General features: G+C 41.8%; 3 protein-coding genes across 3 annotated transcripts; 1 reads left to right on the forward strand and 2 right to left on the reverse strand.

Annotated features, from left to right (window-relative positions):
- Window positions 1–37,288: 37,288 nt before the first annotated feature.
- MIS18A (MIS18 kinetochore protein A) lies at window positions 37,289–39,623 on the reverse strand (the record flags this gene model as incomplete). Its single annotated transcript, XM_084290498.1, has 5 exons — window positions 37,289–37,444; window positions 38,032–38,125; window positions 38,945–39,067; window positions 39,225–39,291; window positions 39,389–39,623. 5 exons carry the CDS (start codon window positions 39,621–39,623, stop codon window positions 37,367–37,369), a joined length of 597 nt encoding a protein of 198 aa, XP_084146624.1. The 3' UTR covers window positions 37,289–37,366.
- A 506-nt stretch (window positions 39,624–40,129) lies between these two features.
- Window positions 40,130–55,720, forward strand: MRAP (melanocortin 2 receptor accessory protein). The gene is made up of 3 exons (XM_084291801.1): window positions 40,130–40,430; window positions 45,525–45,624; window positions 53,463–55,720. Exons 1-3 carry the CDS (start codon window positions 40,325–40,327, stop codon window positions 53,575–53,577), a joined length of 321 nt encoding a protein of 106 aa, XP_084147927.1. The 5' UTR covers window positions 40,130–40,324; the 3' UTR covers window positions 53,578–55,720.
- Window positions 55,721–58,055: 2,335 nt separating this feature from the next.
- URB1 (URB1 ribosome biogenesis homolog) lies at window positions 58,056–103,758 on the reverse strand (the record flags this gene model as incomplete). Its single annotated transcript, XM_084306329.1, has 39 exons — window positions 58,056–59,262; window positions 59,872–60,462; window positions 61,271–61,512; window positions 62,225–62,401; window positions 63,110–63,219; window positions 63,966–64,109; window positions 64,675–64,781; window positions 65,835–65,946; window positions 66,312–66,472; window positions 70,405–70,507; window positions 71,086–71,257; window positions 73,038–73,101; window positions 73,190–73,300; window positions 74,522–74,715; window positions 75,356–75,414; window positions 76,190–76,367; window positions 76,460–76,661; window positions 77,397–78,252; window positions 79,065–79,244; window positions 79,778–80,002; window positions 80,331–80,527; window positions 81,557–81,727; window positions 82,762–82,900; window positions 83,561–83,677; window positions 86,653–86,772; window positions 87,495–87,607; window positions 89,393–89,515; window positions 92,051–92,201; window positions 92,830–93,003; window positions 93,375–93,512; window positions 94,795–94,990; window positions 96,146–96,276; window positions 97,280–97,405; window positions 97,746–97,831; window positions 99,225–99,321; window positions 100,055–100,187; window positions 101,830–101,981; window positions 103,328–103,467; window positions 103,617–103,758. 39 exons carry the CDS (start codon window positions 103,756–103,758, stop codon window positions 59,057–59,059), a joined length of 6,840 nt encoding a protein of 2,279 aa, XP_084162455.1. The 3' UTR covers window positions 58,056–59,056.
- Window positions 103,759–112,196: the final 8,438 nt, after the last annotated feature.

The raw sequence follows: 112,196 nt of genomic DNA on the forward strand, positions 1-112,196 counted from the left end.
CTGCTCAGGCCATGCCAGCCTCCACAGGAGGAGGGCTCTCCCATGACACTAATGGCATGCCAGTGGGGAAAGCACTGGCTACAGATGAGGTTTGATCTCACACCAAACAGCGAGCACCCCGAGGCTTATTCCTGCTCCAACTTTCACTAAAACTGGGTTTTACAAGTTGCTGTGTCGCGGCACTTTGCAAAGTGTGAATTGGAAGCGCACAGAGCAGCGCCTTTGTAGGCAAACAGGGCAGCCATTATGTGCTTGGCAGCACACGGGGGCCTGAACACTGGGGGCTGTTTTATTGAGGGAATAAATGCAGGTCAGAGGGGTGAGGTTGCCCTCTCCTCGCTGAAAAAGACTCTGGCCAGTGACCAGGGAGAGCTCACCAAAAGAGACTCTTCCATCTCTTTCAGGCGGGTTACTTTTCAGAGGTAAAATATTCAGGCTGGTAATAAAGACATTAATCTGAAGCACCGCCTATGCATTTATCTAAATGCCCATAAACTGTCGGGCTGTAAAAGCAAAATGTTTTATTTAATTCCAAAATAGACTTGCATAACCTTAACTCTCAAGCTTGGTGAAAGGAAAACATGTGTATAAAATGTGCTATCCGGCATCTAAAGGCAGTACAGTTTCAGCCTCAGGCTTTTCCACAACTGTTGTGCTTGGAGCTACAATTAAACTTTTCAACTTTGAAGAGAAATATTTTTAAAATGAGAATAATCCTCCAAATTATTCTGACACAAGTTGGAATGTTTACTTTTCATAAATCAATAAGGAACATTTCCACACCCGGTGATGAACTTTAAACAGGATTCAAGGTGCTGCAAGAAATTTACCACCTCCAATACTCAGGTTAAGGCAGCATGGGGAGCATTTCAGTGACAGGCAGCGGTACATGATGGAGTTAGTCAGGGGAAAAGATTTATTTACTTCTCTTTGTAGGAAATGGATTTCCTAAGATCTTAAAGCCATTGAAACACAGTTCCTAACACTTTAACAATCTAGGGCATGCATTATATACATGATACTCCCTTGCATATTTTGCAAAGGATTAAAATGATTAGTAGATATTGTAAGAAGTCGCTGACATGAGCAGTATGTGCTACAGATGGTTATAAATACGTCAGTAGAAGTTTGCTTCAAAAGATTTCATTGACGAATGGTGTCTTTCTTTCTTTCTATTTTTTTTTTTTTTTTTTTTTTTTTTTTCTAACCACAGTGCAGTATTTTCAGGACATCCATTGCATGGCCATTCAGTGTAATGGTGGCATTGAATAATCAGTCATTAGGTGAACAACTAGAGAAAAGCTATCAGGACAAAATTATATACTTTTAATGTATGAAAGTAGCATGATCAGAAGAATTGTCCATACACTCATGTTTCTGGGAAGGAAACAGCATTCACTGTTAAGTTAGCCATGCTTTTGAGCATGGGCAATAGGAAGTGTTCCCACACCCTTGCTCTGCCTTTCACACACCTAAGCTACCTACAAGCTGTCAGCAGGGAGGGCAGACAATTATCTCAGAAGCTACTTTGACCTTGGCTGTCCCCACTGAGGGAGATCTGAGCCAGTTGGCTGGTCACTCATGTCAGCCAACCCACCCCAGCCCATGCCCCAAGGAGCCAGCTATCCACCTTGTGCTGTAACCAGGAGAGTCCATGCCTGAATGGCCAGAGCTGCCTGCAAATACCACTTTGAAGCCCTGGAGAGAGAAACAGAGCAGCAGGGCAGCCACACACACATGTATATGGGCTCTCTGCTATCTGGCATTTTAAGGGGGTGGCTGTTCACAGGTGTTATGGGGAGGTATACACCAAACTGGATGGGTAAAACCTTCTCCTTCCCAGCAAGCCATCTCTGCTTCTGGGGATCAGAGGGCTAGAAATAATAAGAGGCACTTTAAATCACAAATTTAAAGAAGTCAAAGGTCCTTCTTTAAAGTTAGCTCTAATCACTTTCTCCCCAGATAAATTCCTTCATACTTTAATTCCCAGGATATATTACTAATTTTCATTTGTTGAACTATTTCAGTTCAATCTGAGTTCAGAGCAACAATTTCTCTCTCACACTCAACTCCCCACTTCTTGCCCTGCCCAATAATCTGAAGCACACTGTGATATTAAGTGATATATAAGTGATATTAAGGATGCATTTTGGACAGCTTTTGTTTCTTGTTCATACAAAAAGGAATGACAAACCTGCGCTCAACCATGACTGTCTGCATGACCAGGACATTTGCCACCATGTGATTGATTAACTTATATACAAAGAAAGGTGAATTGCGAAAAATATTTTAAACCATTTTTCCTTTCCAAAATAGTACTTGTGCTCTTGCCAGGCAAGGGAATAACTGTGTTCCTCTTTATATCAAAATTTTAAAAGAGGTTGGTTCAAAGCAAACAGTAAAATGAGCTTAGAGGATTCCTAACTTGATCACAGAATGATGTATGCAGTCTTCTGAAATATCTGCAATTTTTTAGAATCAACAAATTGCCTAAAGATTCAAAACACCCAACAGGCAAATCATTTCTGGTTGACATGTTATTACGGTTTCCTTGGGCTCCATCTGCCCTTCACCCAGCTTGTAAATTCTCTGGATCGAGGAGCATCTTCTTTCCCCGTTTGCAGAGTCTCCAGCACCAATGGTTCCCAGGCTGATGGGTATTGTTTTCACTGTAATAATTGCAAATATCTGATTTACCATGGAGCCTCTGTAGCCCTTCTGAGGTTATGCAGCTCTGCTTCCCTTAACTTTGCAGCCCAGTTTGCAAACTGTACTTATTCTGGGGAGTTTCTGACAGAAACTTGGCTTTTAACAAGGACTTAAATTATGAACGGTTGCTATTAGACTGTACCGAAATGCCTTCTTGAACAAGGGTAGACTGAAATCCACACATACATGCTTTGCTGTAGGTGGCTTTCAAAGCCCACTTCCCTGGAAAGACGTGTTGCCTTACACCTCTCCAGGTGTTAATTTCAAGCACTCATGAGCCAGAGAGTTCCTCTGAGGTGACAGAGGTCCTGTTCCAGAGTCTGCAGTGGCTTCCCAGCCACGTCATTAGTGCCTTTGGGGAGGAAGCATGGCCCCATGCTGAAGGAACCAGGCTTCCTACCTGGATATTGAATTACTGGAACTGCAAATACTGTGCTTTGCATTAGTCATGAAGAAAAGGCCTCAAGATCCCCTCTGCCAGCATCCATGGCCAATATGAAGCATCAATGGCACATGCTGCTATTTTTGCTGGGATTATTACTAATATGCATTATAATAAGAAAGCTGCTCCCTACTCCTAATGAGCAGAGAGGATTTAAACATCTCCCTTGAAGAGAAAACAGGTGATTCATCTCTCTTACTGGGAGGAAAGACTGACATATGCTGAGCATATTGTACCCTCTCTTGTGAAGCGATAAAGCTTCCTCTGTAGGCAAGGAACACTAAGAAGAAAATGCCTTCCTTTTCTCTCCCTTCCCCCCAAAATGGAAACCATTTGATCCTTCCCTACGCTATAAACAAAGCTGCCTGTGTGCAATTGAGAAGAGCTGTTCAAAGATGTGAGATGTACAACTGAAGTCAACCACAGAAAGAATGGCTGAGGCTTGGCTACAGCTAATTAAAGTCATTCCCTTACTTATGCTGGAAACCCAGACGATCTAAAAATACCTTGGCTCTTTTTTCTGCCTCTGATTTTAGGCATGTGCTCTCTGTTTATTTCTTTTTGGTGGCAGAAAAATGTTACCTAAGAAGTTGCCCCTCTCTTTCTTTATTTTTTTTTCTTTACTTTTTTTTTCTTTACTTTTTTTTTTTTTTTTTTTTCACATGGGCTTTTCATAAATCCTTTCCTGAAAGCCAGGACACAGATTTTACAACAGTTGGAGAATAGCACACATCTCATACATCGGTAAGGTATATTATAAAGTATAACCATTTCTCTGTTGAAAAAATGCAGGTGCCTCATTTGTGGTGGGATTTTTTTTTTAGACTGCAGACCAGCTAAATAGCTGAAGCAAGATTCTTACCCTTATTTTTTCCAGCTTGTCACACAGTTCTAATACCATCAGCTTGACTTCTGTGAAATGGTCCTGAAATTGCTCACACCCAAATTTTTTCTTTGAGCAGAAGGACTGGATTAACAAAAGGAATGTTGCTTTACACCATACTGACGTCTGTGTATGTGCAATATTGGCATCTCAGAGAAAGGGTCTGATCTGATCTGTCTGGCTAATTTTGAAATAAGTCAAGAGAAGTTCCCCAGCTTACTCTTACTGGCTTTTGTTTGAGGCCTGGATCATAAAAACATATTGAAGATCATGGGATCTGGAGGATGAATTTTGAAAAGTTTTCAATAAAATGGGTGTTTCATCATTGTTAGGAACACAGAAGCAGAAAACAACTATTTATAACAGCTTTTAGGTTGTTGATTGCTCTTTTCATTTTTATTAACTACTAAGAAAAAAATAAATAAATGACCTGCCAGTCACACTGGCATACAAAATACAAAAAGAAGTTGATGATTGAAAAATGTATTTTTTCCCAAACATGGTCATGAAAATGCTATCTTTAACCAAAACTTCAAATGTCAAACTAAATGATGTGTCAGTTTCATTTTTTTATAAGCTTCATAGCTGATTGGAAACAAGATTATATTTTCAACCTTTTCAGCTGAAAATGTTGATTGAAATTAAATATCTACTCCAAAATAGCAAATTTTGCATATTACATGAGCAACAGCTCATTCTTGTGCATATAAAAGTAAGTATTTCATGGTATGGCTGTAATACTTACACTACAATCCAAGATGGTATGAAAGAAGAAAGCAACAAGAATAAAACCATCTTGTAAAAGGACCGTGGTACGACAAGAACAGCAGAAAGCACACGACCCATTCTTGCCTCTTATAGTTTTTAAGTTGCAGCTCTTATTCTCGCTTTTGCAAAATCAGTCAGAAACTTTAGTCTATGCAGGATTCTCACAGGACATTTAACATACTGTCATTTTATTTTATTTTGTGGGTGCTCTGTCCTTGCCTTTGGGAAGCAAACTCCCTGTGAAGATCTAGCAAAGCGGCTTTCTCACTCTGGCATCCTGGGGCTGCTGCAGTCACTCTGGACACCCAACACTCCCCTCTCCCGACCATTTGGGTCTGTTTCCCAAGCCCAGACACTGCTGCATCAATAAAGGAGCTGCTCCAAAGTAGTTCCCCCCAAGTTAGCTCTGCAGTCCTGGCATTTGCCTCCTGCTTCCCTTCTCCCTCCTTCCCCTCTCTGTTTGCTCAGCCTCTTCCAGGCCCACCAGCAGATGGGGAAGAAAGTGCTGCTCTGACAAATGTGTTCATCTTCATTTGGATAGTCCGCAAAGCTACACGTGTGTGGGAGACCCTACTGAATATACACACCCAGGCACTGACGGGACTCCTGCACAGAGCACTGAAGTGTGCTTTGAAGCTTGGAAAAGATAAAAACTACCTGCAAAGCAGCACCAGGTCCTTCCCCTGCAGCTAAGCTTCTCTAGGTACAAAAGAAGCCCACCTGTGGGCTACCGAAGAGCTATTAAGAGATATATCACCGGAGCCAAGCCGCACATCTAGGAGTGTGCAGAAGGAGGGATGTACTAAGGGGAGGTCTTTATAATACCAGCTCTACTCCATTTGGCCCCAACAGACTGTCCCATCCACAGTCCATCCACCCATCATGGCATGCAGTGTCCTTCCAATATCCAGGGGTCCCTGTGTCCCTGCAGTGTACAGGGGCTTGGAGTAGGGGGGCAGAGTAGATCCCTTGCCCCAGCGCCATTGCTGCCCCCAAGCATGGTGCTTGGAAAGCTCCTTCTCACATGCTCAGCTCACAAACCTCCCTCTCCACTCCTTCAACCGCTGTGTTCACATGCTCTGGGAAGGTATGCCAGCTTTCCTGGGTGATGCAAGGGATGGTGAAATAAATGCAGTAAAAACCTCATTAAAAAGAGCTACCTCCTGTCAAAGCAAGCCCTGAGCTCTGAATGGAGACCAGAGCTGAGTGGGGTTTAATGGAGAACAGAAAAACCCTAGACTTTACACTTTCTGCTACAAAATTATATGAATAACCACACTTACACAGAGCATATAAGCACACATGTGGAAAGACTTGCAGTAAAGTATGATTAAGACCCTCAGAATTGCCAAAGCTGAGCAATGGCAAGCAGATGTTTCACAGGGACGTTTGGTACGGCAGCATCATGGCAGGAGGGAGTTGTGCCTCTCAGAGACTCTCAAAAGCCCCTTCTTGACTCAGTCCCAGATCTCTGGGAGTTTTCTCTCATTCACCACACCCTTCAATTTAAAGGAGATCATGAAATGTAGAGAGATGATGTGATGTGCCCAATCCTGCAGGTTAGGTCAATAGTACGGTCCAGAAACAGCCATGGACATCGCTTCATGGAAGGCTGAAAGCTGCACAGCTTCCAGGACTGGCAGCCTGTGCATAAACTGAAATAAATAGCCTGAAGTGGCAGCTTGACAAAAGGTCAGGGAAAATGTATTAAATTAGTCTCCAGAGTAGTGTCTGCCCAAGTACTGAAAGCTGAGTTATCTGAACCAAATACACAGAAACAAGCAAATATATGTGTATATATGTATATAAATATGAAAGGAGTGCAGATAAGAGAAATAGGTGTGTTGCTCTGAGTTTATTTTCTTGGCATTGGAGCTGAATTTTGAGTGGCTGCATACCAGACAAGGCACGAATTTACCCCAGTCTGTAAAGTCACACCATTTTGCTGCCAGCCCTCTGCCCAGTGCAATTGGAGGGCTTCACCTTCCAGACCATGTGGGCTGCCCCTGTCAAGGAGCCATGGTTCAGCTCTACATGGACATGACCCAACACGAGGCTGTGCTGCGGGTCCTGTGGCCATCGGGATCACAGCACCAAGCTGTGCCCCTGCCAGCTTGCAGCTCAGGACCTCGCCTGCAATGCAGCTGCTGCAGCCCTGCAGGGCTGCAGAGACCCCTCTGATACCTTGGAGGCAGAGTGCCCAGGTGTGAAGACCCCATATCTTTCTTCCCCATATATTTTTTAATTTTTTAAACTTACATTACTAAAACAATAAGATTTTGCTCCTCTAGGGGCAGAGAGCGTCTTTTCTGCAGACATGCAATCTCTTCCCAGACAGATGTTAGGAGGTGAAAATATTTTTCTTTTGGGTGTTCTTTTTTACTCCCTCTCTGTGGCACAGTGAAAAAAAAAGTAAAAAAAAAATAAAAATTACTGCAATAACTTTCTGCCAGTGCTTTCCCTGGGTCCTGGCAAAGGGTGTGCAGCTGGCTGAGATTCTGACTAGTTAATCACAGCAAGTCAGGCTTTAACCTTTAAATATCTGAGAAGGGGCCACCCGTAACAGATATAAGGCTTGAATTTATGGTCAGGTTCCAATGGAGAATTTATGGTACTTTTCCCCAACATTTTTGTGTTCGACTGCCATACTGAGATCATGCTACATAAAAACTGTCAAAAGACTTGCAGAAGATGGACAGAAAAAGGAAAAGCAATTGAATCACTAAGTATAAATAATTTTAAAAACAAGTCAGAAGATTCCTATTATAGCTGAAACCCTGGGTGAAAGAAACTTCAAAACATCAAGATAAATGTCAAACACTCACCCCTGGAAGTTAGATTGCTTAGAGCAGGTGGATATTTTTTTTCCCAAGCAATAAAATCACAGAAAAATCTCATTCTGGGTTAACCAAAGCTAATCACAACTCCAGGTCAAAGCATCATACATTGATTCAGTATGATAGGAAAAAAAATAGCATTCAGAAAATTTCGAATGTTTCAGCTCTGTTTTCATAATGACATTTTCAGCTTCTCATTTCACAATAACATTTTCATTTCAAATTGACCTGAAAAAAGGTTTTCAAAAAAGGAATGAAGCACTCTGATCATCCTGAGGCAATTCCCTCCTTTATCCTTCCTTTCTTCACTGCTAATGAACCAAATCAAAACCCCAAACCATTACCACTTTAGCTGCGTTGCTTAAAAGGAGAAAGAATTCTTCCAAGAAATTGAAACCTTTTGTATACCAGCCACCTAATATTTTTTCATGGGTTACAGACCAATATAGTACAAGTTCTCTTTGGATTGTGGACAAATCTAGTAAGTGCTGAATTCGTTTACTCCAGAGCACTTTCAGCAAATACCAAGGATGCCCTCGTTAATATTCCACAAAGGTTTCAGGATCAACAGTAGCATGCATAATAGTATTTAATAACAGCCGGGCTTGTTATCAGAACAATTTGGCCTCATCTGGCCTCTTTTGGCAAAATAACATGCATAATAAGGTATGTTAATATTAGGCTCTTTGGCAGGTCTTAGAAGATGAGACAGTACAGCTGGCAGGATGAAATGGAAGCAGCTGGAAGAGGAAGACTTGGTTTCTACATATTAAAACATTTGACATTTGGTATCTGAAGGGAATACTGTTTGTTTAGAGCTAATAAATAACTCGCCAACAATGACAACTTGTAATGACAGCTTTTATTATGGTCTGGTTAATCCTCAAATTCAGCTTTGTCCTTTTAGACCATCTGCCGTCAATTTTTTGCTGTTGTTAAGTGTCGCGCACTTGAAAAGTTGTAGCCGTGCAAATACAGAGCGCGTGTCCTGGAGTCGCTGCGTGGTAGGGGGCAGAGCTAGAAGATAAGCAAAAGTGAGTGCACAGATATCCAAATGGGCAAGCAGAGATGTTACCATAGATCATACGGTATACCCTCCAAGGCAGCAGTCAGCGGATGCTGGTTTGCGTGGAGGTCTGTTTGAATGCACTTTTCTTCAAGCATTCACTTTTCTAGGCATGGGAAAATGCCACTTTTCTTCCCACTGGATGAATGTGGCCTCTTTCTGCCAGAGAAATCATAAGCCTCTCACTCTACAAACATCAAACACATGCCAGCACCCATGATGCCTTCAAAGCCTGCAGTGATAACTAGGCAAGGCCATACATATTCCTTGCAGACACATCTGGTCAGTGTGGATGTGATGTTGCTGTTTCTGTCATGGTCCTCATGATGTCTGATGTCACTCATTTTTGGTACATCATTGGAGCTAAACATAGTTCACAGAAAAGAGTGCTTTGCACAGAACTATGCAGAAAATGACCTCTGCTTTCAAAATCCTGGCTCCAGTGTAGTGACAGGATTGTCCTGTCTCCTTTATTCCTATACCTAAAATACCTGAAAAAGAGGTATTTTTTCACCTTACTGAAAAGAGCCACACCATAGAGGCTCGTCAGATATCAGAGGTACTTCAGATATCTCAGTAGATCCATCAAGGTTTTCCTGGCTCACACTTTGGAACTGAGATACCTAGTTGGTTCACTGAGCTTTCACATACTCTGCTGGATCTCCAGCACTCTGCTCCTGCCTGCAATAAGGTTTCCAGCATGACCTTGAGTGAAGTCTTCAACTTCTTTGTCCCACAGGATTCCTACCTGTAAATGGGAATAACATCCTCTGTCCCAGACAAGAACTATGAGGTTAACTTCCCTTTCATTGCTACAAAATGCCTATCTGGAGAGCATTTACCATACAGGCCATACTAAAGAAACAACTGTTTTAGGCCAAAGAAAAGTCATTTGTAACACTGTAGGTAGCATATACATAAAAATATTCTTCAGTTTCCCTTAGGGAAGAAATGAAAAACTTCCAAATGAAAAGTTCAGCCTTCATCTGTGTGGGATTTCTTTTGTTGTTTAATGAGTAAGATCCCAAGGAAGAACTGACTGCCCTTTTCAGACACTTTTTTCATGTAGCGGAGTGTTTTTTCACCTGTTAATTGATTTCCATCACATTACTCACGTTATGAAGTACGCATCACAGCAGCCTTTCCTGAATATTAAGTGCAATATATAAAAACAGGTCTGTCTACTGATCATGCATTTAATCATATCTAATAATGCTTAAATATAACCACAGAGAGTAATTAGAATCAAGAGTGCACATCTTACTACTGATTTCACAGCACTTTTTTTCTGTGAATTTGCCTTTGAGATCCTGAATGAAATGAATCAAGCAGAATATTTTAACACACTGCTGCTTTATGAGCAGCCTAGGATGACCAGTAACTCTCAGCATATTTAGAAACAGGCTCTAATTAGGCCACTTACATTAGTCAGTCAAAATCAATGTTTACATAAAAGGCCTTCAAGTGAACGCAGCAGAGTGAAAAATATTATCTTTTTTTCCACCTGGGCAGATTAGATGGGGGTGCCTGCCAGGCTATCTGCTATGTGTATTTTCATCAGTGCTGAGGAGCTGCAGACCCAGCCCAGCCTAGTGGCCTTAGCACTGCTCAGCCCAAGGTGATGCAGGCTGCGAAGAAACAGGTCCTGCCCAGTGAGGCACTTTCACCACCTACAGCATGGTTTCCTGATAGCACCCAATGGTCATCACGCTAGGAGAACAGCAAATGACTTATTTGGGAAGGTTTGATCTCTGGAAAACACCATGAACTCAGCCCCTTGCGAGCAGCTTGGTAATTCCTTTAAACTCATGAAAATTTCCCCTTGGGGGTGTAAGAAAAGCCCACTGTGTCCTACCTCTGCTCTGACGTGGCAAGCTCATGGTGGCAAGAGGCCTTTGCTGTGGTGAAGGTATCGGCCTGTGTCCAGCTCTCTTGGGGTCATCCTCTGTGATGCTGGGCAGCTACCTGGATCTTTTCCTTTGGTTACCCCTCTGTAAACGGGGTATGGGACTTTCTTTTGTGCAGAGATGGTTTGAATTTAATAAAGCTCATGACATCCTCAGCCAGCAGAGTTATAATAGCTGAGAGACACGCTTACAAATATGTCAACCCAGAGGTCAAACATATTTCTGCAGTTATGTCCATGTTTTCTACTACTGCTTTAAACCAGCTTTGTCCACAAAGCATAGAAACAGCATCCCAAGGGGGCTGGAAGTCCTCGCCATGGCACTGGTGCCTTCAGCACCTCACAGCTTATTGGTGCTACCTGAGGTAGCTTTCTCTGTCTCTAAAATAACTCTTTATAAAGCACTTACAAATTTAGTGACAAAGGCTAACAGGACACTGAGGAAATTCAGAAATTCAGGACACTAAACATTCTTTTCTCACTACTCTGGACATGATCATTAGAGAAATATACATCAGGAAAGCCTCATAACCAGACAGTCTTGGATTTTTTTCCACTAACTGAGCCACAGATGTCCTTTACAGATAGAGCTATAAAATACATGTAAATGTTTGTTGCTGTGTGTTTCTTTTTTAAATCTGTCTCACTCCCATCTTTCATTGGGACTTTGATTTGACTTCTTAGAAAAAGCATTGAAAAACCTTAATTAAAATTTTGCTGCTCCCTGGACATCTGTTCCTGACTGTTATATAAAATATTACACATCGTTATAAATATACATTCAAATTTTATTTTAAACACATTAGTAATTGGGATTTTATAGGGCCATAGTGATTTAAGCATAGGATTGCAGCAATAGAGGCATATGTGCACACACATGGCCACAAACCTATATAGATGTCAATATATGTATAGGATGTATATGTATTCATATGTGCATGTATAGAATTTTGTGATGTCAAAAAAAAAAAAAAAAAAAAGGGAAAGCTTTTTGTCAAATAAACAGTCAACTTTTGTGTTTACAGTGTGTGCTTTGCTTCTAATATTGGTCTTGCAACTGCAAAAAAAAAAATGGCTCAAACTTCCTGTAAGTGAGGGTATTCAGGGACAGCAATAACCTGCAGCATTTTTCATCCTTTTTGGTGCTTTACAAATGGATATCTGCTACAAGGCATGCATACTAAAGCGCCTCTTAAGGATGCATTTGTAAGCACTAGTCCATTCATGCTGCATCCAATGCATCCGTCCGTTACTGTCAATGCTGCAAAACTTAAAATGTTGCAAAGAAAGCTGTCAGGGCTCATCATTCATTTATTCACTTGCTCTGAATGATCCAATAGATGTGATTTTTTTTCCCCAGACACTTTTGAAAGAACTTGCAATGGGTTTAAAAATAAAAGCCTCCTTGCAGTTATGAACCTAGTTACCATCAGAGACCTGATCCATCTCCAGGGTGAATCTAAGTAGTCTCAGACTTTCTGAAACTTTCCTGTGATCACTTCATGTCACATAAAAATGCACAGCTAATTAATAACAAGTCTTTATTGGAAACTGCTCCAAGTATGAATCACTCCCACTTAATGTTCAGCTAGAAAGTCTAGGAGCAAGAGCCCTTGAGCATGCTGCCTCAGAACTGCTACTGCATTTCCAAGGAGTCCTGCTTTCAGAACCAAGGAGACAACATGTGGCAGTTCCTCTCTAAACACTCCAGCCCAAAGCTGAAGGTGAGGAATTGGCCAGAGCAGTGCGAGCAGAAGAAAAATCTCGGTATTTCTTCTCATGTCATGTCAGACAACATGGGACAACGAGTGCAGCAAATCAACTGCTCCACAGATTCTCTCAGATAGGTCACTTGTTCACCTTTGGACTTTCCCTGAACTCCTGTCCCTCTCTGTTTTCATTCTTTTTTCCTTCCACATAGTCTCTGGAGCTACTGCATTGGCCTCTCCCAACACATGCAGATGCACAGAGCATCTCATCTCAACAGCACAAACTCAAAATGAAAACAGTCTGATGTCTCAAGTAGAAGTTTGACAAGGATGCGTGAAAGTCCATGAGACTTGTCATTCAGTCTGAGACACACTGGCCTATTGTATGTGGATGTGTCTAATGCTGGATTTATCTAAGTAGGACGAGGCTTCACAAAATGTTTGCTCTTACCCCTTGGTGGTCAACAGGAGGAAATCTCATGTCTGTATTGAGTTACTGCCTTTAGCTCGCACGTGCCTCTGCATTGGCTGTATCAGTAGAGGCCCGTAATTTAGTGCTATATGCTGTATTATTTCACAACTTCATATGAAATTTTTCCTGTACTCATTCTTCAAACACTCCTGTAAGTCAGAGGCAAGAAAAGAGTCCGATGAGGAAGGATCCCCCCTACAAAAGTACCGTAAGGAATTTCAGGGTGGTTTGTAAAGATCCCCAGCCGTATGAGAGATATGTCCGATGATTCCTTATAGATAAATGTCTCAGCTGGGTTTTGCATCTCTTCAGCATTATATCTGATATATATGCTTGATGGATTTTCAAAGCCTCCAATTTACTGGGGTAGCTATCAGGAAGACATGGAGGTCTGAGGCCTCAAAGCAGGCATCAGTTTCGAGTATTGACATGTATCATGACACTCTGGTTTAATTAGTATTACAGAACAGGTGAAGAAAATCTGTCTTAATAGCACCCTATCTCGGGAAACAGGTGTCTCTGGGAATGATGTAATACACACAGGAATTAACAGAGTTTGCATCAGATACAGGAGATGTCTTGCTCCATGAAAAGGGATTAAAACACAGATAAGCCTCCCTTTTTGCAAGCCTGGGAAACGATTACTGGAGCCAGCGAAACAGCCTGAGCTGGTTTGCTGTGCACAGCTCAGCAATCTGAAGAGCACTTTATCCAAGCAGTGTGTGGCCACTCTTTATGGGGCAACAGAAACCTCAGACCAGGTGTTGGTCCTGGAAAATTAATAAGGGATCTCGTAACCACCTGACATAACCATGGATTTCCGTGTCTTTCTCTAAAGCTTAACAGAAGCCCAAGCTTCCTGTCGTGGTGACTGAAAGAGATTCTCACACTCCGTACGTGACCTGGTGCAACCAAAACCCAGCCGTGTCACCAGTGCCCCACGGGGAGGTAACTTCCTCCTCGCTTCTTCACCTGAGGCATGAAGCTGGTGCCCAGCATTGCAGGCCCTTATACAGCAAACCATGCTGAGCTGCAAATGGGTGACAGGGAGCTGTACCTGGCCCTAAAACCAGCCAGCATGAAGAGCTGCAGGATGCAAGCTGTACCCTGGCAGTGGAAGAGGTGGCAAGGATGTGCTTATCTACCCTCTAGGGAAGAAAACAGCTCGTTTCATGCAGGAGTGGATGTGGCAAGTCTGACCTAAATCTGTGACGGCTCTAGTGCAGCAGACTGGAAACTCAGTGGCAGCTCCAGATAAATTAAAAATGGGGCAGGCTTTTGTTGGATTGTGGAAATGATTAGCGTGAAACATGATTGTGTCGTACTTAATTGCATTAATTGAATGTTCCCACATCACGTTTCATATTCAGAGCGCTGCTGAATATTGTATGGAAAATAGCCACACAGAGGCTTAGCCTAGCAGGGAGAGAAAGACAAAGATTTTCTGATTGTGAAAGCATAAGGATATACCTGGAATGATTCTGCATGTTGGGTGTTTCCTCTAAAATGAGCAACAGGTGAATAGTCAGGTGCTGGTTTTCATTCTTAGATTCTGGCATTAACTCCCACGTGCACTTTTCAGCAAGGGCAGGAGTCAGACTCATAAAGAGGCTGCTTGCAGGTTCAATCAAGCCTCACTGACAGATGGTACAGTGGGTTTCTCTGAGCCACGTCTCAGGATTTTCTTCTTAGTTAACTGTATTAGCTAAAAATCAGAGCTGGCTAAAACCTGCTAGTTTGCATATTCAGACAAATGCTCTAAATCTTCTTACACCCCTTCAGTTCTGTCAGCCTTTGAGGGTAATTTTGCTGAGAAAGATGTTTGTGATTGTAAAGTTGCCATAGGCATTTTAACTGGAACAGCCAGTATCTGTTTGGAGCTAGTTTGGGCATTTTATGGGAACCAATGTTCTTATGAATACGCTTATCAAGCTCTCAAGTAGGTAATTGTTTACATCTTTCATCAAGCTCTACACAGATAAATATGTATTCACTTTGAAGGGAGAAATCATTTTTTCTGACGAGCACAATGACTGGCTACTTCAACACAAGTTCTTTGTTGTCTGACTGAAAGGTCAAGTTAACAAGTTCAAGCCAGTACGACTGCTCCGGTCAATCCACTGTGCTCCACTGTATGATTTCCTAAAGGAGCCTATAATTATTTTAAATTGACGGATCTGAAAGGCACTTCCATTCCAATATCTTTTTAACTTTAGAAATTGCCAGGCTGATACTCAGATATCAATTTTCAGGTGGCTACCGCAGGAAAGTGCTGAGCAATGGTCATCACACTCTGTTTTGACGATCTAATGAAGGTTCCTGAGCACACAGAAAATTCGCCTGCAGTACAAGGGTCAGTAGGCAGGCATCTGAAGTTGCAGGGACAGAAAAGCTGAAACAGAGTTTCTGGAGCGGACATGGAGGCGTGAGCTTTGGCTGTGGCTAAGTGTCACAAGTTGGCTGCTCCTCATTTTTTGGCCCATCTTCTGGCTCAAGAGCTACAGTTCTTATCACACAACATAAGGAGCTAGTTCCAACATTACAAGATAGTTTAAGAGTCAATACTGTGCAACCAGGGTCAAAATCCAAATGTGGTGTAGCAATGGGGCGACACAGCTACAGAGTGTTTGCTGTTGTGTCAGGATACCACCCCCAAAACCAGGCGCATTGGTCCTACAGGAGGCGTTAGGAAAGATCTCAGCACTTCTGTATCTGAAAACAGAAATATTACTTCAACTATTGGCACTGTCTACATGTACATGGGAGAACCCTGTTACGTTTTTCTGCTGGAATTGTTTGAATTGACATGTTCTTACTTTTAGAGACATTTCCAAGATGATGATGTTTTGTAATAGTTCATCATCTTGAAAATTACAATCCATTTCCACTTCTTTCATGAGGAAGGCAGTAGGTTGTCTGCAAAAATCCTGTGTCCTTGATTTATGTGTTTAAACTCCTGTATCGTTTGCTCGTTTTCTTCAAAAAGAGCAAAACACTGTCATGCCCTGCTCTTATCATCTGCCAGATGCCGCTGAGCACTCCTTGTTCTGCTGGCTCATCTTCCTCAGACATTGTGTTTGGTCATAAAGCGGTCTCCCCCAGCAGCTGTATTGCCAATGAAAATCCTTCATAGGTCATGTATTAGAAGTTGGCATGTTGTACATGTGAAGGAGCCAAAGTTAGGAAACCTAGGTGTACAGCATGAGCTTTATAACTCAGTGTCCATGCCTCTAAATAATGACTGTGTGTGTGGGTTTGTTTTTTTTTCAAGGAGTCATCCTTATCAGTTTTCATTGCCCTTCTGTCATTGCTGATCCTGTTTTCAATGCCTTGGGCTTTAGATAAAGGGGAAAGGATGGACACAAATCACAGGGACATCTTGGAAGCCAAATAGCAAAAGAGCTTCAAATGTTATGTAGCCTGATATCTGTCATCTCAGGAGTCCCACCCATTCTCAGGGGATGTTGCCTCTCTTTGAAATCAGCGACATTTTCTGCTCCTTCCTTCCCTCAGCTCTTCCCAGAGGAAAGCCCCCCAAGCAGTGCTGAGAGGAGGTGGAGACCTGCCATTTCATCACAAAGATTTCAAAAGAATGGGACTCCGACAGCCTGAAAGGAGAAACAAAAGCCAAGGGATATTTCCTCTTTGCCCTGTTAAAAGGTGAAAAGGGACTCGCAGGGTCTCTTTTCTCTCCTTTTTGTTTGCAGCTGAAGAGGGGCTGGGGCTCAGCTGGGGGAGTTCCTCTGCTGGAGGAGGCTGCTGTAATTGCTTTTCCAGCTGGACTGCTCCAAGGCAGCCTCTCCTGCACCCTGTGAACGAGGACCCTTTATTTACATGCCCCGGGCACAGAGACACTTAGGGAAAGGCCAGGGCATAGACACTGTCCTGCTAGGTTTCTAACAGATACAAGGCTCTCGAGCACGTGAGAAATTTTGGGTGCCCTTGCAAAGCCAGAACCATTCCCATTTAGAAACCAGTGTGTGGTCAAGCAAGATCATAGCTTGAATTAATGGACAGAGCTCACACAGCATTGCAGTCAGTTTGTGGACTTAGGGAGAAAGTAGAGGTTTCCCCCAGAAAACCATAAATGAAGTACTGCTGCTGTGGGGTCTGCTGAGGATTGTCTCCAAAGAGAAGTGGAATATTTTCCTTATGGTGAACCACAAGAGAATGTTACTACATCCTGCTCTTTGCATGGCATATAAATAGAACAAGGAAAGGAATGACTAGTTAACTGTTTGACCTCAGTTCAGAAAAAAAAAAAAAATGAAACCTCAGGAACTCACCCCATTAAGCATACAGGAAAATGTCACAGATCTGGCACCTTAATTATATGCTAATAGCATCCTACTAGGAAGAAAAGCTTCAGATGTCTGAAGGAAAAATATTTGACTGAAAGGGGTTGTGTATGCTCACATAGCATTTCCCAACAACTATCACTTCTTTCTTTTTCATCTTTTTTTTAGCATTCGAAAAACAAAGAAAAAAAAAAAAAAAAAAAAGCAGACTAAAGAACTAGGTGAACCTTTGACATTTGTGCTTGATTTTCAGCCCCTAGGCATGAATCAAAAACAAAACAAATCCCGCTGCAGATTTGTTCATCAACTGTGCAGACTTTCAATGACCCTTCTGTTTATAATACTTTTCTGATATAATTCTTGCTAATATTGCAAAGGGCCTTTGCCCAACGCTTCCTGGTGAACTTGTCTGCAAAACAGTTAGCATTTTTCTATAGACTTATTTGCTCCACATGGAAAGAAAAAAAAAAAAAAAGGCTCAGCTGGTATAAATATGTAGCAAGGTTAACGAAGGTATGCCCAGATATTCAATGCAAGAGCCTGGTATGACTTTGATTGACTGGCTGATTTGTTCAAATCATTACTTCACAAGGACTTTTGCATTACACCTGAATGCTCATTGAGTCCTCTACTAATACCAGAAGCTAATGATTACATTTAATTGGGCAGTTCTTCTGACTAATATTTACATCCATTTGCATGCGGTGCACTTATTAACATCGGAATTGTGCTGTATTTGATTGCTAAATATTCTTTTGCAAAACTTTTAGCTGAGGACCTTAGTTTTTTCATTGCTTCAAGCCTCAGTTTGATTGGTACTTCAAACCAGGCCTGAACCTGCAGGCAAGGAAACCACAAATTGTCTGCTGGATCCCAAAGAGGTAGGAGGCAGCCTGGCATGCCCCAAGTCTTTCCTTCAAGGTTTTACAAGTGGGAGGTGTTTCACGGGGCTCCAGCTGGGGAGCTAGGATTCCTCGTCTGGTGGGGCTCACGGTGGGAGCAGAGGAGCTTCAGCTCTTGTTACAAGGCCTGCAAAACAGCACATCAGATGTGAGCAGAGTCAAAGTTGCTTGCATGTTTAAGAATGACAGTGATGAAAGAAAAAGAGATTTCAATGTCTGGAAATAATTAGGAAAAAAAAAAAAAAAGTTCCGGAAGGACTACTGAATATTCATAGACAAAAAAAAAAAAAAAGGAGCCTCCATCATGATGAAAGCAATCCCTAAAATAATGGTAGAGAACTTGTCTTTGTCTCCACTGAGTTAAAAAAATATTTGAGCCCAGAATGCCAGCTCCAACCCCAACTAGCAAGGGACTCGTGTGGCAAAGGCTGCATGGAGAAACTAGCAAAACTGGTGATGGCAGAACAGATACTATTGTAAAAGAATTAGTGCGTTTCCAGGGAGAAGTCATTATTCCGGAATAAAATTGTTTATATTCTTTTATTTAAGAATAACACAAAGAGGTTATTCCAGGATAGCTATGTGAAAGCCTAATGTGACAGTAGCTCTTCCAGTTATTTTATCCAAATGGGCAAGTCTTTACTTACAAGGACAATCCTGCTGACTTCCCAAGAGTGTCTCATATATGGAAATGCTGCAGACTTGAGATCTCTACCTTGCTTGTTACAAAAACGTTACCAAAAAATGTCTTTTGCTCCCATTTTCTTCCTCTTTTCTCCTTCAGGATAGCTATTTTTTCCTTTTGTTATTTTTGGGGTCTATAATTCTCAGCAAAGTCTATGTGATAATCCCTTCAGGCTTTATTTAACATTCAGGAAGTAGCACTGCTACTCAGGCAATAAAAGGGGTTTTGTTTTCTACCAGAGGGCATAAATCGGGTTTATTAGATTTAATTTATTGGATGAAAAACTGTTTTATTTAAATTATGCTAAAAATATTAGCCTTGTGTGTGTCACAAGGATTAGCAGTCATGGGACACAACAACATGGTTTTAAGAGACGTAGAATAGAGACAGATGAAGCTAACTTGAGGCTTTCTTCTTGCTAGAAGATGTGCTGTTTACTCCAATATAAACAGGCTATATGGGCTAGCCAAAAGCAAAACCCCATTCAAAGCTATTTGGGATGAGTTAGCTTTACTCTGAGATAGTCTTGTTTGTGTCCTACTTAAGTGACTCGCTCATCTGCTGGGTTGGGTAGAAAGGAGAAGAAGGATTTCATGGTGGGGAGCAGGCTGAGCAGAAAGCCAGGAAGTAGAGAGGAAACTTTTCATCTAGCTGAGCTTGGCTGATCCTACAGCCTCTTGATCCCATAGCCTCTTGTACCTGCAGTCCCCACGGTGGCAGGTCCCAGCACAGCCTGCTCTTGGAGGTGCCATCCTCCTCTCTGAGGCACTTCTCACTGTTCCTCCTCCACCTCTGGTCCTTGTGTTGGGAATGGGATGCAAATGTCTTTTGCAGCGCTACCTAGAGCTAGGCACTTTTTGTATCTAAAGGTGCGTTCTCCTTCTAATTTATAGCTAAATAGCTCAAGTACAGTAAATATTTTTGTGGGGAAGACACATGGTGCTAGAGGCCCCATTGGACTGACCAAGTGTACCAAAGGTCAAACTGTCACAGACATTTTCTCCATGAAATTCATGATCACTAATATATAAGCAGCCTTTTTAAGAGAAAATTTGCCTTATGTCATTAATGCCTGACGGGCCTCATAGCAAGTTGCTCTGCCTGTACAAGTTCGTTCCTTTCCACCACCTCCATTCCAGATGAGGGGATGTAGCCATCACTCCTTATTAGCATTAAATGATGCTCTCTCTGCCAATTAATAGCAAAGAAGCTGTACATATGTCCATAGGATCTGCATTGAGATCTAATAGAGGAAAAGTGTCTGCATGTACTCATGAGTGCATGAGGAAATGGGCGTATGTCTGCGGGCATGTTCGTCTGTGTGTGCAAGTGTGTCTGCACACAAGTGTTCACAGGCTTGTACGTGCAAAATGGAGACAAACAGGCTGTATGCTTGAAGCAGCTGGAGTCCATGTGAACAAAAGCGAACAACAGGAGCCTCTATTTGATCCGAATGGACAAATGGGGTCAGGGAAGTTCTCCCAAACTCTCTGCCGAGCACTTCAGCTCACACAGCAGCACTGAACGTGCTGCTCTTTCCTCGTCTACTTGACGGGGCTTCTAACTCCTTCCAGATGAATGTTGTTTATTTAGCTTATTGATTAAGCCAGCTGCTGCAGCTAACAGGAACTTCACATTATACAGAAAGACAGATAGGAAACTTTACAAACTTTAAAACTGGCGACCCTTTCCCCTGCCCCGCTTTCAAGTGGATATAGCTGGTTCTTGTGAAGAGAGGCAGCTTGTGCCACACAAGGCTGAGCAGCCACAGGACCAGGAGTCCTGGTGAGGAAATGAAAGGAAGTTCTGCTTGAAGGAAATTTCTAGAGTTTGGGTGTCCGTTTCACTTTTTAAAAAGAAAATAGCTAATTTCCTTCAGCATGAAAACAAAGGTGACATCAGGAAATACAGTCACTAAAACATCTTGATTTACAAAAATGTTTTGACTGCCTTGCCACACAGATGAGTGACCTGGTGCACTAGACAAAACGCTTTGAACTTGAATGGAGGTAACATGGCTCTCAGTGACCATCTGAGGTTACCTGCAGACTGACTTTCCTGGGGATTCGTCACTGGAGCACCTTGTGAGCATGCAAGAGCTAAGACCCTATTCCCTCAAGGTGTAAAGCTCTCATGGAAAGCAGGGAACAAGGAGTTATTTGGACAAGCCAGCAGAGCAGCCTGGTGATACACCTGGAAACAGGCCTCTCAGCTCATCTCCCCGCTTGGTATTTTAGGCACAGAGCCAGCTTTCCCCAGTTAGCCATGCCTGTGGCCTTCATTTTTTCAGTGGGAGGTGACATGGTTTCTTTCTTTCAGGAAGTTGTTGACCCATCTGTGCACCTGGATCAGTCATGAGCAGTGCAAAGCTGCATTGGTCCATTTTTTACTGAAATCAGAGGAAACTCACTCCCTAGCTGGCACTCTGGGGCAGATGAGGAGGCAGCAAGCATTGCACAGCTTTCTCCTGGCTTGGTCTGCCTCACAGCTACACACACGCAAACCACAATCTCACTGTCTGATCACGCACTGATCAAGGACTGTGTAGGGGCTCCACCAAAGTAAACTGCAAAGTTTTCCTTGATTTTAACAGGAGAAATTGGAGACTCCACCTCATTCGGTCTGCCTTTCCCCTCTGTTTAGGACTTGCTGGTCTTACAGCATCTCAGTGTCATGTACGAGCAAGGTCTTTGTTTGCCAACCTTCAAATACATTCACCAGCCTTTTCAAGACAGCTGAAAATCCCTGGAGAATAAAGGGGGAAAAGGGTAAGTCTTATTATCAGGCTGCTGAACCTGCATAACTGCTCTGCAGCCAGAGCAGCCTAAGTACTTCATGCCCTAAGAAAAGAGAAGTAGGGCCAAGTTTAAACCAAACTGCCCAAGAACATAATTTCTTACTATGTCCCATCCCCAAGACCATGAGGAGCCCAACCAGCTGAGATAATCAGTTAGATATTAGGACACGCATCACAAAACCAAGCTTACAGTCTTAAACTGCAGGATTTCCTATGGAGTGATGACTGATCTCCACTCCTTTCGCCAGCACTGCAGTAACTCTAGCTGCTCCATGTCCTCTGTCGCACACGTACCAGATGAGCACTGTCATGTGCTGCAGTTCTTCTGAGGCTATGTTATTCCCAAGCATATAATGATTTAATTCTGCCCACCTTTCCCTCAGTAGTACATTCTATACTGCCTTCCCACCACACTGCTGTATTTAACAAAGTCTATAGCCCTCAGTTACCTTGGATACTCTTACTGCTTTGTCAATCTTGACTGAAATGTCCACCAAAAAAAGTTATTACAGAGAGAGACAACAGGCAGTCAGGCAAGCCCACCTCCATAAGACAAAAATCCCAGACATGTACTGGCACAGCATATATGAAACACATTCAAATACCAGCTTGTAGGAGACTCAAAGCTGTGTGATGAGGCAGTGCCACCAGCCTTCCTGTGCACTGCTCCTATGCCTGGTGTTTCTCCCCATGAAACAACCACCCCTTGCTGGTTTCACTTCAGAGAGAGGCACTGGGACTTGTGCAGACAAACACAGAGCAGCCTGGAAGGAAATTGCCTTCTTGTTCCTTCCTGATAGGGAGCAATCCCAGGGAGTATCTGACTGAAAGCTATACATCTTGAAGGTGCTTCCTTCTGCTAAGAAAACATCCAAGGGAGGACATCTTTCCTACAGCTTGGAGAAATTCCAGCAGCTTGACAAAACATCACCACTGTGATACACAAAAAATCCCAGAGGAAAAGATAACTCACAGTGATCTCCCTCCTGGTTGACACGTTGAATGTTTCCTTGGGATCCTATGCTTCATGGAACCCTAGAAGCCTAGATTCTTCTAGGTTGGAAAAGACCTTCAGGATCATCAAGAGATGTCTTACCACACCAAGTGGAGAGATAGCAAACAACTATTTTGCTGTGAGATGCTAATTTATCTGTAATACCTCCAATTGAAACTGTGATTTTCCTCAATTCCTTCTTTTCCTCCAGGAAGGAAGGGAATTACAGCTGTGCTGGAAACTAATGTGGATAAAATGACTGAATTTGTGAACATTTCAAAATGTCACTTTAGCAAATGAGTTTAGCAAATGAGTTTCCTCATTTAGTACCCCCATCCACTGCAACTTTTTCAAGTCCCATCCTAAGCACAACAGCCTGAAAGGTACAGAACTGTTTAAAAGCAATCCTCTTGGCCATGCCACCCAGTGGTACTTCTACATCATCATTTCCTGTCAGTTCCCTCTGTCCTTTCCACCCACCCAAAAGACTTCTCAAGAGAAAGCAGGGGGCAGACAGATCCTACTCCCATCTTGTGCTGTGTGACTGAAGTATGACTTGCAAATTGTTTATTTAGAAATAGGAGATGGGTGAAGAAGTGAAGGAACAAATTACAAGCTCTTCTCTGCCCCAAACAGAAGAATGCCCTCATCAGTGTCTGAAAATCATTTTTCCAGTATAGCATCCTGAGACTCTAAACACAACAGGTTTTGCTGATGATATTCAATCCTTTTCTTGTTAAAATAAAGGGTAAAGATCCTCACTGGCTTTAATGGAGCTAGGCTCTTGGCTGGCTGGTGTGAGCCAGCACAGTCCCTGTATGGGCAGACTGATTCCCCTAAAGCTGTGACTACCAAGGATGGGGGTGCACTACAGGGACAGCAGGTGAGAAGCACATTTATTAACAGCCATATTGTTAATGCAAATAAAGGCAGGTGGCATCCCCACTTGAGTGAACGCAAACCCCTAAGAGCTTCTGAACATCCTGAGAGTTTTAATGACCTGTTCAGTTCTTAGTGATTTTGCCCTTCAGTCAAAATTCAATACCTTTAACCCTACAATAAGGCTGCTATCTAGAAGGGACAGTATTTCTCAGGTTTTCACTAAATAATGATTTTAACTGGCTTTCTTTTTTGTTGTTAGTGAGTATGATTTTTGCAAGACAAAAATCCCAGAGGAAAATATGGTCTTCACCAGAATTCATATAGGGTTTGAAGAGACTCCAGTGTGAAAGTACTTTTCTTGCAAGCAGTAACTCTACCCGTATGTGTATTCTGATCAGTATCAATGTCATCATCTGTGTAGTCTCAAGGTGCCCCAGCCAGGCTCAGGGGTTCATTCTCCTGAGCTTTGGTGACAGCTGAAGAACTGTAGCAAATAAAAGGGAGAGGAAGGATGGAAAGAAGAATGTGTGAATGCATAGGAAAGTGTAGGCATGAGTTTGTGAAAATACTCTCTAAACTATATAGTGTTTTTAAACCAACACGCAAACACAGTAGTCACCAGCATCTTCCAGTGGCTTCTTGTTATTTCTACAAAATCCCTTGAGGAATCCCCATGAGAAGAAACACACACGAAGCTGTGGTATAATTCCTGAAACTGTACAGGGCACTGTGGTAGCAGACTCTGTTATTGGTCTCCAGAGATCAGATGCTTTCTAGAAAATTACACCACCTCCAATTCTACTCCCTCCAGATATGACAGCTGTGGTGTCCAGGCTCCCAAACTATGTGAAGCCACTTACTGACAGGGTTACCATTGTATTGTTTCTGTTTTCAGAGATAACATTCACTCTTCCCAAGCGGAGCAGGAAAAAAAAAAAAAAAAAGTAATAATAAATAAATAAATAAACGCAAGAGCACGCAATCTCCAAGGAGAAGAATGTGATCAACCCCAAAAATTCTGTCATGTGCCACCAGGGCAGACAGATGTCCTCTTAGGGGTAAAACAGACAGCAAAACAAGAGTTCCTAGTGCTCATACTGCAAGTATTCTGAAATATATTTGAGAAACAGAGGAAATAGAAACTAAAATATATCTTTTGGATTAGCAGTAAATAAAAACTTGTGAGCAGGGAAAACATTGCAAACAACCAAGACAGTGTTAGAAACATGCCAGTTCACGGTGAGATATTGAAGCTGAAGTGCTGGTCCCATGGGAATCAGACAGTGCTGGGTAGCTTACTGATTCCAGCAGATGCAGAATTTCCTTCCCTGTGTAGTGGCAGCTATTCGCTTAGCTGCAAGATCAAGAGACAAAAATAAATCAATCAATAAATAAATAACAAAAATTAAAATAAAAAATAAAATAAAAAATAAAAATAAAAATAAAAATAAAAATAATATAAACATAAACATAAACATAAACATAAACAAACATAAATATAAATATAAGGGGGAAGTTTTTCTGGCATTTAAGATAGGTTTTTGTTTTGTTTTGTCTTGTTTTGTTTTGTTTTGTTTTGTTTTTCTGAGCTATCTAGCTTAGATAACAATTCTGTCTTAGTCTTATTAATGCTGCTCTCTGCACTGTTGGAAGACTGCTCTGTGTCCTGTCAGTGCTATCTTTCAGTTTTTCCTGGTCAAATTTACAAACACAATGTTGTTTAATAAACTTTTAAAATGGTATTTCCTCCTCTCAGTGTGGTATTGGATCTGCCTCATCTGACTGACAGACCATGTAGCCTTGAATTATTTGGGGTCCTTTGGCCATGTTGCTTATTGATTCACAGGATTTTCCCTGCAGCCCGATGCAACCTTCTGTTCAAAGTTGTCTTTTACTCCTGTATGTGCCAGATTTGACAACAGCCAGTGTCAGGCACATGGATTTCTTTAGCTTAGGCCAGTAACTCTCTACCCTTGGTGAGAACAGAATAATCTGAAGGACATTGCTGTTGGGTGTTGAACAACTTGCATCCACTCTACAACTGAGCCAGACATAGTTGTGTGTCCTTGCTCACCATCACTGAGGGCCCACAAAACACGTGGACAACAGAGGGGAGGCCTGGAGCATCCCTAACACCCCAGCTGTGGAAAGAGGGAGACACGATAGGAGACAAGCTCCATAATAGCTCTCTGCATTTACCCTGAGACATCAAGATTTTTAACATCTGGCCAAGCTTGTGTTTCACCAACAGATGTGATTGTTTACCCCCGAAGTCACCCTTGTATTTTTTTAATTTCTCTTAAATGCCAAAGAGCCATGTTTGGCCAGAAGCTGGACTATGTTTAGAATATCTACTGAAGCTAACTTTTTATTCAGAGTAATGTTCGTATTGTATTATCTGACTTGTGCTGACACAGTGTCCAGTGATGAGACAATATGTCCATGGTTTCTCCTCTACATGTCCTAGGATCAGATAACCTTGACCATTTCAAAAGGATCATACATGAGCTAGCCCAAAGCCATTGCAGGAAACATTACTGATCTGATCATGTGAACATGAGGCAGTTATGTATCCTGGTTTTCAGTGGAAATCAATGACAGTAGGTAAAAACCTGTCCAAGAAAAAAAAAAAAGTGACAGGTTTTTGTAAAGGAATTCAGACAACGCACTCTGTGCAACTTTCTTACCTCATCACTACTACTGCAGCCAGGGCAGAGGAGAGGACAAAAATGGTCATTTGAGAACATTTTATTTCTACAAAACAACAAATTCCAGACTGAAGTTTACTTCTTTAATGATGATTTCCCATGTACATTACTGCATTATGTTGCACCATCATTCTGGGTTTAAGGAAGAAAAGATTGTGTGTGCCTAATCATGAGTCAGTGCCATTGGCAATTTAGTCATTATAGGCTGATCAGACAGAAGTTTCACAGCTGGGGACCATGAATTCGACTCCGGTGGCAGCAGAGAAGGCAGGCTCAGTGAGGTGGAGGACTACAGGCCATCTGAAACATGCTCACAACCCCAAGCAGTAAAAGGTCTCCAGTATTTTGCAAGTAACTTTGTCTCTCCACTGCTCTGACAATATTTATGTGCTCAGAACTGCCTTTGCAAAGTCTGTGGTGAGTAAAGCACAAGTAAAAGGGGTGCAGAGTGGCCAGAGAGGTGAGCTGTGAGATGCAACACCAGGTGTTTGCACAGCATTGCTAGCCAGTTGAGGGAAGGGATTGTCCTGCTTTACTCCACACCGGTGCAGACTCCCCTCAAGTACTATGTGTAGTTTTGGGCACCACAATATTAGAAGGCTATAAAACTATCAGAGAGCATCCAAATGAGGGCTACAAAGATGGTGAGTGGTCTGGAGGGACATACAAGGAGCAGCTGAGGCCCCTAGGTTTGCTCAGCCCCGAGCAGAGCAGGCTGAGGGGAGCCTCTTGGCAGCCTGCAGCTCCCTCACGAGGGGAGCAGAGGGGCAGGCGCTGAGCTCTGCTCTGTGGGGACAGCAACAGGACCCAAGGGAGTGGCATGGAGCTGGGACAGGGGAGGATCAGGCTGGGGGTTAGGGAAAGGTTCTGCACCCAGAGGTGGTCAGGCACTGGGTCAGGCTCCTCAGGGATTTTTGGGGTGGTCCTATGTGAGCCAGGATGACTTGCTGATCCCTGTGGGTCCTTCCAGCTGAGGAGATTCTATGATTCTATGACAGAGCGTAGAACAACTCTGGTCAGTTGTTCTACTCGAACAACTCAAACAAGTTAAAAGTGGTCTTTCATCCTTCACAGCTGAGAATGACAGCTCACAGAGGAGGTGCCAGCCTGAAACTCAGTGCCATAGCACTATGTATGTTGGGTCCTGCTCTCTGGCTGGGGCTCAGGGTCAAACTTTGGGCTGGTGGAGTCAAACTTTGGGCTGCTCCACTCATGGAGCAATGGGATGGGATGCAGCGAGCACTGCAACCATATGATGCTGCCACTTTTTGAGTTGTGTTTTGAATACCGCAGTGGCACACAAGCAGGCATGTGGGCAGAAAAGGCAGCTGGCCTGGGAAGAGTATACCAGCAGCTCCCAGATGGAGGGGGGTATACATGGATGAACTCATCACCAGCACTGCAGAGTCTGGCACCACTGGTGTTCAGAGAGAGAGAAGAGTCTCCATGGACTTTTCAGGCAATTACAAGTCCTGCATGCAATTCCTCCACAGGGGATTTTTGTGATCACATGAGCCTCTTTGTGTTGAGGTCTTCTCTGGTAAAACTCACATGTTATGGGTCAGGCTGTGAAGGACATGCCACTGAGAGATGGACACTCCTAGGAGGTGGCTCTTCCTTCCCTTGCTTGCTTTGGGGTAGCAGGCACCAGACCCAACTTCTGGCACATGGTATCTCACTTCAAGAGTGACATGGCAGCTCCACATGTCCATGAAGTATGGGCATGGGGTAAAGAAGAGCTGCAGGTGGATTGGCTGCTAAGACAGTAAGGGTTGATAGTCTCACGCTGCCCATGCTTTCCTTCTGGCTGACCCACTAAAGTTAAGGGAGGAGCTTCAACATGGTGGTGAGGAATCTCCATTTTCAATTAACCTTTTTTTTTTTTTTTTTTTTTTTTTTTAATTCAAGACGGCCAATAAAAACAATTATGAATTTAAACCTGAATGGACTATGTTCTGCTGGAAGAAAGTGCCCTGAAGTGAATCTGGTCTAATCATCTTCCCCAGGATCATCCAGTATGTCTTATTTCTGCAGAATAAAGCCATTGGATCTAACTAACAAAGTGGTCAAATGACACATACAAATAAAGAAAGAGGTCTGCAAGTAGTGTCCCTGAGCCTGGGCACCCCAGCTTGAGGACCCAGCTTTCACCATGCGTAACAGGCTGGATAATTACTTGAGCAAGGCGGGTAATGAGACACTGGGCTAGATAAAATAAGCAGCATGAAATTTAACAGCATTATTATGAATGGGGACTTTCATGGCTAAGCCAACCCTGCCTGACATATTTATTACAGCTGGGGAGGAGGCACTTCAAGAAAAGATTTTTTTTTTTCTGATAGTGGCAACCAGGAAGAGTTTATGTATTTGCAAATGGCTTCCAAACCCTGTTAATTTCTGCTCAAATACAGAGCAATGTAAGCTTAACCTTCTTTTCTCATCAGCTGCTTTCAGAAAAGCCCTACTGGCTTGATATAATGCAGTTCTATGCTTATACAAATCTTAAAGAACAGCCATTAAAAAACAGCAGTAGTTTCAGAAAAAAAAAAAAAAAAAAAAAAAAGAAAGAAAAAAGGAGAAAACAACTGTAGTGTGAACAATGAAGAGCCTATTGTTACTCATGCAGAAATCACGGCATGAAATCACCGTGTCCCAGGATATTTTTAAATACATGTTCAGTGGGAAGCTGTTTTGGTTCTTTTAGGAACTAAGTATTCAGATAAGTGAGATTTGCCAGCAGCATTAATTAGCTAGTGGTTAACGGTGTGCAGTTTGTCATTCAAAAGTTCAGCTGTAGGCTCATTTTCTAGAGCATCACAGTGCCACTGAAAACTAGATCATGGTTTATTTGTAAAATCCTTAAATATGCAAGTTTTCGTGTTTTCTACCTCACATTACTTTGCTTTGTAAAAATAAGCTAAAGGGTTTTAGTTTCTGTCAAATCACGGAAATTTGCTTCTTGATATGGATTAAATGAATGCTTGCTGCACTTTATTGCTTCTGTAACATCTCATGTGTCAGAAGCAAAAGGCAGACGTGAGCTCCAATTTACTCTCAGGATTAGAAAAATCTGTTTTATTCAGGTTTCTTTTTTTTTTTTTTTTTTTTTTTTCTCCCATAGAAAGCATGATAGGAGTAATAGCAATCCTCCCCAAGGAACCTCCACGGAAGTAATAGATAAGAGTCCTACAGACTCCTTTATGGCTCAATCATTATAGCTTTGAGTCTAAACAGTATTTATTCAACAAACCTACACCTCCTACCTTCCAGTAACGAAATAGGGCAGCTTGCAGTCCTCAAGTAGGCTGCTAATTCATCTTGAAAAGCAAACTGGTGAAGAAAGAAAGGCAAAAATGCAGCACTATGTGGTGGAAAAACCAATGTCCTGAGTGAGCAGAATGATTTGGAGAGGAAAATCTTGACTGCCACTGTTAAGCAGCAGTGAAATTCTTATGGAGATGTGCCCTCTCCTGGCCTCATTGGGAAAGCATGAAGGGACGACGTGTGCCGGGGGCACAGGCACCAGAGGGAGGTTTGGGAGCCTGTATTCCTCTGCTGAAACATTTGTAAGCAAATAAATGAAATGCGTATCAGCCTGGCGATTCCGTATTAACAAGTCAAGTCATTTGGGTCAAGATTTAAATAAATAGAGGGGCTGCCGAAAATTCAGCTCCCAGATGGCCATTTAAGCACTGATTTTTCATAAGTGCTGGAACACCTGAGCCTAAAGTGGGCTTAATCCCCTTAGATTTCACTTGGATGTTTGCCAGTAGCTTGAAAGTCACACCTCCTATTTAGATGCCTGAAAATGGTTATTTGAACCCAGCTTTCGGTCCCTGTTTTGTTGTTATTGCTGGTCTTGTTTGTTTGTGGTCGTAAATCGGGGCCCTGGAGGGAAAGCTTTACCCAAACTGAGCCAGGAAAGGCTGCCCAAACAAGCTGTGCCAGACTGCATGAGTCCTGGCTGCAAGCCCTGCACCTCTCGGGGACTGCTTTAGACTTTGGCAGAGAGCTGTGGCCCAGGGACCCCACAGCAACACACAGGCAGCTGCAAGCAGTGCCTATCTTACAGATTTCCAGCTGTGGATCATCCTTTATTTGGGTACATTGGTGTACAGGAGTTGGATCATTGGTTGTTAAAAATCACACACTTTATTTCAAATATGACTTTTGTGTAGCTTGCAGTCCAAACCATGGGCCCTTCCCCTTGTGCCACTAGACCGAGGGTGCCTGCATTAGCAGATCCCCACTCCCTGGGGATGAACTGACGGACAACATTTAAAATTCTGGTCCCAGGATAAGCTAAAAAACTTGAATGGTTAAAATATGTAAAGAAATTAAGTATGATTTCCTATCCTTCTGATATTCTCCCGGCATCTTCACCATCCACCCTCAAACCATGGATGTCATGGAAGAATGTGGTCAAGGCACAGACTCCCTGGTCTTTCTCAGTATTCCTGTCTTCAGACTGTGGTCACTACTTCAGTAAAGTACTGGGGGGGGAGACGGTGATGCATCTTATTGATTTATAAGTCTGTGGCCTATACAACCACAGACCACATGGCCCATTTGGCTACCAGAGCTGTTATATGCAAATATTTACACTTGGACCCACACGAGATTTTGGTTCACAATTAGATCTCATTTTTCAATTGATCAAGGCAAACCATCATTTGGGAAAATTTGAGATGTCCTTCTACTTTCCCAAGTGGCTGTTGGTTTTGTTTGTTTTGTTTTCCTGCCCAAACATGAATATGGCATGAATAAAGCACAGATCCCAGGCTGCTCCCTTTAATTCCAGTGAGCCCCAAATGTGGCCCCAAATAATTAAAATTATTTGAGTCTTGGAGTTAGCTCAAACTACTTAATTCTTCCATCCTAAACACCATGAGAAACACACGTCTAATCCTCTTGTAGCAAATTCTTAACAGAGAATGAAATTAAATGGAAAGTGAATTGTGGAATATCCTGAGTTGGAAGGGACCCACAGGGATTATCGAGTCCAACTCCTGGCTCCACACAGGACCTGAATGGTTCTGAAATATTTAAAATGTTGAGGCTCTACTAATGGAGTAGATTCACGTGATATTGTGTAGTAATATAATGTCATTTTGACCGTTTGGCATACAAAAACAAGTCAGAAAAGCCAAATGCATTTCTAGTTTTTAATCCCTTACTATTCAAACATTCTACTTGCTGTACTGACGTACTTGGGAAGTTTTCTCTCAGTTTACAGAAAATTTGAAGCAAATCTTCTGTCATCCTAGTATAAGAACTAGCCCCTGGGGCTTAAGGGGGAAATGTAGCTTTTACACCATCAGAGAGGGAAAACAAGCAGATCTTTCCTGATTTATGGCCTCAGCAGTTTCATCATAGCAGTAAACATAAAGCCTTGTACTATAAAATTACATAGGTTTGGTCTCCTGGGTAACTTGGCTGAGCTTGGAGTTTTTAGTTTAAAAGAAAATATGATTGTGTTTCTGTGCTCGTTTTCAAGCTGCTGATGATACTCTGCTCCTCTTGCCACACAGTATGAAGCCAATGGGAGACATCTGGAAAGAATCGCCTAGATGGTGTCATGCTATGTAGAAATGAGCCCTCTATTGTCGTCCTGTAGCACAGTAAATACAGCATCTCCGTTAGCAGGCCATCATCCTCCTATTCTCATGGCAACAAAAGGCCTAAGGGTTTGAGAAACATTGTTGGCACTTGTCTGGTCTTGAACTTATTTAGCTTGCTTGTAGCTGTAACAGCACATCGCCAGTAGTCAGCTTACTAGAGTCTAATTTGGTTTAGCTATACTGGTGAAACTCTCTAATAAACAGCTAATTAGTGTCTAATTTGTTTTTAATTTTAGATTAGTTTTGTAAAACTAGCTATTACACCAAAGCATTGTACTATATATGATCACTAATTTTGCAAGCTTGTTATCATTATATTATTAAATTTGTAGGCCAGCCAGGAAGATGTTGACAACCAGCTGCCTGGAAAAGTTCAGGAATCAAGCTGTCCCCAAAAAACACACCCACTGTATACACACCAGCACATCACCTGGTGACGAACCTGGCACTGCAACCAGCTACAACATCCCAGCTAAGGAAAAAGGACCCTCCATATATAGAAAGTCTATATATAACAGTTTCACTAGTTTATTAGTAGGAATTAGAAACAACTGGAAAAATGTAACAGCAAGCTCTGTTATTTTAACTGGACTGGTAATAGCTGCTGCTACTATTTTGCATAATTGTTAAAGCGCTAATTACAGTAACAATACATTCCAATTTTTGGCTCCATTTAAAAGGAGCCAAGTGTTCATTCTAGGCATAACATTATCAGTTCTTGTTCATCCGACCATATGGATATTGAGTAAAAACCTACTAGGATTTAGCTCATTTTGCTGTTTTCTTTGTTATTTTTTTTCCCCACTGAAAATTTTCATGGAATGATTTTCTTTGACTTTCTCTTCTTTTCAGTTATGGAATGTACTTCCTGCAATCCTTTCTTGCCCTGAAGGCTTGTGAGAAGGGTTTTCAAAGGACTGGCTGCTTTTTATACAGAGAACCTGACACGTACCTACACTTCAGTGCCTGCTCTGGTGTTGTTCCCCATTCAGCTGCATTTTGTGAGAATAAGCATTTTATCCCAGAAACAATCTGCTATGTCAGTCTAGTCTCTGGTAACTGTATCAGACAGTTTGCCCATGTACACGGCACCTAAAGGAATGCGATGTTCAAATCTCTCTGGAACTAAACTGACTCAGGTGCTTTGCTCCTTTTGGAATCCACGCGTCTATTTTTGTCCTGCTCACTCCCACAGTATCAAGCTTTCTTGTCAGGATATTGTGTGCCAGTTTTCTCTTTACCTTCTGTTCCTTCTGCTCTGGCACATTTTCTCCAGTTCAGGCTCTCTTTCCAACTTTCTCTATCCTATCAGTGTTGAAACGGAAAAGGAGGAGGAAGAGTCATTAAATGGAGGTGGATTTCCAGCTAGTGGAGTCTCAAATCCTAGATATGGATAATCATCACGCATTAGGGGATTATCGAGGAGTGAAGGTCTCCCACCGAATGCTTGTTTCAGTTCACATATTTACCTCAGGTGTCTAAACAAGGATGCTGCCTTTAGTCATAAAAGGAGCCCCTTTCCCTGCATGTGGAGGACAAATCATCCCTAACGTCCCAAACCTCAGTCAAGAGGTGCTCTCCTTTTTCCATGAACATTCAGGGTGCAGCCACAGAAATGCCTCCATCTTTGTCTTGGTTCCTCAACATGCATCCACCCACATTAATTCCCCCCTGCCAAGTGAAATCTCTCCCAGCCTTGAGTAGCATTTTTGTTTTGAATTTGCACTTCACTTTCCTTGTGTCTTCTCAGCTATCTTTCTTGCTACCTTAGTCTCTTCCCAGAAAGTCCGGGCTGTTTCTGTGGTTCTTTAAACTTAACAGCAGCAGTTACCATTTTCAGCCCACAGCCAGTGCTGTCTGCTGGGCCTCTGCTCTAATACATCTCACCATACACTGTGTACCTACCTGTTCCCTACACTTTTTTTCCCAAATCCATCAAAAGTCTTGTCCAAAACAAGAACGTTATTTTTGGCTCATTTCCTACTCATAAGTTCTATTGGGTTTGTTAATGAATCAAAAGTTATTCAACAGCCAGAAGAGTTTTTAGACCATCACCTTTTAGGCCTCTCCTGAAACCAAAAGCTACAGCTACCACATGGAATAGCAGCCACAAGCTACCAGAGGCAGTAGAGAACATCTTTGTCGGCCACTCCATTTTCTTGTCAATAAAGGAGTTGCTGTCCTCACATTTGGTCCCTCACGTTTCCTAGGCCCTTACTGACAAATACGGCTGCGCTGCTAAATGCTTTCCAACCCCTTCAACAGTAATTCTACATGGCTAATGACTACCGCATTAATTACTGCATTCGCCCCAGCCTTGAGACAATTAAGGGCCACAGTAGGCTAGTTGTCACCCACACAGAAAGGGGAAGCATAGTGGATGTTTTTCCTCACAGCACGTGCAATTCACAGGGCTATTGCCAAAGCTGACACGTGCTGCTGCTTTACAAGGAACTTATCACCAGTGGAAACTGTGGGCAGTATCCTTTCATATCATAAAAGTGTTTATCTCAAAAATTAGCATATATAAAAAGGAGACAAATCATCGCTTTTTCAACCAGAAATAAATCCCCCTTTTTTTTCTGCAGCAGTTGCTAAACTGTCTGGAGGTGCTGGATGGAAGAGTTCCTGTCAGCATTACCTTGGCTAAAGAAACAGATGTTTTAAAAATTGTTTTATTTATTTTTAAGCTAAAAGTAGTTAGGTATAATAGGTACTTCAGGCATTGACAATGTAGCAAACAGTGCTCAACAGTCATAAATGGAATGATAGGACAAGCAGAAGTCTGAGTCATGCTTATTAAAAACTGAAATTAGGCACTCTGCGAGCAGTAAGATGAGAAACAATTCAAGACCTGCTCTTTGTCTTGAACATGACCTATTCACTAAAATAGAGCTCACCTGTCTATTCCCCCCCCTTCAGATACAGTTTATAGAAGCTCCAATCTCATCTAAGCCAATTCCCAGTTTTCATCTTTCTTAAGCATGTGAAGATCTTTTAGCATACCTGTATCAGCTTTCATTTTATTAAAATGAATTAAGTTCTTTAAAAATGTATTAAAAAACTGCAAAGAACATATGCAACATGATCCATTCATAAATATTCTTTATGTACTGGATGTACTGTCTTCCCCACTCCCAATCCGTTCCTCCTGGTGTATTCTGTACATGCAAAGTTTTGCTTGTTGTTCTTATCAGTGCTTTGGGAATTGTTTTCAAGTTACAGAAAAGCATTTTAGAGTTTGAATCTACCGAAACCTCAATTTTTAATTTTCAGAAGACACATTATATCACTTCCCTCTCTAAAGAGCACATAGAATAAGCTGTAAAGTAGTTATATTTGAAACAAATCCTGCCATATTAACTGGGTACAGAGTTTAAGAACTCAAGAAATGAGGTGGTACGTTTTTCCCCTCACATTGCATTAATGCATGAAGTGCCAGGGACTGGTATCAGGAAACATACCATGGGGCATGCAGAACCACAGTTAAACTTCCTATTTATCCTGTATTAGAAGGTAGAAACTGGGCATAGAGGGAATCACCACCCAGTAAATACTGCTTATTAGGCAAGGAGAGATACCTTTTATGTGACTATACGCTGTCCATCATGCTGGCTCACTAAAATTTCAGTACTAGCTTGAGTTGTTTAGGCAACTACAGCTTTCATTAGTGTCTAAGAATGGTTCACTGGCAGGATTATATCTTTTGGGTTCCTCCATCTGCAGATATTTTTCCCATAGTAGCTAGAAAAGATGGATAGTTATGAAATGTACATGCAAACGAGCAACCATTTCTTCTTTTGAATGCTTGCTTACATATATACATTTTACTTTCATTATGCATAGTAGATTATTAGCATGTCTCCTATGTATTACTATCTAAACAAATCACAGAAGGAACTCAGGTGACCAATATGTTTAGGAAATAGCTCTCAATCACAGTTAGCAGCCCTCCATGTTTAAACTACAGGTGCTGCGTGAGGATCAGCGGACTTGGCTCTTTCCGTCAAGGGTACAACTAAATGCTTATATGTGTGCTGGATGTCATTTAATGTAAGAACACACTTGGAAACCACACCAAGGCTGACATACATTAGTCTACTCAGTCTCTGACCTCAGAGCACTTGTTTGGACATCAGATAGTTAGAAAAATATTAAGTTCATCTTTGTGTCTTGCTGCTTGTTGGTTGGAGGACATTTTAAAAGAAGACAGTGTAGTTCTTTGTCGTGGTCTTTGGTCAAAAACCTTGAGATGTTCATGTCTGAAAAAAAGGAAAGTTCCATTGAGATCCTTATGAGCTTAGCTCACACCCCTGCTCCCATAGTACTTAATACAAAGGAAATCCACGTATTAGAAAACATATGTGGAAAGAGGATTATGTCTGAAAAGGCAGGCTTATCAAGCCATCAAGCTAGCTCTCCTGACAAAAATATATTCACTATACCGTGAAAACCAACAATCTTTAATTAAAAGGCAGAACAGTTTATGGCTCTCTTCAGCCACACAGAAAGAAGTCTACGGTGTAACTGAACAGCAAAATCATGCTTCAGAGGAAGCTGCCTCACAAAGGATACTAATTTGATTGGAAAGATTAGTGCTTGTGACTTAACACCTATCATGAAATTGCTATAAAGTGGTTCAGTTACTTGAACATGAAAGGCTAAGAGAGACAATCAGAACAGGCCAAATAAAATGCTACTTCAAAACAAAATAGAGGAAAGTAGAAGATAGAGGGTAGGGTGTTAGAAATAAAGAAGCTTTCAGAAAATACTTACCAGTGGGAAGAAGAATACGAAATTCACTCCAGGCTTTTGGAGAAGACTTGAAAATTAGTAGTAAAGATCAGTTTTGGGTAATGGGGAAAAGAAAAACAAAATTATTCTTCCCTTAGACTGTTTTCATTTACTTTTCTTTTGTTTTATTGGTGAAAAAAAGTCACTGAACATGAACACCGTATCAGAAACCCTAATGCCTAAATACACAGAACAACAGAGTAAAAGCCAAAACATCTACATTGAAACAAAATAATGACAACCACTCTTAATTAGCACTGAATTCACTGCTCGAACACACACCAGCCTTGTTTGTTTTCCTTCCCTTGAAGCTGTCACACATGACCTTCAGTATTGAATGGAAAGCCATTTAATCAAATGCTCTTAAAGCCTTCTTTACAGTTATTTCATTTTAGCCTTGAGCTTGCAAAAAATGTTACTGGGCCATTTCTGTCTCTGAGCACAGGTCAAGCAAAGGTTTGAGAGACAAGAAAATAACATATATTGCTACTTCACCTGAAGTCAGAGGTGGTTTTTTTTTTTTTTTTTAATCAGTTAGGAAAGATACAAACCCAGTTCAGCAGATACAGGTTTACAGTGAAATCAGGAGATAAATGCTTTGCTGACAGAGGTAAAAATTTAAATAAATATTTACATATGAAACAAAAGTCTATACAAACAAACTCTTCCTGGGGCATTCTCTTTAACGGAGAAGGCACTCATCAGTGGTGAAGAACTGTTGCAGTAGAACAATGCTGACTACAGCAGCCACCTCTGTCTTTCATTTCTTTGCTCAGTTTTCACAGTGTTCCCACAGATTCCAAAGTATTAGAAGGACAAGTTTCACGCGTATCCTTCTCCAGCAGTTAGTTTAGATGCAGGAAGTTCTCTTCCAAAGATTATTGTGAAGAGAATCAGACATCGTGAAGAGATTCAATACTTGATTCAACAGCAGTCAGTCTTGCCTCCAGAGCCTTTAGTATGGTGTCTGCCTGTAAAGTAAACATGGAAAGATGCTTGGTTAGAAACAGAAATCAACATTACAAAAAACCACGCGTAGATGCCAGCATTCCATTTTCAGAGCCAATCTGATTATGCTGTGCTCCCAGCTATCCCCCAGCTGGGATCAGAACCTCTTTGTGTAGCAAAATACCACTCCTTACACAGGATCTCAATACAAAGTAAGAGCAAAAGCAGGAAGTCAGTTTAAACGCAAGACAATCCTATAGAAGAGACACGATTAAAAGCTAAATGAAAACGTGAAGTTTGGACTTGATGATCTTTCAAGGACCCAGGCTGGTCTATGAACTGCCAAAGTCAAGCTGTCTTTCTAATTACAGATAGATCTAAATCTAATCTAAAGCTGTATTTGATAAATAGAAAACACTAATTAATGTGAAAACTAGAAATGAAGTTACTGAAAGCCTTAGATAACAAAATAGCACAAAGTGATAGCATATGTTAAAACCCACAGAGTTGACCTGGATGAAGTTATAGGTTGCTCTGCAGAAACAATTTAAGGATATTAGCATTTCACAGTGTTGATGTACACAAAGAATGATGCTAGGCTAAGTCTTACCCTTTCTAGTGCTTCTTCCAAGGCAGCTCGACTTTCCAGAGTTAAAGGTTCTTCATCAGTAGCAGCCTGCTTTTCTGAAGATCCTAAAATGTAACTGATACGCTACAGTTTAGATCATGCACTTTTCACTCTGAAGGCAGAAGAATGAGCGTAAGATTCATCCACCATTCTCGATGATTACAAGATTACAGTTATTACACTAGCACAGTAGAATGATTCCAGCAACAACAACAACAAAATTTAGTCATCTTGCAAACAAACTGTTTGGTGGAATGAAAACAGTTTTAAGTTCAAATAGTAACGCTCAGATAAAAGGTAAGTGTGGGGACTGAATTCTGGATGTAGTTATCAAGGAACAATTTAGGACCAGTTTCAAGTGCTACAAATCAGATAAAACCAATATAACAGCAGACCTTCATTTTCCAGACACTTTTTGACTGTAAAACAGTTACACAGGAGTATAAATTAAGCCCCTGTGCTTGTGTTCTCTGCTGATGACACAAACCTCCAATAGTTTGGAGCCAGGCATATTGTGTATTACCTATGACTGCAGGTAGTCAGCAGACTGCAGGTATTAGCTACGACTGCAAGGTCTTTTTCTGTTGTCTAGGGTAGAGCACTTATGTACTCACTTCTGAGAAAGTGAGAAGGAACCCTGCTGTGTTGTTTACAGGAATTTTCAGAGGTGGTATGCAGTTTCTAATACTGGTGACCCTGATACTTTCCTTTTCTAGGACTTGTCTAACATTACACAGATGGTGCAGCTACAACTTCAGCGCCACGACGCTAGCAGCAGTAACACAAGGTGCAGAAACAGCTCTCTCTATGCATGCTGAGAACATTAACAGCAGCGTCCTTGAATATGACGCCCGGAGGGCGAGGTTTATCTTAGCGAGAAGAATCCTGCCTTTACCTTTCAATCGAGTCAATGTTGAAACAGAACAAATCCCTCTTGTAGTCCAGATGTTTCGGGGTGCACCTGTAGATGCTGCCGAGCGTCCTGGAGCAGCCGGAGCAGAACAACGTCTCAATCATGCTTTGAGAAAAAAAAAAAGAGCACGTAACATTTACACAGGAAGGAAAATAATGACAGAAAGCCACCTGTGCCCAACTTCATCCCAAACAGGGCTCATCCAGGGTGACTTGGGGCATTCAGGGCTTCTTCGCGCCCGCCCGCCGGCCCCGCGCCTCACCATCCGCACTCTCCGGGCCGCTTGGACAGCTTCTGCTCCTTGTCCACCGAGACGCTGGCGGAGGCACCTGCGGGGAGGCGGGGGGGGGGAGAGCTGACCAACGGCCGCTAACGGCCGCTAACGGCCGCTAACGGCCGCTCCGAGGGGCCGCTCCGGGCACTCACTGCGCAGCACGACGCAGCCCGTCTCCTCGTCGTTGGTCACCCAGCTGAGCGTGTCGCCCACGGGCCGCTTGCAGCCGGCGCACAGGAACACCATGGGCATCAGGTCCTCGTCGCCCTCCGCCTGCCCTGCCGGCGGCGCCATCTGCGGCCGCCTCCCCCCCCCCGCCGCCCCCACGGCCGGGTCCCGGCCGCCGCCCGCCTCCAGCAGCGAGAGCGACGAGTCCAGCTCCGCCATGCCCGCCTTCGAACTGCCCGCGCCGGAACTGGCCGTGACGCGCTTCCGCCCGCCCGCCGGAGCCAATCCCCTCCTTAGAGGGGCGGGAACTCTGCGCGTGGGCGCGCCTCATTTCCATAACCACGCCCATCCCGTTTTATGGCCACGCCCCTCGAGGGCACCTCCCCGTGGTGGCCCCGCCCCCTCCCCAGCCGCTGCCTGGGGGCAGCCCCAAAATGGCGGCCGGGGCTGTGGCTGTGAGGTGAGCCCCGTGTGGGGCGCGCCGGCCCCTGTGAGGGGCGCCTCGAATATTGCACCTAAGCACGCTGCTCACAGAAAGTCCCCCACACAACCTCTCCCCCGTAGCTCCCCAGGGTGCCTCGTTGGTTTCTCAGTCTCCACGACACCGTTGGCACGCGTCCATCCCATCGCCATGTCCCCGCCAGCCCCAGGCACGCTGAGGAACACCCTAACAGCCCTCCAGGGAGCCAGGGTCACGCCCGAAGGCGGCTGTCCCTCCTCTGTCATGCACCAACATTAATTTCTGCCAAGCACGGTCCGGCACCAAGGCAGTCCTTGAGCTGCCGGGTGATTTACACAGGCATTGCTTACGCAACCTCTTTCTGAGGGCGCTGAAGCACAATGAGGGACAAAAAAAAAAAAAAAAAAAAAAAGTATTTGGTTGGAGTACTGAGCTGGTTTAAAATGCACTCCCTCCCAACATGGCCAACAGGACCAACTCGTCGGAGTACTTTTGGTCCTATGAGTATTACTGGGATTACATAGACCCAATCCCAGTGGATGGAAGGAAGCTGAAGGTTAATAAATGTAAGTAACGCTGACTGGCAAGTGCTGATCCTGCACAGCGGGCACAATGTGGCAGAGCTTGTCACACTGACTTGGTTTTGCTTCTTTGTAAGAGAGAGTTATGTGTACGTGGTCTGTATGGACGGGTGTCTGCGCACCCAGCTGCCTTACCTGCGCTGTGCCCTAACAGCACTAACTGCTAGCAATGCTGCTCTTTGCTTTGCCTCACAGTGCTTCAAACTCTAAGGCTGCTTCTATTAACTCTTATTTAGAAGGACAGATATTTTTCTTAACCATTTGCTAAGTATAAACCTTACACTGTGCAAATCTGTAGTGTGGGGTGCGAGCTACCTGCTTGCTGCTCCCAGAAAAGTCAACTACATCAGCACAGGTTTTTTTGTAAGACTATCCTGTTTTGTCTTGGGACGTATGGCTTACATTACAACTGATAAATATTTAAAACCTTGGTAAAGGAAGATGTTTGTGTTTCCACTAGCCAGGAACAACAAGCTGAAAATATATTCTATTGTTTTTCCTCCCGTGATTTACTGCTACTGAATTGTAAGCAGTAATATACATTATCATCAAAACACTTGTTGCCATGAAAGCTGATTCTGCTGGGTTTAGGAGTTTATTTTCAAAGTGCCTAATGTGACATAATATTCTCTGAATTCAGCTGGGGACAGCTAATTCAATTTCACACTTGGTTTTGCACAATGGCATAGCAATGTATTTTTGATATTATTTAAGTCAATCTTTTCTAATGTAACTGCATTGGTTTGGGTTTACTAAAATAAAATCAGTTGTGTCGTGAGGGATTAACTGAAATGGGTATAGCTGGATGGATTGATGAAGATCAGAGGCGACCATATAGGCATGTTTGAGCCGCTAAGGCTATGGGCAGCACTCTCCTGGGATTCCCATCAAGTCTCTCCCTGTGGTTGTATCCTTGTCTGAGTAATACAGCTGTGGGCTTTACTGGTCCCTATTCAGTTAGCTGAAGACAACTGCAACTAAATGGGTATGGGAGTCACTGCCTCTAGAAAAGCTTTTTTGCCTGCTCTGAGGAGCCTAGCATTATTGCCTCCAACTTTTGGTACCAAGAGCAACGTACCTTAAATAAGGTGACGTAAATACCCACAGCCTTCTGTATATAAAATCCTGCTCCAGAATACTGTAGAGCAACATTTGGTGCTGCTGGGAACAGGCAGGTTATGAGCAGCTTTATACCACTTTTCTAATTCTCTTAATTTTAAAGTTATGGCAGATAATTGCCCCCACGTTCTTCCAGGGAACCTCTGAAACACCAAGTTTAGCAGGCTGTAAGTCCCCTGTATGTGGCTGGACTAGCAGAATTCAGGAATCTCAACTTTTTTTTTTTTTTTTTTTTTTTTTTTCCCCCTCATTAATAGCATCTTTTTAACATTTGGAATCCCTGATATATAAGAGAGGTGGAGGTGGAGTTTGTGTTGCAGCATTTCCCTCCATGGTCATTTGTAGGATATTACTCTTTACCCAGCTGCTTGTTTTCTTGAAACTTGTGGAAGTTTTGCTTCTGTTAGAAGACGCTCCCCCTCTGTTAAATTTAATTGAAATGCATTGATAGTTTCACAGAGGAAATCACCACATACCTATTTAAGTGCTTGCGACTGATCTCATAAGCCTTATTTCAATTAAAAACAAAACAACAAGAACCAAACAGAGTAAACCTTTCTCTTACTGATTTTTTTCATTTGTTCTCTCACCCTGAAGACACAGAGAAGTCTGACACCTGTCAGGTCTTTTTGTATTCTGAGGAGGTGACTTATGTGACCAGACTGTGTGTTTACACATCCAATCTGCTCCTTCAGCATCTTCAGCTCATTGACTGAATAACAAAGGAGTGGAGGCCTCCCAGATATAAAATTTCCTACAAGTTCCTACAGCTGGTGGTTGAATAATGGAGGAAGAACACTGTGAATGAAGACCTCTACTGACCAAAAAGCTGCAGGCAGAGATCGTGCCCTGTTAGGCACCAAAGAAATCGCCCTTAGGCTCAGCATTGAGAAACAAGTCTGCAGGAAACCAGGCTTCCGTATTTCAGCTGCCCATCTCCCAGGCAAAGAAGAGAAAGAAAGAGGAAATAGCAAGGTGTGGGATATACTATTTTTCCCCTCTGCAGGCTAATGTTAAGGCAATTGGTGTCCCCTGGGGCGGCTGCTTATGTAAGGTATTTCTAGGCAGCATGCCAAAATGGAGCTCTGCTCCGTGATTTGTGTCTTTAAAAAGCCCACGTTGGCTGTATCAATTTCTAAATTCCAAAAGTTGGGTTTGGTTTCCTGATAGGCAGGGAAGTTAAATTGATGGTTTGGGGGTTTTGTGCTTCTTATAAAAACAGACATTTTTCCATGTCAGCCGTCCAGGAGGAATGGACATACTGCGTCATCTTAGTACTTTTATTCTTCCTTCTCCAAATACCACTGGGACAGCAAGCTATAATAATTTTGCAGCTGGTTAGTTTCTTCCTTGCTTTGAGGAAAAGGGCTAGTCAAGCAATGAAGATACTTTGTAGGTTTTCCCATCTTTACAAAATCTTTATGTTCATATATTTTCAAAAGCTGCTGTTGGGATTATCATCGTCATATGCTTGGAACTCTGTAAACAAACTAGATTCAGCAAATCCTTGCCCGTTGTGCTGAAGACAAAATGAGATAATTTCTCTTTAGATAGGGCCATAAACATTCCAAGTTTGGCAAAATGTGTGATATCTCCAATATTAAAATATCTACTGGATATTCCAGAGGGCCTCTGGTGATCGACTGCAATGGGACTTGAGCACTTGTTTAGGTGCATTGCAGAATCCACCCAAATAAATTACACGTTTGTCATAACCCTTGGGATGGAATGATAACTCCCCAATTCAATCTTGCCCTATATATATATATATATATATATAAATAAAATTTATTTATTTATTTAATATAAAACAGAGACCTGAATCTCTGCACTTTCTTTCCTCTGTTATGTGGCCTGTCCCAGAAGCATGGTGAGAATGTGTTTGTCTCATGAAAATGAGCCTAAATCCAGCTATAAAGACTTGGTCTTGCTTTCTGTTAATAGCATTGTGTACTTCTATCCATTTTGTATAAAAATAATAAAAAGCTTAATTGGCCCATGAACTAATAGGATATTTAAAACAAATACACACCCATACAAACGGTGACTGTAAAAGTTAGCACTCGGAGAGCATTTTATAGATTGTTAAAATATGTTATCCCAGTTCAGAAAAATCCTAATTGAAAGGCTTTAAAAACAGTCGGGAAGTTTCTGTTTATCCCTCTTGAGTTCAAATTTCCCATGAGATCTGAAACAAATTCGATTAGCTTCAGTGAATTCCATGGATCATACTAAAACTTCTCTTAAAAGGTGAAACTCAAATAGCTGCGATATAGAGGGCTATAAATTCCAACTCTGCACTTCTGTCCGCTTGGCTTTGAGCACTTAAATACTGAGCTTTTCAAAATATTTCTAGATCATGAGCTTTTTGGTTTTGGTTTAGTCTTTTTAAACACAAGTCAATAATTTTCCCCTGAGGAGCTGAGACTGGCCAGTAGCACCCAGTCACTGAGTCCCTTCATTTTTGGAAGAGTAGGACAGAATATTGGCCCTCACATCCTAATTTACCTTCCTCTGAATTAAAGCTCAGTAAAACTTCATTTAAGAGGGGAAGAATGAAATAAGCCGATGCTCCAGAAGTCATTTTGCACATTCTCATTTCTCAGTATCCCAGCCAAAACTGAACTCTCTGATAAGAGTTCCGCTGGGTCAGCTCTAGTTTAAGGTTTAAAGGAGCTGGAATAACTCCCCCTAATCTCTTGGTGGCTCTGATGACAACACGTTCTGAACTTTTTCACAAAGAAACACCTAATCAAACATACTGGACCTGTTTCAAAGAACATGAATGTTTTTTGTCCTTTGAGATAGAAGATTTATTTTATCCTGGTCAATATTTGTCTCTGGAGTCAATGACCCTTCTTTTTCACCTCAGTCGAAGTGGGTAGCCAGTGATGAATTCAGGGCATTTCTCGGCTTGTGCCCTGCCCAACTCACAACCTTTCCAAGGCTTTAACTGGGAAGTTCACCACTGCACTGATCCCAGGAAGGAGCATGTTGAACCAGTGACCAAAGGTGCTACTGGGGCAGGAGCAGATTCATCCCATCTAATAGCAAGCCTGTAACTGAGGCAGTAATTTCAGCAGCACTGCAGCCTTAATTCATTAAGGACCAGCTCCCAAAATTGCTTCTGAGACCCATTAGTGCTATTTTTTTCCTTTCACTAATTTAAAAAACAAACAAAATCAAGTTTTCATCTGAGTCAGAGATAACAGCAGTGGCAGGGCCTTAGGTTGGTTTAAACCAATTCTGAACACGTACTGCAGTGCTAGGAATCCACTTACTGGTTCCTTACAGAAATCAATCCTGGTAAAGTAGGCTTCATTTTGAACAATTTCATGATGATGACAGAAGCATTACATCTGGGCAGGGGACAATCCACAGTCTCTTCCACTGGACTGTTGTTTTAGGAGGGTCACGAGTGCTTTTCAACATGCTTTCCTATGTGAAAGTCCAGCATTTCCTAGTAGAAAATATTTTCAAAGCTAGAATTCCCTCCCTAAAAGCATCCTCTTAAGGGTCATGTGTATTACCTTTTCACCTGAGGGCAGGATGTGGCTGTGCACTGAGCAGTAGCAGCTCAGTCTTGAGTACAGCACTGTGGTTTTGTAAAAGGAACTGTAATTCCCTACAAACAGCCAAAATGGAAAAACATCCTAAGTACTCAGGATTACCTTTCAAAAATATGCATAGTCCTAGTCACCATCACACTTACTCCATTTTTTCCAGCCTTTCCCCAGCCCTGGTCATATACTGTCACAATAAATTGCCAGGAGGCTCTTAAGACTTTTAGCAAATTGGCACTCGCATTCCCCTCTCTCGGGGGCTTAATTAAGTTGAATTAGTTCCATGACACACATGATCATAAACTATACGCTATAAACTATACAGATCATAAACTATATTGCTGCATTTCGCATTTGCTGTGTTACCAGTAACAGAATTACTGTATTGTGTTCACAGATTCTATTGTCATAGCCTTTTGGGTTGGACTTGCTGCCTTTGTGATGTTTCTTTTCCTTATTTTGCTGTATATGTCCCGCTCTGGATCAAGTCCAGTAAAGTAAGTACAATCAGAAGTGAAGTAAGTATAGCTAAGCGTGATCAAACTATCTGCATGAACCATTCATTCACTGCTTTGAATGATCCAGCAATTACATTCAACATTTATAATTGCACACCGAGATGACACTTGTGATGTTGTGATTTGGTTTGAGTGCCTCTCAACCCACTGCTAGTCACTGTTGGTATTAATCACCTGGATAAAAATAGGAATTCGTAACTGTTGGGGTTTGCTGATGAGAGAAAGATGGGGGAAGAGGAAAGCACAGGGACGGGCAGAGAGGCCTGGTCTACCTGGTGTGTTGGCAAACACACGTTTTACTTATGCCAGCTATCAAGGCTGTGTATTATAAACGTGTCTGCTTTACACACAGAATGAGGGAGTACCCCACGTAAAGCACACCCAGGAAGGAAGTGGGAATAATGATGGTAAAGTAGGTGGACATGAGCTCCCAACGCAATCCTGTAAGACTTGATTAAGAGAAAATTTACCAGTGAGATCACAAAAGTAATAATCCTACGTGTGGCATTGTTTAGACCATTCCAAGAATGCCGTACGTGTTTTAGAATGCACTCTTTAAAGGGGGTTTTAAAGAAATTGGGAAGAATTGGGGAAAAAAATGAGATCCAGAAAATACATCCTATGGTGAGAGAAATATACTCAAATCAATTAGTTACTCAAGGAGCAGCGGCTCAAGGATGCTGGTTATGAACTATCCGTTTCTATCTTTAGAACAGCTTTTAGTGCCTAAGAGCCCGATGATAACAATCAAAGGGTAAAGTGTGGTCAAGTATTAAAATGCAATGGCTGGAAGCTGCTGCTGCTGCTCAAGCTCGCCTGTTCCGCATGTTTTATCTGAGGGCAGTGATTCACTGGAACAATTTAGAGTGGTACATTAAGTTGGTTGTGATTAATTCTTTTTTTGCTTGATGACTTAATGTCTAAAAAACACGCAGTTGTATTCATCCCAAAATTACTGTGAGGAGTCAATGGGCTAATGCTCTATGCCCTGTTGTGCAGAAGCGTCTTTCCTGCCTGAAATAAGTGAGTAGCTCACTCCCTAAATACTTTAAAGTTCTTGGAATTTAAATTAACTCTGTGAAAATACTGATGTATAGCTCTCTGAAGATCTAAGCTTATTTTCTATTCTTTTCTTGTTTGGCAAATCCTGCCAATAGACAGACAGTGCTTTCCTTCCCAAAGGGGGCCCACATCTGAACTGCAGTCCTTCAGCATAGTAAGCCCTGGGTAAAACTACAAACACACTTAGTCAGAGGCAATATTAATCATTTGGAAGTGTAGTTGTGAAATGACTTGAAGCACCTGCCAACCACGAGCACGTAGTATTCACAATACCAGTCAGCTTAGGAGTGAAATAACATGGTTCAGCTGGGTTTTCTCTTGGGCCAGAATCTCCTGGAATTAGCCTCAGGCCATTTCCCTGCAATTAATGCTTACATTCTGTTACTCTTACCTTGGTAACTTAATTGAAATTTCAGTAGAAGTACTATTCACCACTAGGGAGACAGAGATGGGTCAAAGCTAGTGAGTAGCCTCGTAAAGGATGATGATGATTTTCAGGCTCAGAGTGTGTGCAGTACATGTAGCTCTGTAGAAGGGCATCTAGATTTACAGGGAGATCCCAGATGGGCATGTTAGTGTCAGCCAGACTTTTTTACAGCTGGGCTTGACAAAACAAGGAAATATCCACCAGTGGCAGATAGGTGGAATAGCTAACCTGTTTTAGTAGAGTGTTTCCACCCAAAGCCTCCGTGGCTGAAAAGAGACACCGAGTAAAACCCCCACTGGACAGGTGTGTCCCCAGTTCTCTAAAGGATTACAGACCCTGCCCTGTGAAGAACCAGGTAGGGGCTGCTCGGGTACCTGTAGGGGATGCAGACACAGTGCCCACGGATGTGCAGCACCCACGTGCTGAGTGGGAAGGTAGTTGTAACGCTGCCTGTCAACCTGAACTTTGTCTAAGGACAGGTTTCTGTTTGCAGCTTTCTACATTTGGTTTGCTTTGTTTGCTGCTGGGTTTTCTGGCAAACACGTTTTATGCAAACAGGGATGCATTTGCCCACTGCTCCTCCTAATCTGATCAGGACACAGAAAATTCAGCTCAGCAAATTAGGCAGAGGTTCAAGATTAGGTCACAAACAAGCAGAGGGAAGCAAGGGTATAATATAGCAGTAAAAAAAAAAAAAAAAAAAAAAAGGAACACTAATAGTCTAATTTATTGGCACCCTAAGGCCTCTGGCATGCTCACAAAAGGTAACAGCAACAATAAAAAAGGCAACTTGCCCAAATAAACCACAAAGCAGGAGGCAAGCTAATAATACAAGAAACACATGGAAATGGACATAAAATTACACGGTAACAGAGGCCTGTTCCCATTAATCTGCTGTTACTGAAAAAAGTGGCAGAAGACTGTACGCATGAATATCTCAGTGTGTTTAGATTTTTTTTAGAAGTATCTTTTTAAAAATCACTTCTATGTTATGCTACTGAATTAAATGCTGGGCTTACAAATATCCGTCTTCATCCCCAATATGTTCAGTCTCGCCCACTGAAAGCTGTTGTGACCAAGGAGGTTTTTGTGGAAGGCCTAGGAATCATTAATGGAAAGCAGTATTGGATGAGGTTTGCTTAGGGGTTTAAAGCATCCTGTCTTATCAGTTTTCTATGCTTAAAATATACTGGGAAAAAAAAATAAAAATTAAACCCTCCAAATTTGCTCTTTTGGATTGAGTTCCATTTGTTTTCTAACCACCTGCTCCAATTACTCTTCTCTTCATTTCAGCAATAAAACATAGTAAAAATTCTTCCTGTTAGCTTCCACCATCCTCCTCTTTCTTCTTCTTTTTCTGTAATCCATTCATTATCATTGGCATGACTATCAACTATATTCAGCACGGCTATCTCCTTACTCTTTTGCCATGATAATCGTGACACCTTCACCTAACAAATGTACATGTGCGTCACTGGTCAAGGCTGGGGAACTTTTACCTTCACAGTTTCTGTGTTCATCCGTCTCTCTGTCAAACCCAGGGGCACATAGGACGTTATGTTCTGTTTCAGCTTGCTCAATTGCTTGGTGAAACAAGCATGCTTTCACATCTGAACATTTATAGGAGCATATCTTCTTGCTTTCACTTGTCCCCAGTTGACCGTCAAGCAAACCCCTACTGCCATTGGTCAACTGTCTTTATCGTCAGCTGGATCTCTGTGGGGTCCCTGAGGATTACATTTTGGCCTTGTACGACATGCAGTGATCATCTCTCTTCTACCAGTGTGTACGCCGATGTCTTAATATGTTGGCAAGGCCATGACATCTGCCACAGGATAGTCTGCTGACTTCTAGCTGCATACCCATACAGAAAAGAAGTCAAAGTGTCTTCCGAAAGCCGTATGCAATGACTAGATCTACTTATTCCACAGCATAATCCTGAGATGCTGAGAGGTCCCGGACCCAACGCTGTGGTCTGATTGCACCACGCTCTTCTCCGCAACACAGAATGGTTTGGTGCCAAGTCCGATGAGCAAGCTCAAGGGAGGGGCGAGGGTTGATCCTTGCAAGACAGCTGCAAGAAAGAATCCATGTCCTAGTCCCTTTTGTCACTGCTATGCCATCCCTACAAAAAGAAAGAAAAAATGGTTTGGGACCAATTATTTCAAATCCATTAGCATGCCAAGGCAGTTACCACACTGTTGTAATCAAGAGCCAGCACTAACATTTACATAAACTGTATTTCTTACAATCCAAAATGATATATCCAAGTGACATATATATATTTCTGTTCTTATGAATATTTAGTGATATAGAAAATAGGGTTAGTGGCTGGAAACATCTGACTGGAGGCTTGAACGTGATGCAGATAACACAACTTCCTTGTCCTCTCGGGGAAAACCTGTGTTCCCACTGCTGGATGTGCATCCCTGACGGCCTGACTGAGGCTTCTGTGGACATCCAAAGTCTTCAGACAACCACTTGCCTCACAGACAGTGTAATAGGGGAGGAAAAAAATGAAGATCTGCATATCTGATCCCTTATCAACACTTCTTGCTGTCATGGTAGCCTCAGAAGGGGAATCTGCCAAGTGGTTCTGGACTGCTTGGCAGCATGAGCCTTGTGGACTCTTGCAATAAGAAACCTGACTCAGTGTTTTGATATTTTTCCCCCTAACTAAGACCAACTTTTACCTGATATTGCTGAGGCATACAGTAACATAGCTTCGGGATCCCTCTTGCCAGACAGAGATGTGTGACTTGGCTTTAAAACGCTTGTTCTGCAGCCAGCTATTGTCTCAGTTTGCAGGTGAGGGCTTCCTTCACGGACAGACAGATACCACTGCTTTGGTGGACAGACTGTACAATGTCCGTGTGCTCTTTCAATTCTCTGCTCCATCCAGATCAATTGCAACAGCTGCTTCATTCCTGGAACTGGGGAACTAATTTGGATATTTGGCAGCTCAGGGATTTTGATCTGTAGGACAGAAAAAAAAAAAAAAAAATCTGTGGTAATATCCTAGATCTCATATGAGGGCAGATAATTTTCCTTTTTTTTTTTTTTTATTTATATATATATCTTCAAGATTGAAATATGCGTTAGTGAACAACATACCCACTGTGTCTCTCTTACAATAACAAGAAGTACCTATTCCTGTACACAAAGGCAGTCAATCTGATACTCAGGGTGCCAGATTATATTCCTCCTGCTGACAATAAGAAGTGTCATAGCTCTACTTGGCCATGCCACCTTGTCTTTGGGGAGACGAAGTTCTTAATAATACCATAGTAAGAAGATCATTATGAGAGGTACTTCTCTGATAAAGCAGGTCATGCTCTGCTCCTGTTCTCTGTTTTCTTCAGCCCTCTCTCTCCTGTATTTAGGACAGCTAAATTCTTAAAGCTGGCTTCCCATATGCAGTGTTCCTGGGGATCTATCCCAAATTCTCCCTGGTACAGTTTCTCAAACAGCAGATAATAAGTTTTCCTCAAGGCTCTGGTTTCAAGGGATGAAGCTGTCTTTCACACCTCCATCGTTAGGAGAATTTTCTCTTTTCATGCTGACAGACCCAGATCCTTTTCATGTGAGAAGTAGTCAGACCCAGAGGAGCACAGGCTGTTAAAATGGTTAGCTGTGAACTGTCAAAGCTGGTTACAGGACTTCAGTCATCAGAACTCAAATTACAGGGTCTTCACAGAACAGCATTCCCGCTGCTGCCATCAAAGGCTGACCACCTGGAGCACGCTCCGTACCTCTTGGCAGGCATTGTGGCTCTGTCTGATGTGACACTGGTACAGTGGTGCTGAGGTTGCTCAGGGAGAACTAATCTCCAAGTGAAAAATAAGTCTGGGGTTTTGGTTAGCACCAGCCAGAGTCTGCATGTGCGTGTGAACTCACAGACAGGAAGAGAGATTGCTTACGAGTGATCAGGGTCCTTCCAAAAACCACATGCATGATCACTGCAGATAGACCAAACTATACTAAATATATGAAAATTTAGAATTATAGTATAATCTACTACAGGTTTTCAAAGATCAAGTCTGTCTCTGGAAGTCCATAAATACAGAATATTGACTCTACATTTTTTTCCTTACTATCTCTAGCTTTTCTGTGCTGTCACAATTTATTGTTTTTAAGGAGAGCCATTTTTGAAAAACCTGCAGTTCTCAATGAAGATTATTACTGCCAGGATTGAGGCTTTAAAATTAATTTTGTTTGAATAGATCCATCTTTCCTGGCTGTCCAGTCTGTACTATGACTCTTTGCTCTTCCTCGTATTGTTGTATCTTGATGTGCAGCTTTCTTTCAGAGTGATTTTACACATGCTTCCAGATCACTGATGAAAATGCCGAGATGCACCAGGTGCCTATGGAGCCCAGCCTGGAACATCCACAGTCAGTGATCATTCTCCAGTTACTCTTTGAGAAGACTAGCTCACTTAACACCTGTTTAATGGGTTTGAGGCATACTTATTTTTAAAGAAATCAATACAGAATATTACTTCAAATGCCTTGCTGCAGTTCAGATAGCTCACATACATGCAACTAACTTTATCTTCCAAATGGGATTCCCCTAAAGAAATGAAATCAGCCATGTTTCACTGTCCTTATCTTTCTATAAAACCACACTGTTGGGAATTACTTTTTTTTGTCCCTTGGAATACTTGTTCAGTTGTACTTTATCTTAGTTTTAATTCCATGATTTTTTCATTTTGTCTGGGGCTGAGGTCAGTTACATTGGCTTGTAGTGACCTGGCTTGACCAGTTCACTCCCTTTGGGTACTGGGACACCAGGGCCCTTCCATCACATTTCATCTCATCACATTTCTTCACTGTTCCAAGGGTGGTTAAAGATTAACAAGAGCCAGCCAGAGCTCTCCTCAGACAGTTTGCAGATCTCTGGGAGGCAAGTTCTCCCGCTGATTTAAGAATATGGATAGCTAGCTGATGATGTTCAGCTGCTTAATGGACTGGAAAGAAAGCATCCCACTTTGGTAAGAGTATTTTTGTCTTGCTTCTGTCAGACAGAGAGAAGAGAGATCTCTTGAATATGCCTGCATCACATCAAAGCAAACTCCAAGTCCGCCTGCCTCCATCCCATGGTGGGCGTATTACTGAGACTTTGGGGTTTTGTTTTATTTATTTTTGTAATTACCGTTAAGCAAGATCCCTGCTGAATTAGTTTTGTCAGGAACAGATATTTGAAGCTTTCATAAGTAATTAATATAAATTCGAAGTTACAAAGTTTATATTTTCCTTCCTCAATATTATTCAAAATAATTATTTCCCATACAATTATTTTCCCAATTTTGTTACTTCTGTGTAACCACTGAAACAAACGTAGCTTTTAGTCAAAGATCCCCTCTTTTTTTTTTGTCTTTTAATCTGTGGCACCAGGACATTAATAAGACTTTTCAAAAAATTTTCCATTTTCACTTAACTTTTGGGTTACATTTTTCTTCCCAATGTAATTTTCCTCCTCACCTTTGAAGCCCTAAGAATGTAGTACTAGTTGGGACCATCTTGTGTTTAGCCATACAGAATGAAATTTACTGCTTTTAGCCCAAAGCTATCTGCCATTTATTTTTTAAGGGCGATGTTTGGGAAGCTGCTGGGAAGAGGAGACAGGGTATGCTCAGCTGTTCTCATATCATCATCCCCTACACCCCACCACTAACTTGATTTTTCTGGCAGAACCATAAATCTTTGCCATGTTATTTGTACGCTGAAAATTTCATGCTACCCTTGTCCTACCTTCTTTTCCTTGCTCAGATCCCCACCCCTCCTTAAACTGCCTTTTCCCAGTGCTATTGCCAGGGAACCTCTCCCAGACATCACACATCCCTCTTGCTGTTGCCCCCAGTGTAAGTGGCTCTGTCTCTTGTACTCTCACTCGATTTACACATCAGTCCTAACCCCCTTCCCTTCCAGAACCAGCTGTGAGAGGTCCCTTCACTCTTGCTACAGAACAAGTCACAGCAAAGTTTCTGGTTTCCTCTTTAAAAATCCAGCTAAAGAACTGGATCAAGGGCTTAAGGGCTGGACTGAAGGTCCAATGTTGAGTGAGGGAGTTCACCAAATGTGACTCACAGCTCACCATTTTGCTGTTGGTCACACTCTATTTGCAGGTAAGGACATAATTCTGATGGTGGATAAAGAGGGCTGAAGTCCAGAAGCAACTCTCATGCTGGATTCAATGTCTTTTGAGTTGGGAGAACCATCATCTTTATTTTTAAAACATTAATAATGTACTTGCTTATGAAATTGCTGCTACCTTCCAAACTGTGTTCCCTGATAACAGTATATTTTTTTTTCTTTCCACATTACAGACAGGTGATTGTAGGGAACCAGGTAGAAGAAAGCAGTTCCAACAGTGAACAGCCTCACTGTGATGACCTCAGCAGCCCATACATGGATGAGGTTGCTCCTGGAACACCTAACTAACTCCCTCTCAGATGAAATTGGCATTCATGGAAGTACCTCAGTCTGAAATAAAACTGGAATGGGTTAAACAAAAACAGCTGGACAGTTCTCCTGACTCTAGAGAAGATTATATCCTTAGGCTGCAGCTGGATTAGTTCAGGAAAAGAAGAAAAAAAAAAAAATGTCTTTCAACAAAGACTGAAACTGATGCCTAAAAGGAAGCACTAACCACTGTATTGGAGCACTGTTGCTGCAGTTGCCTGATTAGAAGAGCATTTTAGATTCTGATGACTGCAAAATCTCTCTCACTTAAGTAAAGATTCAAAATCATCTTTCAATTACGAGGTGCAATGGGTGTGCTGCCTGCTGCGTGATTCTCATTAACACCCATTTGGCTGAGAGCAGATTTGCTCCTCCAGCAGAAAGCACGTAGCAGTTACACCCCATGTCCTGCAAAGAGTTCTGCTTTGCTTACCTGAGCGCACGCAGAGCCCTCTTATCCTCAGGGGTGTCTCTGCAGCATCAGTCTTCACTCGGTTTTCTTGCTGTGAAAGAAACTACCAACACATTGATCAGGCAGCACAACATTGTTTATAGCCACAATGACACAAGTCATCTATTTCTGGCTCTGTCCTCAGCTCGCAGTCTCATCAATTGCATCTTAGAGACATCTCCACTTGGCCAGCCTCTGAAAAATAAGCAGTAACGTCAAGTGCAACATCAACAATAAAACTTTGCTTATGGAAGGGTTACATCTTGCTCTACTGTCTTAAAGCTCAGCAGTTCCCTCAAGGATATAATATGCTTTGTATTTATTTTCCTATTGCAAAATTATATATATTTGGGTTAGATGAAAATTATTAAAACACTGGTTAGCTAGAACAGCCTTTAAAAAGCTATTGGCAGCATTCATTATCTCAAGTGGTTGTGTCTTCCTGAATAAACTCATTAGCTTTAGCAGTTGCCCAGAAATAGTTTTGCTGCTAATAGCCAGTCCCCTTTTGCTTTCTCTTGGAATGGCAGGTGACAAAGAAACTGAACAGTCTCGAAATGGTATCTTAGGGCTACAGCAAGCACGGTGCCGCGATTGCAGAGTCGGGCTGTGGAAGGCAGGAAGGGCTGGAGTGGGTAAAAGACCCCACAGCGAGCTGCTGGGCTGAGGACCGCACACAATTCATTCAAAACCTGAGGAAAAACTTAGAAATTTCACCTCGCCAAGCAGGCAGCCACAACTCCTCCAGTGAAGCACTGCCAGAGCGGCCGCATGCTGCGCAGGGAGCGCGGGCTGCGATGTTACCAGGGAGCGGGTGGGCTGGGCTGTGGTAAAAAAAGCCTCAAACGCAAGAGACAGACCAAACCACCAGGCATGTATTTGTGCTGAGTGTTGTTTTCCTTAAAAAAAAAAAAAAAAAAAAACTCAAATTTTTTAAATCTCTGAGGTAAACACTTCTGCAGTTTACTTTTTGAGCAAACCAACTACTACTTTGGTTAGGCGTGGAATCCTATCAAGGCCTCAAGTCTACCAGGTCACGAACAAGTGGAGGAAACAAGGGGAGACTGCAGGAACTGAAGACATTACATGGACAGAGATGTGTCAGAGAGACGAAGTTTTCCATTAATCAGCTCAGATGGCCTTCCCCACCTCTCAGATATGCTTATCTCTTGCTGCTTCACACAGGACACACAAATGACAGTGGTGGTGAAAGCCAGACTACCTTCTGTTTAGCAAAAAAGTTCCCCTTGCCTTAAAGGGGGGGAGAATTTCTCCCTGGTCAGCACCTGTCCCACTGCAAGTCGTGTCTACCTTGTGTCTACAATCACACCAGGAGGCTGAAGAAGACCTCACCATCTCAACCCATTTTCCTCCTCAGGGATGCATCTGCCCTGACCTAGAAATCCTCTCCAGCAGCAGGACTGGCTCCATTGGCTCCATCCTCCTCCTCGCTGACTTGTGACAGACCCCACACCTGCTTCTCAAGAGCCTCCTTTCCACAGATGGCTTCCAAGGGGATTTCTGAAACGTCCTGATGCTCCCATTCGTAACGAGGAGCATTCTTGCAGTAGGCACACTGAAACACGTATGTGGTATGTAACCACAGAAAAGGGTGTTAGTGCTTTTGTTTTGTTTTCTTTTTGTTTTCCTATAAAATTATCTGGAAACGTTCACAATGGCTTAGGAATTAAAAGATTATGATTACTGCCTTTTTTTTTTTTTTTAAATACAAGATAAAATAAGCAAAATGCAAGCTTATTTTACATGTCTAACTCGGAAGGAGGGGAGAGAAATGCATTTCTTGCAGTGACATTTCCATACACACCCATTTCAAGGCCCTTTCAGTGCTCTGCTGTTCCCAGTTAGTGCTTTTATTTCCCCTTCCCCCAGACTCCTCAGTTAACAGAGGCCTTCCCTCTGTAGCCTGCAGCATCCTCACCCTCTTGAGAATGCTGCAGCCATCAGCCAACAAGGCATGACCCAAATCACCTCATGTCGCAGGTTCAAATAGTTGACGACCATAAAAATCCTACCCCAAAATGCACTGCCCCCCCTCCAAGACATGATACAAGCAACTGAGCCCGGTTGCTCACAGTACCTGAAGCCCTCCCAGCACATCAGATGTCTCCTCACCTGCACGCCAGCACTGAGGGGCTGAGGTCCACTCAAACCTGAGGAGCCCCACCTGCACTCAAACCTGCAGTTACCTTCTGTACATACCTCGTACCTCAGGAAGCAACGTGTCTTTAGGGTTGTTGCCTTCACCAACTTCTTGTCAACTTTGAGGAAAAGGCTTAAGAGGCCTGTCCTCATGGTGATTTCTGTGAGGGCAGGCCGCTGGGCCCACTGCAGGGCATGCTTCTCATCACAAGGACATCGAAGCAAATAACTTGCACTAAGCTGTAGGAACTCCTTGTTTTAAAACACAGGCCCATACATGGGGCAAGCTTTCCACTTCTGAATCCTCTCTACAATTTATTTTATTGAAGCATATTTTTTTTAAATGACTCACCGTGTAATTTATTATAATGAATTTTGAGCATGTTGGCAGTAATTCACACACACAAATCATTCAACTGCTAACCATCTGCTTTTTTAAAGATATTTGACCGTTATTTCCTGAAGGACTCCGTAATAATCTTTTAATTGCTACATTACTACAACACATCGAAGCTCAAAGAAGCAGTGAGAGACTAATTCGTTTCTAAAAGTTCCCACATGCAGAGCAGCACTGTCTTTACTAAGAAGCAGGTATGAGATATACATTTTTGACATGAGGCTGGCAGCTTTAAATTGCCAGCTTATTTACATTATTTTTGCTTCCAAACCAACCGTTAAAAAAAAAAAAAAAGTGTATGAAGAATACTCTTCTCCAACCTTGAACATTTTGATAATAGCAATATTGGGGATACTAACAAAATGCTAAAAGCCAGGGAAATACCACGGTGTGCAAATTGCTGTTTAACCAGAAGTAATTCAGCGTGCCCGTTTGCATGTGATGCACCTATTTCCAGAAACAGATCTCAACTCACAAATTGCTCTTCCACGTGGGTGAGCTTCAACAAATGAATTCTGCTCTGGCCAGTAACACAGTTGCACAAGTTTTTGTAAAGCAAACAGGGCGTGGGAAAGGGTATTACAAGGCACAGAGGTGCACTCTGCAAAACAGCCTGGGCTTGCAACTTGTGGAAGACTGTAACAAAGTGGGTGTTGCACTCAGGGTTTGGGTTTTGTTCACTTGGAAGGGTCTACAAGTACATCTACTCCTGGTCAGTAACACATTAGATACTGTGATGGGTTGACTCTGGACTACAGGCAGCTCCCACCCAGCTGCTCTCCCGCTCCCCCTCCTCAACAGGACGGGAGAAAACAGGATGGAAAAGCTAAGGTCATAATTAAGACAGGGAGATTGCTTACCAGTTGCCATCAGAGGCAAAACAGACTTGACAGGGGGAAAATTCATTTTATTTATTGCCAATAGATTTGGGCAGTGACTGAATTTGTCTAGTCCCATGTGAAAACACATTTCTGCATTGCAGTCTTTACATTGGTTGAATGGTTCTATCTCATTTCTTAAATTCTCTCAAACAAGTCATACTATAAACCATTGCTAGATGTCTCTCAAGACAGCTGAAAACTCTTTCCCTGCATGTCATGAGTGCTTTCAGTTACAGGCAGATGAGATGGCAAGACAGCTTTCCATTTAGCTCCAGTTCTAGCCACTTATTTCATATTTTGGCACTTGCAAATCCTTTGGTTTCATTCATCTCTTCATTTTGTTTTTTAAATTAAGTAGAAAACACCTTTTCATTGCAAAGAAAATTTCTTGATGCCACACTCTAGGGATTCTGTATCAATATTATGTCACACTTTAGCCTCTAATGGGCTTGCAGCATTTTCAAGATGTATTTTGCTATTTTTAAACCAAGCCTTCAAACAGATATTATGGCTTATTTAAGAGAAAATATTTACATGCAGAAGCAATCCTCATTATTTGCATCTCACGTTCTTTTATTCTTTGAAAAAAGCACATTATATAAATAACACAAGGAGTGTGCATTTCTGATTTTTTTCTCTAGTACAGAATTTGTACAAAGCACCTAGGCACAGCAGGTTTTCACGAGTCAATTTAATAAATCCTGTTTTACACTTCAAAGGCTCAACTTCAGACCCTGCGTGTTTGCATACCTGGAATGGTTTATTATCTGCCCTCAAGGCCACGTTCAAGAAATATGTATCGGATTTCACAGAGAATTTCCAATAAAAAACATGTATTATCAATCAGCAGCAAGTCATTGGAGTTTTAGTTCTCTCTCTCAGCTTTTCAGAGTGGAGAGAAGAGAGGTCTTCATTGCAAGTTCCAGCAGTGGTGATGGTCAGGACTTTTTTTTTTAAATAAAAAAATATGTATATATATTTAAAAAAAAAAAAAACACACACACAAAAAAAAACCAGAAAACCGAGAGAAAAAACGCTTTCAAAAGGAATTGAAAAAATATAAGAATCCTACACCATCATGATGCCAGTGTTCAGCATCTTGTCTTTGTACCGGTTTTATCATCTTGTACCATGAAGGAAGCTGGGTTCTTCAAAAAAATAGTAAATCATCACGGCTAAACTCCTGAATACTTGTTTGCACTTATACTTGACTGTGGTGAAGTACTGCAGTCCTTTTCCCCATCTGACATTGGAGAGAGGATGGAGACTGAAATAGAGTCCAGAGGCAACACATTCATCAGCCCTTTTTGGTTCTTCAGAAAGTTAAAAGTGGTGTAAATGACATTCAGTACCCTTACGGTTGAAGAAAAAGGAAAATTACGGCTTTAATGTTCCACTGAGAGATGATGAATACAAGTCTTCCCCCCTGAGTTTGCACACAGTAATAAAATATTGATCTTATGACAAAGTAAGTTAGATTTGTATGAGGAACAGTTCAGAAGGGTTTCATGGCTCACAGCAATGATGACAGAGCATATAACATTAAAGACTAAGTGTCAGTTCACTGAATTAATGCCCCAATGTAGCCGAGTAAAGGGTTTTGCAAAGAGGCACAATAGTTTCTTCTCCTTGTTTATGAGTTTCCATGTCATCATCGTTTAATTCGTCATCTGTATTACTGCAGATCAATTTGACATGGGTTATTAACATATCTGGCTCCTGTGCTCCAAGCCATATGTCCCCAATGTAAACAGAAGTCAGGAATACACAAACAGCTGTGGAAGAAAAATTAGAGAAAAATCAGAACAGATATGCTTATATTTCCACATTCACAATACCAAAATAACCCACTTTACCTCCAGAACTATGTTTTACTAACCCTTTCCTAGATGGAAAATGTGGGTTTTTTGCTCACAGAAAGCCAATGATCCTTCCCATAGTGAGGAAATAAAGTGGTTTCTTGTTAGCACACCCTTCTGACAGTTTTAAATGAAAAGCTTTGAAATTTGACCTGTGTCTTTCTCTATCAAATAGGAACACTGAGCAGTACACGGATCATAACCCACCTGGACTTATTTGTTGCAGACTATTTTATCCCTTGGAGTTGTGTGTTATACACCTCACCGAACTCCATTATAATCCTAGAAAGGAAAGTTTCTTCCAGGGAGTATGACTACTGTACTACCAGAAATCCCTACAGTACAGCCACGCTCTGTGCTACCAACCCACATGGCCACACCACCAGAGATAAAAATCTTCACTTTGTTGAGTGATGAGCACCAACAGACACAGGCAAACTTCAGTTCTGTTGACTAAAAAACCCCATGGAACTACCATTAGCCCCTCTGCCTTGTAATGCAAGTGGAAAAGAAAAGACAAGTTACCTTTCTTGTTCACCTCCTCTTCCGTCATCGCTGACAGGCACAACGTTTTCACAAGCTCATGAAAGCTGTTGTTAGTCAGGCCCTGAGCATCCATGAGGTGAAGCATGATTGAACTGAACAAACAGAGCTCTTCCAAGTGTCCAGCTGTCCCACTGCTGGCCTCACAGATCCGGGTGTAAAACTTGAAGATGTTGTTTCTCAGCGTCTCGTCCCCGAGCACCTCCTGCACTACCCCTGGGTGTGGCAGGACGCAATTCTGCAGCCACCGCAGAGTTAGCAAAACATTTTTCATATTGAGACTGTGCTCAACCATCGACTTTACGAGCCATTTAGTTACTATGGAAGTGGTCGCACAGTTAAGATTGACTGCTTCATCTGCAAGGTCACCAGATTTGAGGGGCTCCTCTGGATGTTTGTTAAGCATTGCCGGGAAAGCAGGCTCCCAGTGGGCAAATATGGCATTCAGATCATCTCTGCATTTCTCCAGCTCAGAGACTTTTAGCTCCTCAGCAGTGTCATCTTCTCTTTCCGTCTCTTTCTTTTTCCGAGCGTGATGATGTCCTTGAGACGAGGCTTGGGATTTGTTCTTTTCTTTAATATTTTATGTAAGAAAAACAACATCAAAACAGACATCAGGTCCTCCAAAGGACTTTGTACAAAATTATTCAGTACAGACGGCATCGTGTGTTGTTTCAGTTGCTAAAAGGATAAGTAGTAGCCTCATTAACAACCTAACTGAGCCTGTGCAATTCAGAGGAAACGGACTACAGGCAGCTCCCAGTAACTCCCAGGCTGAAACACCTCTCTCAACTGGATTGCCTAACTTGGACACAGACAATAATGAGGCCCTGGCTCAAAGCAAAGCGATGGCAGGTATTTCAGAGGTCCATGAGATGCAGTTTTGCCAGCAAGGCTACATTATTTATACCAGGTCATGAGAAATCCTCAAACAGCTGTTCTTTGTGCTAGTGGAGTCACAGCGCATGCCAGCCCACAGAAGGTGATAGCAGCAGTTACGCTGCTTTTTAATAACACAGGCTGAAGGAGCAAAGCCTCCAACACAGCTGCATCCCGGCTGAGTGTGGCTGATAAAGTACTGTCAACCATGGGCTTGTAAATTTTTCCCATCCCAAATGTGCTAGATCTGCAACTAAGTTCTATTTTAAAGCTCTTTCCCTTTTTAAAACTGAATTGCTTTAAGGCTTCCAGAATTGTGTTAAAGTTAGAAATCACTAGAATAAAGACCTGAAAATTGGCTTTCCATTTCCATTCCTCCTCCCCCGAGCTGTAACTGATTGACAAAAGTTATTAATACTTTCTGTGAAGTGTGCCTAACTTTCATGGTTAGTGTATAGAGAAGCAATGTTGTTGGGGTTGCTTAAATATTTTTAGTACTTACTAAGCAATTCTTTGATTTGGTATTTCTGAGCGAGAGTCTGCACATCATCCTGGAGCTGCAGGTCTTTCTCAATGACACTCCACTTATGCAACAGCAGCAAAATGTCTTTGTTTGAGAGAACACTGTCGTTCACAGTGAAGCGACTCATCTCCTTGAAGGCCTCAGCAACTGTAGCACGATATCCCAGCACGGAACTGAATGTAGTCAAAAACTGAGCCAGTTTGGATAGATCTAAATTAGTCCTATAAAAATAAAAACAAACAAAACTGCCATGTAGTTTTCTGAATGCTAATTAATAAAATGCAGTGAGTATGGGTTTTTCCTCCTCACAGTCCCCTCCTACAGTTTTCTCCTGCAGTTCTCCACACACATACTTTTGTTTCTCAGGATGCCAGTAATAATTAATTTTGTTCCCACAGGATCTCCACTAGTGTCTGGCAGAACAGATCATGCAACATAGCCTTTGCTCTCCTACTTGTAAAAACTAAAGGCATGTGGCACACAATAATGAGGCCAGAGGTCCTGGAGCTTCACCTACACTTCTTTATTTTGCATGTATTTTCTAAATTTTGAGGAAATAAAAACAAACATGGATTTCCTAGGCTATGGGAATACTTGTCTGCATGAAGAGCTGCAGGTGTTATTACGAACACAAACAGAACTGGTCATCTATCCATTTCCTTACAACTCTCCCTGCTGCAGCTGCTGTGCATTGGCAGCTAAGTTCACTAAATCTGGAGAGAAGAGACTGACCCCTTCTTAACATCATCATGTAAAACTCTGCACGATTTCTCCTTGTACAATTTGCAGGCACAGTTCAGAAACTGAAGGGGAGAAAAAGCATTAAACTATCCGGAGATCAAGAAATTCTTCAAGACTTAATAAATTTCAAACTGGACAGGGGATGACAAGCAAATTGATTAAAAATATAAACAAAACAAACAAAAAACTCACCTAATGTGTTTGACTAATGTTATCAAAATGTACAGAAATTCATTTACAAGCTGAATAGGAAGAAACTTCCTCTTCTCCTGGGATTTTTTCTTGCTTTCTCTATTGCCTCCTACATTTGTGAGCCACAGAGTATGTATTAAGGAAATGATTTTATTTAGCAGCTTGTTTTCCAGAAATCTGAAACAAAGAAAAAAACAAATATCCATTAGGAAGACAGATCCAGGGGGAAAAATAGACAAGGAAAAATAGGAAAAAGTGATCACATTTTTGTACAGAGGATGCAAGAAGAATATTCTTCAAAAGTACAACCACAAATTAAGCAGTGAGTGCCAAAGAGACCCCAGACTTTTTGATTTCCAACTTGTACCAAATTGTACCAAATAGAGGTGCAAAACAGCAGGGCAGGACTCATCCCCAGCACCAGCTCCTGGGAACTGGATGCAATGTGCTGTTACCACTGTGGGGCTCTCAGTGGGGACTCGGTCAGGCTGATCACAACACCGATGACCTTGACACCTTGTGTGAACCTGCCAGGAGAATCTATGCAAAAAAGATTGTGTGTGCATGCCTGCATGCATATATGAGCACGTATGTGAGGGACAGGCAAGTGGAGGAGGAATGTTATAGCAACCTCAAATTCCCTGTCTTGCCAAGTCAGAGGTCCTGCAACAGGACATGAAGTGTGGGTATTAGAAATGAAAGATTCATGTACACAAAAAATAACTTTTTTTTCTAATTTTTTCTACAGCCATAAGTGCCAAACATCACAACCACCATCAGGCCATTTTTGTATGTCACCACTTGTTTTTATATTCAGTTGCATAATTATTTCCTGTGTGCACAATGGGATTGTTCTCATTTCACCAACAATATTTCCCTAGTTACCTTTTCTCTAAAATATGCAGTATCCAGGTTAGGAGGCTATGGTCTTGTATGAGCTCATAAGCAGCTTTGGTGACATGGGCAGCATTTTGTAGTATCTCCAGAATATGATTCTGAAACAGAAAATGTAATTTGTTCTTTTACGAAATCAGAATATAGTCAAGATATTATTATTATCTATCTTTGAGAAGTATAATAGTAGCAATCTGGCTATTATCCGGGATTTAATCAACTTAAAGTTAAAATGTTATTCCAAACACCACGTGTTCTTAGCAGCCCCAGGGAAAAAAAAGACATCCTCTTTTTAAGGCTTCATACACACAAACACTACTCTTAAAAAAATGAAGTCTTTAGGAGCAAGACAGCTTTCTCTCTGTCAAAGAGTCTCATTCCTAACCAAGATACTCTTAACAGACTGGATTTCTCAGGGTGGATGTCTTTGCACATTAGAGCTGCTTTCTTCTGAACTTTCTTCCAGCTAAAGCACTGTACAGATAACATGCTAGTTAGGGAATAAGCAGACCTAAATAAGCAAAGACCCTGATCATATGAGGAAAACTGAAGCTGCTGCAGTATTTTTTTTTATGAAGAAATAGAAGTAAGACTGTACAGCCAGACCATCAGCTGATGAGGGTGACTGAAGTTCCATGATGGCAGTGATCTGTTCTATTCAGGAGTCAAGGATGTGACTGATTTAGACAAAAGTAGGCTTTTCCCTCCCCAGCAGATACAAAATCAACACAGAACAGATTTTCAAGAGGGAAAGGGAAGAGTCAACTGCTCCTTTCTGCTTCGTATTTGGTTAAGATCTCTTAATGGTGCAACTTATTTATTTATTTTTTAAAATATATATTCTTACCTGGGAGACCTCATCACACAAGGGACTGTTGAAAAACGAAAGGATGACATGGAATATCCTCTGGTAGTCATAAAGCTGGTAGCAATGTTTATCACGCAGCCCTTCTCCGAGAAGTCTGAGAACCCACTCACGTTCTATTTTGTGCTGGAAGCCATAATAAAAATAGTTCCGTCAGACATTTAAAATATCTGCTCATAAAGCACAACAAACTGGTCCCCTGGGAATGCCAGCACAGTCTTAACAGCTTCTTCTGGACTTCTCAACCTTTATCCCCATCAAATTTAATCAGTAACAACATCCATCAACAGTTACTCTACAGCCCAAATATGCACTGAAAAGCTTGAAAAGTTCCTAAGAAGTTTCTAAACTGAAAGTTTCTAAAAAAAGTTTCTAAACTACCTCCATTGAACTCAACTTTAATAATCTAAACTCAAACATGAATCAAGCTGCCTAGGACACAACATTCTGCTTGTTCTGCTATACAGTGCACAGCACAATTCATGATTTCATTATCTGCTATTATTAAAAAAAAAAACACAAAGAAACACAGAAAAAATACTTATTCAAATATAAAACAAAACCAAGAACTCAACAATTACCTTCCTTTAATTAACTAATTATGGAAGATTAAAATTTGTTTGCATTTTCATAGCTTTTTTCTATTATTTTCAGAAGAATTAGTGGATACTTATGATGGGATTTGCATTACCTCAAAATCAAAACTGTAGAAAAGCTGAAAAAACCCTGGTACTTTCCTCAGGTCCAAGTACTGGTGTGACAGAAGGAATCTGTTTATCTTTGTATACATGTGCTCCTCTGTGAAGAGAAACAATGGTTACTGAGGAGGAGGACAATGTTCCCAATACACAACCACGCATAAAAATAAACGCAACCTGTATTTGCCAGTTTTTCAGCTCGCTGTCAGAACAGCATGCTAATTACAGTGAGGAGGCCTTGTGCTCTGAGGCTGATTTTATTGTTGGCCATCCTACTTCTTCTCTTCCCCCAACCTAAGTTCATTCAGAATGTGCACACAGCAGGTTCTAAGATAAATATTCAACACGGCTCGGTTTTCAGCAAGTCCAATGTTACTTCAATGACAAAAGAGAAGCCTGCTGCAAAGTTAGAGGCAAATCTCTCCACATTTCAAGCTTAAAACTTCACATGAGGCAATCACCATTTTCAGTCTACAGATACACATCAGTACAAAAATCCCACACTTCTCTTAAAATACTAGAATCCCTCCAATTTTACTATTTGACACAAAGCATTGTCAACAGCAGCTGGGAGCAACTAGCACTACACTTGTCCCTAGTAAGCATCCATCAAAGCAGTGGATAGCAGAAGTGCTTTCTCCTGTGCCAGCCACAAGGTTTCACAAGGGAGGGAGGCACCTGCTCAGCCCTGACCTGGGATGCTGCACTGTGATGGTTTGGCTCCATGTGCAGACCTCTAGGGCACAACTTGAGCTGGGCCAGAGTAGTTGGAGGGGAAATTCAAACACAGAACCATTTTTTTTTTTTAAGAGCTGCTAAGGTTTGGCCATTCCACAGGGCAAAACAAGCACCCCAGCAGAGGCTGCCTTATGAGCACATTCAATCCAGTCCTATGCACGTTTACAGTTACCTCACAACTCTGTGCTATCAACTCTAATAATGAAACATGAAAATACCCTATGAAAATTGTTACTGCATAAGTGAGAGTTATAAGCACAGAGTTATACATTTAAGTGTACCTTTGAAATACATGAAAATATATTTTATGGCTGCTGCAACTCTCACAACTACCTCAGTCTCCGGGACATCATCCCATGCACATGCACTCTCTCCTCTTTAACACGCCACAAGTTCAACACACACAATAGGTTACCTGGCTTCAGCATCTGCTGTGCCACACGAGCGATGTAGAGGGTTAAAGAGAAGGTAAATCTGAGGTTCTGCTTCTGGATTCCATTTTGCAAAGCATCCATGAGATACAGCAACTGCAGCACAAGAACCCAGGAGAGAAAAGCTCGAAACATCATCCAAACAAATACAACAGGAGTGTGTGAATACGTAAATAAGTTTTATGGTATTTCATAGGCAATAATCAAATATCAATTTCATTGGGATTTTCATTCCTACAAGTAAAAAACGTAAGAACTTCTAGAACATTTTCCCCCTTTTTTTCCACCCATTGATTACAGAAGGAGCAAACACAAAGTGAAAGACAAACAGTGGGATGGAGGATAAAATGCTTCTGTTGCCTCTTTTATCATGTGCAGGTAGACAGATGAGTAAGGCAGCACCTCTCCTGTAAGTGGCCATGACATAAAATGTCCAAACGATCAACTGAGTTCAGACTCACCTGCCTCTGTTCTCGGAAGCGAGCCCCTTCCAGATGAGAACGAAAAGAAGACAGAACAAAATATGCTGCTGCTCTCATGTTGGCATCATAGCTGCTAAGTGCAGCCACTGTTAGGCCCAGGGCATTGACTTCGACAAACTTGTGACATGCCACTACACACTCTGTGGGAGAAGAGGGGAAAAAAGAAAGAAAAACATTCAGCACGTCATACTCACATGTCACAGGGTATGTAACAGCACTATAATCCTTAACAAAACCTCTGCTCATAAACGCCGATTTCTAGATCTACCCTTACAAACTATTACTTCACCACAGCTGCATAAGCTGAAGGCGCCTTCAGCTAACAAATCATCCTGCAAATTACTCTGCAAGAATTCTTTACCCGAGCTGAAATTAAAGGTGGTTACCCTCATTTATTTGAGACAGATACAAGTCTGCCTGGTAGATCATGCAAAGTCAGGAGTAAGTTCTGTGAACATCACACATCTCACTGTTTCAGGAAAGCTAAGTGCAAGAAAGAACAAGGAAAACTCTCTTCTACAACCATTTTCTGGGCATTTGGTGCCTGAAAGAAAGATCAGCACAGCCAACGGAAAACCTACCTGCATTAAAGAGCTTCTGTACTAGAATGGATAGGAAAATAATATCTAAATAAGCCATAAGCCACAATAAAAATACTGTGATCATGCATGCACGAGCAATTCTGCTGGTAAGGCATGTCCCTACTGAAGTACTGAGCTGTACCCCTCTGTCCTTATAAGACAGAAAAGACTGTCCAGCAATGAACAGTAAGCAGCCAGATTAAGAAAACACACCCTTGAATCTAGCATTTATCTTCCATACAGCTTTGTCACCAGGATGTGGAGTTTCTTATTTAAAGGCTGTGTGTTTTGAGGAGCCTGTGCCGCTTCTGCTCACTGATGGCTAGAAATGACTTGATGCAAAACCTCCAGATTATGTCCTGTCCTACTACCTAGTGTATGCCATTCACCAGTACTGGAACAGAACAGCACCTTGCTTGTATTTTGCCAGCTCAAGTGAAAATGTATGGAGGTTCTGAGTTCAGCAATCATTTTCATGCAATTTCTTGCAATTCACACTGAAGACCAAGAGGAAGTTTTGGAGAAATAAACATTCCTATTTAAGAGGCTCTAGCCTTCAGACAAGTGACTATATTTGGTCCTCTGATTTCCTTCCCAATCACCACACACATATGCCTAATACATTTCAAAAATATATATTAAAACTAAAAAAATAAAAACCACAGATTATTTATGCCCCCGCAGCAGCAGCTGGGCTGTTTCCCTGCTGCCAGAACTCCTCCTCCTCTCTCTGCCTGGCAGTTTCACACCCAGCTCCTCTAGTTAGGGGACAGGTCTCCGCCTCCCTGCACTGCCTCCCACCCAGCATGCTTTGACACGGCCAATGCAAAAGCATCACTGAAGTGCAGTGCCAGGTCTTTTCAGTAAGTGGTTTTAGCAATTATTTCAGTACTAGGAATTACTGTACACTTCCCTGCACCGCTCCTCACCAAAGCACATCCACTTTAACTGGAATAGTTCAAAAACAGCTCAGCCATTCTCCTAGGGAGCAAAAAGATGCCTGGTTGGTTAGGATGGCACTCCTCTCATCTCGCCAGAGCTCGTACAGATAAAGCTCCACCTCCCTCTCCTTTCAGGAACTGGGCAAGGACACCACCCGACCGCCAAAAGGAGCGTGTAACAGCACGTAGATGGAAAATGTGAATAATTCCATGCAGTGATATCACAGAGAAATCCAAGGTCCTTACTACAGCAGTAAAGTTCAAGCTGCTCACTGAGAGATTTATTTAGAAAAGTTTCTTCCACTGCAAACATGCACTGGAAATATTTTCCATCCAGCTGACCTTCAAGAGTGTGCTCAAAAACTAACTAAGCTAAAATAACAAGCTATTATTAAAAATAAAAATAAAATTAAAAAAAAAAAAAAGCTAATTCTATGTCTGTTTAAAGTACCTTGAGAATCATGATGGAAAAGCTTTTCACAAGATGCTTATCAGAGCTAAAGTTAGACAGAACTTGCTATCTGCCTAACTCCAGACTTCGTTTTTACTCAGTGAGCATTAAACACTGTGCCCTAAGTCTGTGTTTATAAGTTCAGCAGTTATATAACATCTGTGCAGGACACTGTGCAGCCAGTACAAAGAGCGAATAAATAAAGAATTGGGGATTCCAAAAGAAGCTGACATGATGTAGGAGCACCACGGGACTCCAGCTCACAAATCATTTGTGCCCTCTAAAAATGCCCCTCTTAGGGCACAGACTCTCACTGGGTGTGGAGTGATTTAGAGAAGTGTTTTTCCCCACCCCAGTTTACCACTCAGCCTACGCTGAGGGCTAAGGCTAGGCTCCTCCCTCAGCCCTGCTGCTGCTGCTTTGTGTCTGTACCACCAACATGTCACCTCATCCCTGCCACCAGTTAAACTGGTGGCCAGTGACAGCGTTATGCACTTTTTCAGATATTACACCTAGGTCCAAGAGAGCCTGGCTTGCTCCCATTCTTCATCACTAACAATCCCAAATCCAGCATTAACTGGATTGCCTAAGATCCACCCTACTGCAAAATACCTCATAGCTTTGGTATTTTTTCCTCAGAAAATTAGAACACAAAATTATAAAGAGCAGACTGCAACTACACCTGAATAAAGGCTAAGAACACACAAAACAGGTACCGTACTATAAAGGTTTAGGTGAGCAAAGTAAGACTCAGTTTGATTTCACTGAAAGAGTTATCAGCCTGCTAATTGCTTGTGATGTTATTGTTGTGGAAAGCAAAATCCAGTTTAACTACACGGTGGTTAACCACAATCAACACAAAGAGGGCGCTGGTTAGGAAATTCCTTATAGTTGCCTCACTTTGATCTTTAAATGCCCTCCAAACAGGCAGCTGCATGTGAACAACAGCAGGGATGTCCATATGCACAGCAGTCATGTCAAACAAGGAAAGTGAGGTTAAGCAAACGGTTTTCAAGCACCGTGTAGATCGTATCAGATTTTCCAAAGATAATGAGCACAGGCATGTTCATGATACACAGTGGCCCCACACATCTGTCTGATGGAAAATTAATTGGCTGAAGTTTCCCTCTAAAATAAGCACAGCCTGTATCAGGTCACACCTCCAGTCATTTCTCTCAGCATCCCTCACAGAAAGTCTCTCTGGTTAAGAAACCACCTCATCCTTCCTCAGTAAGGGCAGCTTCCACCTTGTGCCCAGAGCGCTCCTCTGAACACTGCAGGGCATGTTCTCCAACCTGTCTTGTCTCTGCCCAGCTCCCGTTGAGAACATGGCTGAAAGTAGGTGATTATTGCTCCTAAAAATTCAGCCACAAGGCAGCCCCATTTCAGAGCATTCCCATCAATTGCAGGTGGGGCACCAGAAGGCACCAACTCTCCAATGCCTTTTTTGCTCATCATGTTTCTGTGACACCAAAACTGGCACAGGATACAGCTCTACACAAGCACCAGAAAATATACAACCTTCCAGCAGAGGATATTCTCTACTGGTCCATTTTACATTATAATTGTACTGTGCTGTACAGAATGATATTCTATAGATAACAGAATACAAATCTTTGTCTAGTTTTTAACTCTCCTAAGCTGTTTTTAGTTCCAGTTTAAAAATCTCTCATCATATTAAGCATATCACTCCCTCTACACAGGGTTAGCCAACTATATTTGAAAGAGATACGAAGGAACACCTAGTCTTCTGAAAAAAAATTGGTTGGCATGCTGTACTACTGTACCTACCCGAGTACCTAAGTTCCACTAGAAAGATAACCCTATTTACAAAACTGCTTTAAAAGAAAAAAAAAAAAAAAAAGACTTTAACAGTAATTATGTCCAGTTACTTTTTAAGCCATTCTGAAAATTACAATGCAATTCAGTAGATGGTTAAAGGATGTATATATTTTCTCTCCCCAAAACAAAGCACATGATTTCTTTGAAGAAATTTTTCCCTTAGACTTTGAATAACAGAGCTACAGACGGAGCCATGCAGCTCCCACAGCAGAGTAAAAATAATTAAATAAAATATCGAAGAGGAGCATTCACTTTACCTGGTCTGGTCAATTCACTGAAGAGCTGAAGTAGAAAACAAGGATCATAGAAGTCATCAAGATTCTTGACATTTTCATCTCTATACAGCGACTCTTCCAACTCCTGAAACCAAATCCAAACCAAGATTGGGTAAACAATGACACTGTTTTCCAGTGCTTGGTTTCAAAGTGCCCCAAGCACTTCAACCCATTATGCAGCAGCAAATACTAAACCGTGTAAAATCTAATGCAACACAGACCAAGACAATCTTCATTTTATACTTGGCTTTCACCATCAGGGTTCCAAAACCAACAGAAGAGATATAGAAAGGTGTCATCAAACTATCTGAAAGACTAAAAAGCCCACTGTCAGCAAAACCTGGCACAGTGAAATTGAACAACTGTTAAGAAGTCAAATTTTGATTTCATTTATACATGGCAATATTTGCAATGCTCCACAATCACACCTATAGACAAGATGTGGCACATTTATTTATTTTTCAAATGAGTTGCAATATAATGTTTCATTTCAGAAAAAACATTCAGCAAAGTGCTCTAATGCCAGCCCTCTTATTAATTTTAACGCCACTCCTGATGCAAACAAATTGCAAGATATTATATGAATGCAAAAAAGAAAGGACTAACTTAAAGGTTCTTTTTCTACAGCAAAAGAAGGTAATTCAGCAGTTTGAACCACAGCACCTCTGATGGCAGAAGATGGCGATGCTGAGGGAAAGACAGAACTGTCTTCATCATCTTTTCTCGATCCAGCAGACACAGAATCTCCTCCATGGTTGGCTGCTGCCATAGTGACTTCCCTAGACTCTTGCAAGTCTTATGATGCTCCACAGCAGCTGGACCCCACAGCAGGTTTCTTAAACATTGTTAAAAGTAAAGGCATTAGTCAACAGGCTGATAGCACTGAGCAAAAAGCAATTACAGAGGCTATAAATTAGTATTTAAAATTTCCCTTCACTTGTACTCATTAACATGTGAGAACTTGAAACCAGAACTAGTTTCCCTGGCAACACCTTTTTCATCCATCTCAAAGCTTTTCAAATTCAGTCTGAGGGTGTCTCATTAACTATTTCCTAACCTGTTCATCCAAGTCAGAACTTATGTTCTCACAAAAAAAACTTTTTAACTTAACTGCATTTATAGCTTAAATATGATAGCAGCTGCATGAAAATACAGTGAAAAAGATCTGGTCAGAGAAAGTTGTCTCAAATGCGACTTATATTTCAAAACAGCATCACAGTGCTTCAATAAAACAAAACTTACTCTCCTCCTCTGAATTGCCCCTTATATCCCACTTATTTTGCTATTGTGATTAAAGTGCTATCGATATTGTTATTTACTACATGGGTACTGCCAACACCATGCTTCTCTGTCAGCAAGGCAACCAGAGGGATGGCTGTTAGGCTTCTTATCACCCAGAACCTGAAGGCTCCCATATGTGGCACAAGCCGGACTCCTGGGTATTTACTTTTCCTGAATGCGCTCTATATTCAAACACTTCAGTGCTGGGATCAGGTCTAGCCAAGTGTCTGGCTACCAGTTCACTTCAGGGTACAGTACAAAATTGTTCCTCCTTTAAAAAGGCTAGAAAAGTTTGGGGCCCTAACTACCTCTGAAAATAGTCTCCTCCTATCTTAACACCCTCCCATTTGCAAACACTTTCAGTGAAGATTTATGCAGCACACAGCTGTTGCCAAAGTCCTTACTTCTGGAAGCCACTTCAATTCCCTGCTAACGAGAACCTTCATGTACTATCCCCCATCACTGGCTGCAAGGATCATCTATACTCTTGGACAAAGCTAAGGAAGGAAATTAGGTTCATAATTCAGAGTCCAGTCCTGCTCCAACTGCCAGAGCTTGTACTCTTGCACAGCTGTTAATATTTCTGCCCATACCTCAAAGACAGAAAAGTGCATTTGAGCAAAGCAGAAAAAAATACCAACATCTGTAAGAACTAACCGCAGCTGACTTCCCTGTGGACTGATTGTACAAAGGGCCTGAATAGGATTTTTTATACAAGACATGATTCTCTATTAAGAAGCACATTGCTGTATTCCAAGACTGCACAATAATGAGAGCTCCAGTCCAGAGTAGTATCAGACAAGGCATTCATACCATGCTAGTAGCCCAAATCTAACTACACGTTTATGCAAGAGCTTACACATCACTCCTCCACTGGCATATTCCTCCCCTCTCCAGCAAAGCACCGTAACAGAATGCTGTGCACGCAAGGGCAAGAGCATCAAAAAGGGCAATGGTTGTGCTGAGTAGCAAGTCCTGTATCCCAAGAGAACAGGGAAGGAGTTCTACATGAACAATTTCTGTTTTCACCTTTGCTTGTGATGAAATCTCCACAGCAGGCTCTTACTATGGTGACAGGGGCACTACTGAAATTGAAATCCCATCACTGACCCTGCAGACACCCACACACTGATCCCTTAGTCCAAAAGTCTGGGCAACATAGATATTATATTTTATCAGTCCATAGGAAAAATGTTTCCAAAAGCAACGTTCACCTCCAGGTCTGACCTTGCTCACTGTTTATCTCAGTTAAAAATAAGACCCTGGAAAAATGACAATTCTGAGGCTGATTATTTGCAGATAATTAGTCAAACAAAGGAAGGCGGTCAACTCACCCGGACTTTATGAGACTTTGATTATTCTTCTCATACAACTGAAGCAGTAGCAGTATCTTCTGATCTAAAAAACAACAACAAAATCCAAAGTCAGTCACCTATGAAGATGAAAAACAGATCTGGTAGGAAATACCTTTCCCGGGCTGACATACCTACTGTACTCAGCGAAGCCCCGTAGGCACCCAACAACACAGCAAGGTGACTGCTCTCACAGACAGAAGGGCTCAGTTTCACAACTGTCAGCAGTATATCCACCAAGGCCTCTGAAATAAACACACACAGGCTTAGGTTTGCTGCTCCCCCAGTTAGATGGTTTGCACAGAAATGCACACACACATATATGCTCTCTAAATGTATGTGCACACATAATTATGCATTTCAAATAAAGATCTAGCTCTATAAACAGCAAAACACCACATTTCCATGACTACACCAGAGGATGATCAGAAGGCATTCAATCCAAGGCAAAAAAAAATGTGTTGAAGAAGTTAAAAACAGTATTTCCAAGACAAACAAACAAATGCTATTTCCTAATGCTATTTCCTAAATGCTATATCTACAGGAATATAAAAAAACAAAATAGATCATAAAGACGAGGGCCTAAATGAACATGCTCTTGACACCAAGTTTCTTAATTACTGAAGTTAGCCTCAAATAATCCATCTCCTTGCTCTACATAAATACATTCAGATGGTGAAATGCATACAGGATGCAGCAAAATCTATTAATTACTTTTAATTTCAACTAAATTTGTCACTTCTTAAGAGCTTTTTGCTCTTTTCAGGTGATTTAAAACTTTGAAGTTGTCTACCTGTTGCTCACTGATATACACAAAATTTATCAAGATGTTGCCCTGAGAATTGCCTACCCTTATACAGATCCTTCAATCACTGAATCACAAAGTGCTGTACAGTGGGAAAAACTGAGGTGTGTGTAGGTTAAATGCCTGGCCCAAGGTCAGGCAGTACTTCGGTTGGCAGAGACAAAGAAATAAAGCCAATCCTATGCAGGGACTAGGACCCAATTTACATTGCTCATGGAAGGAAAGTGCAAACTTTCATGAGGAACATCAAATATACATGGATTAAATTAACATTTTAGATGTAACTTGTAGAATGAACTTAAAACTTCGTGTTAACCTATTTAAAGGTCTTCCATCACACGTTTCTAACGGAACCTGTAAGCGCTTCAGTGATCTTACACTAACAGTTTCACAGAAACCAAAAAAATCAATTTGAGATTTCAACAGGATTAAAAAAAACACCTTAGCAGCAGTTTTATAAAATGTAAGAGTTGTACGTGTTTAAAACTGGCACCTACAAAATAGAGGTAGGATTTAAAACTAAACGCTAATATTCTGCAATTGTTTAATAGCTCTGCAAATATATGTAGGTGGATAGGTTACTGGATGGGTAGAATATAATGTGAGAAAGACAAGATTACTAAATATAGTTAAAGGGAAGGAAGAAGAAAAAAAAAGATACCTCTTGTCTGGATGTTTGTGCCATCTTCTTCTCTTGACCTTAGCATGACTGACAAAAATAGAGAGTGCTGCGTGACCATCATGTGAAGTTTGGAGAGCTTGACTAATCTCTGACTAAGTGAGGATTCTTCCTTGTATAATAACTGAATAGCAATGTTCAAGACTTTCAAAAACGCTTCATCTCTGTAGCGGTACCTTTAGAAGCAAAGATCACAGAACAGTCATACCCCAACCAAAAGGAAAGCTGCTTGAAAAAAAATGTTTAAGAACTCAGAACTTTGCAAAGAAAGCAAACTTAATAAAACCACACGAAAATTAAAAAATATGAAAATATGCACATCTTCCCCTTAGCCATTTTGAATGAATTCTTACTAGTATATGATCTATCAAAAGGAAACAGGATAAGGACACAGTCACACTTGTAGCTGCAATAAGCTTAAAAAGGAATGAGAACTTTTCAGACTAACCCTTCAGACAGCAACCCTTCATATTAACACTTCTACCTACACAGAAGTTAAGATTATCCTGAACTACCCACATCCTTTGACTCCTTATATTTAAATGGTTCACATTTAAAGTGAAAGATCAGATTCTGTTTTCATATGAATTGAATTTGAGAAATACCTCAAATAAAAAGGAGTTATATAGGCGTAAAGCTTCTTCATGCCAGTTGAAAAGAAGCCAGTCCAGCTATCTAGTTAGCCACATCAGTTACACACACCAGAGCACATAACACAAATTTGGGGAATTCAAGGGAGACAGGGTGTTTCCAATATAAACAGAACAAGGCCAAATGAACAGAACAGCATCTTCGGTGCCTCTCAAAATTACTTACTTGAGTCCCGTCTTCACAAGGTTGTACCAGTCATCTGGGTCCACTTCTTCAACAAAGCGCTGTGTATGCAGTATACAAAAAGATATTTACATTTAGCATGTAGAATTTCTACAGAACCAGCAATTTGTTTCATGTACACACTAAAAACAGGCAAGCCAAACACTTAGGTGGGACAATCAAAGGATAACAGGGAAGAAAACCCTTGGACACAACAATCCTGGTTCAAATGAAACTGCAAGTCTGGTTTTGTTGGGCCTCAGAGAAAGGAAGCATACTGGCTGTATGCAATTAAAAAGCAAGCTGGTCTCTAGGTACCAAAAAAACAAACCACCAAAAAGAGGTCAAAGGCTGCCTGGAGAGACCTTCAATTTTTACGTCCTACAAGGATTTGCTTACCACACCCAATTAAAAAAATACAGCAGATCAGAGGGAATGATTGAGTAGGTGTGCTTTATGATCAGTCAGTTGCATTTCTGCCATTCCGTTCAGAAGGCATGGCATGCGGGTCTTGTCAGAAGCACACCTCTCTTGTCACTCTTTATGTTTTTCTTTAAAACATCCATCAGCAGCCTTCAGTTTTCAACTCCGCAACACCTCGAACACTGATTTTCAAAGAGCACTGTTAGCAGAAAGCTATCATCAAGAACAACTCAAAACTGATTTGCATAAAGGTCTGGCAGGACAAAATTACGTCTGTACAAGCTATTAAAAGCCCACAGAAGCCATAATCACTGAAACGAAAAATAAAACCCAAGACACAAATACAAAAGCATTGTAACATAAATCCACACAGTCACAATTTTGGATGCTGGCAATGGACATAAGAAGTCTCACCAGCAGTTCTTCTAGCCTCAGCAGCATTGACCTTTCCACTTCTTGCTTGCTTTCCTCTTTATTGTTGTTGTACATGGCAATTAATCCCTTCATGCAGGCTGCTAACAGGCTTCTCCTCCAGGAATTCATCTCTTCAGAGTTTTCAAGCACTCTAGATACAGCATCTGCCACCATCCAACTGTGGAAATACAGATTTGCATTCATACATATCTACCACAATGCTTTATGACACAAATTTAGTCATGGAACAGGACAACTGGATTTGCTTACCTCTCGTTATTTCCTGCTTTCTCCAGAGCAGCAGGAAGCTGGTCAATAAGCTTTCGCAGTCCTTTGCTTTCTGCAGATGGCAACAACTTGGAAAGAACTTGCAGTTTCAGAGTGACCTCGTTTGATGTTTCGGTGTCTTGAAATACACTGGAGAGCTCTTTCCACAGAGCTTTTCTCAGGACAGGTATAACAGCTGAGACAACTGGAGGGGGCACAGATTTCACAGAGCGTGTTAAGCAACAACAGACTTGTAATTACAAAAATTCCAAATCAATTCTCTAAGCAAGCCCCAGATTACTTACTTTCTAACTGTTACACCACAGTAGCTGCTAAAGTGCCACAGAGAAGTGCGCTCTGTAATATCATCATTAGAAAGTATTTAGTATATACAGCAGATAACCACTTGCTACACAGCTGATGCAATTAAGCATGGGAAAATTACACAGACATTCAAAAGGGGGACAACTTCACAATAAAAAGCCTTGTCCTTGCTTATCAGGAAGGATGAAATCCTTACCAGTTCTCTCTGCCCATGGACTTGTAGGAATTTTTATCTCACGTCAACAGACACCTAACAAGTACCTTATAAATCAACCCAGTTTGCTAGTGGTTTCCTATACTTCCTACACCAAACCACATGGGAAAGCATGAGAGATTTTTCACATGTGCTAAGTATTAAGGGTTTCAAAAGAGAAAACCAGGCAACAGCGACCATAATAGCACTTTGCTTTGGTATAACATCCAAGCTTCACTACAGTCCTTTACTTTTTATATTGGGAAAGCGTTTAAAAAAAAAAAAAAAAAAAAGAATAATTAGATGTAATTAACTTCTATGAGCTCTACTTGTTGTGCAGAGGATCCAAGACTTTAAGACCAGAAGAGCTTACACTGAGAATTTGGCCTTCTGAATCAAAATAGGGATGAGTTGTGGCTTTACCTGTGGAGGGTCGGGTGAAACCATACTGGTCTCTGCATTGCAAATACGTATTAATGAGCGGAAGAAAGCTCTCCATGTTCTTCCTCAGGTACTTCTCAGTGTCACAGCTTAGACACCACAGCTCGAACTGCAGCAGGTGAGTTCTGCAGTGCTTTATCAGTGTGCCCACAATGGCAAGGCAGGTTTCTGACCCCTGGTTAAGGCAGTAAACATGCACCTCTACAGTGACCATGTGTGCAAATACTGGCTCGCTTTGGAGAGCATGAAGGAAAACTTTCTCCAGGTCTTTACTGGTTGATGCTGACATCAATATCCCCAAAGCTTTAATGTGCTCTGTTGATAGCAGTAGTTCTCCTCGTTGGGGTTGCCTTTGGTAGCTCTCTGTGAGGAGCTGCACCAAAATTTGTCCATACAAACTCAGCTGCTTTCCTTTTTTAGGGGATTTTTCAGATTTCTGAGTAGTCAAGCTCATCTCAGGAAGCTGCAGCATGGTTAAAGTGATCTCCTTCAGCTGAGCTGCAGACATGTACACATGCAATTCCTGAAGAGCCTCCAGCTGGTGAGACCTCTTGGGAGAGACCTGTTTTCCTCCTTTCCCCACAGCCTGTAGCTCTTTCAAGACACTCTTCCTGATTGCTTCAAAATATTTCAATAACACATGTACGTGATCCATGCTCTGCAACATCGGGGCACCTGTCTTCAGCAGCTGGAGCACACCAGAATTTACATGAGCTGACAGGAGTTTCACAGTGACAGGGTTTAAACTGTGCTGAGGAAGAGAACGTTGTTCTAAAGCCAGGAACCAACTCTCCAGCGTAGGATGCTTGAAAATCAGCATGAGCATATCTTCTAGGGTCTGTAACAAATGGTTATAACAACATTACTGAATGGATGATTACAGATACAGAAAAAGAAAATCGTATTATCTGCCCATCTTCCAGAACATGTTTATTACAGTAACTGGACATGAAAATGCCTATTAACTGGTCAGAAGATAAAAATATTAATGAAATACAGGCATAGTATTACAATTCTTCTAACATCTGTGATGTGGGGGGTATGCCTTCACTGAGCATTTTCCACATCTAAACACATTTCCAAGGGAAAACTGTTTCTTCCTTGATACAATCCCATCCTAATCTCTAAAAATCCATAGAACGTATGAAAGGAGAGAAAAATTCACTTTTCCCTACATCCTTCTCCCAGACCTTACCAGCAACTCTCTGCATTAACCTGTTTCCATTCAATACACCTCTGTGAAATATAGTATATGATGTCCTGTTCATTCCCTGCCCTTCTGAAGGCCTGGCAAAAGCTATAGTAAGCTCCCACAAAGCAGCAAAATCCTATTTGAGCCCTTATACAGAGATCATGTAACAGACACACTTTAATCCTAACTGAAATCCCAGAAATCCTCAAGACTTATCAAGTCACAGCACTCACAAAGCCTGATCCAGAAGAGTTTCCCTGTTCTCTGTCACTGTTCATTAGCCAATTTCATGCTCTGGTGATTGGTGACAATGTATCAACAAAATCTGTGGTAAAATATCATTCAAATCTCAGATGATTTGCTTTAATAAACAGTTCAGTAAAACTTATGGATGAATAAATCAAACCAAAGTTTACTATCAGGTAAGCTTCTGGGCCATATATCAATGGGTTCTGTACCTTGTCATCTGAAGACTCCTCTGTAATCAGAGATTCCTCATCCATAAAGAGATCTGATGCATTCTGATGCTCTTTTTGTTTCTGCCGATTACCCAGCTCTATCTCATTTCCCCGGCACAACAAGCTGCTCAGCAGGTCCAAAAAGAAGTCAACAAGGCTGGGACCAGAAGTTTTACTAAGCTGTGAAAACACAGACATCTTAGAAATTGAGAAGAGAGGAAGATGGAGACAAAGACAATTATCTAACAAGTAACAGAACAAATTAAGAACTTCCCAGATGACAACCTTTCTAGGGGAAGCAATTCCCCATTGTAGAAACTTGATTCTAACAAAATTCTCATGGTACCAAACAAATACTTAAAGATTTTCATTTATAGTGTGTCTTCCAATATAACACAGGCCAATGAATTTCATCTCCAAAAAGGCTTCTTATGGAGACCCAAGAACCAAGTTAAAATCCTAAGTTTATTTGCACTATATGCAAATCAGCAAAGTAACCCATGCAAAAGAAATCAGAGTCCTCAACAATTAAAAGGTTAGATATTTGTTTAAAAATTAGGTGCAGGTTTGTCTGATGCTCTATAGCCTCAGTGAGAGATGAACATGTAAAAAAGCTGCAGAACTGGATCCTAAAGTTTTAACAGCAAAGTAATTTGTACTTGCTGCATTAAAATAAACCAAATAAACCCACAGTGCCATCACATCACTCTTACATTGCCAAAGTCCTCCACTGTGGATTTCAGGTACAGCAACACATGCTTTACTCCTAATACAAGCTGTTCAGATGGGAGCTGGGAAGCCAAGTCTCTCAATTTTGTCTGGATATCATCTTCCAGTAAGGTACTGCTTCCTCTTGCATAGGCCTGCTTTAGCACAGTTGCAAACACAGAATCTGGGGCTAGAGAAGGTTCTTTGCACGCCTCTTTGCATTTTTTAAACTGTTTAAAATGGAAAAAAAAAAAAAAACACATAAGAGAAAATTAAAGACGAGTATTACCTGAAGTTTCTTTAGCTACCTGTTTTGTATCCTGGACTGACAATCCAGAGTAGGACCCTTGTGCTCTGGCTTCACTTCCCAGCCACAGCAAAGACCTCTCCTGTTGTTAGAGAAATACCCTTAAGTGCATTTGTGTCCCCCCGATGGGATCAAGAAGTCATGATTAGCTGAAGGTAAATGCACTTTCCAAAGAAAATGTAACCTTTATACACGGTGGGCTTTTTTGTAACACTGGCTCAAGCATTCAAGTAACTGCAGGTATTCCATACCACAGGTTCCTGAACTTGCTGGGGTATCCAGAGATTATAGTACTGGTTAAATTGGTAGAGCTGAGGATATTTAGAAACTTTCAGGGACTGCAGATCTTTATCATACAGCTGGAACATCAAGCAGAGGGCAAGGGCATCTCTCTGAGAGTGCAGAAGGTCAGTGAAAACAGCAACAAGATACTCTACGATGTGTGCTCCTGGAAAGGCAAAATAAAAAGAAAAAGACACCTCTGAAGTAATCTGCATAAACACACACACACACACACTAAGGCAACCCTCTTTCCTTGAGACCCAGACAACAAGCCTTAAAGCATTATTTTAAAAAGTACTGAATAGGATTAAAAGGTGTTTTTGACAAGCCAGACAAGTGTTCCAACTTCACTGAGGTATCTGTAGTAGTCCTTGGCAAAGTAAATAATCACCCTACTTCAAAATACACGCTCAGATTGGCCTGTTTCCTTCCAGACAAGCATAAAACTAACTCTGTCCTTACTGCATTGTGCTAAACTTGCCTGCATTTTGATGGGTAATGACTCCAGCCCAGCACTACATAAGAGCAGAAATGATTTGTACTGGAGGGAATACACTTAGGTTAACACACACTAGTTAAATTTGGAGGATTTTATTTCAGACCTGTCAAAGTTCCACTTCAGAAGCTATTCAACAGCCAGATATACATTGGACTCAATGAGGTGAAGGCTAGCAAAGCCTGCTCTCAAGCCAACAGCTCCCGCTGTGACTTCACCAAATCCTTTCTGCCTCCAGCCATTGAAACCACCTTCCTGTCAGGATCCACGTACCCTGTGTTACTGAAGCACAGCTGTCTCATGCCAAGATTATCCATGCAGGGACACTCTGCACTGCTCCTCAGTCCCCTCTGTAAAGGGCTTTCTTGTCTGGCCTGAGGTTATTTGTTTCCTCCGCTTCCCTGCACCTCACCTGGGAAAGGTCAGCTCTCTTGCTCTCACCTAGACAGTTTGCTCTCCCACAATAGAGTTCCCTACATTTTAATGGTAGTTTGTAAAGTGCCCACATTTCCACTTCTTTTCCTACTCCAGGAACCAAGGAAGAGCTTATCTAGGGTCAGGAGAGAAGGACCCATCTCATAAGCCTCTCCTTAGCAAAGAAAACCATGGAAATGTACCTCTTTCTGCTGGCAATGGTAATAATAAGGTCTTGTGGAGCCCACTCCCATGAATGATACAGAGAAACAAAAAAGTTTGTACCTGTTTCATTTTCAGCCTGAAGCAGCAGTTTATTCCTGGCTTCTAACGCAGCAGGGACAACGGCACTGAACGGAAATGTTTGGATAATGGTATCTTCGTTTAAAGTGAACCCGATTTCTTCATCTAGGCCATCACTATCCTCAACTAGGACATCCACCATATCAAGGACATCTATCGTGTGCAGAAAAAGTATAAGCAGAGGATTCAGCCTAAGTAGGTACCAATGGAAGTATAATCCAACACTTCAGGAAAACGAGGCTGCTTCTGAATACCCAAAGCAGAAAAGGGATAAAAGACAGGCCAAAAATCATTCTTACAGTGCTCAATTTCAGGGCTTGCCATTTAACACCACTGTTGAGCTGACAGAAGGGAAGAGAAGAGGTGCATCAGCTGCTAAAACCATGATTGCATGAGGTAAGGACTACCAGATCATTATGGTGACAGGAAACATGTATGGGCAAGTAGAAAGGGAGCAGCTACTTCCCTATAAAAAGAAGAGCTGGGGCAGTCCTTGAAGAGCTTTTCAGCTTGGTATAGACAGAGAACCAAATCTTGGTCATGAAAGAGTTAGCAAGAGATTTAACATATGAGGAATAGTGTTACCACATATTCTGTGGCTGGTAATAGAGCCAATTTAAGGCACCCGATCCATCTGGGACTGAGTGTTCAAGTACCTCAATTATCTTAAATTTATGTACTGCAGAAACCTACGCATGGACAGTTACAGCAGAGCAGCTAGCACATGGTAAGCTGGCTAAGTGTCCACATCTGCAGAATTTTGATTTTGCCTGCAGTAGGACTGTGACTGGTCCCTGACAGCACGGGCAGCAAAATTCCAGCCACGTTTGTTAGAAAGCTCCTTGTGCACCCCAACATCCATGGATGAATGGAGATGAGCAGCCCCAGGGGAGGAAATGTAATAGCTTTCATTTTAGTCAGAAAATGCTGCTGCAGGACCCTGAAGAGAGATTTAAAATACTGCTGGAAAACCATAGCTGCATCAGAAATTACTTTGTTGGGCAAAGACGTAACTTTGCAGTTCAGACTTCTACTTTTGATACTAAATATAGCCAGAAGCCTAACTCCTACAAATATATACTTAAGCAAGAATTCTATGGTTATCAGTCTTCAGTTTGCTTGACTACAGCTAGAAGATTTAGCACAAAGTCCCAGAGCACCCTGTTGTTGAGGGAATCGCCACATACCATCAATGTGAGAGATGGGGATGCTGACGTTATCAGAGTCTTGCTTAAACATATTAACTTGGAGCATGCTGGCCTCCTGGACAACATCTGCCGCTTTATCTGTATATGGATAGGGGTTTGTCACAAGTTTCAGCAGGATCTGTTAACAAAGGTTGAGAGAGAAATGTAAGTGCATAGGCTAGTAAGTCCACAGAAACCATGATTTGTTAAGACAGACTATGGGCTAAAAGCTCTTGGAAGCTAGGGAGGTTTTAGGAGGACAATTCCCATATGCGTCTGAGGGAATCTGCCTGTGGTTACCACTGCACGTTGGACCTGTGCCTGGTGGAAAATGAAAGGTCCACTGCAATTTTGCAGCCGAAGTGCTACCACAGGCTGAGTCCCAGGGGAAACTTATGGAAAGGAAGCACTGGGCATTTAACATCCTGCAAAGTAAACAGGAAACATCAACTTTTCTTGTAAAAGACTACCAGTTTCTGAGGTCTGATAATTTTGGCAGGTATTACTGTGTAAAGAAGAGGAGACAAAAGCTATCCCCCCACCCCAAACGCTCTACTCTTATATCAACAATCCTGTAATAACAACTTATCTTTCTAGATTTAGTTTTCCTCCAGATCACTTCACCCTCCTCCCACCCAAGACAAAGCTGTCAGCTCTGAGTAAAGAATTACAAGCACTGCCTTTCTCAGAATTCATTCACTGATCTCTGAGAGGTTTCTCAACAACAGCAACGAAATAATTAGTTTCCATTAATGCTATTCCTGGCATTGTTTATCCAGCTAATTTGCACAGTTGTTACCCTTTCCAAAAATTGAATCACTGCTTCCTTCTTGTCTTCTTTTGTATTATCCAAGTGTTCCAGCCAAACTGAAAGTTCCTTCCATGTGTACTCAAACACTCCACTGTCATGTAAAACCTGTCCAGAAAAACAGAAGGGGGTAAAAAAAAATAAATAAAAATATAGATCTCTTTGTACTGCAAATTCATGTTTTCTTCTTGGAAAGAAACGAAGAGAAGAGCAGGTGGTTGAAAAGAAGTAGCTGTCATTCTCACGCCCCCAGTTCAAGAGGCCTTATTCCTACTTACTAGGGCCACTCTAACTCCATAACAGTCCCAAAATGAATGCATTTCTTCAAATGAAAGCAAACCTCCCAAGATTTAATCAGCTGACCTCAGATTAACTATGGCCAAGGCTTCATCGTTGCTGTTTTGCTTACTGCTCTCCCAGGAAGAGCTGAGAGGTGAGGCACGAGTGGGTTACAGCTGATGAATGAAACCTGCTAAGCTCTGCCAGACATACACAGGCTCTGTAGGAAGCGGGCAAGAAGCAGTCCTAGCAGCCACGGGGAAGAGAATGGAGGTCTTTAAGAATGACCAAAGAGGCAAAACACAGCTTAATCCCTACTGGAAAAATCAGCTAACAGCAGCTTCTTCTTTCTGCTCCTGTCTTCTCAGAGCCTGTCCTCCTCTCACCTGCTGTGTGCAGCACAAACCCTGCACAACTCCACCTTGTTCCTGTCCTCACACAGATCACGCGTATGGGATGGATCCCACATGCACACTATTCAAGTCTGCTGTCAGCAGCTGTCCACTTGACGGACAGCAAGCATGTCACGATCTCACTACGAGCTTTCCTTCCTATGCATTTGGAAGGCAAGACTTCAACGAGCACTAGGGACACAGGAACCTACCACAGCACTGCCTTACACTGGAAAGGAAGGTCTCCCAAAGGCTAAGAGCCAGAAGGACTCCTGGGTCAACACAGCAAAGTCCTGCTGTTGTCAGCAGTCAGTCAGCACAAACACCACTGAGTTGTTTGGTCACAGAGCATTCATCCCTTCCACCTCAACAAACCTTACTCTTGCTATTTCGGGGGAGCCAGCTGTGCTGCTTTAAGTGGGTTGTGCTTCTTTGTGACCCCAGAGTGTCGTTACAGTAAGAAAAAAAAAAAAAAGGCCAGAACCATTAAAACAGCCTGTTGAGAGGCTACTGAAAACTACCAATAGACTACAAAAGAAAAATCATTGCTAAATTAAATCAAAATCAGGCTATTTGTGCAGAAAAGAGTTGGGTGAATGGGTAAAGAGTAAATGAACTGCAGGCCATGACCACTGCTCAGAGAGAAGTCTGGGCATACCTGTAGGTGGTTTGGGTGGGGAGGTAGACACAGTTTTACCACAGTCAAGTCCCAGGTGTTAACATATTTAGAAAAATTTGCCCACTTTCACCCTATCTAAATTCAGGCCCTTTTCTGAGACACCCAAATGAGGAACTTGGCGAACCTCTGCTCCCTCTGTGAGAGAAAGGAGTAGGAGGAAGAGGAGGAGGAATGGCTGTCTGAAGGACCATCCAGATGGCAGGCAATTTGAACTACACAATGGTGTATCTGCCTGTCCCTCACTCCCAACAACAGAAGAAACCTTGAACAGGTTCCAAACTCTGGCACCTACGTTGGATGCCTGAAATGATGCGGGATGAATCCATGCCTTTGTTTCTCCCCATACCCCGAATACAAAGAAAGCCATCACAGCTCATTTGCTCAATATTTACTCTGTGTACACCCCAGCAGCTATAAAAATAACACGGCTGCTTACAAGAAACTGACAGGATAATTCATTTAATGAGGAAAAAAAAGAAAAAAGATCCATTTTTAAATAACTCACTATTTTTGGCAGAGTCTCAAAATAGAAATACACTTGCAGCTCTTATGAAAACAGGCAGGAACAGAATGTGAAATCCAAAAACATGCTTTCCGATTATACAGCACGGTGTTGAAAAATAAGCAAAACACACTCATTAGCATCTATTCTTAGCAGCCTTTCTGCTGACATAACTGCCCTAACTTCACTGCTTCTGTCTTCTCTAAGAGAAAATGAAATAGACTGAAAGTAAAAGAGGAAACAAGAATGAGTCAGGCAGCCCACAACCCCACTCAGCAAAAGAATCCAAATACGCGAGAAAAACTGCACTGGGTAGATTTGGATTGAGACATTCTTCATCACTGCAAGACAAAGTTAACCTGCTTCTAGTCCCCTGCAGTGATCAAGGGAACTACAACCTAATTAAATCACTCTAACTTTGGTTTAGCGTACTGGACGTTACAATTGGGCCCTGTAATTGAAGCTAAATGCAGAAATTAAACACAAGAAGCTATATAGATAAACTTGTACGCAACTATAGTTACGGGACATTATGGTCAAGGCTCAGAACACCTTTCTAGGTTTGTTCTCAGGGAGAAAGACAGCTTGTTTGGTTGGGTTTGTTTTTAATGTAGGACTATCCCTACTAAGATAACTAAAAGATGCTCAGTCTTCTTGAGACTTGTAGTTGATGAGCACTTCTGAAAGTCAGATCTTTCCTACTTAAATGCACAGAAGTGGATTTTATTTCATTTTAAGACAAAAGCATTCCTTAAATCATAGTTTGATTCAGACTAACAAGATTTTTATAAGGGCAGAGCGAACATAAGACTTGAGCAAGGCAAGAGTGACAAAGTGCAGATTAAATACATCAAGGTAAAAAAAAAGGAAAGAAAAAAGAAAGATCAAAACTAATCTTTGCTTGATCAAATGTCTAGGCCATTGCAGGCACAAACTACATCGTAACATTTAACTCAGCCTAGGGGATGGACAAACACTGAAGATGTTTTTCTTACTGTTTCATCAACTCTTGCAGCAAATTCAGTTGACAGCATTTGCTTTCACAGAGTACTTGGCTAATAGGTTACAGCAATTTCCAATAACAGTCACAGGAAATGGAAAGAAGACTCTGTTGTCCACACAAGTACATAGTAAACGTATCTACCTACTTTAAGGAAAAGTTCTTAGGATCTTGAAATTTCAGATGAATGGAATACAGTGAATATCCTGATATTTCAGATCAAACACTTACCTTGATAATCAGCTTTTTGGTTGAAATTTTCAGATGAGATTGGTTACTTGTAATGAACATTTTCATCAGTAAATAAAATACTGATTTTTCACCGGCTGTCTTTTCTGTCTCAGAGACATCCTATAAGACAAATATAATAAAATTCCTTTGGTACTGCAAAACTGTACAGGATTATTTTGCACTACAGCAGATATGTAATAAGTATATGATTTTATAGACAAGTCCAAAAGTACCAAAGCCAGCAGTTAATGGGATGATTGCATTCTGTGAACCAGGAAGATAAGTATAATGCGGGGTTTTTTTTTGAAAATGGGAGAAGAGAGGAGTAGCAGAAACACCAGCTAATACAAGAGTCCCAGATAAAGCCACCTTTCTCCACAATCATCCGTTCTGCTTATATTTCTGTTATACCCAGGAATTCAGATTTCCTACAAGTAGTGCCTGAATAAGACAGAACCGTAATCATTTAAGAGATTGAACTTGATCCTCAAAGAAAGGAAAACAATACAAGTCACAGGGATGCTGAACACTATCCGAATATCAAATGACGATCCTCCAGCCATTTCCCCAAATCAGAAAATTCTTACTTTTGCAGTTCTCTGAGGACAACAAGAGCTGAAGAAATCCTGTCAGCCCTCTTTAGGTAGACAAAAATTTCTGTCCTTGCTAAAAACTCTTCAGCTCAGAAAGAATTCTTTACTAATGTTAAGTCTGTAATTTCTACCGGTGATACAAAAAGAGTTACCCTCTAAAAGAACTAGACTGGGACTAGTTTAAAGCCAGGCAGTTCTGGATTTGAGGATTATGGGCTAAAGAAGCATAGATCTGCCTTGAAGTCTTACCTGTACTCTGAACCAGGCAAATTTATTTGCAGGAAGTTCCAATGCCACTTTCAGTATATGGTACTGCAGAACAGGGGGGACCTCCTCTCGGAGGCCCTGTTCAGTGACGATACCTGAGGTTTGAAAGCAATAAATTATCAACTTTGGAATACCTTACTGAGATCATCAGGAACACTACTTTTTAGGTTTCAAAACACCACTCTGAGATAAATTGGCAATTCGTTAAGTTTCCAGACCATGAGACCTGCACACACAGACAAACCTATCATGGTTGGACAATCGAAGGCTGGAACCCAGCAGGAAGAGTCACACCTGCCCCCAGCACAAGCTATTGCTGTGCTTGTTTTTTGAATACAAAATCTCTTCCATCAGTCTCAGCTACCCTGAAAAGCTGCGTCCTAAAGGAAGCCAAGACCAAAGTATAGAATTTAAGTCAACAGCAGATCTTAATTCTTATAACATTACAGTATTTTTAATAGGTAATTGAACTTCACATTTGTATCTCTTCCTGCACTGCTCTTATCATCTGCTCACAACTGCTATGGCATAACACCACAACTATTCACCCTACAGGTCACAAAGTTGTGCAGAGACCCTCACTGTGAGCTCCAAAAATTGACTTGTCCACACTTTGACTGCAGTCTGAGATCAGCTGTATAAAGCTTTGATGGCAGCGTACTTTTCATAGTCTGTATAGCACCTTTGTGGTCCACATCAGAGAGAGAACAGTAAATTTTAAGAAATCAGCATCACATCAAAAGCCTAATCAACAGCAAGACCAAGTAAAATAGTACCAGCTGTTTAATGTGCACACTGATAAAAGGCAGAAAAACATGCTGCCTTTGGAGAGTATGTTTCAGTCAGGGCAAGGAACAACAGAACTCCCAAGCTGGAATCCAAAGGAGGGAAGTTTCATGATTAATTTACCCCACATCATTGTCTACCTTATCCTCTTTCATCAAAACAAATATCCAAGCTCCCTTCTGACACTTTATTTTCCTACTTAATTATTTTATTGTGTAACAAAACATACCATCAAAGAGATTTTTGCCTCACAAGAAGGTGTTCTGCCTTTTGTCCATTTTGAAAAAAAGCAGAGCAGTGGAAGAAATAACGCGACAAACAGGATGTGTGATTTGGATTTATGTGATAAGACAGCTGATTTGGGAGAAGGAGGTGGGGGTGGTTGTTTGTTTAAAACCCCTTTCCCCCCTGACAGGCTTTAAGCATGGCTTTCATATAAAACTCTCATTCTTATAAATCCCAGACCTGCCTAGGACTTGGACAATTGTTCTAATTTGGCGGCCTATGAGCTCTGCTGGCCCACAGACAGCAATAATGCCCAAATAACATTTTGCTCTCTCCTCCAAATGAAGAGAGTAATGGCTGTCTTTATTGTACCACAAGCAGTACTGGAAGATCTTATCCACAGCCCATGATTTTGTGGGTCATCATCCTTGCTGCATTAAGCAGGTACAGGACATCTGTTGACTCCTGCTGTGTGAAGAGGCATACCCCCAGTGAACGCGACACCAGAGACAAAACACAACAATATTGCTAACATGCTTCCTCGTATGGGTTTTTCACAGCATAACGCCATATAGAATGCTGTTCTACTCCCCACACGCTGCAAAACCATAATAAAACCAAAAAACATAATAAAAACAAAACAATGAACAACACAGCAAATTGAAAATATATATATATATACTTGAATGCTAAGATTTTCCAGAGAAGACTGGCAAATTGGTACGTGATTCTCCTTCACCCCAAACTTTCTGTGACCTATCCTGTTAAAACAAAATCTGTATCATTGCGGTTAAGAAGAATGTGGAAGTAACTTACTTTGCAAATAGCCAGTGACACCAATGAAGGTAAAAGAAATATGCATCACATACCTTTTAAGAGCTTGCTAAAATCAAAGTTGCTCCGTGCTACCAAGTGGGGCACAACCTTCTGATAAAGGCATATGACCTGAAGCAATGCAGCTTTCAGGAACAGTGTCTCAGCATCATCTGAACCTAAATCAATCGTTAGCAGAATTAGTTCCTTCTTCCTTCACATCAAGAAATAACAGTGTAGCACCTATAGTACCAATCATGAGAAACACTAACAATATTTTCAATAGACTTGGCTATGAACTGATCATTTACCTTCCTCACTAACAACAGAAATAAAAGACACATTATGGAATCCCCAATTTCCTTTTCCAGTATTCCTGTTTTAATTTTACAAGTATTCTATCAACTTATTTAGTGCTTGAAGAGACAACTGTCGTTTTTATTTTGATTCTGAAGTGCTCACACAGATAAAGGTAACCTCAACATTTTAACACCCTCTAGAAGAACCCAGCCAGTTCCACTGCTGTTCAATTTAAGACTAAAAAAAAGAAAAAAGGAAAGGAAGAGATGATAGTCGGGCTGCTATTTTGGGGCAATACTATTTTAACCAAATGCCAGGTGGGTTTGACTGGGGAAGGGCATAAGCCAACACACTAATTTATTAGTTCAGTTAAAGATTTCTTTCTTTCCCTTATTTCTTTTTCAAGATGTCTTGAGAGGAGGATGACAACATGTATCTGGAAGAGAGAAATGCCAACCCCAGCTAAGGCAGCCATTTACTTCTTACGAGAAGCTATTTCAACAGCTAAGTATTCTTTCGGTTTATAACATGAGGATGCATAAAAGCTACTTGTTATCCAGTTACTAATGAGAGGAAGCAAAATAAATGAAAGGCAGCCAGAACTTTTTTTTAACACTTATCTTCTTCCTGCTAACTAGCTCTCCCTCAGGGAGCCATGAAGAACTGGATGGATGCCATACACAAACGTTGTCATTGTTTTCTTGAGTCTCAAATTGCATTAAAAGAGAATTTTCTGGTTGCCACAATGCAAATAAAGCTGCAAAAGGTGCACTAAGAGTAACTAATAGAATATTAACATTCTAGCATGAAGAGAAACTAAAGCTACAGTTCTTTAAAAAAAAAATAAATAAAAATAGCTGCTCCATTGGTTTTAGCAGGCACTCTACCAGTAAGTAGCCTTGGAGGGTCAGCACTGAGAACTAATCCGCTGCCTGAAGTCACACACAGAAGGACATTCTCTGAAGAACTCTCTGCTCCAGAAAGTCTCAATGTGGAGCATGCCCTGTCAAGGGCACAAAGCTGTCTGTAGATTTATCTTCAGCCTATAAGCAAACCATTGCAGGCTGCTAGCCAAGCTACAGAGGAGTACTAAAAATTCCAGTTCCCTGCAATGGGACAATGAAAGCAAGTCCTTCAGTAAGGACACTGTTTTTGTGAGAGTAAAACTGAAGCCTTCCACAACAACCCTCTGTGTCCTGTTTCCACTCCTGTGCTTACAGCAACGCAAGCATTTGTATAGCCACAGTAACTAGCTGCTTCCCAAAAAAATGATCTCATGGTAAAATAACATGCCAGACTAAATCACCCAAAGGGATTTTTCAGCTCCCCTGCCTGTTTTATTGTGTCACAGCAAAATACTTGTACTAGCACAGGAGGATCAAGGACAGAAGGGTTCAGTTTAACACAGGGAACTACAAAGTCCTGCGCCTGGGGAGGAACAACCCCAGGCACCAGTACATCCTGGGGGCCACCCAACTGGAAAGCACTTCACAGAAAGGAACTGGGGATGCTGCTGGACACCAAGCTGAACACAAGCCAGCAACGTGCCCTTGCAGCACAGAAGGCAAATGGTGTCCTGGGCTGCATTATGCAAAGCGTTGCCAGGAGGTTACAGAAGGAGATCCTTCCTGTCAGTTCAGCACCGGTGAGGCCACAGTTGGAAAGCTGCATCCAGTTGTGGGCTCCCCAGTGCAAGAGAGATATGGAGCTACTGGAGACAGTCCAGGGAAGGGTCACAAAGGTGATTAAGGGACTGGGACATCTCTCTCATGAGAAAATGCTGAGAGTGCTGGGACTGTTTAGCCCAGCGAAAAGGCTCAGGGGTGTTCTCATCAATGTCTATAAATAACTGAAGGCAGGGTGCAAAACAGATGGAGCCAGGCTCTTTTCTGTGGTGCTCAGTGCCAGGACAAGAGGTACAAGGCACAAACTGAAACACAGCAGGCTCCATCTGAACCTCAGGAAACACTTTTGTTTGTTTTTAAGGTGATGGAGCACTGGCACAGGTTGCCAAGGGAGGTTGTGGAGTCTTCCTCCATGGAGGATCTTCAAAACCCAACTGGACAAGGTTCTGGGCAACCTGCTTTAGGTGGCCCTGTTTGACCAGGGGGGTGGGACCAGGTCATCACCAGAGGAACCTCCCAACCTCAAGTATTCTGTGACACTGCAACAGCAGAAAGTCACACTGCTTAACCTCCCAGGAGCAATGCCAGCCTTCATTTATGTCAAACTTTTAGGCCATTATGACAATGGTCAGAATTAAACTGCCTGAAGAACTGAACAAAGCAAAGCTGAGTAGTAAATGCATGGCTGGTATCTGGACTCTGCTGGTGAACTGCCTTACACGGGGACAGGATTTTACACCACCCATTCACACACATGTAAGATGTGATGACTTCACCTGCTTTGCCTACCATGTTGTTCAGCAACTTCTGCTGTCTCAGTCGTTTCTTCCACAGTGGAAACCGCAGTTTCCCTTTTCTCCTCTTGCCCATCAGGACGTTCACTCCCTTGCTTCAGAAGGGACTGCCAAACAGCTACTATATTGTTCATGTCTGGTAAAAGCTAGAAGAAAACGGAGACAAATTGTGTTAACTCTCCTGTGTGAGACAAAGCCACTCCAATGAAAATCTTTACAACCAGCCAACATGAGGAGCTGCTGCTCTTCACTAAGTTTGCAACTGATCTTCTATTCACTCTGAAAAAGATCTGAAATCAAGTAGTTTACCTTCAATTCTGCATAACATAAATACATGAAAGAAAGTTTTATTGAAAAAGATTCCTGTAAAAAGTTTTTTTTTTTCTTCTTCTATCTGGGGGGCATATTTTCAACTCTAAGGCTACCTTGTCTAGTAACTTCTAATTGAACAAACTCTGCTGACTTCAATTTACTTGAACCAGGGGAATTTGCTTCTGACCCTGCTCTTGAAACTCATTTGCAGCACAACAGCTGCCGATGTTACAAATTTGTCTGACAACAAAGTTTTATTCACATTTCCATCAGCCAGATTTGCAAGAAAATCAGTCTATTACCACACCAGTTATTAACATTTCTTAAACCACAGCTTCCCCCCCCGCCAAGACACCATCTCCTTGCTTTCAGGCCACGACCACTTAGGGAGAAAGTGCAGAGGAGTAGGTACTTGCCACGCAATGACTCATGTGAGACCCCAACTGCCTTTTTACTTTGTACCTTGCTGATGGCTTCTCTGTACAGCTGTACAAATTCCTGCATCGTTGACAGTGAGTAGATTTCTGATTTTTGCCAAGTTTCTTCATTCAAGCAGTACTCAATATTCTTCAAAGCTCTTTTCAGAACCATTGACACAAGTGACAGTATGCTGTGCTTCACTACTTTGCTGGGTAACTGGAAGAGGGAAATTGAATTCATGATATTTCAGTAACTCTTCTTACTGCTTTGAACGTTCCCTGTATGTTAACATTTGCTAATGAATTAATTACTTTCTAAGCTTTGGATTGCAGGAGAGAATCTGTAGGTTTTCAGATTCCCAGCCCAAACTGCTAGGGAGCATTGGCAGAACTGGTGCTTGAGAATACCTGCTGGAAGCAGTACTGATAGGTTTTAGTTCATGTTCCAGTGTTTCCCCATGCCAGCTTTATGCTGCAATTGACCATATAAAACTTACAAGCAACTTAAACTTCTTGGATGATCTCACGCTTAAGTCAAACAGTATTAATTAGGACATAAAAATCCACTGAAATATAAGCTGCTCTTACATTTAGTCCTTGGGTGAACATTATTTTATTGCACACTGCAGGGACTGTCGTTACCATCACCATAGAAAGCAACCTGGGAAGAGGAATGAACTCTGAAGTCTTAAAAGAGTTGGAAATCTCTGGTTGAACCTCATAGATCTGAAATAAAAACAGATTAATCAAAATTAACAGTCACAGAGATAACAGCTTCTTCTGAGGAATGATTTACAAAAGAGCTCTGACTTTTCAAACATAGGTGACAGCACTAAATATCAACTTTTACACAGAAATGCTAAAGAGCATCCCCCTCAGGCTATTCAATGAAATGAAACATCTGCATGCAACCTGCACCCCTGCTACAAGCCAACACTTTTAAGAGATTACAGGTCGCACTTCCTCACTTCAAGCTAAAGCAAAGGGGCAGAGAAAGACTCAGAAAGGACAGAAGTTTCTTCTAGCTAGGCTTCTATGTTGCCGTATCTCAAAAACTGTATCAACAACATGAGGTATCTCGCTATTTCTTATGCCCATCTCTTCCTTCCTGGTTTAGTTAAATGTTTATACAGCCTCCTGCTCTAAATGGGGCTCTTTAGCAAATGACCTTCCAGCTCACTCTGTCTACACTTTTTAAAACAACTATGGCTCTGAGCCAGAGCTCATTTTCCTTAGCACCCACAGAAAACAGGATGCCATTTCTCCCCCCTTCATTTACTAACTTTGACATTTAACAGCATCCTGCTGCTTCTTTCCTAACATGTCCACAGTAATTGATGGTGTTATTTCAGAGCCATTAAGTCCTTCCCTTTTAACTCACTTAAAACTCCATCACCTAACTTCCTCATTGCTGGTTTGTTTTAAAACAATTAGTTACGAAACTCTGTGCCTGTCTGCCTTTTTAGTGATTTTAATAAACTCTCTTAAAATACTGTTCACTTACAGCTGTGAACACAATATATCTTCAAACAAGCGAGTTTCTTCCAAAACAGAACAGCTGTTTCTAATACGAAAATAAAAAACACCCCCTGATCTTCAACTTATTTGCTGATTCATTCCAGTGAAACTCTTCACTAGGAGGACCTGGTCTAAGTCAAAAACAATTCTGTTAGTTTATACCTAACATGGCCACACCACAGGCTGACTGGGTCCTGTATGGCAACAGTACCCAAACTATAATAAATTTTACACAGCAATGGCAGCACTTGTAATGTGTTATAATATCTGTCTGTAAGAACTGCAAAGGCAGGCTTCCCAATCAAAGGTCCTTTGCTTGGTAACTTTTCACTAGGTCAGGAATGTCTGACTTTGCCATCTTTCCTATTATGATTAGGGGTATTTCTGCAGTATTGCTTAGTCAACACTGTTCCGGTTTTCAGAGGAAAAGAAAGAGTGTTGGAATTGCACATTTCTATTTAGAAGTGGTATGCATCTTTCATACTCTTACCTTTTTGAGTAACTTCATATTGTCCATCCAAGCTGACTTCACTCTAGGAACAAAGGAATACTGAGTCTCCTTGAAGTACCTATTCAATAGATCTGGACATACTTTAAGAATGTTCACCACGAGATCAGCAACCATTTCATCTTCTGTTGCTGTTTTTAAGCCAAGCAGAAAGCGCAGAAGCACCACATTTCCTCCCCTATCAAAGATAAAAAAAAAAAAAAAACATTTTTAAGAAAGAAATCCTCACTTCAATACATGCAATTCTAACTCTACAACTCCAAGTTAATATTGCAATGCAAAAAGTTAAATTGCCTCTGTCACTGGGACAAATCCAAAGCAAGATCTCTCAAACTGTTCACATAATCTGAGTTTATATTGAGAAAAGTAAGAACTAAAGTTATGTCTATTTTTTTTTTCAAGACTAATAGTAATTACCTTTAACTAAAACCACAATGTTTCACAAACACTCTAACCAAACTTCACAAAGCTGAAAATGTACTATTACAGCTTTAATATTAAACTTGAAAGCAGTCCATGTTCTTTCAGTTCTCCTCCCCTCCGCCCCCCCGCCTTTTTTTTTCTGTATGTCCCTAAGCAAAGAGAAAATATCAGGTTAATACCAGTTAAAATTTTGCTCTAGCACCACTCAGTACCTGCTACTATGATCTACTGCCTTCATTGACCAGCTAACATAATGAAGCAGAGGCATCCTATGGTAGTCCCTCCATAGAATCACAAGAGTCTAAACTGTTTTCCCGATGAATTAACGTATCAGTGTACATATATTTTAACTAGTCACCCAGTGGAAACAGTAAGGTAAAACAGTATTTCAAGATCAGGTGTTGCAGACCAAACTCCGGCATTACTGAAATCAACAGTGACATTTTGCCAAGTTCTAGGATAAACCACATCTGGTTTTACCATATATAAATTAGATTAGATATTTTACCATCTGGTTTACACTGCAGCTTTGGTATTTTATTTTCACACCACAAACCTGTGGTCCAGAATCAAACCTTACAATAACAGACTTGGTATCTAGTCATTCATTGAAATGGCTCAGAGAAACACAACCAGTGCCTCCAAATCCCTACAAATATAGCTGAACACTCTCTACTCCAGTAGGCAGAGGCATAAGGAGATATAGTAGTTTGATCTTGTGAAATTAAAAATAAAAGCAAAACAAAAAACAGCAATATACTTCTTTCTTGTGCTACAAGTTGCTGAGACAGAAGTAAAGTTAAGCAAAGTTAACTTGCAAGGGCCTGGAAAGGCAGACAAGAAAACTAGTGATGGCTTTCTTGTTGCTAGCACGAAGCACATGTAGAATCTCAGCTTACTGATCATTTACCTTCCAGAAGTTCCAAGACTTGGATCATAGAAAGTTATGCCATGTTTCAGAGAACAGCAGAGGTCCATCAAGAAATTATGAACAAGTTCTCGTACCATCAATTTTCCCACATCTTCAGAACCTTTAGTTACCTAGAAAAATCAAAAAGGAGTAAAAAAGACATGATTTTCAGTATCAATGAAGAAAATTTTGCCTCAATTTCACTCTTCTATAAATTTTATGGAGCTCCTTTTATACAGAAATGCTAAAAGAAAGTTTAATTTAGATATATATAACTTATGTAAATTGGGGAAAGGCCACACCGGGATTTTGAAGACAAGGATGTAAAATTACAAACTTACAACCTTACAGGCAGGTTCAGTATGACGAAGTTCAGAAATACAAAAAATAAGTCACTGAAGCCTTCAGTGTAAAGCAGTGTAGGCCAATTTGGCAGAATATGGAACAACTTTAATATAGGACAAGAAAGATGGATAGCTAACAATGCACTGAATTTGCCAATGTTTCAGGGAAAGAAGGTAGGGTATGAATGCCTTTACAGTCACTGTACAAAAATGGAGGAAGTAACCAAATACTCCTACCTATCAAAAAGAAGAAAAAGAAGTGAACCCAAATTCCATTAATCTTTTACATTACTTTAGGAATGTGATTTTGTGGCCTAGCAGAATCAACTACAGCTCAACCCTTAGAAACCCTGCCAGCCTCTCAAACTGTGCAAGCTGAAAAGGCTGGCAACTATCTTGGAAGTTTAGATCTCAGATAAGATCAGTCTGTAGGACGGAAATGAGGCACATAGTAAGAACACTGCTCCTGGCATATTATCCTATAGAGACATCAATGTGTCCAGGCAATGGAGTACAATATTCACACGCAAAAGCCCCATTTCTCCCTGGTCAACAGATCTGCATGGCAGTTCTGGCAGTCAGGGAGGGGAAACAAACCCTCCTCCTTGAGCAGTGAGAAGCAGCAGAAAACTAGGGTATCTTTTTCAGAAGCCCCAGCAGATCTCTCCTCTTGAACTCCTGGTTACCTAACCACAGCTAGATATTTGAAAACCCATGGGCTGAACACAGAAGAAGAAGAAGAAAAAAGGCAAGATAATGAATATAACTGACAAGAAACAAGCTACCAGACCTTGAAATCTGCAGAGCTGACATCAGTAATCCCATTCCACCTGTAAAGTGAAGCTATGTGATTCAACACTTCTGCAGTAAAAAAGCGCACCTTCTGTGTTTTGGTGACATTTTTGTTTTGAACCACCTGAAAAGAATTAGAAAAAAAACACTTTATTATAAGTTATCGCAAAATAATGGCAAATTAGCAACACATTCCACAAAATCCTTAACTAGCTGCACAATGACTCACTTTCAAAGAAGACATCAGAAAGACATAACAAGCTGCAGTCCTCAAACAGTATTACAGCCAAGCTATCAACCTCCAACAGGTAGCATCAGCAATGGACAAACTTTCAGCAGTTTGCAGCAGCATGGTGCCAACATACTGAAGAGCTGCGTATTTTACGAGAAATTGTGCAAATTGTTTCCAGCAGCAAAGAAAACAGAAAACAAGGAGGCAAAGACATTTCAAGTATATATCATACCTTAGTTTTCAGTGTGGAGAGTAGAAGATTGACAGTAGAAACTTTGTCTTCCTTTATTCCAGAACGAAGAATATCTGGAATGAAATCTAAGACGACATTTCAAACGTTAAGTGAAGATGTGAAAGCTATTTTCATACTAAAACACTTCAGTGAATTCATCCCCATTTCTCTTCAATGTCATACTATTTACTTTGCTGTTATTTTAAGAATGAACCAAAAGGCTGCAGTAAGAGTTCAGAATGATGATGCGTCTATAACTACAGTGACAAATATGTAATGCTGCCAAACTTACTTTCAGCATAACTTGCTAATTTCCCAGGTCAGTTATTAATGCCATCTGTCAACTTCAAATATATTTCAGGCCCCAATCTGCTGTGCAGTATTTGAACTTGAGTTAATGATGGGCTTCCTTTCCACTGATGGGCTCACAATTGTTTCACTGGATGAGTCTCAAAAGTTTGCAGGTTACATCTAAAGCTACCTCAACTTTCAGCTCACCTGTGCGTTCCAAGTTTAGAGAACTGGAATGTCCCAGACAGGGTAATGAAAGCCAGCTGGGCTGACTGGCTCAGCACACTGTAAACTGCCATCCCCTGATCTGAAAGAACTGAACAACTGCAAGCAACTGAAGGAAATCTGCAGCTCACAGGGTAGCGTGAACAATACAAGTAAATAGTTATGACCTGGTTTTACTCCCTCACCATAGAAGAAATGAATTCCAGCTAACAGATGTCCCGTTTTAAAGTCCTGTTTGAATTCCTTCATAACCACACCAAAGGCAGCAATTCACTGCTTGAGAAACATCAGCAGTACTTTTCAAACCACAGAAGCCAACGTAAGTCTTACATTCAACTTCAGCACATAAGGGATCAAGTTTTCATTAAGTGTATGTAGGATTTGACTTTCTGGATCCTTGTCAGGTCAGTTTGGACCCCTTCTCCAAGAGATACAGACTGGGCTTACATATAATGCTTCCATAAAGGATGCAAATGATGTTACATAGGTCTCCTGAAACACTGACAAAAAACAGTCTCAGAGAGCATACAAGAGTTGGCCTGCATGAGGTTGGAAAGGAAACTAAAGTAAGTGCAGACTTCATCTTCAACGCTTTTCAAAAAAACGTAATAATAAAACACATCCAGTATGTGTTATGAGCAAGTCTAGAGGCCACGTAGTTTTTTTCTGTTTATTGACTCTCTGGCCTCAAAAGTTGTATTACATTTACTTTTTTTAGATCTGTGTGATCAAGGGCTTTCTATTTTTGCACTGCCTTTTCAGATACAAAATGTTATTCTCAAGTAAAAGAGGCACTTACTAAAACACTGAAGTAGTTTAAAGTTTTTCGGGTAACAAAAATAAAAATATGCTTTGTTATCTTATTAGTGCTGTTTTAACTGGTTCACATTTTGAAATAGTTCATATTTATTATCATCTTTAAAGGACTCTACCTTAAAATAAATGTAAGCAGTTGTGAAATACCTTTTAATTCCAGCACTTGTACCAAGATTGCATTGTCACCAGCAATTAAAAAGGAGAGAGCAAACTGAATATATGCCATACGGACATCAGGTCTCCCCTTAAAGAAAGAAAAAAAGTATCATTGGTATGCAGTATTAATTTTGCAGTTGTGTACAATTTGTAACAATTCGTTATCATTGTATCAATCCTCTCTCCATTAAAACAACTGCAGAACCTCCATTTATTTCAGTGGGGCCAAACCACAATCCTTGCATTGGAAAAAAAAAAAAAAAAAAAGACTTAACTCTTCACATAAACCAATAACTGAATAGTTTACAGAAGTTTACCACCACTTTCGCTCTGTTTTAGCCAGTGAAAAGCCAGAAAAGGGTAGCCCACATTTTATATTTCATCAGAGCTTATTAGAAACAGACAAGGCCATTTGATGTTAAACAGTAAATACTACATAGCAGTGTTAAGAAGGTTAGCCTGAGGAGCTCTGCACCCTGACAAGATGAGAACGATCAGCATGGGATGAAAAACGAAGCAAGCTGTACCTCAGGGTGCTTGCCAGATATCCCACAACTGCAAAGACTCAGAAACATGCCCTGGGGATTTCCTACATAAGGAGATGGGAAACTCCTGCCCCATAGATCAGTTCTGCTGCCTATTAGAAACAATCAAGAAGCATTTCAGCCTGACACAGGACAGGAAGGAAGAGGCACGTTCTTGCAGATGAAAATATGGCAAAAGAGTCTTTGGCAACAGTTTTAAATAACTTGGTAGAAGAAAACTGATGGAGCCAAGACATAGCATTCCATGGCACACCCACAGACAGACATTTAATTTACCTTCTTATCTCTTTTCTTCACTAATCCAGGCAGAGATTTGTTATTGAAATCAAAGTGGCTGTACACATCCCTTGCTGAATCCGGTCCCTGAGCCACCATTGCTGACAACAGGGTAAGGCACACTCGGCTCATCCTAAAACGAAACAGAGGACAACCTGCAAGTTATTTCTGGGACGACAGCTATGCAAACCAACAACCCAAGAGAAAACGGAAAGAAAGATGATTTTATAACAAAATAAATTATCCCATTCCTCCTCTGACATCCACCCAAGCCTTCAGATGTTTCAGGCATAAAGCAATTTGCAGAGCCAGTCCCAACATGAACAATCAAGACAGCCACTCAGAATGTATCCCCACTCATGCAAACCTCTTGCTGCAGTTGATGGGAGCTTTAATTGAACATGTAACCAATTATTTATACATCACAATACAAATTTAGACCAAACACACATTATTACATTATTTATAAAGAACACCAGAGTTCTTTATAAACAGCTTATTTTTCCAAGCATACTTTGCAGGACTGAGGCCTCTGTCCAAAAACGCTTATGCAGTTTACAGCCACAAACAGGTCCATAGGAACTAAAACTGATATTAAAGATAATGACATGCATTGCATAGGCCAAAGAAAAACTGTATTTGTTTTTTCTTTGGTGTTGTGCTAGTTGAATGATGGCAATTTTCTTGCACTTAAGTGCAGCACAGTAGCCGTGTTCTTGGCATTGATCTAAATCCCAAGATTTACTCTCAGTTTGGATTCTTGCTCACTGACCACTGGGAATATTTGCCTGAGAAATTAGAAGGGAAGTTAAATAATCAAAACTATTGTTTAGGCCATGATAATAGCAACTGGGGAGGAGGGGAGAGGGAAGAAGGGAAAAAGGAATGCCTACTTATATTCTTCCCAAAAATTAAGCTGCAGTGAGAGGCTGGATATTCATCTCATAAAGTAAGATAAAAGGAATAACATGCCAAAAATTAAGGACTCCCAGATTCCATTGAAATCTGCAATTTATTTCAATGGGAACACTGACACAGCCATCAGGCACAAGCATGAAGTCCTCCATCACCTGAACAGCCACTACTCAGTAAGAGTTTTGGAGTCTGTCCATGATTTTCCACTCATGGACAATCTGTAAGAAAGCAATACGATGAAAGCAGAGATCCTATCTAGACATATCACTAGTATAAAAACCCCTTTGCACATCCACGAGGTAGCACAGAAAAAGCAGAGCATATTATTTTACGATGCTCACATTCTACGTATTTTTATTGTGAAGAACATTATGAAAAAGCAACTGACAAAATATCAAAAACTTTTCAGCATGGGCAGCTTTGTTTCTGAAAAAAAGGATGCCACCACAAATATGTGTGATGGCATCACTGTGCAGGTTCTAGACAGGTTTCTCCAGAAGTTGTAATCTTTAAATTATTCATAAGTGCAAACCTTGCGCAGTTTCAAAGTTTATTTTACAATATACCTATCCACACACATTTGGAACTGTATGTGCAGTTAAAACACTTGTTGCAGTGAGATCAGCTCAGTGGTATCTAGGAAGCATGGTCATGTCCGTGAACTGGAAACCTTGGAAAGACTTCCATGTGCAATCATTTTACAAAATGTGGAACAAAATCATTAAGTAACAGTGGATCATTAGCAATAAGTCAGGCTGAGTTTTGCAGTTTCATGTATTTATGTGCAAGACACAGACAGCCCTTTAGGACCAATGCAGAGCAACTGAGAGATTCTCCTCAACACTATGGAGAAGACTTGCCTGTAATTTTCAGAATACAATGCAGCATAGATCAATCGCATGTAGGTATGAATCATCTTTTTGACTATGTTCATTCCCACAACAGAAAAATGGGAGAGGTCGCTGGCTGTCCTCAGTAAAATGGCTTCCAGAGCTTGAAAGATTAGTATCATCTGTAAAATACATAAATATATTAATATATTTCAATATCAGATAGGGCTTGAAACTGTTAGCTGAGCAAACAGTAAAAAATGCCTTTAAAAAGAAGAGTAACCCTACCACAAGAGGAAAACTTCAAAATATGAAGGCAAAGTTAACTTCTGAATTCTCTCCTAAACGCTTCCTTTTCTAATGGATCAATTCTGAGAGTGTGAATCTTCAAGAAAGCCCCTATACAGACACTATATGAAAGACCAGAGAGTCACAGAGGGGCAGACAACTCCTCTTTTTTTTTTTACAGCTGCAAAACTAATGAAATTCAAAGGACAACTTTGTTTGGAAGCCCACACCATATGTGCTGACTGAAGGCCTGGACAACCCTGGACAAACAAGAAAAAGGGATCCTTCTTCACATGTGAATGGAGACCTACGTGCACATGCATGATTTATCTGTATGCACAACAGCAGCTTCTGGGAAGGCAAAAGCTGACTGCAGCATAAATCTTAGCACAGGCTGGATGGATCTTTTTAAATTGGAGGCCAAGACCTAGGGCTGATGAACCTAAGCTGTAAGAGGGAACTGTTACTAACTGCACAACGAAATCTGCTGGAGGAAACCATGTGAACTGTTCCAGCTTCATAATGAACTCCTGGCTGAAACTGGAGCCCACTCTGCAAGGGGAATGTATTCATCACAAGTATTAGCCTCCATCAGTAAAAGGATCTTGAAGAAAGCATTTAATTGAACGTGGTTGTGATTACACAGATTGTCATTACACAAACAGAAATGACAAACTAATGCAAAGACCGACACACAGAGATTAAAGTGAAGAGCATCAAATTTTATATTGTAAGCAGACCTAAGTTAATAATGCTGCCATGGTGCTCACTGTGAAAGGAGCTTTTTAATTATTTAGTTTATTCGTCATATTCTGAGGAAGACAAATTGTTTCCAGCCCAGGTGATAAAAACAATGTCAGATTTAGCAGTGGCTTCTTGGACATGCTGGTGTGTCAGGGAAATGTCTAGTTATGAGAATAACTGTTTTCAGCAGACTATTTTATTGTTGTGTAGTTGTTTCTGTTGACCCCTTAATTTTATTTATGTTCTCTTGTTGACAGTTAAAGACCTGTAAGAGGCTAATTTTGGCTGGACTGCTTGTTGTGCTGCACATTAAATACAGGGTTGTCTTTGGGATGGAAAGGCCATCTCCCACTTGACCAATGCTTCTGCCACTGTGACTTCCAGTGAAAAATTTAATAAAAAGGAACCGCACACCTAAGTGTTATCAGGGTTATTTATGCTGCAGAGCATCTCTCTGGCAGCGCTGCTCCCAGTCAGGGCAGTCCTCAGGGCTCACCTCGCTTTCTGGCTTCCTCTCCCCATCCAGCAGCTTGAAAATTTCGGCGCACTCCACGGAAATCTTGACGTAGCCCTCCACCACGTCGTAGAGCTGTGCAGCCGGCAGCTCCTTCGCCACGGACACGAAGGTTTCCAGCCCTGCAAGACAGCGGCGACCTCCGCATGAGGGGCTCCCCCCGCGGCTTGCAGCCAGCCCACCGCCGGGGACGGCGGCTCCATCACCTGCCCCTCGCGGTGTCCCCCACCCCCACGACCCCAAAGCGGGGTCCCCACAGCCGGCCCCTCACCCTTCCCGGCGGTGCTGGGGTCCCGTAGCAGCGCCTTGAAGCGGACACCCGTGAACTCGCCCTCCTCGCCCCGGGCTCGCTTGGCCGCCGGCTCGCCGGCCCCGGCCCCGGCCGCGGGCACGCCGCGCCGCTTGGGCGCCATGTCGCTGCCTCCGCCCCGGATGCGGCCCGGCAGGAAGAAGCGGCCTCCTGCGGCCGGAGCTGAGGGGAGAAGGGGGATGAACCGGGCTGGGCTGCCTCAGAAAGGGCTCTTTTGGGGGTGTTGTGCTTTGGGGTGAACGGGGGGGGGGTTGCCCTCAGTGGGCTGTGCCCCGAGGAGCGGGGTGGGAGTGCGGAGAGCCTTGCCCGCAAAGTGCTGGGTGCGCAATGCCGGCAGGTGGGACTCGCTGCACCTGAAACAGTGCTGCAGCACTGAGGCAAAATGAACACCAAGCTGGAATAACGACCAGAATAACCCTTTGCTCCTACTGACAAGTAACAAATAAAGGCGACGTGACTTATTAAAGGCTTTCCGTGAGATCATTTTTTTGGTCAAAACTGTTTTTTTGGCAAAACCGCGTGGAAAAGGAGTGGTCCAGAAGAGGGCAACATTAACAGCGTATCTAGCTCTTAGGGTGGGCAAACGCCTTATGTCAATCGGAGATGCTGCAGTGTTTTGAGAACAGACGGTAGGGTAAAATAAAAGATAGCAAAGTTAGAAAGCACTAAGTGATAAAAGGAGTCCTTATATTAAGTATAAGGAATCCTTAGATTAGATATAATGTGGCACTCAAAAAAATTGGGGTTGAATAAAAGCAAATGTGAGTTGCTAGATATTAGTTACAAGGGCTTTTTTTGGAATAACTGAGTAGAAAAGGCTGAGAAGCATCTCAGTGCTGCTAGTTATGGCATGCCCCATTCAAATTACGTTAATCATTTACAATATTTCCAGAACTATTGAAATATTAACTCAAAAGATTTCAACTATTTCTCTGCTTGTTTTGATAGCACTTTCACGTGGAATTCACCACAGTATAGCAAATCATGCATTCAGTTAATCCTTAAAATATCATCAGTGGGTTGTTCTGAATGGTGGGAATCCTTTATTTCACCTTGCATTTTTCTTGAAAATCACAGAATCACAGAACAGTTTGGGTTGGAAGGGACCTTAAAGCCCACTTAATGCCAACCCCCTGCCATGGGCAGGGACACCTCCCACCAGACCAGGCTGCCCAAAGCCCCATCCAGCCTGGCCTTGAGCACCTCCAGGGATGGGGCACCCACAGCTTCTCTGGGCAACCTGTGCCAGTGCCTCACCACTGTCTGAGTGAAGAATTTCCTCCTTATATCTAATATAAGGTTTCCCCGGAGCCTTCTCTTCTCCAGGCTGAACAACCCCAACTCCTCCAGCCTGGTTTCACAGGAGAGATGCTCCAGCTCTCTGATCATCCCCGTGGCCCTCCTCTGGACTCATTCTAACAGGCCCATGTCCTTCTTGTGCTGGGGGCCGCAGAGCTGAATGCAGGCTCCAGGTGGGGTCTCATGAGACCAGAGGGGGACAATCACCTTGCTCGCCCTGCTGGCCATGCTGCTTTTGATGCAGCCCAGGGTACGGTTGGCTTTCTGGGCTGTAAGCACACTGCTGGCCCATGTCGACCTTCTCATCACCCAACACCCCCTAAGTCCTTCTCCTCAGGGCTGCTCTCAATCCATTCTTCACCCAGCCTGTATTTGTACTTGGGATTGCTCTGACCCAGGTGCAAGACTTGGCCTCTGCCCAGGTCCCTCCGGATGGCATCCCTTCCCTCCAGCATGTTGACCGCACTTCTCAGCTTGGTGTCATCAGCAAAGTTGGTGTGGATGCATTCGATCCCACTGTCCGCGTCACCAACAAAGATGTTAAACAGCACTGGTCCCAACGCTGACCCCTGAGGAACACCACCTGTTACTGATCCCCACCTGGACATTGAGCCATTGACTGCAGCTCTTGGAGTGCAGTTATCCAGCCAATTCCTTACCCACTGAGCAGTTCATCTGTCAAATCCATGCCTCTCCAACTGAAAGACAAGGATATAATGGAGGACAGCATCAAATGCTTTCTACAAGTCTAGGTGGATGATGTCGGTTGCTCTTCATCTACCCAGCAATGCTGGAACTGAAGATATGCAGATATAAAAATACATTTGAAATTCCAGAAATTGGAGGGGGTACATATAATGTACGTATAATGTGTGATATAAATAGCATTGTCAAGAGGGGTGTGCTTTGTTTTTGAGGGGATGGAAGCAAAGGCTAGAACTAATATGACCAAAGCAAAAAATATATATATTAAAAAAAAAAAAAAAAAGTTTTTAAAGGGTTCAAAGCACCCACATTGCTAATAGCTTCCAAGTAACTCATAGCTTTTGGACTTTCAAGTCTGATCATTATAATCACACCATATCTCATAGAATATTAGTACAAAAATACTACCACAAAATGCTAGCAAAAATGATTTTAATTTCAACTTATATTCAATCTTTCTCTCCCCTCACTGCCAGAGTAGCCATGAGCTACTTTATGGTTTTAATGAGGATGGTGAGGAAGACTGTTTGTTTCACTTCAAACCAGATTACTTCCATGATGTTGTTGTTGTGTACTATGATGAGCCTGCACCCCCTCCTTTCTCTGTCATATTTATGACAATTTTCTTCCCTGGAGTCTGTTTTTTGGCAAACACCATTCAAGGAGGCCTGCTCACAGAATGAGACATCAAGCTCAGACAACGTTGCTCTGCCCTGTTGTGCCTGCATGCCTGCATGTTTAACAGATGTAAGCAGTGAATGACTCAAGTATTAATTTCTGAGCTGCCCAATTTTCGGTAAATTGAAATGTACTCCCGTGATTCTTGCCAGATGAACAAGTAATCATATCCAAGATACACATTGCCCCTTTGGCATCTGCTTGTCTGAAAAATAATTCCCAATGCCTCTCAAGAACCTTAGCTCTAGCCCAAGTTTACTGAACAGTTCCAGGTACAAAATTTATCAAGCCAAGTAACCCTTTCCTGCATCAGCCATCATCCAGCTTCTGAAGCCTGTGCTGGCTTGAACAGCATCTCGTGTAACAAGCCTTAGCCCTAGAGTCCTGCCCAATTTGCCTTCGCTTCCCAACTTGAACTTTATTCCTAACTCTAGGAACCTCATTCATTCAATTTTGAAGACCAAATTCGTTTTGTTAGGTTCTCACCACTAGCTTCTTGAAGGTCTATCATCTGGTTTCAGCATAAACTCTCCCATCCTGCTCACCCACCCACCATCTGTAGCCTTTAGTCATGGCTCAGCAACATGCCAGACCTCAAGCTTAAGTTTGTTGTTTTGAACTTACATCATTTCTTAACTCTGCCCTGGTGGACCTTCACTAAACTTGGCCTGATCTCCTGGCCTTCAGCTGCACACTACAAATGAGTGACTATCTCTATGGGTAGAGCAGGACTGCTGATAGACCCATACCTAAATAGAGCAGTATAGCCCATGCTAATCCCAGACCAGATTTTACCTTTAAAGCCACTGATGTTTGGTTTAGCAGAGCCAGGAACTGCCCCTGCCTGTTACGGTACCACTGCACCACTACTGCTCTCAGTGCGGGTATGACCTGAAGACCTCACACAACCTGATTCACTACTCCACACTAACTTTGGTCCAGATCGTGGAGGAAATGCAGCAGTTTCTTAACACATTTTTTCCAATAAACAGCCTTCAGCTGATGCACAAATTAATCATAGAAGTAATTCTGAGGAACTGAATCTCAGCAAATACCACATTTAAAACTGCAACTCTCAATGTTCTTTCATGGCTTAAAGGATTATTTCATAGAAATGTTTATTTCTTTCTTTTTTTTTCTCCCCAAAATTCATGTTCCTGCAAACTTGATGTGAGAAACAGCTGTTCATCAGATCTTCTTGCTTTCCAGCTTGTGAGCTCTGAGCTGTTGGTTCACAGAGGGAGAAATGATGGATGCTGACAGGAGGTTGGGTGTCAGGACCCTTTCCTCAACGCAGCCTCTCAGGAAGGGAACATTCCCAGCACAGCCCAACACCATCACTTCTTCCCCATCTCACGTCCAAATGCAACATGCCCCACGCTCCCACCACCCTCACTCAGGGCCAGCTCATGAGCTTGGAGACAGAGAGGTTACAGAGCTGGAATTACTGAAGTTTGGAAACAAGGGGTCTGAGCAGTGCCCCACAATTGGGTACGGACTCAGGAGCCACGTGGGTAGGCTGGGCTGAGGTAATAACCCTCGTGAAACCACGTTGCAATGCCAATGCCTCTCTGGCATAAGCAGTTACAGCAATTTAGTAAAACCACAACTTCTTCTGCTCTTGAAGCTGAAAAACAAAACGATCCCTCCTTCTCCAGTCTCTTAGTTATTTCAACCACAGCAGCGCTTGTCTGAACAGCTTAATGAGTGCGTTTTAAAACCTGACTAATGACAGTTTATCTTCCCTGCCATTACACCAGAGTCCTATCAATATCAAAGGACCCAATTCGCCTGCGGCGTCAGCAGCACGGAGCATGCATTAGCACCAGGCTTTTGAGCCGGGGCACGGGATGAGTTGAGAATCAGGCTGCTTGCCCAGATGCTGAGGATGGAGGGAAAGACTGGGTGAGAAAGGAGGAGGACAGAAGAGGGGGAAGGACAGTGGGCAGGCTGGGATGAGCTAGTGGAGGTATAGGCTGAAAGCAGCTGCAGATATCTACTGGGGGTGAAGTGAATAAAGCCTTTAGTTCAAGGCACAGAACAGGACCCTGGCTCTACAGGACAGCTGCATCCAGAGGCACAAAAGGGATAGCTTCCATGAACACTGAAAGCCGTACCACCTTCTACTCATGGAATAATATTCAACCACCAGTAGCCTGAGTTAGTGTAACCACAGACACTGAGCATCTCTTCAGAATTTACCATTGAACCCATACAGTTCAGTAAGGAAAAGCCAGCACTCGTAAACTCTACAATGCTATTTCCAAATTTCTGTTATTTGCTTCTAATTTTGGGGTGTTCAGTTTGAATTGCTGTGAGGTCTGGATCTCAAAACCATTAACCCTCACTGATTAGATATTGATAAAGGCTTGTATTTTCTGAAACGCTCCCAATTTAGCATGCCTTTGCATACCTAACTTGAGAGACCTTGAGAACAGATTTTCCAAGGCTTTTGGAAAACCCACCAATTTTTCAGTGCTTTGACATTGATTTTGTGGCTGCAAAAAGCTGCCGTCTTGAATTTCAAGCACACAAAATCATTAGTCATTTTGGAAAATCTTAGCCTAAATACATACTAAAGGAAAAACAGTGACAACAACCAGCTGAAAGGCAGGCTCATAAACCCATAATAAGGCATTTTTGCAAGTAAACAGGCTGATTTCCAAGAATATGGTCCACCCAGCAGCTCTGTCCTAGTGTCCTTCCTAAACCGAGAGGCAAGGCATGCAGTGTCCTCCAGTCCACATTTTAAGGTCCTTTTTGGGATGTGACCAAGGCTGACTTATATGCTTTAAGATGGCATGGAGAGCAAAGCCAGGACCTTTTCCTTGGTGCACTTATTCTTCCTCCAGCTTAGGTATTTTTTTGTTGTTTCCAGCAGCAAGCTCTGTGGGATGGGACAAGCCTCTCGTTTCTTGTCTGTACAAGTGCCCAGCATGCTGGGTGTACTGCTAGAAAAAAGAATCTGCGCACAGGAGAGGTGCCAACAAGACTGGCAGCATGAAGGAGGATGAGGAGCAGTGACCTTTCTGCTGTGTGCGGTGAGGAAGTTGAGATGGAGTTCAGATGGAATGAAACATGAAAAGACTGGTTTTACAAACTTTGTGTGCTTCGTCTCACTGCTCTTTTGTGAAGTGGCCAGGCTCTCTACGGTGCTATGAAAAGTCAGGCCAAGAGCTGACTATGTAGGATGCAGCGTATGACCACAAAACTCATATCTTGTTAGTTCTCATAACTCTGAGGTGAATCAAAAAAAAAAAAAAAAAAAAAAGAAGTCAGAAAATAGCAAATACTTCCCGTGCTTTGAAATCTGCTGGGTGAAATACCATATTCTGTGTTCATTCAGATTTCTACCTGCATCCATGAAAAAGTTTTTTAACTGCAACATGCAGAATTGATCCTCTCAAGATCAAGTTACTGCACACTTGAAGACCTTGTTAGAACTCAAAACGTGTGGCACCCTGTTAGAGCATCCAAAACACACTTAGAGTTGAACTATACGAAAAGCTTCTCCATCACTATTTTCATGCTTGTATCCATAGAAATAGAGGTTGAATCAGGAAAAATGTGCTATGTTATTTTAAATAATCACCATATAGTGATTACAGTAAAGCATGTGCTTTGTTTTAATGGGTTGGACATTCATTTCCATAGAAACAGAGAGAGGAGAGCAGCCTGCTTGTTTGAACTGTCTTGTAGATTTCATCTCTGTCAGAAAGCAAGAATATAAAGCGTTTAAAAATGTGGGAAAATCCTGGGGTTTTGTACTTAGATTTTTTTTTTTTTCCCCAAAAAAAGCCAAAGAGAGCATAAGTGAACTTTTTTGGAAACTTTATTCAGGGAGGAAAAAAAAAATCAGCTCCCAATAAGTTTACTGGGGAGGAAAGAAGAAAAAGGGGTAGAAAGTATGGTGAGGAAAGGTTATATATGTGAATTTTTTTCCTGAGTTAAAAGCAATTCCAACCCAACAAGTGCTATAATTTCGGTATTGTTCTATAAACCTGTGATTTTTTTTTATTTTTTTTAATTATCTTTTGCTAAAGGGAAATTTTAGGCCACATAACTCAACTTTCTTCTATTATTTCACATTGTAAGTTTATTTGCTAAGCCATGATACAAGTTTCAAATTGACAGTTTGGCTGAAGTTCAGAGAAAAATGAATAATATGGAGAAAAATGAAGAGCTTAGATTTTTGTTTTGCTCTTGCAAAACTTCCCTGAAACAACAAGGTTCCTGCTTTTTTTTTTGACACTGTAAAATGATTTCTTTTCTCCCTGAGTTCAAAAGAGAGAAGCTGTTTGAAGCAAGAATGCTATCTAGCCTGGATATAACTTATAATCTTTCATTTGTCTTTGGGGAAAAAATGGATCTCACTCCAGTTTCTCATGAGGAAAGGCCAAGACTGGGAGATTCTGTAGTTCTACATGCTGAACGTGTCTGGATTAGTTATGTTGTCTTCCAACTGCTGAGCATTGCCAGCTTGCAAAAAGTGCTTTCATGGCTATGGCATAGAAACACATTCTGCACATCAGGATAAATAACGCCTCCTGCCTCTCTACCGTAGTGTTTCACTCCGGTGTCTCTAACCTCACCTTACCGGTTAAGCATGAGAATGGAAAAGTGAGGATTGCAAGAAACACTACACATTTTAGGTGAGTGTTGAATAGCAAAGTATCACCCATTCATGAAAGGAAAGATGGAAGGAAGGAAGGAAGGAAGGAAGGAAGGAAGGAAGGAAGGAAGGAAGGAAGGAAGGAAGGAAGGAAGGAAGGAAGGAAGGAAGGAAGGAAGGAAGGAAGGAAGGAAGGAAGGAAGGAAGGAAGGAAGGAAGATACTCAATGCCCTTTTACCATTTCACTGACAGCACACCTTCAATTCCTGTTTGCTGCAATGTCTGTAAGTTGCTTTCCCCCATAAGGCAGGCATCTACACAAAGGAGCACCAGGCTGCACCTTTCGTTGTTTTTCAGCCCTGACTGCTTCACCTCCCTGGAGGTTACCTACAACAGTCTGAGCCTCTCCCAGCTCAGTCATTCCACGTGAACACTGACTTTGTGTTTGGGTTATACCTGCACAGTGCCAAAGCATACCAGGCTCATCCTGCACCACCAGATGGTCTTTTTCTTGCAACACCACAGGGCTAGAGAAGGCAGTATTATCTCATTGGGAAGAGAAGATTCACAAGTTCTCATTAGGCAAACAACCCTGCAGGATCTTTACTCGGGCAGATTATGACAGGGTAAAGGGGAATGATTATAAACTAAAAGAGGGGAGATTTAGATTAGATATTAGGAGGAAATTCTTCACTCAGAAGGTGGTGAAGCACTGGAACAGGTTGCCCAGAGAAGCTGTGGATGCCCCATCCCTGGAGGTGCTCAAGGCCAGGCTGGATGGGGCTTTGGGCAACCTGGTCTGGTGGGAGGTGTCCCTGCCCATGGCAGGGGGTTGGGACTGGATGGGCTTTAAGGTCCCTTCCAACCCAACCCATTCTGTGATTCTGTGATTCTATGATCTTGTGATTCAAAGCTTTTCAAGCATGAGTACAGGATGATGTTTCTCAGTGATTTTTGATGTTTTATATATTTTTCTGCGTTGGTTGTGCTTGTCACTGTCTACTCAGAGCCACACATAGTAGATTGAGTTGTAATTATTGACAGCTACGTCCCATAAATTAGTGAGCAATTCAGAGAAAGGGAGGTAAAACACTTCTGATAGAACTGTAGCAGGTAGCCTGCATATAAGTTATCTATATCTCTGTGTTGACTGTGTAAGGAGCGAAGGTCTGGCATCCTACAGCCATCGGTCATCTAACTTCACTGGGCTGAAATTACAGGAGATATGTAGCTACGCTAGACATGGC

The sequence above is a fragment of the Netta rufina genome (genome assembly GCF_964035555.1).
Source record: "Netta rufina genome assembly, chromosome: 1".
Classification (NCBI taxonomy): domain Eukaryota; kingdom Metazoa; phylum Chordata; class Aves; order Anseriformes; family Anatidae; genus Netta; species Netta rufina.

Excerpts from the sequence above, each read along its gene's own strand:
- MRAP (XM_084291801.1), top strand. The coding sequence starts at position 40,325 with ATGGCCAACAGGACCAACTCGTCGGAGTACTTTTGGTCCTATGAGTAT. Across the intron at positions 40,431-45,524 it reads GAAGCTGAAGGTTAATAAAT|ATTCTATTGTCATAGCCTTT; the intron begins GTAAGTAACGCT and ends TTGTGTTCACAG. Across the intron at positions 45,625-53,462 it reads TCTGGATCAAGTCCAGTAAA|ACAGGTGATTGTAGGGAACC; the intron begins GTAAGTACAATC and ends TCCACATTACAG.